The 144,179-nt window shown below is 39.4% G+C and overlaps 2 protein-coding genes and 2 long non-coding RNA genes across 14 annotated transcripts in view; all 4 read right to left on the minus strand.

Annotated features, from left to right (window-relative positions):
* Positions 1-16,230: 16,230 nt before the first annotated feature.
* LRAT (lecithin retinol acyltransferase) lies at positions 16,231-62,305 on the minus strand. Of its 9 annotated transcripts, none has more exons than XM_045465007.1 (8): positions 61,947-62,274; positions 61,719-61,829; positions 50,020-50,128; positions 32,927-33,017; positions 28,247-28,384; positions 23,862-25,252; positions 22,556-23,096; positions 16,231-18,079 (listed from the first exon to the last, which is right to left on the minus strand). In XM_045465007.1, the coding sequence occupies exons 7-8, from the start codon at positions 23,093-23,095 to the stop codon at positions 17,927-17,929; spliced, it is 693 nt and encodes a 230-aa protein (XP_045320963.1). In that variant the 5' UTR covers position 23,096; positions 23,862-25,252; positions 28,247-28,384; positions 32,927-33,017; positions 50,020-50,128; positions 61,719-61,829; positions 61,947-62,274; the 3' UTR covers positions 16,231-17,926. The 9 variants fall into 9 exon arrangements, with proteins under 9 accessions (XP_045320963.1, XP_045320977.1, XP_045320941.1 ...); XM_045465052.1 differs by lacking the exon at positions 50,020-50,128 and adding an exon at positions 18,996-19,134 and having other exon boundaries at positions 17,922-18,079; positions 61,947-62,305; XM_045465021.1 differs by lacking the exon at positions 50,020-50,128 and having other exon boundaries at positions 23,862-24,748.
* Positions 55,643-56,347, minus strand: LOC123591184 (40S ribosomal protein S8-like). Its single transcript, XM_045465060.1, has one exon. It carries the CDS (start codon positions 56,321-56,323, stop codon positions 55,697-55,699), a length of 627 nt encoding a protein of 208 aa, XP_045321016.1. The 5' UTR covers positions 56,324-56,347; the 3' UTR covers positions 55,643-55,696.
* An 8,258-nt stretch (positions 62,306-70,563) lies between the features above and the next one.
* LOC123591199 lies at positions 70,564-120,644 on the minus strand. 3 transcript variants are annotated; one of them, XR_006709164.1, is made up of 7 exons: positions 120,564-120,644; positions 112,294-112,405; positions 108,614-108,735; positions 108,199-108,305; positions 104,476-104,579; positions 72,800-72,850; positions 70,564-71,015 (listed from the first exon to the last, which is right to left on the minus strand). It is a non-coding gene; the product is annotated as an uncharacterized LOC123591199 (long non-coding RNA). The 3 variants fall into 3 exon arrangements; XR_006709163.1 differs by lacking the exon at positions 70,564-71,015 and adding an exon at positions 87,848-87,888 and having other exon boundaries at positions 72,200-72,850; XR_006709162.1 differs by lacking the exons at positions 70,564-71,015; positions 72,800-72,850 and adding an exon at positions 101,644-101,928.
* Positions 120,645-127,844: 7,200 nt separating this feature from the next.
* The window catches only part of LOC123591205, a 16,733-nt gene continuing 398 nt past the window's right edge, over positions 127,845-144,179 (minus strand). The window contains exons 2-5 of the long non-coding RNA XR_006709169.1: positions 133,589-133,701; positions 130,812-130,855; positions 129,189-129,260; positions 127,845-127,951 (exon numbers count right to left, since the gene is read on the minus strand). This is a non-coding gene — a long non-coding RNA (uncharacterized LOC123591205). The remainder of the gene's footprint in view (positions 127,952-129,188; positions 129,261-130,811; positions 130,856-133,588; positions 133,702-144,179) is intronic.

The raw sequence follows: 144,179 nt of genomic DNA on the forward strand, positions 1-144,179 counted from the left end.
AAGCTTATAAAGTTTAGTTGTTTGGGGTTTTTTTTAATTAACTTTGGTGTTGCTGATATGTATAGATAAGAATTTAGCAGCCACTTTGTCTTCAAACATTGCCCAATGATAATAATTATGGAATCTCTGGAACTAGCTCTTAGTAGCATATTCCAGTACTCACAGAGCCAAAAGAAAAGACAATAACTTGGGTAAGCTGATAGACTCAGTGTTACGGAAATATGGGTATAAAAACGGAGAGGTGGATTTTTTATACCCTTTTAGAAACATTGGATAAATGTTGTCTTGAAGCTTGAGGTGAATTTTTATCAAAATTCTTAGTAAGAATCCCATAAGTCATTAACATGCATCATCGTTGACTTCTGAGCACCACATTCTAAACAAAAGATGTAACTTTTCATTCAAATAACCAGCATTTTCACTAGGGTGATTATCACAGTTATTAATTACCATAATATCAAGGACATATAATGCTAAGAACTTGGAAGTTTACTTTATTCATAAAATGATGTGTATGTCCATATAAAGATACAGATCATTAAAGCCATATGGTAAGCACTTAACTGCTTTGTATTTAGAACTGGATTTACTGCCCCTAAGGCTAGCAAAATTGAAGGACTAAGTGGGACCAGTGACCTCATGCTATCCTCCTAGCAAACCTGGAAGGGACTCCAGAGACAGAATAGCCACCATGCTGAGAAACTTGTCCCTGCAAAGCTGCTGCTCACTGTGTTGCAGTAGAGAAGTATACTTCGGACTTGCAAAGCCCTGGAACAAGGTTTACCTTCTAAGTGTTTCTAAAGACTGTCCACAGTGAAGAAATGTTTCCTCTGGTCGCTAAAGGAAGAAAATTATTCATTCCGTAGACTTTGATGGACCATCTCCATGTTTGTTTGTCAGAGTACCAAACCCCGAACAATCGAAGCAAAGGTATAAAGGTATAACCAGTCTCTGGCTGGTCTAAGATATAATTGTAAAACTATCATGGCAGTAGTTCCCAAATTTATGCTTAAGAATTGTCTTAGGGAGTTGTTAAAAATGTGTATTTTCAAGATCCCTATCGAGATTTTTGAACCAGCAAATTTAGCAATTGCAATGAGGTCAGCTGCATAGAACAGAATATTCTAAAATAACTCCAACTTCCTGAATAAATTAACAGCTTACTTTCTCTGGAGGAACACTGTACATATCTGATATGGTGTCACCACAGGGACTCAGAGTTCTTTCTTCTTGCCTTACCACTTTACGTGCCTGGCTTCCATCCACAGAGTCACCTCATGACCCAGAAGGGCTGTTGGCACTCTAACCATTATGTTCACTTCCAGGCTGGCAGCAAGAGAAATGGGGAAAGAAAAAGGGCACTCCTTTCCTTTCAAGGTGCCTTGCTGGTATTCCTGCACGAACACATCTGTCTTCAGTAGATTGGTCAGAACATTGTCACATGGAAAAGGCAGCCAAGAAATGTAGTATTTAAATAGGTGTTTTGCTAGCCCCAACTGAGTAAGGATCATGTTACTAAAAGGGATAGAAACAATGCTGTTGTGATCACCAACTAGTAATCCCTGCTCCACTGTATGTGGAATGTTGTACAAGAATCTGCAATTTTTTTAATGTTTATTTTTGAGAGAGAGAAAGAGAGAGAGAGAAAGAGAGGGTGGGCAGAGATAGGGAGACACAGAACCCGAAGCAGGCCCTAGGCTCTGAGCTGTCAGCACACAGCCTGACGTGGGGCTCGAACTCCCGGACTGCGAGAGCATGCCCGGAGCCAAAGTCAGCTGCTTAACCAACTGAGCCACCCAGGTGTGCCCAGGAGTCTGAAATTTTAACAGGTTTCCTTAGTGATCCTGATGCAAGTGACCAGTGGAGTATGCATTAGGGAACCACACTATAGGAAATCAGAACAAAGGAAAAAATAGAAATGGATGATATTGAGGTTTAAAAAAAAAGAAGCAGTCCATCTAATGGAGGCAATCAGGTCTAATGAAATGTATACCTTAAAAAGAGAACTGACATTTATTAAGAATGCTGGAAAATGGGATGCGGCTGTTAATAAAAAAAATTTAGGTGGCTAAGTATTGTCATATTATCATACATGGATTATTACTTCCAAGTATTTAGAACAAACCCTGAACACACATACACACACCCCAGAGACTGACCATAATTGAATCTTTCTCTCAGGTGGCATCTTGAACGCTGTAAAATCCCAGAGTTATTAATCTGATTGCTAATTACAACTCGACAGTTATTTTTGCTTTCCTAGGTTCTGATTTTAGAATAAGAGGTGTTCGTTTATGATACAAGCTGTGGTTCACATTCATGGCCTCTGTGTTAAGGCTCCACTTTCATTTTCCCTCCCTCCTCCCTTCCCTGGCTGCTTCCAAACTTTTTGTATTACCCAGATTCTACATAAAAAGCTTTTCACTGGCAGTAGCCCTTTCTCTTCACGAAGTCTTTGCTCTAAAAGAGCCAGCACATCCAGTTGCTGGAAGCCAGGCCAGCCTGGCCACTGCTGGGATTTCCAAAAGGTCATTGGAACGGGCAGACCAACTAAACAACCATCTGTGGACCTTGGGGCCTGACGCTCTGCCAGCATAGGAACCTCATGCAGCACCCCAGAACCCCACTGGCTGGGCCCTGGGGAGCCAAACAGCTGTTCGGCTTCTGAGAGCCAAGTTGCTGTGCAGGAACTGAGGAAAGGGAATCCCTTCGGTAAACATTAACAGAAAGAATTGGTGTGTAGGTCCCAGAAGGAACTGTAAGCCTAGAAATACTGCTCAGCGTGTGGAAGAGGCAATACTAACTATAGCCTCTGGGTTACCATTTATGAAGCACATCTCTGTGCCAAGCCCACTGAAAGGCTCAACATCCTTTAACCTTCACAATTATCTTGAGAGGTAAGTCATTTCATCTGCCGTTTATACTTGAGAAAACTAAGAATGAGATAGTTCGCCAAAGACTCTCAGCCGTTCAGGAGCAAGACTCAAAGCCAGACCTTTCCATTTGCCACAGAGACTCCCTGATAAAGATGGAACAACCATAGGGGGAAAGTGAAATGATGGTGGGGAACCACAAATTAATGTGATACTGTTCGTGAAACAACAGAAAAATCAAAGGATGAAACAAAACCAGCATTTCCAATATAAATACATTTTGTTCCTATTAAATCTAGAAATACAATTATTTTGACAATCTCCCATAAATTAGATGGTGGACAGACAGAAAGACTTGTGAGACAAAACAGGTTGTTTCACCAATAATAAGAGTATTTATGGGAATGTGTCACGTAGCCAACCTGCAAGGCCACGCACACCAACAGGTGTGCCTGCTACAGCAGCTAGGTGGACAACAGGCCCACACTCTGGGACTACCTCAGACTGGTGCTTTGCCAAAACTTCTTTTTTTTTTAATACGTTAGTTAGCTATATGGACAACAGAAGAAATTTAGCAAGATGGAGAAAAGAAAGATCATTTCTACCTTCAACCCAGAACCAAGTCTTAAGAATGAAGATCTTAAACTAGGACATGAGAGGCGCCTGGATGGCTCGGTCAGTTAAGTGTCCAACTTCAGCTCAGGTCACGATCTCACAGTTTGTGGGTTCGAGCCCCGCGTCAGGCTCTGTGCTGACAGCTCAAAGCCTAGAGCCTGCTTCGGATTCTGTGTCTCCCTCTCTCTGCCCCTCCCGTGCTCATGTGATCTCTCTCTCTCTCTCTCTCTCTCTCTCTCAAATAAATATTAAACAAAAATTTAAACTATGACACGAGATGGTCTGTAGAGATAAGCAAAGGATTAAACAAGAAATTTACAACGCTTACTGATGAGTGCCATGTTTATGCCCATAAACCACAGCCCAAATATCACCATTAACGCTGTCAGACATGAGATTATGAGAGGCAACACAGAGCCATCCTTGGCCTTCTGGTAGTAAAGAAAGACCTGGGCCTTGTTGTCCACATCCATAGCACGTAAAAGCACCTTGCACTCAAGTACTCAATGTATGCGTGTTGAAAGGAAGAAAGTAAAAAGAAAAAGAATAAAAGAATGCTTGAATGGAAATCCGCTGAGGATCTAAAAATGAGGGAACGTTCTTGCTTTGGCTGACCATCCATAGGGGAAAAAAACACCCTGGGAGACAGTGAAATTGTACTCATTTTTTTACAATTTATTAAACACTATACCAGACACTTAGAAATACTTTAAAAGAGCATATAGTTTAATTTAAGAGCTGGATAGACCAGCTGTCAACTAGGCAAATGCACTGATTTCAAACCTGCAGCATGTGGTGTCGTGGGTGATCTCAGCCTCTTGAGCTTGGCCATAGCCCCCATTTTAGAATCACAAAGGCAGCTGCTGGGCCTGCATCCACCAGTTCAGCCCCCCTGCAGGTGTTGTTTCTCTCTTTCTTCTCTCACATTGCTGTGAACATTTGGTCTGGGACTTAACGGGTGCCCAGCGGGGCCACACGAAGCTGGGAGGCCTGTACTTATGCAAGTAGGCCAATGGTGCGGCTTTCCAACTGGTGCCATCCTGAGCCATTGCCCAACCTGTCTCCCACTTTTGCCTCCTGACACATGCCCATCTCCTAGGCTAATTTCCTCTGTAAGGCCTCACCCTTCAGACCTGTCACCCCTGTCTTGCCTTCTCAATGGTGCCATCAGCAGGGATTCTAGGCCATGGTTCATAAGAACAGAGGCTAGAGGAAAAATGTTTAAAACTGTAGGAGGATATTCAATCCTGTCCGTTCTCGGAAGACGGTCAAGACAGACTTCTGCTGAGTCAACAACATTGCATACATCACACCTGCAGCTAACGTCCTTCAGTCTGGAACCCAGGTCTGTCATTGTGATTCTACCACTCATGATAAACCTGGAAGTTTTATTTGAGAAGGACTTTCACTATTCCCGTTGATGGAAAGCCAGCATAGTTCATTTGCCATTTCTCAGCTTTTCAGGGTTCACCAGTGGAGTTCCAGGGCTATAATTTGGAATGTGAGTTGCATTACCCAAATAATACGTCCCAAATAATAAGATGTGCAGTTTAGGGAACGGTGTGTGCATCTGGGTGCTTACCAACAAATGGATGGGAGAGGGACACCCTTGTTATTATTATTACAGTCTTTTGTTTTATCTTAATGTCTGTCTTGGCATTGCTTCACAAAAGGAAGCTGCCTTATAATGTTTGTTTATTTTTGAGAGGCAGAGAGAGATCGAGTGCAAGCGAGGGAGGGACAGAGAGAGAAGGCGGCATAGAACCCCAAGCAGGCTCCAGGCTCTGAGCTGTCAGCACAGACCCTGAACCCACGAACCATGAGATCATGACCTGAGCTGAAGTCAGATGCTTATCCGACTGAGCCACCCACACGCCCCAGGGAAGCTGCCTTATAAACAGCTCACTATGGAATACAGAGTGCTCATTGTATTGTCCGCTTATAAGTTCCATGTTGTCCAAATCATAGGACAGCCAAGTATGAACAGTATCTGGTGTAATAAATCTGGTTTACATACCTTAACAGAACTAAAACCACACATCAGCTGTGTAGGCTGAACTTTGCTATTCCAGGGACAGGGACCTTACCTTTCTTGTGTTGAAGATCTTAAGAACTGGTACATCCTATTGAACTTCAAACTCTACAACCAAAAAGCACAGGTAAGGAGTAGGCATGTGAATATGTCCCCTTCTCATGACAAGACACTGGTTAGATGTAGCAGTATGATCTTGGAAAGAAATTGATCACCTCATTTACTTGGTTGTCCACAATTAGGGCAATGTGATATGATATAGAATTTAGAGTAAAAATACCAAGGCTTGAGTCCTGATACTACATTGCTGACTTCAGGATCATGAACATTGGACCTGCTTAGTGTCAATTTCCTTGACTATAAAACAAGAATAACAACTTCGTGGTTAAAAACTAAATCGTTTAATATTTATATGCCCAGTTTCTTTCTTACAAGGTAATAACTTTTTTAATATTTTAAAGTTTATTTATTTTGAGAGAGAGAAAGAGAGAGAGAGAGCATGGAAAGGGCACAGAGAGAGGGAGAGGGAGAGAATCCCAAGTAGGCTCCTCTCTATCAGTGTGGAGCCCGATGCTGGGCTTGAACCTATGAGAACCATAAGATCATGACCTGAGCCGAAGTCAGATACTTAACTGACTGAGTCTCCAGGTACCCATACAAAGTAATAATTATTAAATAAGCAAATGTGTGTGATAGCACTTTATAAAATAATAAATGAGGAAATGTTAGGTATTTTATTTTTTTCTTAATTTTTTTAACGTTTATTTGTTTTTGAGAGACAGAGACAGACAGAGCACAATTGGGGGAGGGGCAGAGGGAGAGGGAGACGCAGAATCCGAAGTCTCCAGGCTCAGAGCTGTCAGCACAGGGCCAGGTGCAGGGCTTGAACTCCCAAACCGTGAGATCACAACCTGAGCCGAAATCAGGAGCTTAACAGACTGAGTCACCCAGCTGACTGAGTCACCCAGGCGCCCTGAATGTTAGATATTTTCAAAAGCCACTTTCAACTCAGTTCTTTTTTTTTTTTAAATGTTTTTATTTATTTTTGAGACACAGAGAGACAGAGCATGAGCAGGGGAGGGGCAGAGAGAGGGGGAGACACAGAATCTGAAGCGCGCTCCAGGCTCTGAGCTGTCAGCACAGAGCCTGACGCGGGGCTCGAACTCACAGAGTGTGAGATCATGACCTGAGCTGAAGTCAGACGCTCAACCGACTGAGCCACCCAGGTGCCCCTCAACTCAGACAGTTCTAACCCTACCGTCATAGCATGCCTTCACGTTGAGAGTGAAAACTCATCTTTCACCCTGTAGCCCCTTTACCAAGTTCAGTGACTACTCTACAGTAGACAGTACAAGTGAGCGGGATGAGACTCATGCAGCAGAATCTGAATTCTCTGCCGTGGGAATGAGTTTGCTGCCTTGCCCTGCCAAAAAGGAGTTAGTATCCTAAGCCTGTAAGTACAAATGCGGAGTGGTTGGGAAGTGAGCCCCACAGATTCTGGGTACCTAAGAGAGACCTCCCTGACCCCACCACGTCTCCCTCATACCAGGACAAATTTGTACCTAGGAGCACATCCTAACATACTGACTTAGGAGCACATGTTGTGAATGACGTTCACTATTAGTCACTGTAACCACAAGTCAACTGCCACTTGGAGGCAGTTGACTATAAATCAGCTTGGCACAGAAGTGGTTAACGTTCCACAGTTTCAGCATACTACTTAAATAAATCTTAAAACTTTCATGCTCTCCTAAGCCAGGTTCTCAGTCGCTTAACCCCTTGTTGGGACTTCCAGCCTTGGGTTTTCTGAGAGCAAAAGGAAAGCAGTGAAAATTGATTAAAAAGAAAAAAAAAAAGCTGTGACAGAACCAACATTCTCAGTGACATGGGCAACCATGAGAGGCAGTGCAGTGGCATTAGCTGTTTGAGAGAGGGACTATTTCTGCCTGCCTGGCTTGTTGGACAAGAATGGTAAGCCAGGTCCTCCCCAGCCTCAAGGTGGCTAAAAATATAATTTCCTATGTATGCCTTGATGTGAAAAGTATTCTAATCTGTTCTCACTTGAGGTAGTTCGATGGTACTTTCTAGAAGCAAACGAAGTTTGAGCTGTGTTTATATAGCTGTTCTACTCAGTGTGACATATTTTGAAATATCAGGGCTGTCTGCTTCCTGCACATTATGAAATCAGCACTAAATAAACAACACAGGAGTTAAAAAAAAAAAAAACCCACAACTTTCATGTTCTGGTCTCTTGGTGAGTGTCCATTCTGCATGTTGCATCAGTTCACCTTGAGCTGAAAAAGTACCGACGAACAGGCAAAGTTGCTGACAGCCGTATGTAGCACCTGAGTCTGGACATGGTGGAAAGATGAACACCTAGCTGCCTTTTTCACAGGGAAAAATAGAGATGAAGTTCCAAGAATGAAAATGGGCTCATCTTTGCCTAAGTAAAATAAAATAAAATAAAATAAAATAATAAAAGACAAAAGATAAAAAGGAAATATAAAGATGATAGATAAAAGATTAAAAGGAAACCAGCAAATTTACAAATTGTATTCAATTATACTTTTTTTTGTTTTGAGAGAGAGAGAGCACTCAAGTAAGGGAGAGGCAATGATAGAAGGAGACAGATAATCCCAAGCAGGCTCCTCACTGTCAGTGCAGAGCCTGGCATGGGGCTTCATCTCAGGAACCATGAGATGACCTGAGCCGAAATCAAGAGTTGGATGCTTAACCGGCTGAGCCATCAAGCGCCCTTATTTAATTAGACTTAATTGTACTGCAAGGGGGTAAACTTCCAAGTGCTCATGTGAAGTCCTGATTACAGCTTTTTCAGGTCATGCCCACTCAAGCCATGTAGCCCTCTCACACAGTGACTTAAATTTTTATTTCTGTCTCCTTAAAAGAAGACGAAGACTAAAGTTCATCCATCCCACCCATTCCCACTTTCTAGTACAAACCAAAGGACGGACCTACTTTGGGGAGATCAGTCTGAGGCCTGGCAGGAAAATCAAGTAAAGGACCATATTCAGAGAATCACTGCTTTAAAAGAAAGTCTTCCTGGGGAGCCTGGGTGGCTCAGTTGGGTAAATGTCCGACTTCTGCTCAGGTCGTGATCTCACAGTTCGTGGGTTCGAGCCCCACGTCAGGCTCTGTGCTGACAGCTCAGAGCCTGGAACCTGCTTTGGTTTCTGTGTCCCCTCTCTCTCTGCTCCTCCCCCATTCATGCTCTCTCTGTCTCTCAAAAATAAATAAACATTAAAAAAAGAAGAAGAAGAAGAAGAAGAAGAAGAAGAAGAAGAAGAAGAAAGAAAAAAGAAAGTCTTCTTGTTGGTTTTTCCACCTATTGCTGAGGTGTGCAGAGAATAAACGCCAAGAGCATATTTTCTCAAAAGCTCTTTTGAGAAAAGATATCCGTAGCACTTGTTTTCAGAGTGGTCAGGAGAATGAGCACCAAAAGCAGAGAAATCTGAGCTACAGAAGGAGGGGTACCAGTCCTCAGAGCAGGCACAGAAAGAAGCACGGAAGGAGTGGGCTACTCACCCCCCTGAGGAGCTAGTCCCTCAGACTGTTGTGGCACTCTAAATTCATTTCCTTCATTCTCTTTATGTTTAGATTTTCCCTCTGTCTTGTCTTCTGCCTTAAATCCCTTCGTAGCATTCAAGAGCATTGTCACAAATGTTATGGTCACTTGAAGTCCTTCCTTATCCAGGAAAATGAAAAGAATTGGCCATGGTTAAAGTCCCCAGGGGTTATTTGTCTGTGACTTGCCAGAAGTGAAGTGGAGAGACATGTGGGTGCAGTGGTGGAGTGGGGACCTGGCTTAGGGGAGTCCTGAAGAGGAAGTAAATTTTGATGTTGCTCAAGCATGTAGCAATTGCTACCTTTTCTGTTTCCACCCAGCAGTGAGGCACCCGGTCAGGTCAGATGTCTGGACCAACACGGAGCTTAAGTCCTGGTTCTTCTGGTTGAGCAGATCCTTAGGAGATGGCTGTAGGCTGAGCCAGGGCTAGCAGACAAGAGCCGTTTATCTGATAAATTTTGGAGTTTCGGCTCATTGTTTGACTCAGTATAAACAAGAAGGCTTACTTAGGAATACTAGCACATTCTTCTTCAAAGAATAGGTGATTCAGCCAAGTAGCAGATGAAATGATCTCAAAATTCTACAAGTACTGAGGTCAGCACAGAACTAACAGATAAGAAGCCATTATTTTGCATGACATCCGTTGAACATGTTAGCCACTTGGCTTTGTTTAACCTTCCATTGTAATTTTTTATGACTGTTTTAATTGCAGAGAATCTGAAGTACTTATGAGGCTGTGATGGCCCCCAAAATTCCAATAGCATTTGAATCTGAGTCTTGCACTGTGTGTTGATGTCTCCATCATTCTGTGAAAGGGAAGAAGTGGTGATGGACTCCCCTCAACAGATTGAATGAGAGCCCAAGGCTCTAGAGTCCCATGCAGTGTGGTTTTTGTTTCTACGCCTTCCCCCTTCTCCTGACCCTATCAGAATTTCCATCTGAATATGGGTTATTTTCAAAGAAGACAATAGAAATGGGAGTGTTCACTGATTTGACTTAACCCTCTGATGATAATCACTGCTCTGAAAGAAAAGCACTGTTCTGATATTATCACAAAAACAGCGCTTGTCCCTTAGGAAACAATTATGAAAACTTAACTTATGCTTTTTAAACGAGGCATAAAGCCTTTCAGAGTGTATTCACAGTATGTTCCCTTCCAAAGAATACTCAAGGGAAAGCAGAGATGTCATATATTATACTGCTTTCTGAGTCTTCGGGCTTTATTGGTTTCCTTCCTTTTCCCACCAAACCACTACAAAAGTAAGCCCGCACTCATTTTCCACTTACATTTCAACCCACAATCTGCCTTTTCCCCTAACCTCCTAACAACCCCCGTACCTGGCATTAGTGGGATGCTTATTCATCAAGGCCACTCAGTCTCCTTTTTTGTCAAATCTGCTGGGAACAGCATTGAGGCCCGTGCTCTCTTCTATATCTCGATGCTACTCAGACTCTTAGCTTCTACAATTCACTCCTTCCTGGCCTCTTCACCCAGTGTCTCTTTGGTTTGCTCCAACCTGTGCGCCTTATTCCTCGGTCCTTTTCAGGAGCTCTTCCTGATCTTTCTTCTTCCCTCCATTTTTTTTTTTTTTTTTTTTTTTTTTTTTGTGTGTGTGTGTGAGCTGAGTCTTACAATCCTTCCACTTTTTTTTTAATTTTATTTTTTATTTTTTAAAATTTACATCCAAATTAGTTAGCATATAGTGCAACAATGATTTCAGGGATCGATTCCTTAGTGCCTCTTATCTATTTAGCCCATCCCCCCTCCCACAACCCCTCCAGTAACCCTCAGTTTGTTCTCCATATTTATGAGTCCCTTATGTTTTGTCCCCCTCCCTGTTTTTATATTATTTTTGTTTCCCTTCCCTTCTGTTCATCTGTTTTGTCTCTTAAAGTCCTCATATGAATGAAGTCATATGATTTTTGTCTTTCTCTGACTGACTAATTTCACTTAGCAAAATACCCTCCAATTCCATCCATGTAGTTGCAAATGGCAAGAGTTCATTCTTTTTGATTGCCGAGTAATACTCCATTGTATATATATACCACATCTTCTTTATCCATTCATCCATCGATGGACATTTGGGCTCTTTCCATACTTTGGCTATTGTTGATAGTGCTGCTATAAACATGGAGGTGCATGTGTCCCTTCGAAACAGCACACCTGTATCTCGTGGATAAATGCCTACTAGTGCAATTGCTGGGTTGTAGGGTAGTTCTATTTTTAGTTTTTTGAGGAACCTCCCTCCATACTATTTTCCAGAGTGGCTGCACCAGCTTGCATTCCCAAAAATCCTTCCACTTTTTAAAATTCTTTATAGACTCCCTCAGGATGGTCTAATTCATATCCTTGGCTTCAACCACCACTGTCACGACTCCTAAATATATCCCCATCCCTGAGCTCTGTCTAGAGCATGAGACTCCAATTTCCAATTGTCTGTATTGCCACCTATGAGACCCAAGGCTACTCAAACTTATATATTCCAAATCAAGCTTGTCTTGCTTTTCCCAAGACCAATTCCTCCAAATTAGCCAGTATGTCACATACAATCAGTTACACTTATCCCCGTGCCCAGTTTTAGCCTGTTATGCTTCAGATGCATTTCTTGCCTTTCCTGGCAGGCTCTTCTGCCAGTTGGTTTCTGGCTTAGTTGGCCAATGTGAGATGCTCATGGGAGATTGGAGGGAGAGAGGAAAAGGAGAAACCAGGGCATTACACACATACACATACACATACACATCCTGCCAGACAATACTCAGAATGGTTTCTGTTTTCTACGTTGGACCTATATGAAACCCCCTCCTTCTCACCCCTCAAATCAATCCATTCTCTCTTGTCCATCCTCATTGCCATTGAATTAGTGCTAGCCTTCATCATTTTTCTCCTACATTTCGGTGATAGAATTTATGTCCTTTAAGTTACATCTCCTCACCTAATCCATTCTCTACATTGTTGCAGAATGAGCTGAGATGATAATGAGATGTTTCCCTCTCCTTTAAAATAAAACAGATAGCTATCTTCAAAGGAAAATCAGTTACAAGTAGCTCCTTTAGAATAGATCACCATACCTTGGGCCACGTTGTTGTACAACTTGGCAACAAATGATTGGCCCAAGGATGTCACCTGATCTGAAAGTACCAGACCTACAGGATATGAGGACCAATGGCCATGAGGTCTTCTTGCTAGAGAACTTCGTTCATGACCACCAATACTGCTTCATGACTGGTCAGTTTAATTTGATACTTTGGAAATTTTATTTTTTTTAATGTTTACTTTTGAGAGAGAGTGCCTGAGGGGAAAGGTACAGAGCGAGAGAAAGACAGAGGATCTGAAGCAGGCTCATGCTGATAGCAGCAGGCCTGATGCAGGGCTCAAACTCATGAACTGTGAGATCATGATCTGAGCCAAAGTCAGACGTTCAACCAACTGAGCCACCCAGGTGCTCCAGATCCTTTGGAAATTGTAAATGAGAGACAGCGTCCCAGCAGAGTGGAGAAGAAGTAGAAGAAACACAAAATAAAGGTGTAAGGAAAACCAGGAGGCAGCAGAGGCAATGATACACTGAAGGTTAGGAACAGTAGCCAGGTAGCAACATGGGTAACAGTTTTAAGCTCAGGAGAATGAAATGTCCAGGGCAGGATCTAGACTCGAGAGGAGGATGGCGCTAGGGTTGTTGTTGGGACATGGGAGAAGTTGGGAGCTGTATGGGGAGATGCGATTCGTGTAGTTCCCACTTCTCCATGTGCCCTTCAATAAACCTCCACCCATAAAACTCATGTTTCTTTTCCAAACGAGCTAATGCCACCCCTATTCGTCACGTTTCACAAAATGGCATGCTCACAAGTCTCACCTGAGGTCCTTGGAAAGTTTAGGAAACACTTCCTTTCCACTTCAGACTTTTATAAAGTCCTCCATGATCTTGCCTCTTGTCTCTAACATCACCTGGGTCAAGAGCTGTCTTCCTCAAAGAAATGGTGGAGTAGTATGGCGCCTTTCTCTTAAAGCAACAACATAAACACAAGTCATTGTTCTTAGTGACTGGCAGTAATCCCAACTGTGATGTGGGTTCTCACGACCCTGTTGCCTGTGTATTTACTGCTCCTGGCGCCTGTAATGGCATGGAAAAGGGAAGTCTCTTCCGCTTCAAATGTTTGTACACTTTACAACTCAGTTAAGGTATTACTGAAAACTTCTTTCCCATCTCTCTTCTTTACTGGCCCCCAGCAGGCAGCTACGGGTTTTGTCTCTGCCCTTCTGACACTTTTACAAGCTTATCATTGTTTTGAAATCTATTTACTTGCCATTCTTTCTCATGAGACTGAGCGACTGCAGGACTAAAATTCTAACTAGTTCATTCTTTTGTGGCCCTGCTTGGAATACACAAAAGGTCTGCAAGAAATTAATACACTCATTGGTGGAAAGATTGTCCGATTTATGGGAGACCTTAGGAAGCCAACGTCATATGGAAGAAAGAGAGCCGGAGTCAAATTGTAGATCTGTCTCTGATTATTTGTGTAATCGCAAAGTATCTGAACCTCTGTGCCTGATTTTCCATGTCTGAAATGTGCTGGGTTGTTTAAGGCTTTGGCCCAGTAACCTCTGTGGTTCTTTGCAAAGCTGTGAATACATCTCAGGATTGGCCCTGGGATTCGCTCCTACTCACACTTCATCCGCATTCAACCCATAGCCAGAGTAAAATGGCAGGCCACCTTGGTAGTATTAAACATCGGCTGACTGAGTTCATGCTTATAGCTCTGTTTTGTTGCTTCTTGGTTTTGTGGAATGGAGAATTGTTATTTAATATGATGCAGAACCTTTTCTACATAATCAAGGTAGGCTTCAAGATGCAGATAACATAGATCATATCAGTCTGAAGGCAGATTCACACAGTTTTAATTTCAAATATGTAAAGCTCGCTTTGCTCAGTAAAGGAAGCTTTGAGAGACAAAATTTATCAGGCTACCAAGCTTAGAAAAATATTTATGGATATCAAATTCAAAGACAAGAGAGGACAGGATGTATGTCAAATTGATTTTATTTAATACACATATGTACCAAATATAAAACTAATTGAACTAATAGATCTAGGTTAGATAAAATTCTCTAAACAGAACATACAAAACACAATATTAGCAATCATCATTTCTTATATGCTTCTCAGCTATAAAAAGATTTTGTCATTGACACACCTGTGACATTACCAGAAGACATTTTTTTTAATGATTCTTTATTAATTTTGAGAGAGAGAAAGAGAGGCAGAGAGAGCAGGAGAGAGAGAACCCCAAGCAGTCTCCATGCTTAGCATGGAGCCCAACTTAGGGCTTGACCCCACAACTCTGGGATCATGACCTGAGCCGAAACCAAGAGTTGGACGCTTAACCAACTGAGCCACCCAGGTGCCCCTTGAAAAAACTTTTTTTTTTTTTGACAGTAATAGTATGAAATAGAAAATGGAAAAATAAATATATCTCTATTCTGAAAAAAAAATTAAACTACAAATCTGTACTTATTTGCTTGTCCTTGCCAAGAAATAGAACTAGCAGACCAAAGATCTGGAATATCCAATATACATACAGTCACCACATTGTTATATTTCAGGAACCGATTTTCTGGCAGGAAAGGATTTATGACTCCTCCCTGACACTGTACCCATAGTTACTCATGAGTCGAATATAAGAATTTGGCTAGTCTGTTGACACTTCCTTAACATGTTTGTTCTCCACCCTCACAATTACAGTTTGAGAGATTAAGGACCATAACTAGTCTCCTAATAGAGCCCCTTGTCCTGTCTTGCCCCATGCCCCATCCTTGCTTGATACTTTTTGGAGTTACCTCTCTGAACGCAAACCTCCATTGCCTGTTCATAAAGTCCAACCTTCTTGGTCTACACAGGACTTGAACCACCTGATCATTGCTCTCGTTTTCCAATACCTCCCCTCAGCACCGTTGCTCCACTCTAGCCTCTGAACCACTTGCGTCTGCCTGAATGCCCCATACAGTTTCATGCTTCAGTCAACCAACAGTCATGTACCTCACACTTATGTGCTAGGCGTGTTGTGAACAGTGTTACTGCATTTGCCCATACTGTTCAGAATGTGTACAATATCCTGCCCAGATCTGTCCCCCTGGAACACATCCCATTTTTCCAAGTCTCAGGACACAGTCCCTATAGTTTCGGCTTCATCAGGTAAAACCATGTCTTTTTCTGTGCCTTAAATCAGCTCTAGCATAGTCTTAATGCTTCTATGTCAAGGAGGCAATAAACTTTGAGGTCCACATCTCATTCTTCTCTTCATCCCTAATACCTGCATAGTACTCGACACTTGCATTATTTCATCTTAGCCCAAGCTAGTTCTTTGGCCTTCATCTACATATGGCAACCATATGGTGACAATATGGTGACAATATGGCGACAAAAGAAGCAACAAAAAGCTGTATCAGACACTATGTATCATTCCACAAGTTAGAAGCGAAATTTATAAGTGCAAGGACTTGCAGAATCGTAAGCGTGAGTCTTAACTAATGAAGCCCAGAGACATTCAGCAGAGACACAGGAAGGGCTCAGTTTGTTCCACAGCCAGAATCAAGGATATTATGTTTCTTTTGCCTCCAGACGCAGCTCATCAAACGGAGCACAACAAAACGAAATTTCCCTTTGTCCTAAACTCAACAAATTCTAGTGTTGTGGAATATTAGATAAATAAAACCTCCTTCCAGTACGCTCTTCCAGTAAGTAGTAAAATACATCAGTGTGATAAAATCACCTCTTGCTGTTTCTCAGCCTAATGTTAGCTTTGCCTACTTCAGATTTCTCTGACCTTCAGGAAGACTTTGTTTTTCCTTCTTCTGTATTACCGTAGCACTGTATACACTCTAATATAGGTAGCTTAAAAATAATATTAATTCTAGACCATGAAATTATAACAGGTCAGTGCCTGGCATGTAATGAACACTCAAATGAATGAGGAATTGGATCTCACTTTAAGGATATGAAGTAAGACTAATTATGTTAATTCCAACCTTAAGTACTTCCCTTAGCATTTAATAAGGGATCATTATCTTTGAACACAGATTTAACATCAGACAGTGGTTTTCACTACCCAAAATACTGAAATCCACAAAAAAAAAAAAAAAGGCATTTATTTAGAAGGACATCGTGTTTTTAAAAGATCAATTTATTTAAACACTTGCTCCGAGGGTAATAACAGGAAGTGAAAAACCACTAATACAATAGAGTTCTCACAGTGTATACATACTTAAAATAATTTTAAGTGGTTGGAATATGCCCAGAGAAACTTTATTCTGTAGTGTTACCATTTCATGTTTTAACTATTTAAAACATTTAAATTAAACTATAATTATTATTGAACTCCAACTGAATGTTAAATTCCAACAGAATGTAAAATCTGCTATTAAATTTGTTCTGATTGGATCACTGAGTGACTGACCCCACTCTCCCCCTAACGCTCACCATGTGACTCATTATTTTGTGATTCTTGATAGTTTATCAAGAAATTTTAATATTTGAAATGCAAGTCTAGCTTGTGGCTTAGTTTTTACAATTTGGTAATTCTGCAAAACTACTTGAACGCTTGCTTTAACAGGACTACATCTCAACTCTGATATTAAAACAGCCTCAGTGTAACCAATTTTACATGCCTGGCGTTACTAAGACACTCAAAAACCACTTCTAATAGTTATTTCTTTGTGGTATCCTTCTTTTAAGGATATAAACTGTACTTTGCAATGAAATGAAGAAACCTGTTAGCAGACAAATCTGACGGCTTTTAAAAATTATACAGTACATTAGTAAGTGCTTAAAAAGGTAAACCGTCCAATGACATATATGCAAATCATACCACAGACATGAGAAAACAGACTAAAGTTACTTTTACACTCACTTCTGCAGATGCTCTATGGTAACCACACTGGTGGATAATAAAGCAATCAAGAACAAAATTGGTCTCTCATCCATCTATGTGTATGTGGACATCTGCATGTTTGATTGACACATACACACTCCAAATACCCAAATTATTTCAATCCTATATCCATTTACTTCTCAGAGTGGTTTAAAGTAACCCCAGTGACACATAAAAGGAAAAGAAAAAATTGAATGCCAGGCTTCCTAGTGAGTAAAGTCAAATCGAATTGTTCAACTGATGCTATAGGAGCGTTTTCTGCAGGAAAACACAAATTTCTACAGTTCCAGTCGTTACTTTATCATTAAACTCTAACTTTGCCAACATGGTTTCAAGTAATGAAAATATTCTTGACTTATTGGGAATTGCATATAATACATTAAAAAAAAGACTATGATTTTTTTTTTTTGCCAATCATCAAACATGTTTTCAACTGAATGAGGGAAATTCTTTTAGTTTAATATAAGTTTTTCAATGAAAAAGAATACATTTATAATAAAGTTAGTGATTTCAATCAAGGAGTCTTATAGTCTTCAAATTCAGGTCTAACAAGAGAAGAGCAAGGATTACAAGAGGAAAAAAACAAACAACAAACACGCAAATAATCTCCTGTGGCCATCACCTTACGGGCTGGTTCTCTTGTAATGTTGAACTCTATTACAAGTTGCCATGTTTCCAAGATTTGCACAGTGCTTTGAAATGCAACTGCCTGAGAAGATTGAGAAAGCCTTTGTTCTTGGGCTTACACAGTAAGCACTCTGCGTGATTCTTAATCACATTTTTATCCAGAACACAGTGTTACCGGTCACATTTTTCTTGAAGATGCTTATACTGATTTGTGCTCTATAAATATAAACATATTTACACACAGAATACACACACTGACACGGGGATGTGAAGTCAGCCAGCCATCCATAAGAAGAACGGAATAAAAATTGCAGGAAGGGTAGTATATGATGCCAAGCCCAGACAGACTATAGACGCCAATCCCAAGATTGCTGAAGCAAGAACACTTCTCTGATCACGAATAATTATCTTCACATTCTCACAGAACTGAAAAATAAAATTGAACAATATTAGAAAAGGCAGTTAAATCTAAGAAGAAGCGCAGTAAAGCAACATTTTCTCAAATATTTTCTGTCCCACAAAAGAACTAGAATTTCTATTATGACTTCAGAAAGAATTTAAGATGTAAATAGTTCAGTTTCTTTTTTTTTTTTAAATTTTTTTTTTCAACGTTTATTTATTTTTGGGACAGAGAGAGACAGAGCATGAACGGGGGAGGGGCAGAGAGAGAGGGAGACACAGAATCGGAAACAGGCTCCAGGCTCTGAGCCTCTGAGCCATCAGCCCAGAGCCTGACGCGGGGCTCGAACTCACGGACCGCGAGATCGTGACCTGGCTGAAGTCGGACGCTTAACCGACTGTGCCACCCAGGCGCCCCAATAGTTCAGTTTCTTGATTTCACATCCCATAGTAGCTGAAATGATGCTTCAGGCAACTGAGCTCATAATGGCACTTGCCTTTGTAAATACAGCATTTTTATAGAAAACTACAGAGAGTGTAACCACATAAAAGTTATTCGGGATTAAAGGTGAAAACTTCATACTGCTTGTCAATAACAATAACATATTCTAAAATTATATAGGCAAAAGAATCTCTAACCTTGAATAACAGAATTTAGCCTATTATTGGTGAATTCAGTTCCTACAACTCATTTGAAAATTTGATGATACCAATGATAACTTTCTTTATATGTCTCAGAATCTAAAGATATAGAAAGTCTAATTTTTTTGTCATGTCCCATTACCTGAATAAATTAAATCCAGTCAATTATGGGACATAAAATTGGCTGCTGGAGATAAAGATAAATATGATCCATAGCCCTGAGGAAGGCATTCTTCTCATATATAAATACAAAAACTAATTTTATTCAGAAGTGATGGCTTATGCTTCAGTCCTGGCTCACCTCTTATTAGCTCGAGTAAATCCCATGTCAATCATTGAACTTGTCCAGACTACCCTCTTCTCCTCCATGGGAATACTGAGGTTGTTGTGAGGCTCAGATGAGGTCTTTCATGCAAAAGTACTCTGTATTCTTCTACATGCTGCATAAATGTAAGGCCTTACAACAGTAATAATTATTACTGCTACATGTGTTGACAATTCTCTCTACCTCATCCCTGTCAGGGCAAAATTTAGCAATGAATTGTTCAACTTTTACACATGACTTTTGCTACTCATACTAATCTTAAGCTCCTTTTCTAGGCATGACATTGTATATGCTTTGAGGGTCTCCTACTATACAGTCCTGGATAGATTTAGCAATTCTAAATTCTTTTTTTTTTTTTTTTTGTAAGAGAGAGAGAGAAGGGGGTGGGAGGCAGAGAGAGAGAGCTAATCTTAAGCAGAGTCTATGAGCACCGCGCAGCCAAACCTGGGACCTGGTCCCGCGACCCTGTGATCATGACCTGAACCGAAATCAAGAGTCAGAGGCTCAACATGCTCAACCAACTGAGCCACCCAGGCACCCCAATGTCTTTTCATTTTAAAGCTAGGTTTCTAAATTCTCTTTTTATTTTTATTTTTTAATGTTTCTTTATTTTTGAAGGAGAGAGAGACAGAGCATGAGTGGGAGAGGGGCAAACAGAGAGGGAGACACAGAATCTGAAGCAGGCTCCGGGCTCTGAGCTGTCAGCACAGAGCCCGAGGCGGGGCTCGAACCCATGAACCGTGATATCATGACCTGAGCTGAAGTTGGACGTGTAACCCACTGAGCCACCCAGGCACCCCCTAGGTTTCTAAATTCTTAGTGGACAGAGTATACAAACCCAACATATTTTAACATGCTATCTTGACCATAAGGTTGTCTCTATCCATACTTTTATACAATTGCTAGACAAATACAAAACTTCCTGTCAGTTATCCCGATGTTGTTTTCCTTACGTGTCAAACGGATGATTTGTCTCCTTTTACGGAACAAAACATCGAGTCCCAAATACACAATCATAAAGTGAGGATCAAACTAAATGAAGTTTTCGGGACAATGAGAAAAAGGGCTTGACAGATAATGGGAGAATATGCATTTGGGTAAAAGAGTAAGCTGTCTTCATACAGTTAAGCTTCTTTTTATCTTTTCCCTAATAATTTTTAATTACGAAAAACAGAGAATCATTGTGACTCCTTCCCGCAAAAGCAGATTTTCTCAAGGAGCATCATATTTCTAATGTCCTGGTCTTGTTCACTTGGCCATGAGCCTAGGAGGCATCTCTGGTGGTGCTCAACAGGAGGGAATGTCCTGCATTCCTAGAAGGTGTTAAGAAACTTGTAGGGGCACTTTTTGAGCACTGAGTCCCCAGAAATTAAAAGGAGTATTTGCATTCATTTTTTGGCAATGAAAAGCAGTACCAGCAACATAAAAAAAAAGAGTTGAAAAAGCGTAAGGCATAGTAATAGTAATTAAAGGGCTTTATAGTTTACAAAACACTGAAATTGTTAACAGTAATATAAAACTCTCTTTAGTTTTAGATTTCTAAACTTGTTAAAAAGAACTTCACTACAAAAAAGTAAATTATTTTCTTCCAATTTATTTTCAAATTAGTTTCAGGGCTTTTCATGAGGGAAAGTGCTATTCAGAGTGTTTATAAACTCAAAGTTAAGAGACAACTTGTAACTGTCAGTGTTAGGCTTATACTAGTGTATGTAATTAAAGAACTCAACAAGCAGACCCCAGACCAAGTAATTCCTTACATTCTGAAAAGTAGAAATTAGTCCTCCTTCAGTATGAATGATCTTCTTCTCTCAAGCAAGACATGTCCAAAAACCGGTTCTTAGAATTGGAAAATTTGGGATGGGAATTTTATTTCCCGGGAAATCTACTCTGGCCAAATTGTTTGTTACACCATTCAAAGTGAAGACAAAAACTCAGTTTCACAAGAGGTGCTATGCGGCAACGGCAATTAAAACACTTCTCCACTTCTGTAAAACCTTACAAAGTTTCCAAAGATGAAAAACTACTCCAACTAGTTATTTATGCAGATTAAATATTTTGCTACCTTAAAAAAAACACTTGTACTGGTTTTTTTTTGTAGAAGTGTGCAATACAGTGCCCTATGTGTTCCATGAAAGGGTAACTCCTAATTACTGGATAGAAATACTGTTTTCCTTTAGAGAAATAACTTGCTTGGTTCCTAAGTAAATCTGACGCGTTTCCTTTTGTACACTTTTGGAGCCAGTGTTTGTAAATGTCGTGGAGTTCATTTCCAACCAGGCCTGGACTGGAGTTGTGTTTCTTAAATCATTGCACAGTGCTCTAACTACATTTTTATTTAACTTAGAAAACAATTCTTAGATTGAGTCTTTTGCGGTTCAATAAATAATCTACTAGGGTTTCATATTCCGGTGTATAAAAAGCATGATGCTCTGCCACAGAGGAGAGAAAGGTTTTTCCCATATAGGTCAAAAAATTAATCAAGATGTGGAGCAGAACAAAAGTGGTTGCATGGACTCATTCTCTTGGTCTGAAAAATATCTAGACATGAAGACTAAAATATGAAGCTCATTACATGATAGCCCAGGTTTCCATTAAGAGCGAACATTAACTATAGCCTCTTTAACAACTACAGTGAAGGCTGAGAAAGCTTCTAATTGCGAATGAAGTTGCAAGTTTAAAATGTTAACTACCTTTAAGTTAAGGTTTCCAAACGAAAGAAAAAAATCCATTTTCCCTCCTTTGGCTCTGTGACGGATTCAATCATCTTGAATGCTAATACTGTTTTTTTAAAAGCACCCATAAAAATTACAACGTTTAATGAATCTTCTAGAAAACCAATTGTTTTGCTCTCTGGGGAACCCATAAACAATCTAACCCACCTTCGGAACTAATCCTTAAAGGATGCTTAACAATGAGGAAGTCCACAAGGGGATTAAAGCCTTCAAGGAAAGAATTCAGAATACCAAGGAAATGACTTCTGTGAAGCCAGACGCAGGAGTAAGGGATCTACCACGGACGTCTTCTTACTGGGAATTTTGATAGTTTATATTAAGCAAAGCGAATTCACTCTCTGCATTTTACAGACGGAAAAACCTGCATAGCTTGCTTAATTTTAAAGGCACAACAATTTGCACACAGGGTTACAGCTTAATTACAAACTCTGAACGCCTTTTTTCCTATTGCAATTCTTGGGGAAATCTGTAAGCACACGGCGACAGATTTTCTGTTGACCCCCACCCCCACCTGTTCTTCTATCATTTCGACTAGCTGGGTGGACACCCTGGCGACCTCTGCAGCAGTAACTGGGTAGATCTCTTGGAATCGCTGGCAGCGGTACCGCATTGCCACACTTTTTAACCGCGCGTTTCGAGGTTATCTTGCAAGCGACAGCTCTATTTATTTACTTGGTCTCCCGTAGGGACACCGAAGAAGTCGTTACTCATTCTAGAACTCAATCCCTGATCCCAGGGTATGGAAAAAAGTCAGGGATAGGAAAGGGCGTCCCCACTGAGCCCACAGGCAAGTCACACGTGTACCTTGTCAGCCTGGGGGCTGATCGGGGTGCCGAATCTGCAGTAGGTCACGAAGTGCTCACAGTTGTTCCACAGGAGGCTGTAGGAAGTCAAGCCCAGCAGCTTCTCCGCTCTCTGCGCCACCTCTTCGTTGAGCAGCGCCTTCCTCCTGAGGGACTTGTCCAGGTGATTGACCAGGATGTCGGCTCCGTAGGCGAAGTCCTCCACTGTGTCCACGCGGACGCTGGCCACCCTGCCGATGACGCCCAGGATGAGACGCTTGTTGGAGACCACCTTCTGGGTGAGCCGCTTGTCGTCGGTCAGGGCCAAGAGGATGTCGGGCATCATGTGGGCGACACGGTTGTCGCCCAGGTAGATGCCGTAGTGGGTCAGGTGGGTCCGCGGCACCTCCAGCACGTCGCCGCGCAGGAAACGGCTGATCTCATAAAAACTGTTCCTCGCCTTGTTTTCGCTCTGGGCGCCGGAACTGAAGAGCTTGAAGTTGGAGATGAGGAGCAGCTTCTCCAGCAATAGGGACAGTGCCTCCAGCATTGGGTTCTTCATCCTGCCGGGAAAAGGGAGTGCTGGGGGTGGGGTGGGCCGAGGCAGGGGCGACCGCCGCCGCTCCGGCACCGGCAGGGCTAGGCGAGCTCGCCGGACAGGGGCGCTGCTGCTCACCTGCAGGCCAGCGGCCCAGTGCCGCGGGGGACTGCAGCTGCCGTGGAGGAAGGGGGAGCAAAAAGGAAAGGGGAGAAAGCCTGGAAATTGGCTCGGCCGCCTCGCACTGGGGACTGAGGAGAATGAGGACCCAACGGCGGCTGACCGCGGGGTCAGTGGGACGGGCGCTGTGAGCAACAAGCTACCAAACGCACCTGGGGGCCGCACCGGGGCACAGGGCAGATCGCGGAGCTCTAGCCTGGAGCCTTCTCCGAGGCCTTTTATTCCAGGCAGGGGGGCGGGGATGAACGCCGTCACAGACCCGGCAAGAGCGCTGATTGGGCACCGGCTACAAGCGCCGCTCGCGGCGAGGGGCGCGCGGGACTGCGGGGTGTTTGGAACGCGTCTGGGGCCCCCCAGGTCCGGGGTTCTTTCTCGAGAGCCCCTTCCAGACGCAGGTTCCCTCTGGCGCTCGCGACCTAAGCACTTCCGTCCGCTCGGCAGCCGTTTGAAGTAGTGAACGAGGCGTGGCCACACAAAAAGTTCCTGCACCTGTCTGAACTGGGGTGCATTCTGGGCGTTTCGGGAACGTTTTCGGTGCAAAAGCCCCGTCCCTCGAGATTTCTGATCCGAACCACCTCCCTCTAAAGGATTGGATACCCAGAGACCTTACCTTACTAAAATGTTTGCATTTACTCTGCGAAGAGTGCGTGCCTCCAAAGCTTGCGGATTCCTTCCTAAATTCCCTAGAGCCGTAGTCCCACGCGCCGCGGATCGTTCTCCCCTTTAAATGCTTTTTGCTCGAATCCTTTTTGCTCTCAGCTGGCGCGCGGGTCGGCGTCCAGGTCCCGCAAACTGGCGAATAGAACCCAAGAAGCCTCTGCATTCGGAGGCACCAGTGACCGTTGAGCGCACGGCTCCGAACGGTAAGCTGAAAAACGGCGAAGCCCCCAACGACCGCCTGGAGAACCGGATTAAAGTCAAGTTTATTTCTCTGGCTTCAGGCTCAGATGGACCCAGCTCGGGTTCACCCACCAGAACGTTGCCGATTTCTTTCAAAGCGCAGCCGCCCGGAGGTGGGCAAGGAAGGATGTGGTACGGCGTTCCTTGCCAGAGCGCCTACAGCGTGACCCAGGCGCAACGGCGAGGGTGGTCCCCGGGAGCAGCCGGGTGAGGGAGCTGCTAACTCGCGGTCCGCGCCGGGTTTGGCACGCGGTGTTCCGACCCTGCGCGGAGTTCCGTGCTAATGCGTCATGTAAATGCTTAAATTCCTCAGACAAAGGCCACAATAGAGAGCCTCGGTTGGCTCCACAAAGCTGCCCAATTCGGGGCTAATAGGTTTCTTAGGGTAGCAGATTCTCTGCTTGCCTGGGGGAGGAGGCTGGGCTGTGGATGATGGATGAAGGGCCATTCATCTTACCTGGAAGATGAAGGGGGGCCACGGAGACCAGGCGGGGAGGAGGCTGGCTTCTAATTATCCTCGGAGGCCCAGCCTTTGCTCTCACCTCCGGCCTGCCGTCAGCGTTCTGCCCCAGTGGTCCCGTTTGCCGGTGGTGACTTCTGTTCATTTCACAAATGATCCCGAATCACATTACAGTCCCAGTATAGAGGAGAAAACTCCATTTCCCACAAACGAGTTGAAAGCAGAAGATGGAGAAGGGGAGAAAGGCAGTGAATTGGAAATTTTAAATAATTTATTTCCCCACCCTACCCCCAAAATTTAAAGCGCAGAGGTACTGAGTTACTGAAATTAATCAGACACTTGGGCGTTTGTTAGCTTCCAGCCGCACACCAGCTCTGTGGCTGGTTTTAAAATCTGGGCAGTCTGGAAATTTTTAAAAATCTGATCCAGACCTCGGCGCATAAGTTAAACTGCAGGCCCGAGGTCGGACTCTAAAGTCGCTAGTCGCATCCAGTTCTAAGAAAGCATAGATGCCTGAACCTCCAGTGTCGGGAACCAAACGGCTGGGGGAGATCAAAGGGGACTTCGTAATTAGCGATTTCCGTCTCTGGTGGTCACTAATATGGCTTATTAAGGCCTACGACCGTCTCCACCTGGGGAATCTGCAGAGACAGAAGTATGGAAAACTGTTTGACGGCTCCACAGAATATTCTTTAAGAGCAAAAATGTATTAAGGAGAAATCACCCCTAGACCTTCAATGGCTTCATACCCTCTGGAGGTTTTGTGAGAGAGAGTGCCACGCTGATTTGCGTTTCCCCTGCCCCGCCTGCAGGAATTCGGCCTTGGGTAACCCCGAGGAGACTGTAGAACATTTTCCTTTGTCTTACTTCTGAAGTCTTCTCAGACCTCTTAAACTGGGAATGGTTAGGGAAGATTAGGCTGCTTCTCAACCGAAAAAACACAGCGTCCTAAAATGAGCTCTTGTTGGCCCAATGGATGTGACCTCCCTATGGTGACCTCACCTTACAAAAGGCAACCCTCACCCTTCTCTGAGTTGTATATATTTTTGTGGCTGAGTAGTCAGTTTTTGATTGCTTCCTAGAGGCACATAACCAATAAATATATGGTTGTATGCTGATAGGTACACTCCCACTAATACTCTTATGCCTGCATCAATTTTAGCTGAACTATGGGGGGAAAACTGCTGTTAGAAGGAAAGGCCCGAGAGAAATCTAACATTAGAAAGTTCTCCTTCCTAAACCAGAAGCTGTTCATTTAGAACGAGGAACATCCCCATGGGTTGCTGGAAAGACCTCTTGTTTTCCAGATTTTATGAAAGTCAGCTACATTCAACAAGTCTCCATGAGATATCTTAAATGCACGCAAATGTGTTGCTAGGTCTGGCCTAGGAATTCTGAAAGAGCTGAGGCTTTCCTGGTCAACACATAGACTTCACTGGAAGGTCAACTGAGCCTCACCTCAGACACTGCTTCCCCATCCTCCTGCAGAAAGGACATTGACAGCAGCCCCACCCACAGTGTTCAGGCCTGGGTCCATTTCTCCCAGCTGCACAGACCAAGACTCTGCTGGTTTTCTGTGCAAAGGAGGCTGAAATTGGGGCTCACAGAGCCCACTTAACTTCTGGGCCTCATCTTAGAGTCCTTGATCTCATCGTGGGTCCCAGGAGAAAGAGGTCCCACTCTCAGAGACAAGGTACAGAGTCCAGCAGAAGCCTGGAAGGCTAACAGATTTCCGACCTGCACATTTCTTGCCCCTGGAGCCTTTTTGTTCCTCAGAGAAGTCCTTAGAGGATCTGATCACAAAATTGTGTGCTTCCTACGTACTAGGACCTGAACTAAGCATTTTCTCACTTAATCCTCATTACCTTGTGAAGTGCCATCTCGGTTTTATTTTACACAGGAAGAAATTAAGGCCTATACTTTTGCCTCCTTCACTGTGTTGATGTGGATCAGGACTCGACTACAGGTTTCTCTGTCCCCAGGTCCATCACCGCGAGGGAAGGACTGACCTTCCATCCGTCCATCCACCTGTCATCCATTCACTTATTAAATGCCTGCTATATGTCAGGTTCTGTGCTCAGCTCAATGAAATACCTAACCCTAAACTTAGATCTCACACCTTTTCTTTTGAATTTGAATTCATTTCCCTGCTTCTCTAGTGCCATGGGGTCTAATTTTTAGCATCAGCTATTTTACTGCAATAGTGAGAAAGATCTGATTAAGGTTCTGGTTACTAGTCTTCCCTCACGAGGAAGGCCCCAGCACCTGAGTGGCCATGAAGGCCCATACCCCTCCTTAGACATGGGTGTTTGATGTCTTGCCTAAGGGCACAGAGTCAGAAGCAAAACCGAGGTCATCCCAGACTTCCTACTTCTTACACCTTCTTTCCCCTGGCCCCTTAGCCTGATAAATTTGGTTTTCTAAACTTCGTGTTTTATTTTTTTAAGATTTATTTTACTTTTTATTTTATTTGTTAATGTTTATTTTTGAGAGAGAGACAGACAGACAGACAGAGCATGAGCAGGGGAGGGGCAGAGAGAGAGGGAGTCACAGAATCCAAAGCAGGCTCCAGGCTCTGAGCTGTCAGCACAGAGCCCGACAAGGGGCTGGAACTCAGGGACCACAAGGTCATGACCCGAGCCAAAGTTGGAGGCTTGACTGACTAAGCCACCCAGGTGTCCCTAAACTTCATGTTTTAAAATTATTGTCCTCCTTTGGAATTAGTTTGTTGTTGTTCTTACATTTTTAAGGTTATTACATTTGGGGGCACATAGATAATAACATGTTTTTCTCTGCCTTCAGTTCATTTACATATGCTCAGGTCTGGCCCAGTGGACACAGAGGCCCTCACTGGCTAACTCTAAGGGACTGGGGAGAATAAAGGCTCTGTGCACATCCCCCTGGAAGCAGAAGAAAACAGCAGACACCTTTTCATGGAGCCTTCAAACTCAGTGCTACCTAGGGTGTTAGGAATCAATTACCTCCTGGGAGGAAGACTTCCCCAGCTTCCTTCCTGGCTGGCTAGCACTTTATTATGAGGGCCTCAATCCTGCCTATTGTCTTTACAAAGATGAAAGGTTGCAGTTCCAGCCAGACAGGATTTAGGGGTTTTGTTTGTTTGTTTGTTTGTTGTGCTAACCATAAAATAACATTGAGCAAAACCAAAGAATGTGCATTTAATATTATGAAGAATCACGACCAAAGTAAATCCAGGCTTCACATAAATTAACAACAGGTTGAGGCAGCTGGGACATAGAGGAAGGAGGCAAAAATCCCGAGTTTAAGGTCGTGTGGTGTCATTCACAGCTAAATGAACTCAGACAAGTCACTTGCCACCTCTGAGCCTCGATTTCATCTTTCTGAAACGGGAATATTTCAAAGGAATGTTTAGAGGATTAAACACAATCAAATGTACTGAACGTACTGTATCACTGCATGGAGATTCATAACACAATGCATCATCGGTAATATCATATGTGTTATTCTTCAGAGAAACAAGGACAGAGGTGCTTTTCCCTTCTGCTTTGATACCACAGTCACCCAAAAATGCGGTATCGACAAAGGACATGCTTTTACTCGTAGACCCCTGCTAAGGACTCGGCCCAGAGCCACAGTGGGGAGCAGAAAGCAGGCACGTTTCGAGCTGGGGCGTTGAGTGCGCCCACAGAGGCACAGTCAGTAGGCAGCGGGCAGAGAGGGAACGAATCACACTTGGGAGATTTGGAAGCTTCGGCAGAGCTCTGCTCCTGCAGCTGCTCACCACCAGTGAAGTCCTTTATAATCCGTAAAAACAAAGGTAAAGACCAGTCTTTTGTTTTAAGATGCCTCTCAAAACATACAAACCCCCCAAACGTCCATGTTTGAAATGATAAAATGACATACTGAGGAATGACTAAGAATTTCGAGATGCCCCACGACATGTAAAGCATATTGCGTTTTAAAATACAAATAATAAATGGCAAGTCACGTTATTTCTTAATAAATTCATCTTATTTCCTTTTTATTCTAACTTATCATTGTAAGGCAATAGTAAATATGCGTATTTGGTAACCCAGGTTTGTTAAGAAAAGCACATATAACGATAGCCTTGCGCTACATATTTGAAAGGCCACATATTTGAAATGCCACCACTGTAATCATACCCATGATAGAGGAAGAAATGAGGTATTGCTGTTCCCCAAGCAGGACAGCATTGGCAATTATAACAATAATAATAATTGATTGGGGATCAATGCCATCCTATTCACTATATTTCAAAAATCCTTTGTAAATGCATAGACATTCTAAGGATATAATGACAGGTAATTGAATGCAGAACTTTCTTAGTATCAGGCTAGCTTCAGATACTCCTCTCTGATGGTGTGTGAGATCTCGGAGACTCCTGGGGCCTAGAAGGCCTCATCTGTGAAGTGTCGTGAGCTGGATTAGAATGACATGTTCTCTAAACCCTCCAAGTGTGAATGGTCCTGGGGCCTATGAAAATCAAATTACTCAGGCCCTTCAGAGAGTCTTAACTGTGGTTCTTGGTGAATTTTCACAGTGAGCAATTACCGGAAACAGAAGATGAATTATTGTCTGGTACTTAGAAAATCTTAATAGGATTCACTATTTAACTGTTTAAACAATGCAGTGCCTCATTGAATTAAAAAAAAAGAGAGAGAAAGAAATCACTCATACTCTAGTGAAGCAGTAATTACACAAGAAGAACAGGAAAAATGGGGCAAAAGTTTAGAAGCAGTTGGTCCTGGCAATCAGTGGTTCCTTTGATTACACATGTTCAATGGTACAGAAACTTTACATGATATAAACACACTGTTTCATCAATATTTTGTAGCAATATATATTATTGCTATGTTTTTGAAAAGAATAACATCTCTTTCATTTCTAAACTTAATTTGAAGGGAGGTAAGTGTACCATTCTGGTATATTTGTAATTACACATACTCTTAACCCACTCCACACTAAAACAAAATTCAGTGTGATTCAGCTAAAGCTGATTCATAACTAAATACTTTAAGCAACACTAAAAAAAAAAAGGGAACTTTGATTTTACATTGTCTCAAATTTCTTAACTGGAAGAAGTCCAAGCGGACAGCTCTCTCTTTAAGCACCAGGCCGCCAGTGTTCTCTGTAGGTACAGACCTTTATGTTTGAATTAAGTTCACTGATTTTTTATCCTGATTGCCCTCTGCTAGGACATCCCATTAGGTCGGATTACTTGCATTTTATTCACACCCATTCTTTTTTTCTTTTTTTTTAACGTTTATTTATTTTTGGGACAGAGAGAGACAGAGCATGAACGGGGGAGGGGCAGAGAGAGAGGGAGACACAGAATCAGAAGCAGGCTCCAGGCTCTGAGCCATCAGCTCAGAGCCTGACTCGGGGCTCGAATTCACAGACCGTGAGATCGTGACCTGAGCCGAAGTCGGATGCTCAACCGACTGAGCCACCCAGGCGCCCCAGTTCACACCCATTCTTTACATGGACAGCACATGAGTGGGGGGGTGTGCCTGGCTGGCTCAGTCAGAGTATGCGACTCTTGATCTTGGGGTCGTGCGTTCAAGCCCCACACTGGGTGTAGAGATTACTTAGGAAAAAAAAAAAGCATGTGAGTGGAACTGAATTTGAATCACACAGAATTAATTAAAAAAGTAAAATAAATTCAATAACTTTTTTTTAAAGCTTATTTATTTATTTTGAGAGACAGAGAGAGAGCAGGGGAGGGTCAGAGAGAGAGGGAGAGAGATTGCCAAGTAGGTTCTATGCAGAGCTTGAACCTACTGAACTGCAAGATCATGACCTGAGATGAAATCAAGCATTGGACGCTCGAACCTATAGTAAATTGGTTCAACTCTTCATGTCCTGTCCGTTCATCTACAGAAGGGGTGACAGTATCCATTACCTTCCCTGCTGGTGACCCTCATTGTCTTTTCACCTCCTGAACTTTCTGGAATTCAATTGAGCAATAACTAGAGGTAATCATCCTGTACACCTCACTGCCAAGTCAAATATGACAGTCTAAACTCTTTTTTGTTTCCTTAAATTATGGATCTCCCAGCCTTTGTCTTTACTTTTGATGAAAGGGACCAGAGTTTTTTTTTTTTTTTTATCCCGTACCCACCCCCTTATCCGAGCTTTGCTTCATTTGGTTTCAGTTGTTCATAGTCAACCACAGTCTGGAAGCAGATGATCCTCCTTCTGACATGTCCTCAGATGGTTAATAGTAGCCTAACACTACGTCACAATGTCTGTATCTTCCAACTCACTGCATCTCATCATGGAGGCATGCAGGCATTTTATCATCTCACATCATCACAAGAAGAAGGGTGAGGGCAGTACAATAAGGTATTTTGAGAGGGAAAGATCACATTCACATAAGTTTTATTATAGTACATTGTTATTGTTCTATCATTAGTTATTATTGTTAATCTCTTACTGTGCCTAATTTATAAATGAAACATTATCATAGGTATACATGTATGGGAAAAAAACATAGTATATATAGGGTTTGGTAGTGTCTGTGTTTTCACAGAACTATCTGCAAACTTGGGGACTTAGAACTATCCCCTGAAGATGAGGGGGAGCTACTGAATGTCCTTTATGGCTGTACCATTTGGTTTTCAAATAACAATTTCTGCCTTTCGTCTTTTTTTAAAAAGTGAGTATAATTTAACCAAGTATTTTGCTGTATAGATTAAATGGAAGAAATCTTGAAGATTTTTCTCTACATATTTAAACCTTCAATGTAGAATATCTATCAGTTGTTCTTTTTTCAGAATGCCAAATTCAGGAAGAATAAATAAATAATTATTGATATTGTAAAAAAAGTTTATTGCCAAGATTACTGACCACAAATGTGACTTAAAAAACTCATTTTGGCAACATTATCTAGAAATCCATCATCCTTGATTAAAACTTAAGTATTCATAAATGTTCTGAGTTCACAGTGGGCATTCAATAAAACTCCCACTTAAATTTTATCTAATAATTATATTTACCATTTCATTTATGAAGTTGTACTTATTAATTAATTAAGAACCTTAAATCCATTGGTTAATATTTCAAAATTAGTTCTGTGTTTAAGACTGTATTACCTTAGGCAAAGAGTCATCTTTCTGAATGAACTTCAAAGTCCCTATTTATAGCTTCAGAGCCTCCCATCAAGAGCCTCCAAATGAATAGGTTTGAGGTGGAGGCAGGAATCTTCATTCTAACAAGCACCGCAGGTGATTTTCAGGCAAGTGGCCTTCACATCTTGAGAACCACCTTTACCGAAGCTGATCTCTCCCTCTCAAAACAAAAACAAAAACCAAAAAACAAAAAAAATTGAAAAGAAAGAGGTGCCTGGGTGGCTCAGTCAGATGCATGATTTTGGCTTAGGTCATGTTCCCAGGGTTGTGGGATCAAGCCCCGAGTTGGGCTCTGCACTGTGCATGGAGCCTGCTTGAGATTCTCTCTCTCTCTCTCTCTCTCTCTCTCAATCCCTCTGCCACTCTCCCCCTACTCCTGCGCTCTAATTAAAAATCAATCAATAAACAGTTGTGCCAAATCTCAGGTTATTGACAAAAGTAATGATGCTGAGTTAGGTTGATACAGTGGAGTCCTCAGTAAGGCAACTCATACATATATATATATTATATATATATTACATATATATATATAATATATATATACACATTACATATATATATATATATTATATATATATATATATATATACACACATGTGAGAACCTATGAGAAACTCCCACTAAATGAGATATTGTAACAACGCTTTTACTCAAAATTACAGAGACACCACTAGTTGTCAATTATTAAGAAGATCTAAACATAGCAACATTACAAAGTAATAGGAAAATTTTAAGGCTAAGTGATACATTGGACTGAGCTTAAGTTAACTGACTTTAGCTCCTTCTTAGGATGACCCAGGCATATTTCAACACAGTTCCATGGTATGTGGGTGGCTGCAGCTTGTTCTCGACAATGATAATAAAATAATACTTTTCTTTACCTCAAATAATGGCTCTCCTTAATCTATGGAAGACCAAATACTCTTTAGCTTCAAGATTAAGTCTAAATGAACTCTTTTCTTAAATCTCGAGATAGTTTTCTAAGCAACACTCATAATGAAGATAACTTTTTCACTAAGTTATCCAAAAAGACTTCACTCCTATTTTCTTCCTCATTCTGAACTGAAAGCCCTGTAGTATTAGTGTATATGCTATGTTTTATAGAATGTTGTTGATACAGGCTAATGTCAACAGCACATGGAAGAAAGACACAAAAGAGAAAACATGCAATGTTTAGATGCTTACCCGTGGATCACTTCTCAATGAGGTGCTACTTCCACCGCCAAGAGAATTTTTCAAAATAAAGTTGAATGCATATGTTCCTAGCAATTCATATCTGTGGAATTAAGAAAAGATGAATTATAATACATTTTACCAAATATAAGGACTGCTAAAGGAATTAGCTACCCCCCAATGAAACCCCTGTCAGTCTTATAATAGCCATAAAAAATTAAGAAAGGAGATTTAGATGTAAATATGCATATAATAGATATTTCACTCAAGAATGCGGTGACCAAAACACCAAGGCTGAATCCCCCATCAACCAAGATAACGTTTACTCAAAAAAGAAAAGCACTTGGTAAATGGGCAGGGGAAGGCATTTTTTCTTTAACTTCTGATATAATTACAAATAGTTGCAAAAGTTATATAAAGAATTCCCATGTATTCTTCTCCCAGATTTTCCAAATTTTACTTTATCCTTTCTCTCTCTCTGCACACACACACACACACACACACACACACACACACACACATATACACACACACATTTTTTTCTGAACTATTTGAGAATAATTTGTAGGTATGATGCCCCTTTACCCCTAAATTCTTCAATGTGCTTCCTAAAAGAGTCCTAAATATCACAGTATCATTATCAAAATCAGAAAATTAATGCTGCTACAATCATCTAAACTCCAGATTTATTTAGGATTTGCCAATTATCCCAGTAATGTCTGCTATAGCAAAAGAAAATTCCAATTCATAGATTGCAGTCTGGTATGTTTGGCTCATCTCTAATCTAGAGCGATTTCTCAATCTCTTTCATGATATTGACATTTTTGGGGAATGCAGGCCTGCTCTTTTGTAGCCTATCAGTTTGTGTTTGATATTCCCTTTGATTAGGTTCAGGTATGTATTTTTGGCAGGAATGCCCCAAGAGTGATGTTGTTTTCCTTTTCATATCAGTAGGCACGTGATGTTGATTTGGTTGGTTCTGGTTAATGGGTTACTAGTGAGAAAAAGAAAAGCAGTCCCTGACTTCCGCTGTCTGAGAATGCCACCATCTAGGCCTTGGTGTTGCTAGGAGATGCACTGGCACTCAGAGCTGGGCCTCGGTGCTCTTGTGTTGAACAGAAACTGTTTCCCAGAATATCAATATTAGTCAAGGCCACTCTGGGACCTTGTGACAAGACCCCTCCATTATCATGTCTGAACACAGACAAAACAATGAACACTGTCATCATTGCACTAATGGCCAAACCTCCCTCTATCTTGGGTAGTATGTATGCCTGTGGCTGCTTTGCCAATTATGGCTCTAGCTTCAGTCTAGTCTTCCTTCCTTCTGTACATGATTTCCTGAGATACCCAATGATAGAATTACCCATACTTCCTGACAGCTTCCAATTCAGAACCATTTTCTTTACCGCTCTCCAGAGTTACCTAACCACCCCCAAATCCTGTAAGTCCTTTCTAACTTCCTTTCACTGAACCATCCCATGGTTTCTCATGGTGTGCGTTGTTCCTTACTGCAACAATTAATAATCCCAGCTTGCTCGACTACAGGTGCGTTCCTGGTGGTCTTAGCCTGATGCTTAGATGCTTAGAACTGATGCTAGTGATAACATTGCTCAGTTGAGACTACTTACATATCCTGGTAATATCTACCTTTCTACCAGTTTTAGCATCCACGGATGATTCTTGCCTGAATCAGTTATTACTAAGATGGTTGTGATTTCTAATAAGAAATACATGTGGTCTTCCTCCCATTTCTGACACAAAACTCCTAAAACCTTGCGAATTTCTTAAGCCAGGAGGGCAATACAGGTATCTTGTGTTATTTTAATGAGGTGACTTTTGCAGTGCTCCTAGACCACCTAAGGACAGGGGGTGTCACCAGAGAAACAAACCATGTAATTAGAGGGTTGGAATTATCAGTCCTACCCCCCCTGACCTCCGCTGAGGAGGGAGGGGCTGGAGATTAAATCAGTCACCCAAAGCCAGTGATTTAATCAACCATGCTTATGCCGCGAAGCCCCCGTAAGGATAAGTTTCGTAGAGCTTCTAAGTTAGTGAACACATAGAGATGTAGGGAGACTGCCATGTAGGGAGATGTAGCAGAGAAGCTCCGTGCCCCTTCCCACATACCTTGTCCCATGCCTCTCTTCTACTTGGCTGTTCTTGAGTTGTATCTTTTTATAACAGATAGACAATCTGGTGAATAAATGGGGTTTCCTGAGTTCTGTGAGCCGCTCTAGCAAATTCATCAAACCCAAGGAGGGAATAATGGGAACCTCTGATTTATAACCAGGCAGCCAGAAGTACAGGTAACAACAACCTGTGCTTTAGACTGGCATCTGAAGTGGGGGTAGAGAAGAAAAGTCCTGTAGAACTGAGCCCATGACCAGCAAGCTGTTGCTATCTCGAGGTAGATGGTGTCAGAATAGGTTGAACTGTAGGACATCCATTTGGAGTTGGTGTCCAGAGAACTGTTGGTGTTAAGGGAAAACTGCATCCCTATCCTGCCCCATTGAAATGGGGTCCAGGAATCCAAAATCCTGCCAAATGGTAATTTTTTTCAATTTGCATCATTTTTTCTACAGTAAGAAGTTAGATTTCTATTATAAGGAAAAGCTTTCCATTCTCCCCTATTTACTGACATTATTTTGGACTTCACTGTATTCTTATTTTATTCCATCGATCATAATCCGTTAATATGTTATTTATTTTGACAGTCATATTATTTCAAGTTTGTCTTGTGGAAGCTCCTTCAAACTGGCCCGTGTATTCTGTGGATTTGTCTCTATCATTCTTTGACAGATGAAAGGTAAAAAGCATGTCCTCAATAATAGCGGCTTTAACTGAAGAGCATTTTACAGGATAGGTACAGTACGGTCCTTATGGACAAGCATGCCCAGCGCTGTATAGGAGCAATCCCTCTTCCTAACACTCTGATTAAAGTCTAGCCATAGTTTCATCCAGCCGCCATCCTTACAGTTAATGGTCTGTCCTCCCAAGTGTCAGCAATGACAATGATACCCTTCGTATCAGCAATGGGCTTCCACCAATCCTCAGCTGGTTTTCCCCACTGTTCCATTGACAGTTAGTTTGAAGATGCTTATGCCACGGTGAAACCTGTGTTTTAAAGTACAGAAACACCTTTCCAGTTTCTCTGCTACAGCACTGGCACTGGCATACTGCTATCAGCCTTAAAATTCAAAACTGTTTGCCAGGAGGCAAAATCGGTGGTAGAAAGCAGGAAGTCTACCCACAGCATATATTGTGTTAGTCATGAGGATGCCAACAAGACATATTTTCCCCCTAAAATTTTTTGCCTTCAAGCAATATTAGCCTTTGAGCACGGACCAGGCCATATACCACAAAGTATACGCTGAAGTCAGAATATCTCAACAGATAGTTCATGAGTGTTTCCAGGGAAGATTTACTAATGACAAGACAGATATAAGAATTATATCTTCTGTCCAGTGCTCACTGGGCTTAGAGCATGGGAAAAATAGAGATATGTATACAAACAACACATATATTAATAGTATGTTCTAATGGATTCTTATATACATATATATAGGAAAAATATAGATATGTATACAAACAAACATGTATATTAATAGTAACATGTATCTACTACTAGTACATATCTCTATTTTTCCCATGCTCTAAGCCTAATGAGCACTGGACAGAAGATATATATATATATATTATATATATATATATATATATATATATATATATAATATTTATGTATACATGCATGGAAGTAATTCAGAGAAATTCAACACTGTAACACTGTCCAGGACAGTGTGAAACAGAGTATTGTGACCAAAGTGTGTATCTGTGAAAGGAGAAGCAGAAATGGGGAAATTAAATGAAGAGGGAAAGGGAGCTGAATTGCTTGGATATAGTATAGATACTGTCATCTAGTAACAAAATATTTTCCTGATATTTTAAGCATTGTTTTTGTTAATTTCTTGAATAATAACATGGAAAAATGAACGTAATTGTAATTATGCAAGGATGGATAAGAAATAAAATTATTATGGAAGTAGAATATCCTGATTGCCTAGGCACTGATACGAGAATTTACACATTCAATATGTGCTATAGCAATAAGACAGACAGAAGATAGATTCACCATCAATGATTTAAAACAATTTTGCATTTTCTTCATATATTGTTCATTTTGTAGCATATATTATGTTAATCAGAAGACTGGTATCAGGGAGAATTTTCATTTCCTCTTAAACTTTACCTTGAGGAATTGAAACAACTAGCCTTTGATTTGTTTTTTCACTGTGCAATTTCAGCTACCAATTCTACATAGTATTAAGTATATTCATTATTACTCAAAAGCCATTTTTAAGAGAAATTTCTAGATGTGTAATTTCAAGCAAAGATTAATTTCAAATAAGGGAACATGCCCTAGGTTACTATTTCCCTTGTAAGTCAATGACTGTTAATATAAATTTGACCCATTTTTCCTTGTACACATAACCAGGTGGAATGTGGGCTTAATGAAAAAATGGAAAATTATGTAAGAACGGTTATTAACCATACTTTTATAATTACTGTGATTACATTCAAGAAGAAAAGTCTGCTCATGAATTTCAGGAGGATCTGGAATTCTCCCCAGACTTCTTTTATATATTTCCTGAACAAACATTTCTGCCCTGCAGGATGTATACCAGTCTTCCATAATAATCCTGGTCTGACAAGAGAATAATATGAAGTCCTTTAGGAGCTCAAAGAAGGATGAAATGTTGGCCAAGATTGACTCCTATTTTTAAAAGTTGAATCACTTTAAGTGTATTGGCTAGCGCTAGATCAAAGTGAAACCTCAAACCCACACGTACCACACATCCCATTATACCTTGGAAGCAACAATGTCCAACTCTGAGAAAAGAAATAATGCAAGGGAGAGTGTCACCTTGTTGCAGAGATGAAGACTGTGATGGGCATGCTTTGAGAGGTAAGATAATACAGTGTAGTCATCAAAAGCACAGACTTGGGAGACTCCCTGGTTGAATCTTGGCTCACTACTGTGACCTTAGGTAAATTATTTTTTAATTGTGTGCTGTACCTCCTGCCCAGTATCATTAGGTTGTCAGGAAGAAAAAGTAAATTAACAAGTGCTAAAAGACCCTGAGTAGGTCAGTTAGACTTTGAATAAATAATGAATACCCATTGAATGAGCTGATGTAGTGAGGTCCTTCTACATGCAAGACATTGTGCTTGGGCTTAGATGGTGCCTCCTAGAAGGATCTTTAATATGGCTGATGTGAAATTACCTAGTAAGCTTTACAAAACTGATTCAATGACCACTCTATTTGCCAACCAGCTTATGTCCTGTGTCCACTTGCCCTTATTTAATCAACAGTAAGTTGGAAACGCATACTTATGCTATATTAAGTGTTGGTAATATGAAAATGCATGACACATCGTCTCGGTCTGGGAGGGCCATCAATGGTAGTTGAAGACAGGACATACACAACCAATGATGACAAAAGGTGGCATGTATCAAGTGATGGCCTAGACAGAAAATATATTTGTATGGGTACTGATATTCAAAGGAACAATCATTATCAGGGTCACCCTTTTTTCAGTTAAGTATGACTGACTCAACCATTTTCCCTTGAATTACTGTTTCAATTTTGTTTTGCTACTTAAGGCTTGATGTTTATTTGGTCCACTCCAGTTCTAAAAGTTCTATTTCACTGGGATTTTGTTTGTTTTGTTGTCATATTGTTGTTTTGTTTTATATCCCTAAAGAGTTGCAAAGCAACTTGACTGCTAGATGCATGGGTTAAATTTTTTGTATCCTAGTTCACTTTGCACGGTACGTGTTGGTGCCATCTATTCACAGGTGCCAAATACACACCTATATACATGTGTATTAATAAATAAATAAAATACATGGAAACCAGAAGTTAATCCACATACCAAAGTCTAAATTAGACAAGTCTCTTTTCAAGTGAAACACCGTATAGATTATTAAGTTTGTTTTGCCTATCTGCAACCGGAGGCTGGCACAGACAACCGGTAGGAGAAATGGAAGAGGGTAACTAACAGTGATAACAGATTTACAGCATACATTTTGTAAAAAGCTGAAGAGATTTGCGTTCCTTAGCCGTAAGAATGTAACGTCATGACCGAAAGTCACTCCCCGGGGATTGTCTGAAAATCATTTCCAAAGGAAGAAGAATACAGGTAATTGGCCTTGAAGTGAGCCAGAATCATTTAAGTTCGTGATCAGAAAATTGAAAAGAACTGAGCAGTAGTGCTACTCCACCAGTGACCTGCAGACAGGCAGTGTCGGCATGGTCAGCCAGAACGGCCGATGTCCAATTTCCACTGCAGAAAGGGGTGCGTTTAGCAATCTGGTTTTTTTTTTAATCTTTTTTTTAAACGTTTATTTACTTTTGAGACAGAGAGAGACAGAGCATGAACGGGGGAGGGTCAGTTCGAGAGAGGGAGACACAGAATCTGAAACAGGCTCCAGGCGCTGAGCTGTCAGCACAGAGCCCGACGCGGGGCTCGAACTCACGGACCGCGAGATCATGACCTGAGCCGAAGTCGGACAACTTCGCCTGAGCCACCCAGGCGCCCCAGCAATCTGTTTTAACAAGCCTTCCAGGTGACTGATGCGAGCTCACATTTCTTAAACACTGCTCTAAAAGATCTTTACTGGGAAGAATGTATGTGAAACACTCATCAGAGAGGGCGGGCTTTTATTTCTCACAAGACTGCTGATCTGAATGGCAATGTAACTGACTGTGATTATCTCCAGACCAAACTGGCACTGCGCACTGATGATTGCAATTGCTGCCTGCGAGCCCATTAGACTTCTGCCCCCAACAGGGATGGGAACAAGTGGGTGGTGCAGGCTTGGGAGTTCTAGGCACTCCCTCTGCTTACCTTGAGAGCTCGGGACCCAGCAAAGACTGCCAGCTAAGGATTTTTAGGATAGGTGAAAGTGCTAGAAAAAGGTGATAGGAGGAAAAGGGGGAAAAAATGGCAGGAGATAATGCAGTGACACAAATAGGGGACAAGGGTAGAAAAAGAAAAAGAGTGCGAAGGAAGTACGAACACGAGAATATGAGAAGAAAGAGAGGAGAGTCTATCTAAAGTCAGAGTTGAGTTCAGTAAGAAGCAAGAGAACAAAAGAAAAAGTCTGGCGGTCGCTAGCCAAGGGAGCCGCTAGAAGGGTTAGAGGCACCAGTGTGAAAAGTGCAGCAGTGCTTGGCAAACCATGAGCACCATGAAAAGGCGGGTTAGGACTAGGACTGCGATGTAAAAACACAAAGTGTAAGAGCAAGAGATAAGAAAGCACATTAGCTGGAGCGCCTGCGTGGCTCTGTCGGTTAAGGGTCCAACTTCGGCTCAGGTCATGATATCGCGGTTCTGAGTTCAAGCCCCACCTTGGGCTCTGTGCTGACATCTCAGGGTCTACAGCCTGCTTTGGATTCTGTGTTTCCCTGTCTGCCCCTCCCCCGCTCATGCTCTGTCTCTCTCAAAAATAAATAAACCTAAAAAAAAAACCTTAAAAAAACAATAAAAGCACATTAACCAACCATGTTCCAGGGGTAATACAGGATCAGCCCTTTCTGAAGTAAGGTGATGAATCGGATGACCTCTATAGTCCTTCACAATTAATGGTTAGTACGTGGCTGCTATGTTATACGGAATGTGTGCACACAATTAACTAGAAAATACTTGTGGTATTTTTTTTTTTTTGGCAACTTGAATAGGTACTTTTATTGGCACATCTAGGCCATTTGTTTCAAAAAGTCATCTTTACATTACATGAAGAATAATTTTAAAAAATATTTACAGAGTAGTAAGGCTACTGAGAAATTCTTTTAAATTTTTGTTTTAAAATGTAACATACTTTAAATTTGACAAAAGCTCATAAAAATAGAAAAATCCTGTTTTGGCTGACCCAGCATATCTAAACACAATGGGGTGCCTTCTTAATTACTTCCTTTAATATGCTGAGCTTAGTTTCAGAATTCATTAGGGATCAGACTTCCAGGAGAATTTCCTGTTTGTTTTGGCTAAATTATTATTGGTGAATTATAGAGAAAAATAGAACATATCAATTGATTACAGATCGTCTTTGGAAAGTATGAAATGAAAATACAAGAAAGAAAATATATCTGCCCAGAATCTAGCTATAGAAACTACAGGATGATCAGAGTATATCTCAGAATACACTAGTGAAATTCAACTCTCTCATTGGCCAGTTTTAGTAACGACTGGCAGCATATGGGTTTGTTCAAAGCAACTAGAAACATGTTTACTTTTTCCTTTTTAGTGAGGTTACCAGATGGCCCCAAGAAAAGGATATGATTTTGCTCCAATTACATATCCAGAAAATAAAATCTTAAATTTAATGTATTATAGCTTTCATGATTTCCTTGTGATTGTACACACTGAGGAAATGATGTTATACCAAGAAAACCCCAACCCTTTAGGAACCAATCTAAGCATGAAGGCATTCAAAGATATTCAAAGACATGCTTTGTGTGGCGTTCCCTGGTACCGATAGGAAACATGAGTTTATTAGGCAGAATGACGAAACATGCTCTTTGTTCTCAGAAAAGTTGCAACACCCTGTGTGTGTGTGCATGTGTGTGTGTGTGTGTGTGTGTGTGTGTGTGTGTGTGTGTGTGGCTGGCTGTATTACTGACCAGAAGGTAAGCCATGTGGTAGCCATATGCTTCTCTGGTTAACAGAATCAGAAATTGCTTTCCTAGGTCTACACATTTCCTAGGATTTGATTCTTCAAGTATAGATTCCATTATCCAAATATTGATAATGCCATATTATTTTAAAATATCGTATTCTGGAGTAATGTTTAGTATATGTGCTGCCGAAGCAGGCACAACTGAAGTAATGTTTAAATTCAATGACCCATGCTATTGGTGCTAGTTAGTCCAGTTGATTAGGGAAGATTTTTAATGAGTACTAAATTGGAATTACACAAGGTAATTAGTATTTTAGTCCCTAGTGCAAATAGCTCTAATCTCAGGACATCCTACAAATAACAAAGGGGATAGGGTGACAGGGTAAGGATAATTTCTATCAGCATCTTTAGAGATCAATGAATATATCACATCTGCTTAAATACTTAAAGTGTGGGTGGATTTAGGTGGTCCAAAATAACCATGTCCTGGGGAAAGCCATATGTGGGCATAAATCTATAACTGTGCCTGACACACAAGAATAAACTTGACTTGGGGCGCCTGGGTGGCTCAGTCGGTTGAACGTCTGACTTCAGCTCAGGTCATGATCTCACAGTTTGTGGGTTCGAGGCCCGCATCAGGCTCTGTGCTGACAGCTCAGACCCTGGAGCCTGCTTCAGATTCTGTGTCTCCCTCTCTCTCTGCCCCTCCCCCGCTCACGCTTTGTCTCACTCTGTTTCTCAAAAATAAATAAATGTAAAAAAAAAAATAAAAAAATAAAAAAAGACAGAAAGACAGAAAGAAAGAATAAACTTAATGCTGAATATTTAAGGAACTATTATACTCTTAAGAAATGTACTTTATTGCTTTATTCAAATACTGAATATTCACTGAAATAAACTGAAAAGCAATAGAATATATAAAGTTTGCTTTTTCTGACTAAATACCTCTGTTATGATGCAAATTAATTTCTTTGGGGCAAAAGTTTTGTTTTTTTAAAACAAAACAAAAAAAATTCAGAAACCTGAAAAGTGTAACTAGTCCTGAAATACTTTTATTTAATTACATAACTATTCATAAGTGACATTTACAATGTATGTGAAAAAACAGCTGACTGAATCTTTCCACCTACATAAAACTAACTTAAAAAGTAAACCTTTAGGTGTGCCTGGGTGGCTCAGTTGGTTAAGCATCTGACTCTTGATTTCAGCTCAGGTCATGATCTCTCACAGTTTGTGTGCTGAAAGCAGACAGCCTACGTGGGATTCTCTCCCTCTCTCTGCCCTTCTCCTGCTTGCCCTCTCTCACTCTCTCCCTTTCAAAATAAATAAACATTTAAACATAAAAAAGTAAACCTTTAGAAACTAATACATCTTAATATAATCCTTAAAATTCTCATAAATTAAATTAGAAATTTCTCTTACTTTTCCTCCTGTAGCTTTTACTTTCTATTCTCAAAAATTCATTCTAATACCAATTATAAAATGGACCCCAAATGATATAACTTAATAACTGAAAGTATTTTAAATGTACCCCCCCCCAAAAAAAAACTCTCAAAAAAGAAGTCGTTTTAATGATCACTTTCACTAAAGATATTTTCTTATTGAAAGGATATTCTGGAAAGAAAAAAAAAGATTTTGTTTACCATGAAATACTAGCTTACAGATTGATACTAAAACTCTTTTAAAGAGTGATCCAAGGCTCACAAATATTTAGTGAGCATTTACTGTGTGCGTGGTGCCCAGCACAGAGGGAGAACAAAACATACTCCCTATACTTCAAGGAACTGATGGTGCCAGAAAATGGATACAACAACATTAATACAAGATTGAGAGACACCCAGGCCAAAGGAAAGCAGAAGGGGTTGAAAAAACAAAGGAGATTCTTTCTGCCTGGAAGAATTAAGGACAGTTCATAGGGGAAGAATTATTTGAGCTAGGATTTATAAGGGTAGATATGAGTATTTTGGTGATGAAAGATGGATGGGAAGAAGAGCGGGATGATAGAAAGAAATCATGCGATCCAAAACATGGAGTTGGGACAGGACAGCCTACACTCTGGGGATGGTAAAGTCCAAGCTTTACCACTTGGTCCTCGGACTCGTCGATTCCTATTTCCTACTTGCAAATTCTCTCTCTCTGTTCCCTGAACTTGGAATGCCCTTCCTCTCATTCTCTCTACTATACTGTAGTCTATTAAGTGTGCAATAGCATTATGTCTAAAAAAACCAATGTACATACTTTAATTTAAAAATACTTCATTGCTAAAAAAATGCTAACCATCATCTGAGCTTTCAATGAGTCATAATCTTTTTGCTGGTGGTCTTGCCTTGATGTTGATGGCCGCTGACTGATGAAGGTGGTGGCTGTTGAAGGTCAGGGTGGCTGCAGCCCTTTCTTAAATTAAGACAACAATGAAGTTTGCATTGACTCTTCCTTTCACAAACAATTTCTCTGTAGCTTAGGCTGATGTTTGATAGCATTTTACCCACAGTAGAGTTTTCAAAATTGGAGTCAGTCCTCTCAAATCATGCTGCTGCTTTATTAACTAAGTTTATATAATAGTCTAAATCCTTTGCTGTCATTTCAACAGTCTTCACAGCATCTTCACCAGGAGTAGATTCCATGTCAAAAAAACCCCATTTTATTTGTTCATCTATAAGAAGGAACTCATCTGTGAAAGTTTCACTATGAGATCACAGCAATTCAGTCACATCTTCAGGTTGCGCTTCTAATTGCAATTCTCTCTCTGTCCCCACCACATCTGCAGTTACTTCCTCCACTGCAGTCTTGAACTCTTTAAAGTCATATCCATGAGAACTGGAATCAACTTCTTCCAAACTCCTGTTAATATTGGTATTTTGACTTCTTCCCATGAATCACAAATGTGCTTAATGGCATCTAGAATGGTGACTCTTTTCCAGAAGGTTTTAGTTTATTTTGCTTAGGTCCATCAGAGGAATCACTACCTATGACAGTTACAGCCTTATGAAGTGTATTTCTTAAATAATAAGACTTGAAAGTCTAATGCTCCTTGATCCATGGGCTGCAGAGTGGATGTTGTGTTAGCAGGCATGGGAACAACATTAATCGCATTGTACATCTTCATCAGAGCTCTTAGGTGATCAGGTGCATTGTCAATGAGCAGTCACATCTTGAAAGGATTTTTTTTCCGACTGGTAGGTCTCAACAGTGGTCTTAAAATATTCAGTAAGCCACCTTTTAAACAGCTGTGCTGTCATCCAGGCTTTCTTGTTCCATTATAGAGCAGATTTAGTGTAATTGTTAGGGGACCTAGGATTTCAGAATGGTAAGTGAGCACTGGCTTCAACTTAAACTCACCAGCTGCATTAGCCCCTAACAAGAGAGTCATCCTGTCCTTTGAAGCTTTGAAGCCAGGCACCAACTTCTCCTTTCTAGCTATGGAAGTCCTAGATGACATCTTCTTCCAGTATAAGGCTATTTAGTCTACATTGAAAAATCTGTTGTTAAGTGTAGCTGCCTTCGTGAATTATCTTAGCTGGATCTCCTGGATAAGTTGCTGCAGCTTCTACATCAGCACTTGCTTCACCCTGTGCTTTGATGTTATGGAGACGGCTTCTTTCTTTAAGCCTCAGGAACCCATCTCTGCTAACTTGCAACATGTCTTCTGTAGCTTCCTCATCTCATTCAGCCTTCATAGAACTGAAGAGAGTCAGGACCTTACTCTGGATTAGGCTTTGGCTTAAGGGAAAGTTGTGGCTGCTTTGATCTCCTATCCAGACCACTCACACTCTCTCCATACCAGCATGAGGACTGTTTCACTTTCTTATCATCTGTGTGTTCACTGGAGTAGCACTTTTAATTTCCTTCAAGAACTCCTCCTCTGCATTCACAACTTGGCTAGCTGTTTGGCACAGGAGGCCTAACTTTCAGTCTGTCTTGGCTTTTGACACACCTTCCTCGCTAAGCTTAATCATATCTAGCTTTTGACTTAAAGTAAGAGAAGTGTCACTCTTCCTTTCACGTGAACACTTAGAGGCCATCGTTGGCTTATTAATTGGCCCAATTTCAACACTGTGGTGTCCCAGGGAAGAGAGAGGCCCAGGGAGAGGAAGAAAGATAGGGTAATGGCTGGTTGATGGAGCAGTCAGAATACACACAACATTTATTGATTAAGCTTGTTGTCTTATGTGGGCACGTGGTGCCCCAAAACAATTACAATAGCAACATGAAAGGTCACTGATCACAGATCTCCCTAACAAACATAATTATTGTGAAAACATTTGAAATATTGAAAGAATTACCAAAACATGACACAGAAACACAAAGTGAGCAAATACTGTTGGAAAAATGGCACCAATAGACTTGCTCCATGCAGGGTTGCCACAAACTTTCGATTTGTAAAAAAAACACAGTATCTGCAACATGCAATAAGGTGTGACACAGTAAAACAAGGTATGCCTGTAAAAGGGAGTATTTAAAATCTTTGAGGGAGCCTTACCGGACATGGTAATTCATTGGATTTAGTGACTGTGGAAGAATCAGAGAACATTGAGGTCTGCAACTTGGTTGAGTAGGAAAATGCGGATATCATTGACATTGATAGGAAAGAAAATAGAAGGTGCTGATTTTGAAGAGAAGATAGACTCACTCAAGATATTTGCTTGGTACCTACTATGTGCCAAGCACTAGGCCAGCACTGGACTACAGGTTTGAAAGACACATCTGTTTCCTAAGGAACCTCAAGTCCTCACTCACTCATCAATCTCTTTACTATCTAATAAATAGGTTTTTTGAGGGAGGGGGTGGAGAGAGGGGCAGAGGAGGAGAGAGAGAGAAAATCTGAAGCAGCCTCCAAGCTTAGCATGGAGCCCAACGCTGGGATCGAGCTCATGACCAAACATGAATCATGACCGTGAGATCAAGTCCTGAGCCGAAATCAAGAGTCAGATGTTTAACTGACTGAGCCACCCAGGTACCCCTCAATTAACATTTTTAAAGCACCAGATACTGGAGCAAAAATTAAGTAAGAAACCGTCCTTGTCTTCAAGGAGTTCCTAGGTTGGTAGTGAAGACAGTCACCTATAAAAATGACCACCAAGCTTAAAGTGCTCTCAAAGAAATATACCAGAATGTGTTAGATTTTGTTATTATTTTAAATTTAGAGAGTGTCAGGGGACCAGCCAGGTGGAATTATCTGTCAGGTAACTTTTGTCTGGCCTGAAATTGAGGAGTGGGGTTATGGCTAGGTGTGTTAGTAGATTTGCAGATTGTTCACATGGTTGAGAAGAAGGTTAAGGACAGTAAGTGGAGGGTGGCCAACACCTACATTCAGTGTATGGGAAAGCGAAGACGAAAAGGAGCCCCCCAAATGGGACAGAGTCTTGGACATATACAAATAAGGAAAATAGGAAAATACTAAAAAGGAGTACAGGAAAATGAAGAACGTCATATGGCGTGGCGGGCCCTAGTCTTCTTGGGAACAATCAAGAGGCAAACTGAAGAAAAGTGAGGAAGAATGATCTTTAATATGTGGTTTATCAAGGATCCCATCTTGCAAAGAAATCCAAGGAATCTGAAGAGCAAGTGGTCTGGCAACAGGCCACTGAGGTAACCTTCAGGAGAGCAGAACTGGGGGAGTGGAAATCATTTTATGAGGGTTTTAGGGGCCAGTAGATGGTGAAGAAATAGAACCAGTGAGTGAAAAATGGCTCATAGACCCTGGGCCCTACATGGAAGAAATGAAGTGGAATGTTAATGTGAAGGGGTAAGTACCAGGTTTAAGAGTTTTGTTTTTGCTTTTATTTGATATTTAGGATAGAAAAACTCAAGTAGTTTTCTAAGGGGAAGAAAGGACTGGCAAGGCATTAAAAATGAAAGAGACAAGAGTTGGGGATGGGGTGGGGCAGGGTGGGATGTGAAGGGACCAAAGCCTTAGGTGAAGCTGTCTTTATCCTTGGAAAGGAGACAAAAGACTCCTGTTGCTGAGAGGGCAGGAAGGAGAACAGGGTGGGCACAGAGAGAAAACAGTAAGGGGAAAACAGGGAATTTGCGTAAGTTTTTGTTGAATGAAGAGTGAGGAAACAATATGAAATGAGGGAGGTAACTGAGTGGTTTTGAGAAAAACAAATAATTTGGTACAGTTACCAGTGGCAATGCAACTAGGAATCAACTAGAGATCACAAGTATTTGTCAATCATGAGTGTGCTATGGGAATTCTGTGCAGGGTAATTTTTGGTTGTACAGGACTATCATGTATACTGTAGGAAGTTTAACATCACTGGCTCCTATCCATTCAATGTCAGAATTGCTCCCCTGTCATTGTGATAACCCAAAATAGCCTCATTTGTTTCTAAATGTCCTGGGTGGAGAATCATTTAGCTGACATCAGACAGCCTGACTCTACAGCAGAATCAAATCACACTAGTATATAGCCTTCCCCAGTAACACTCAGGAACCTGAGCACAGAGTCCAATAGTTTTAAAAGCTTTAATAGGAGACAGTAAAAGAAACATTCCTAGATTATTTTATTCCCTTGGTTGAGAATATCTATATCATCCCCAACCTAACCTCCGTAGATTTAGTTCTAGTAACAGCAACTGCTAATCACACATAGCATTTTAAAGCGGAATACAGTTGCACAGGAGACTAATTATTGTAATTCAGAGACATTTTTATAAGCAACGTTTGTCTAAATCCTGATCCTAAGCCTGGTTTTATAAGCCTGGCCCTTGGCCCAGAATGTAGGGGTGGGAGGGACGAGAATAAAAGTCCCATGAAGGCGGCTAAAAGGAAATCAGAGGACCTGGCTTCTAAGAGAGCTCCTGCCAAGGTCTCCCAGAAGAGTACTGCTATCCTACACAAACATGGCTCAGGTCTTGGGAGTTTGAAAATACAGCTGCTGATTTGCCCCAATAGTCAGAAATACTGACATAGTAGCAAAGCTTTCTATGGAAGACTTGTACCTGTCCAGACAGAGAAAAGGCAAGTTAAATACAGCTTACCAAAATAATTTACAGGAACTGATACTTAGTACTATCTCAGAGCTAGACCTCAGCTTATCTGGCTGTTCCTTAAGAAATTCTCAGTATGCCTGATCATGACCTCAGGCTTCCCTGGGGAAGGCGAAGCCAATGGGTTTCAACCTGCTAATAGCTTTGCCCTACTGTAACCCCAGTCTACTGGGTCATGGCTCTCAATTAAGCCTTGCCTGAGTGATTCTTCAGGTTGCAATCCCAGCCCATTTCAAACACTCCCACTCAAAACACTGATGGTGATCTGTCTGGTTTTGGTCCCTGCCTGTCTTCCCCAAACTCTTGCATAAACCTTCCAACTGCAATGCCTGGCCTTCTCACCTTGTTTATCAAAGTGTGGTGGCACTGATAGGCTCTAATAGCTACTGATCTGATATATCCAAACACCTAAAACAGGCTAAGACTTTTGATAAAACCCACATAGAGTGTGAAGTAATAACAAATGGCTTTACTTGGGGCTGACGGAATGCCAAAAATAATGTATAGCCTCACTGTCACTTCTAGGCATAAAACACCAATGAACCAAAATAAAGAATGCATTTAAGAAGGAACATTTTCCAAAATCAAAGACTACAGAAAAGATTATTTATACAGTAGTAGGAACATCTATTATACCTCCTTTAGCTTTAATTGTTCTTATTGTTGATTTTGGATGGTAAATAAATTAATCTATTTATTGCAATCCTCTGGTCTTAGGCTGCTAAGGTATACGAATTTCTAAAAGTTAGCTATCAGAAAATGAAAAGAAGTTAAATAATAATGAAATGGTAAACTGATTAAAATAAAAATTGTCTAGGGGTACCTGGGTGGCTCAGTTGGTTAAGCGTCTGACTTCTGCTCAGGTCACGATCTCAGGGTTTGTGAGTTCGAGCCCTGCATCAGGCTCTGTGCTAACAGCTCAGAGCCTGGAGCCTGCTTCAGATTCTGTGTCTCCCTCTCTCCCTGCCCCTCTCCTGTTCGTGCTCTGTCTCTCTCTCTTGAAGATAAATAAATAGTAAAAAAAATTTTTTTAATTGTATAGTTTTTCATTAAAAATGTTAATCATCCTTAAAGAAAACATAACAGAGTCATATCAAACAATTCATATGTAATTTAGAGCTTTAAGATGTATATGCTATTCCATATTTTGAATATATTTCTTATACTCTTATAAAACTCCTTAATTTTAAGAAAATTGGACTATTTATAGTTCATTTAGAGTGAGCAACCAAAGAGACTTGCATTTCATTAATAAACCTTCTCTGGCATATGATTCACTTAAGATTCTGACACTGAGGCAATATTTGAAAGGCCAACATACGATTTATATCAAGTTTCTCCCTAACTCATGTCACACACCTCTCTCCTATCTCCTAGATTTAGTGTTTGGACCACCCAATTTAGCCTATATCAAAGGGTCTCATACTGACCTGTAGATGCTCCAAATCCTGTCAATTCAACAAGTGTACAAGGAGTGTCAATTTAGTAAGACTGTTCATTTTGAAGGATAACAATCATGTATTCTGCCTTTCATATTTCCTATAATGTAGGCAAAAGATAAAAGTCCTAGAATTAAAATAAAAGCTATTGATCTGCTGATTCAAAATATCCTTAACTACTTATGAGCCCCAGATATAAACATGGTGATCCAATCACTTAAGTTGAACCACACCTTATTACTAAATTCCCTTCCAGCTGGTCTTGGTGCAGAATCTTTTGGAAGTAATCCATGGCTTGAATATTAGAAATATTTTTAAGTGTGGGGAGGAGAGAGGGTACCATGCTGCGATGCCTATTTGTGTACAAGACATCATATTAATAAGCACATATGCTAAAGATTGATCAAGATGACTAGTTAATTTGAAGTATCTTAATCTGATTCTATGGGAATATTGTGTAGTGCATGGGGATGGATGTGGGGGTAGAGGATGTGGGGGATACAGTGGGTAAATTGTTGCCATTGAAGTGAATCCCCTGGTGGTGAATATCATTCTCTTTGCTTTCCAAATGTCCGTTTCTCTAATTTAGGTCATACTTAGGTATGTCAAATTCAGGCCATCCCTAATATTGCATGGGACATACAATGTCTATTTATGTTTATCTGAAATTCAAGTTTAACAAGGCATTCCTTACTTTTTAATTTAATTTAATTTAATTTAATTTAATTTTATTTTATTTTATTTTATATTTGAGATACTGATGTTTATTTTATTTATTAAATATAATTTATTATCAAATTGGTTTCCATACAACACTCAGTGCTCACCCCAACAGGTGCCCTCCTCAATGCCCATCACCTACTTTGCCCTCTGCCCCACCCTCCATCAACCTTCAGTTTGTTCTCAGTATTTAAGAGTCTCTTATAGTTTGCCTCCCTCCCTCTCTGTAACTTTTTTTTTCCCCTTCCCCTCCCCCATGGTCTTCTGTTAAGTTTCTCAGGATCCACATATGAGTGAAAACATATGGTATCTGTCTTTCTCTGCCTGACTTATTTCGCTTAGCATAATACCCTCCAGTTTCATCCACATTGCTGCAAATGGCCAGATTTCATTCTTTCTCATTGCCAAGTAGTATTCCATTGTATATACAAACCACATCAAGGCATTCCTTATTTTATCTGGCAACTCTGCTCTGGCTATCTCAAGGGGCTTTATGAAATTCTAAGAAAATTTATTTCATTCCTTTAATTTTTGAAACTAGGCACGTAACTGCATAAAAAACGGCAACTTGCCAAGAGAGTACAGAAGATTGATGTAAAATCAAAGGAAGGATATTGGGATATTAAGTTTACTTAAAAGGCTACATTTCAGAGATCAAGGACCTTGGCTAATGTGCTTGCTGTTCTATTCCTGCCCACAACTGATGTTCTAGGGAATGGAAGATACTAAATATTTTTTGAGTGAAAGATGGCAGATATAAATGTCTCAATTTATTTTGAGAATGCAAACACTTCTCTTTTATCATCAGGAATAAAAAGCTGGTTAACCCATTCCTTTTAGTCACCTCAGCTCAAATAGCTCAAATACATACAACAGGTGATGGTGAAAGTGAAGTATATAAACTGGCTGTGGCCATAATCCAGATAGCTGGCAAGTATAGACAAAGCGCCAATGGAGTCATTGTTTAAAAGATTTCAGATACAGGCACCTTTAACAGGAATGTGTACCTTTGCATTAGAAACTCACTTGACAATAGAGATTTAGGTCCACTCTGATTTTTACATATATTTTTATGAAGGGACAATGATTTTATAGTCTACTTAAAAGGCATTTATTAAAACATATTCTAGTTATTCTTGGGATTTCAATAAAGAGATGAGTCAAAGGCATTCCATGAGGTTAAAAGGAAGAAGAACCAGGAAAGTCATTCTAAGGAGAAGGAAAGGATCCAGCAATTTCTAGAGAGGAAAAAAGGAGAAAGGAGTTTTAGGAGATGAAGAGATATTCTTTAAAAATACATGGGGCACCTGGGTGGCTCAGTCATTAAGTCTCCAACTCTTGATTTTGGCTCAGGTCATGATCTCACCATAGTCGGATCAAGCCCTGCATGAAGCCCCACATCGGGCTCTGTGCTGGGCATGAAATTGTCTCCTTCTGCCCCTTCCTCTGGCCCTCCCCCACCTCTCTGTGTGTCTCTCTCTCTCAAAAAAAAATAAATAAATAAATAATTAAATTAAATTAGATTAAAATAGAAATACATAAGTAAAGAAAATATATATGAATAAGGAAAAACAGAAATATGGTGATATAATGAAGTATTATACTATTTAGGTACATTAGGAAAAAGAAGATTGAAAGGCAGCTCTTGGCAAAGGCCAATTAATTCATAGAATATGTGCATCAAAATACTATAAAATAGGACTGGATTTTCTAGCCCCAAGAATGTTTAAAATATGAATACTTTTGCAAAAACTAATTATCATGTATGGAGAGCCACAGCTTATTTTAAGCACAGAATTTTCTTTGTTATGTCAAAAAGTAAAAGCTATACAGCACTGAACAACCTAATATAACTTAACCAATACAGTGAACAAAAACCTTATTTGTTCAAATCCAAATGAAAACATACTAAATGACTGAAATCAAGTTTAGAGATATAAATTTTTTTTTTTTAAGCAAAAACACCTATTTTGCAGGGTTACCTTTGTCCCACTTGTTGTAATAGGCCAGACCTTCTAAGTGATATGTCAGCGAGTCACTTGGTAGATCTACCAATGGAAGAAAATTGAAAAGATATATAAAAAAATTAAAAGATGGTCATATGGAATGTGGTTGTTCTGACATGGAAGTAACATAGAACAGCTTCATTGGTCAAAATTAGATAATCCCTTTTTGGAGGAATCTTAGCACTCTAGGTTGAATACACCTCATGTTTCTTTAGACCTCTGGGAACACTTAACATTTATGAGGCATAAATACATATATTTGCTTTAAAAAATTCCAATTTTGTGGAGTACCTGGGTAGTTCAGTTGGTTGCATGTCTGATTCTTGATCTCGGCTCAGGTCATGATCTCACGGGTTTGTAGGATCGTGCCCCACGTTGGTCTCTGCACTGACAGTGCAGAGCCTGCTTGGGATTCTCTCTCTCTCTCTCTGTCTCTGCCCCTCCCCTGCTCATGGGCTCTCTCTCTTTTCTCTCTCAAAATTAAACAATTTTTACAAGAAATTCCACTTATGTAAAACCTATAGTAAAAATGAGATTTAGTGACAATATTAGTTGAATTGTTAAAAAAAATTTCAACTGACTAAATTTGAAGATCCAGTTGGCTTTATTCAGTGATTCATAAAGTAGGCAGCCACCCATCTAGTAAGAAGAAAGGAGCTCTGTGGGGCTGTACAAAATGGAGGATTTTATAAGCAGAAAGATGGCAGGACAAGGAAGTTAAAAGAATGGATTATTTCAGGTAAGTTACCTTCCTGTAGGGGAAGGCAGGGGTCTTATCAAGATTACCTCACCAGTAATGATCAGGACCTTCCAGACAGACTGGTTTCAAATTCCACTCCTGGGAAAGATTGAAACTGCAATTAGATTAGGAATTAAGTCTTGATTGAGCTTAGCAAAAGTGACTCCATTTTGGGCCAATTGTTTCCTTCCCTTTCTTTCCCTCTCCTTCCCATCCCTCCCCTTCCCATCCTTTCCCTTTCCTTCTATCTTTCTACACCAACATTTTTACAGAAAAAGAAAGAATCTTGGCCCTGGGAAGGGAGGAATGTCTGTGAGGCTCACTCTGGGTTTCTGTACTCCTTCCACTCTCCATGCTCTGCTGGTTGACTTCTATGTGTGTCCCTACTGCTTTGGTCCCAACCCAACTGCCTTGGAATGATGTGTTTTTTCATCAGAGGACAAATTTGTGGGGACAGGTATAAAACGCACACTGACTCAAAATGAGTTTGAGTCCCTTAAGTGTTAACTTCAAGGGAGGCTTTGCATCCCCCACTCTGCCAGGGACTGACACTGGGCCTGACACCCCATAGTCTCAGTGTTTCTCTTCTCTGTGGTCATGAGTATCTGTGCTACCATGTAGGATTTGTGCTTGTGGGGTTTTGTTTTTGTTTTGTCCATTTTATTTTTTGTTTCAAAGTTTTAATTTAAATTCTACTTAAATATAGTGTAATATTGGTTACAGGACTAGAATTTGGTTCATCACTTGCATATAACACCCAGTGCTCATCGCAACAAGTGCCCTCCTTAATACCCATTGCTCATTTAGCCCATCCCCTGCCCACCTCCCCTCCAGCAACCCTAAGTTTATTCTCTATAGTTAAGAGTCTCTTATGTTTTGCCTTACCCTCTCTCTTTTTTTCCTTTTCCCCTATGTTCATGTTTTGTTTCTTAAATTCCGCACATGAGTAAAATCACATGGTATTTCTCTTTCTCTAACTGACTTATTTTGCTTAGCATAATGCACTCTAGCTCCATCTGTGTCGTTGCAAATGGCAAGATTTCATTCTTTTGATGGCTGAGTAATATTTCATTGTATATATGTATACATACAATGAAATCTTCTTTTTCCATTCATCAATTAATGGACATTTGGGCTTCTTCCATAATTTGGCTATCATTGATAATGCTGCTATAAATATTGAAGTGCATGTGCCCCTTTGAATCAGTAATTTTGTATCCTTCAGATAAATACCTAGTAATGCAATTGCTGGTGTAGGGTAGTTCTACTTTTAACTTTTTGAGAAACCTCCATCCTGTTTTCTAGAGTGGCTGCACCAGTTTGCATTCCCACCAACAGTGTAAGAGAGCTCTCCTTTCTCTGCATCCTCACCGATATCTGTTGTTTCCTGTGTTAAATGCAGCCACTTTGACAGGTGTGAGGTGGTAGGTCATCCTAGTTTTGATTTGTATTTCCATGATGGTGAGTGATGTTGAGCATCTTTTCATGCATCTGTTAGCCATTTGGATGTCTTCTTTGGAAAAGTGTCTGTTCAAGTTCTACCCATTTCATAAATGGATTATTTGTTTTTTGGGTGTTGAGTATGGTAAGTTCTTTATAGATTTTGGATATTAACCCTTTACCAGATATGTCATTTGCAAATATCTACCATTCTGTAGGCTGCTTTTTAGTTTTGTTGATTGTTTCCTTCACTGTGCAGAAACTTTTTATCTTGATTAAATCCCAATAGTTCATTTCTGCTTGTTTCCCCTGACTCCAGAGACATACGTATCTAGTAAGAAGTTGCTGTGGCCAAGGTCAAAGAGGTTGCTGTGTGGTCTTCTCTAGGATTTTGATGGTTTCCTGTCTCATAGTTAGGTCTTTCATCCATTTTGAATTTATTTTTGTGTATGGCATAAGAGAGTGGTCCACTTTCATTCTTTTGCATGTTGCTGTCCAGTTTTCCCAACACCAATTGTTGAAAAGAATGTCTTTCTTTCCATTGGATATTCTTTCCTGCTTTGTTGAAGATTACCTGACCATATAGTTGTGGGTCTATTTCTAGGTTTTCTATTCTGTTCCATTGACTTACGTGTCTGTTTTTGTACCAGTACCATACTGTCTTGATAATTACAGCTTTTTTTTTTTTTTTTTTTTTTTTTTTTTTTTACAGGGCAGAATAAACACCTTTTATTACATGACCGAAGATAGGAAGGAGGAAGATTTATTTGCCTTTCCGGGCTTTGATTTTCCTCAGATAGAACTCTAGCTCCTTGCCCTCCAGTACATAGCCATCTGCTCGGCCACACTGGCCTGGTCTTGAAGCGATGCAGGCAAGAAGTTTGCCCTGCTGGAACAGCTCCTCCAGAAGACTGCTTATTTTGGCATTCTTTTTCCTCTCATCATATTTCTTCTGAATTTTCTTTGATGCTTTTTTGTTTAAAATCTCTTCCTCCTCGGGAGTCAGCTTGGCCCCCTTCTTGCGGCCCAGGGGCAGTGCATAGTGGGACTCGTACCACTGCCGGTACGGTGTGCTGTCAATGAGCACGATACAGTTCTTCACCAAGGTTTTGGTGCGGACCAGTTCGTTGTTGCATGCATTGTAGACAACATCAATAATCCTTGTTTTCCGCGTACAACACTCAGAGCCCCAGGAGAAGTGCCCCACGTCCAGCCTCAAGGCACGGTACTTCTTATTGCCTCCCCGAACCCGGACTGTGTGTATACGGCGGGGGCCAATCTTAGTGTTGGCAGCGGGGCGTCCCAGCTCATACTTCCGCTTCTTGTGGTAGGGCTTTCTCTTGCCCCCGGTCTTGCGGCGCTTGTGCCAGTTGTCCCGAGACATGCCCATCACTCTCGGCGCTGGCTGCGAAAGGGGATAATTACAGTTTTGTAAAATAACTTAAAGTCTGGAATTGTGATGCCTCCAGCTTTGTTGTTCTTTTTCAAGATTACTTTGGTTATTCAGGGTCTTATGTGGTTCCATACAAATTTTAAGATTGTTTGTTCTAGCTCTGGTGTTATTTTTATAGGGATTGCATTAAATGTGTAGATTGCTTTGGGATGTATAGACATTTTAACAATATTTGTTCTTCCAATCCATGAGCATGGGATGTTTTCCATTTCTTTGTGTTATCTTCAGTTTCTTTTATAAGTATTCTATAGTTCGCAGAGTACAGATCTTTTTGTTCTTTGGTTAAGTTTCTTCCTTGATATCTCAGTTTTTGGTGCAATTCTAAATGGGATCAATTCCTTGATTTCTCTTTCTGTTGCTTCATTATTGGTGTATAGAAATGCAACAGATTTCTGTACATTGATTTTGTGTCCTGCAATGTTGTTGAATTTGTGTATCAGTTTTAGCAATTTTTTGGTGAAGTCTTTCAGGTTTTCTACATAGAGTTTCATGTTGTCTGCAAATAGGGAAAGTTTGACTTCTTCCTTGCTGATCTGGATGCCTTCTATTTCTTTTTGTTATCTGATTGCTGAGGCTAGGAATTCCAGTACTATGTTAAATAACAATGGTGACAATGGACATCCCTGTCTTATTCATGACTGTAGAGGAAAAGCTCTCAGTTTTTTCCCATTGAGGATGATATTAACTGTGGGTCTTTCGTATATGGCCATTATGATGTTAAGGTATGTTCCATCTATCCCTAATTTGGTGAGATTTTTAATCAAGAATGGATGCTATATTTTGTCAAATGCTTTTTTACATCTATGGACAGGATCATATGGTTCTTATTTTTTCTTTTATTAATGTGGTGTATCATGTAGATTGATTTGCAAATATTAAATCAGCCCTGCAGCCCAGGAATAAATCCCACTTGATAATGGTGAATGATTATCTCAAGGTACTGTTGAATTAGATTTGCTAGTATCTTGTTGAGAATTTTTGCATCCAAGTTCATCAGGGATATTGGCCTGTAATTGTCCTTTTTAGTAGGGTCTTTGTCTGGTTTTGGAATCAAGGTAATGCTGGCCTCATAGAATGAGTTTGGAAGTTTTCCTTCCATTTCAATTTTTGTGGAATAGTTCAAAAAAATACACATTAACTCTCTTTTTCTCTCTCTCTCTCTTCCTTCCTTCCATCCTCCCTCCCTTCCTTCCTTGTAGGCTTCATGCCCAACACAGAGCCCAGTGTGGAGCTTGAACTCATGACCCTGAGATCAAGACCTGAGCTGAGATCCCAATGGGACACTTAGCTGACTGAGCCACCCAGGTTCCCTGGTATGGGTATCAACTTTTCTTTAAATGCTTGGTAGAATTCCCCTGGGAAGCTCTCTGGCCCAGGAATTTTGTTTGTTGGGAGATTTTTGATTACTGGCTCAATTTCTTTGCTGGTTATGAGTCTGTTCATATTTTCTATTTCTTCCTGTTTCAGTTTTGGTAGTTTATATGTTTCTGGGAATGTATCTATTTCTCCCAGATTGCCCCATTTGCTGGCATATAATTTTTCATAATATTCTCTTATAATTGTTTGTATCTCTGTGGTGTTGGTTGTGATCTCTCCTCTTTCATTTGTGATTTTATTTGTGTCCTTTCTTTTTTTTTTTTTTAATTTTTTCAGTGTTTATATATTTTGGAGAGAGAAAGAGACACAGAGCACAAGTGTGGGAGGGGCAGAGAGAGGAAGACACAGAACCCAAAGCAAGCTCCAGGCTCTGAGCTGTCAGCACACAGCCTGATGCACGGCTCGAACTCACAAACTGTAAACTTATGACCTGAACCAAAGTCAGCTGCTTAACCGACTGAGCCACCCAGGCACCCCTCTTTTCTTTTTAATAAGGCTGCCTAGGGCTTTCAAGTTTATTAATTATTTCAAAGAATCAGCTCCCAGTTTCACTGATGTGTTCTACCGGGTTTTTTTGTTCTATATCATTTATTTCTGCTCTAATCTTTATTATTTCCCTTCTTCTGCTGGCCTTAGGCTTTATTTGGTATTTCTTTGCTAGTGTCTTTAGGTGTAAGGTTAGGCTGTACATTTGAGACTTTTCTTGCTTCTTGAGGTAGGTCTGTATTTCTATCTACTTCCCTCTTAAGACCTCTTTTGCTGCATCCCAAAGGTTTTGGACTGGGCCTATTGTTTCTTTTTATCAAGATATTCACACCATTCTAAGTGAATGTACCTGCATAATTTGTTAGAAAACTAAAGATCTACAGCCTCAGTTAGCAAGTGGAAAGCAGAATATTTCAGAATTTTTCTTTTTATGATGATGTTGTCAGACTCTAAATCCACATCTCATTTTCATGGGAAACCAAAATTTTGTAGATACTCACTAAGGTTGAACAGCATTTAATTTAATGCACGGAGTCATGTAATAAATACAGTTCACCAAGATGAAGGTAAAGAATAAGCAAATCCAGTAAGACCACCTTAAAATGAATTAGTAAGAAAACCATTCCCAGCAAGTGGGGGGAAAATCTTCAATTTTGAATTATCCTTAAAACAAATTTTATAAACATACAAAAATTAAAATTGGGCCAAGAAGCACATGGGTAGATATAAGGTAAACCCTTTGAATATGCAGGGAGTCCTTACTTTGCACATTTATTTTAGTTTCCTGAAACTAAATCTCTAAAAGGTGGGATGAGCTTTCCAAAACTGCCCCTCTCTTTTTAATTCAAGTGTTCCATTGGTGACGATTTTCCATGACAATGACTATCTTTTTTGTGCTCTTCCTACCTTCATTAGAGTGTTAGATCTCCTCCCCTCCCTAGGATAAGATCATTTTTTTTTAATATTTTTAATTTTTTTTTAATGTTTATTTATTTTTGAGAAAGAGACAGAGTGCAAGCAGAGGAGGAGCAGATAGAGAGGGAGACACAGAATCTGAAGCAGGTTCCAGGCTCTGAGCTGTCAGCACAGAGCCCAACGTGGGGCTCAAACTCATGAACTGCGAGATCATGACCTGAGCTGAAGTTGGACACTCAACCAACTGAGCCACCCAGGTGCCCCAAGATCATCTTTCTGAAAGGCTATTTCTCTAGCCTTCCACTTGTGCAGAGATATCCTTGATTTATGCAACAATAACATTTGCCTTTGCTTGGATCTCTCATCAAGAAAGAGAAGAGATGGCACAAAAACAGACACTCAGATCAATGGAACAGAATAGAGAACCCAGAAATTGACCCACAAATGTATGGCCAGCTAAACTTTGACAAAGCAGAAAAATATGTCCAATGGAATAAAGACAGTCTCTTCAGCAAGTGTGCTGGGAAAACTGGACAGGGACATGCAGAAGAATGAACCTGTATCACTTTCTTACACCATACACAAAAATGAACTCCAATTGGATGAAAGACCTAAATGTAAGACAGGAAGCTGTCAAAATCCTCAAGGAGAAAACAAGCAAAAACCTCTTTGATCTTGGCCGCAGCAACTTCTTATTCAACACACCTCCGGAGGCAAGGGAAACAAAAGCAAAAATGAACTACTGGGACCTCATCAAAATAAAAACCTTCTGCACAGTGAAGGAAACAATCAGCAAAATTAAAAGGCAACTGACGGAATGCGAGAAGATATTTGTAAACAACATATCAGATAAATGATTAGTATCCAAAATCTATAAAGAATTTATCAAACTCAGCACCCAAAAAACAAATAATCCAGTGAAGAAATGGTCAAAAGACATGAATAGACACTTCTCCAAAGAAGACATCCAGATGGCCAACCAACACATGAAAAAATTCTCAACATCACTCATCATCAGGGAAACACAAATCAAAACCACAATGAGATACCACCTCACACCTGTCAGAATGGCTAACATTAACAACTCAGGCAACAGCAGATGTTGGTGAGGATGTGGAGAAAGAGGATCTCTTTTGCATTGTTGGTGGGAATGCAAGCTGGTGCAGCCACTCTGGAAAACAGTATGGAGGTTCCTCAAAAAACTAAAAATAGAACTACCCTATGACCCAGCAATTGCACTAATAGACATTTATCCAAGGGATATAGGTGTGCTGTTTCAAAGGGACACATGCACCCCCATGTTTATAGCAGCACTATCAACAATAGCCCAAGTATTAAAGAGCCCAAATGTCCATCGATGGATGAATGGATAAAGAAGATGTGGTATATATATACAATGGAGTATTATTTGGCAATCAAAAAGAATGAAATCTTGCCATTTGCTACTACGTGGATGGAACTGGAGGTGTTATGCTAAGTGAAATTAGTCAGTCAGAGAAAGACAAATATCATATGACTTCACTCATATGAGGACTTTAAGACACAGAACAGATGAACATAGGGGAAGGGAAGCAAAAATAATATAAAAACAGGGAGAGGGACAAAACATAAGAGACTCTTAAATATGGAGAACAGAGGGTTGCTGGAGGGGTTGTGGGAGGGGGGATGGGCTAAATGGGTAAGAGGCATTAAGGAATCTACTCCTGAAATCATTGTTGCACTATATGCTAACTAATTTGGATGTAAATTTGAAAAATAAAATTAAAAAGAAAAAAGAAAAAAAGAAAGAGAAGAGAGACCAAGTCGAATTGTAGGCTCATCATTTTCTCCATTAATCTCAGTGTACAGAAGTTCCCCCTTTATCTCTGGTTTTGCTTTCCATGATTTCGGTTGCCTGTGGTCAACCCCAGCATCCAGCAGTAGGTGATCCTCTTTCCAACTTGTCTTCAGTAGGTCAGTAGTACCTCATGCTACTTCACAATGTCTGTATCATTCACCTCATTGTATCTCATCACATAGCTATTTTATCATCTCACATCATCACAAGAAGGGTGAGTACAGTACAGTAAGATTTTTGAGAGAGACCACATTCACCTAACTTGTATTACAATATAGTGTTACAATTGTTCTATTTTATTATTGTTGTTGTTAATCTCTTACTGTGCCTAATTTATAAGTTAAACTTTATCATAGGTATGTATATGTAGGAAAAAACATAGTACATGTAAGTGTTCAGTACTATTCGCAGTTTCAGCCATCCACAGGGGGTTTGGAACATACCCACGGATCCCCACGGATCATATCCCCACGGATAAGAGGAGGAACTATTATCGTCAGTATTTTTCATGAACTATACCCCCAGCTCTGCCCTGTATGTCATATCCAGGTATTTCCATGCACTGACCTCAAATAAACCACATTAGTATTTCCTGCCAAAATATCCTACATACCTGCCATATCATCTTTGTAGATATCAAAAAGAAAGAATAAGTAATGAAAAATAGAAAGAACAACAGCTTTGGCAGAAAATATCAGATAGAGAAAATGAACATACCTTTAGGTCATCACCTATCTTGGGTAAATTTGGTGAAGCCAATGTGTCCAGTGTAAAAATGAGATCTTCGTGAAAGGTTTCAACGTGTTCATCATTAATGTGGACAGCAACCTGAAAAAAAAACATTTTTAAACCAGGAAATGAGAAAAAAAGATTTTATGAAAAAGGAAGTTTGTGCTTATAATTTAGTTTAATTGGAATATTAACTGGTCAGTTCTTTACTCCCACCTTAGAAGCTCTGTTTCTGAAGCTTTTTTGGAACTACATGGAGCATATGGTTTGTCATCTCTTAGTTTAAAAAACAACAAGAAAAACCATAGAACTTTCTTCTAACTTCTCTTCTCCTCTGCTTCTGCACAAGCATTTCTCTCTCAGCAGTTCCTGCTTCTGCTTGCTGTTGGTGAGGAATGAGTGGCAATGAACTCCATCTGGTAGTATGGGTAGACGAAGTTGAAGAAGCATAAACAAGTATGGCCTTGTAGCTGACACTAAATCAAAGACTCTTTGTTTCTTCTGGATTGATGACTGATGGCTGCCTCATCAGTACAGTCTCCCTGGAAAAGCATTTCCAGCTTCCTCACCCTGTCTCAGAACTGAATCAGGTGTGAGGCACACCTTTTCTCAACTGCCAGCACCTTACAAAGGAGCTCTCTGTGTCAAAAGCAATGTCAGCTTCATTTTTTTTTTTTTTAAATCAGGGTGTGGTAAATCTGGCTCACACACCAATGTACAGTCAACTCATACTGTGACGGGAAATCTAGAATAGCATGTCTCAGACTGATTTATATGACTGCATTAGTTTACATGATTATATGAGGGTGGAGCCATGTCTTTTTCTTCTTTGTGTCCTAATGCATGGCACAGTCAGTGCCTGCAACATACAAGCTCTCAGTAAATGTATTAAACTTAAGAGTTTTATTATTTGTTATTTTTCAAAGCTGCCCTTGCAATTACTGTTGTTCCTGTTCATGACCAGTGTAAGTGCTGTGAGAACTGGAACCAAGTTTCACAGAGTAGGTAGGCAATACATATCAACTGGCATGGTATTCTGCATATATTCTGGGATAGGACTATTTTACCTTCAAGCTGTCCCATCTTAAAAAAAAAAAAAATCTTGACTCTCCTCCCATCCTGTCCAGCCTGCTTAAAACTGCTGATTAGTTTTTCTTGCTCAAGGTTACCAAGGCAAAAATTACTGATTACACTGTATCACTGTTATTTGAGCATACAGAGGGTTCACAGCTTGTCCATGCTTCCTGCTATTGCAAGTTCTTGGTAAAACTGAGATCTTTGGCAATAACAGGTTTCACTCACTTTACCAGGTGATCTGGCAAAAATAGATGCAGCCATACTGAATGCTATTACTAGGTACTTACCTGCAGGTTCTCATTCAGGATATGTTCTTTCCAAATGTTAATAAACCAAATCAGAGGCATTTGAATATTTATTCTGATAATCTTTCAAATATTTCCAGATGGGGACCTCCACTGGCTATGAATCAGCTTATCCATTTCTCTATTTTTTATGACTTCACAGTGGCTTATGACTAGCAGATTAGTCATCTTGTCTCTTTATTAATGAGTGAAAAGGAGGATTTTTAAAATCAAATGATAAATCTGAATTGTAAATCACTTTTAAATATTAGTTTTATACTCATGCTATACACTGGCAGTTCTAGAAACTAGTTATCAATTTGTGATGGCCAAAATTTCCAGTAACTATCTGTAGATAGCATTGACTGGTGACACTACTCACCCCTTTTCCATCACGGAACATTCTAGCATTGTCCATGACCAACAAAACTGGATCATCTCAAGTTTCAGTGATATTACAGATAATTGAGAACTTGGCCATATTGCTAAATATCAAGTTGCCCCGAGTACCACCAATGAATCCGTCAATGTAAAATATTATATTGTGTTATTGTATTTTTTAAAACTCTAAGCAATTGTCTTTTCACAACAGAGGATAATTCAGGAAGGTCATGGTCCAGGTGGATTTTATAAGGGCAAGTCCAGAAACTCCTCTACAGAATATGTTTATACTATGGCTTTTGATAAAGATGAAGTGACTCTAACAAGTGATTCTTATTTTGGGGAAGAGTAAGAGTCTCAAAGCTTCCACGTGGAGTTAAAGAAGAAAGGAAAAAGGAAAAAGAAAATTATTTAGACAGATAGTGGCTTACAAATTTCTGGAAAGAATGAAAGAACAAATTCTCTGATATAAGAAATCCAATGAATTCCACACAAAGAAGGAATGGATACATGGTGAACATAACATAACATGGTGAAATTATAGAATACCAAAGACAAAAGAAGCCAGAAAAGAGAAGACTCATTATCATTAAAGGACAGCCAAACTGACAGTTAATTTTTCAGACTTTATTTTTTAGGGCAGTTTTAGGTTCACAGTAAAATTGAGCAAAAAATATACAGAGTTTCTATATATCCTTTACCCCTACACATACGCAGCCTTCCCACTATCAATATCCTGTACGAGAGTGGTACATTTTTAAAAATCAACAAACCTACAGTGGTTCATTATCACCAAAATCAAAATTCATAGTTTACAGTAACGTTCACTCTTGGTGTGCATTTTATAGGTTTGCACAAATGTATAATAACATGTATCTACCATTATAGTATTATATAGAATACTAAAAATCTGCTGTGCTTCACCTATTCATCCCTACCCACCCCCACCACTCAGCCCTGGCAACCACTGATCTTTTTACTGTCTCCATAGTTTTGCCTTTGCCAAATGTCATATACTTGGTATCATAACAGTATGTAGCCCTTTCAGATTGGCTTCTTTCAGTTAGTAATATGCATTTAAGGTTCCTTCATGTGTTTTCATGGCTTGATAGCTCATTTCTTTTTAGCACTGAATACTATTTCACTGTCTGATGGACCATAGTGTACCTATCTATTCACCTATCGAAGGATGTCTTTGTTGCTTCCAAGTTTCGGCAACTATGAATAAAACTGCCATAAATATCTGTGTGCAGGATATTATGTGAACATAAGTTTTCAACCCATTTGGGTAAATATCAAGAAACACAATTGTTGAATCATATGGTAAGAGTATGCTTAGTTTGTAAGTAACTGCCAAACTGTCTTCCAAAGTGGCTGTACCATTTTGCATTCCCACCAACAACGACACAGTTCCTGTTGCAGACATCCGCACCAGCATTTAGTGTGGTCAGTGTTCTGGTATCTCGTTTTAATTTGCATTTCCTTAATGACATATGATATTGAGCATCTTTTCATATGCTCATTGCCATTTGTTTATCTTCTTTGGTGTGGTGTTTTTTAAGGTCTTTTGGTCATATTTTAATTGGGTTGTTTGGTTTATTATTGTTGAGTTTTAATAGTTCATTGTATATTTTGGATAACAATCTTTTATCAGACAGGTATTTTGCAAATATTTCCTCTCTTAATGAAAAAAAAAGCATCAACAGATATAAAAGTAAAATTTCTGCATAATGACAAAAGGCTAAATTCACAAGTTTGGAAATGTGCATTTAAAAACACAACTTCAAAGTATGGAGAGAAAAACTGAAATAATTATAACAAGAAATTGAAAAATCTATTATGCTATGATATTGTAATATAGCCTCTTAGCAAATAATAGCTCAAACAGCCAAAAAGGAAAACAAAACAAATCAAATCAGTTGGAACACAGATGATCTAGACAATATATCAGCAAGTTTTAACTTGTGTGTGCGTGTGTGTGTGTGTGTGTGCGTGTGTGTCTGTGTGTGTATACACATTTGCCTATTAGAGAACACACACATATATGTATCTACACTTGCCAATTAGAGAATACACATTTTTTTCAAGCATACAAGAAATATCTAGGAGACTAACCACATACTAAGCTATAAAGTAAATCTCAACAAATTTCAAAAAAAAACCCCAGTATCATTTATTATTTTTTATCATAATATAATTAGATTAGAAACCAATACCAAAATAAGTATAAACCATAAAAATTTGGAAATTTTAAAATATACAAAAAATCCAAGTAACTCATGAGTAAAAAGGGAACATAAAAGAATAAAAAAAACATAAAATTAACATGCAGAATGTTGGCATTACAGCACTAAGAGAAGTATTTATAGCCCTAATTCATTATATGAGAAAAGAAAAAAGATGGAAAATTAATGAGCTAAGCACTCAGCATAAGAAGTTAGGAAGAAATCAGCAAAACAGACACACAAAAAGTAGAAGTAATAAAGGCAAGAGCAGAAATTAATGAAATAAAAAGTAAATATACAATAAATAAATTAAAAACCCAGGTATTAGTCTTTGAATGAATAATAAAAATGAAAAACCACCACCACCACAACAACAAAACTTTAGCAAGGCTAGATCATGAGAAAAACCCAGAAAGGACAAACAAAATCACAACAAGGGGGCATTACTTTAGATGCAAAAGAGATTAAAATATAGAATGATTATGTAATTATTCACTCATGGTAGTAAATTTGAAAAAATACAACAAAAAAGTCCTAGAAATATATGGCTAGAAAAACTAATTCGAGAAAAGAATTTAGGGGGTCGCCTGAGTGGACCAGTCAGTTAAGCATCCAACTTCAACTCATGATATCATGGTTTGTGAGTTGAAGCCCCATGTCAGGCTCTATGCTGACAGCTCAGAGCCTGGAGCCTGCTTCGGATTCTGTGTCTCCCTCTCTCTGCCCTCTCCTGCTCGGGCTCTGTCCCTCTCTCAAAAATAAATACACATTAACCAAAAAAAAATTTTTTTTTTAATTTTTTTTTTCAACGTTTATTTATTTTTGGGACAGAGAGAGACAGAGCATGAACGGGGGAGGGGCAGACAGAGAGGGAGACACAGAATCGGAAACAGGCTCCAGGCTCTGAGCCATCAGCCCAGAGCCCGACGTGGGGCTCGAACTCACGGACCGCGAGATCATGACCTGGCTGAAGTCGGACGCCCAACCGACTGCGCCACCCAGGCGCCCCTAACCAAAAAAAATTTTTAAAGAAAAAAAGGAAAAGAATTTAGGGGGGTCTGGGTGTCTCTGCTGGTTGGGCATCCAAGTCTTCATTTCAGCTCAGGTCATGAGCTCACGGTTTGTGGGATGAAGCCCCACATCCAGCTCTGTGCTGATGGTGCAGAACCCGTTTGGGATTCTCTTTCTCTGTCTCTCTCTCCATCTCTCTCTATAATTACATCATAAATTTCCTTTTGTATAAATCCATATTTTCCTCATGTCTACACTTCTTAGAGCAAGAATTGTCATGAAGAGTAGCAGCTCTGTAAAACAAGGAAGCTGCTTTGTCAGTGCTTTGTAGGATTAGCACTTTATTCAAGATTCTTTGGGCCTTAATTCTAAGAAAATAAATAGAACTTCATACGAGCCAAGCAAAATAGGCTTCTCCTTTGGATTATAATGCCTTCTAACATTCTTGGGCTCTTCGGTTTTATGTTAGTGCCTGGTAGGTAACAAAAATTAAAAAAAGAAAAATGGGAGAATTTCTTCCAAAAAGTAGCATGAACCTCAAATAAACTGGTTTGCTATAAAGCTTAGTAACACCAGGGAAAAAACTGGAACCACGTATCTTTCAATATTACATGTTTTCTTGTCTTCATTGCCATTCTCAGAATGTATCTCAGTTCTCTGCAAGATGCAAAATTAATTCCTTTATGTAACTGAGCCCTTACAGTTAATATTAATGTAGCTATTTATTTTAAAAGTCTATTGCCACTTCTAAAAATGTCTGAGGGGGGGGCGCCTGGGTGGCGCAGTCGGTTAAGCGTCCGACTTCAGCCAGGTCACGATCTCGCGGTCCGTGAGTTCGAGCCCCGCGTCGGGCTCTGGGCTGATGGCTCAGAGCCTGGAGCCTGTTTCCGATTCTGTGTCTCCCTCTCTCTCTGCCCCTCCCCCGTTCATGCTCTGTCTCTCTCTGTCTCAAAAATAAATAAACGTTGAAAAAAAAATTAAAAAAAAAATGTCTGAGGGAGTTTCCTTATTAGCCCATAGTTCAAAGGCATACTATTATGTTTAAATGCAAAATAAAATAGACTCTGGAAAACATAAAGAAGTTGATGCTATCAAGGACCAGTCATGTTCTGCCTTTTTTGAATGGCTTCCTACCACAAACACTACCTCTTTCCTACACCCTTAAGTAGAGGTTGTTTGTTCCTGAACTTTCCACCTAACAATAGGGGTTGGCTGGGTTTGTTCAACAGAATCAGCAGTACAATGACATTGTTAAGAGTGTGGACTATGGAGCCAAATCACCTGGATGGAAGCATGACTATGCACCTTGAACAAGATATTAAATGTCACAGAGCCTCAGTTTCCTCACTTGTAAAATGGGGGCTAATAATAGTACTTACCTCAGAGGTGAGAATTAAATGAGCTTAGTATCTGTAAAGTACTTAGAGCAGAACCTGGCGCACAGTAGGTGCTAAATAACAATTACCACTTGCCTATTCAATATTCTGCCAATCTCCTGTCAAAATTCTTCCTCTGAAACTTGTGCCTCTCAAATTTTCTATCCTCCATCACTTGCTGTTCCTCTCATCACTCTCTGATTAGTATCAGAGATTTTGGAGCATGGCCTATGATTTTTCTCTCTACCCCAAATCTGCCATAATCCTGCTGTCTTCAGAGTTCATGCGGATGGCCCTTCCAACACCCAGTGCTTTGGCTTCTTCATCTCCAATGCCCCTCATCTCCACACAGATATCGACAACTCACCCCTTTTCCTTATTAGTACCTGCAGCTACTCCACCTGGAAGATCTTAAACCATACCACTCAACTTTCTTACCACAAACTGCCATTATCCTCATTGCTCCAATAATGCCTGCTTCTCCATCAGGATTGTGACTGAAGTCTTATCCCACTCACTCCACGTGTCACGTGCTTTTTTCTGGTTTTGCTTCCATTGCCATCTTGCTTTGGTTCAGCACTGTAACCTCTTAAATAACATCTTCAGCTTCTCACTCTTCTTGCCCTTTTTTTCCTTCTGCGATACTTAACCAAAGGTGGATCAGTTCAGCGTTCTTTGCTTCTAACACCACACTAAGTAAATCACTCAACCATATGTATAGGAACCATTAACTCATGGTCTCGCTTCTCAGCCCAGCTCGCCATTCCCCTCGCGAGCCCTGCATTTCTTTGCAAGCCTCCTGCTCCCCTGCTCTTCTCTCATATCAAGTCACCAAGTTCCACCTAAACCACTGCCTAAATATCTTTTGAATCTAAAAGCCCTGCTCGATTTCTTCTCTCATCATCTCCACCCATCTCTTTTACCATCTCCAAAATATTCTCCTCTCAGCTACCAAAGTAATCTTCCTAAAAATTCAAGTACCATCATGGTCCCTACATACTTAATTCCCTTCAGGAGCTCCCGACTGCTTCCTGATGGAGGACTGACCCCATAGCTTGACCCCAAGGCCCTCTGTGACTAGGCCGTGTTTACCTCTCTAAACTTCTTTCCCGATTCTTCCAGCCTGCACCTTACACCCTCAGTTACTTGTCCTTCCTTGAATGTGCCATATTCTCTCAGACCTCATGCATCGCATATGCTACCTCCTTTGCAAGGATTGCCCTTTTTCTTCTTTTCCTACCTGGGTAACTCCTGTTGATCTGTTACGGTTCACTTCAAGTGTTACTTCTCGTCAACTCTGGGGTAGAGACTTCCCTGACCCTTCCTCTTCCTGAGTAGGCTGCCTGGGTGTCTCTCTTTGTTCTTCTATGTGTGTTATCTCTTTTTAAGTACTTGCCATGTTCCTGGCACCAGTAAATGGTTCATGGATTAGTGAATAAGCAAAGACATCCCATTTCCATAAAATAATGGTAAAAACTACAGTAGCATTTCATTTTATACATCCATTTAGAATAGAGGTTTTTAAAACTAGTGGAGTTAGTTTTGGCAGGGTCAGTATTACAGAGTGACTGACACTCCAGGTAGCTGGCAACTCAAGCTCTCAAGTAACTGGCTCACTAAAACCGAGAATTTGATTGATTGCTACCACTTACTGGAAGCCCAACAATATATTAAACACCTAAGACTGTCTTTTAGCTCTTTTGAAGGCAAGATGGATTTAGCAGCTCTACATATCACATCCCCATATATCAATGCTTAATAGAGAAAGGTCTTTCTCTCTTGTATTTCTTTGTTAAAAAGGCAACAAAAATCCTTTTCCAGAACCTTCCCCCATCCCTACCATCACAGTACAGTTTGCAAACATAATTCATTCCAGAAACATGCTTGTAATCCAAAGCGCTTGTATATCAAAGAGAATTTCCCCAAAAGAAATAATGGAAACTCAGATGATTCATTCCACAACCCAAAATATTCATTTAAAACAATTACATGGGGTGCCTGGGTGGTTCAGTTGGTTAAGCCGCTGACTTCAGCTCAGGTCATGATCTCATGGCTCGAAGAAGTCTCATTGAGTTCAGGCCCCACTTCAGGCTCTGTGCTGACAGCTCAGAGCCTGGAGCCTGCTTCATATTCTCTGTCTCCCTCTCTCTCTGCCCCACCCCTGCTTGTGCTCTGTGTCTTTCAAAAATAAATAAACATTAAAATTTTTTTTTTAATTACAATACTGTAATATAATACAAAATAGTAAAGAAAATACAAAATATAAAAAAGTAAACAAATTAACCAGAACTTACCTTTAAAAACCTTTACAGCCAGTGTGAGGGAGACAAGAAAGAGGAAGCTTGTTGTGTAGGACGACTTTCATGATCACTAACAGAATCACTGCTATCTGTTGGCTCAGTGGAATTGTTTTCTTTTCGTGCAACTTTAACAAGGAACCTATCCAATGACACTTGCTTTTTCCTTCTTTTGAGGATTTCATGGAAACGTGACACTGCATTGTCATTAAACAGATTAATTACTCTTACTGCTACAGCCTTATTCGGGGGGTGCTGTTTTACAAAATTTTGCACTGTTCCCACATTTGACACATCTCCATAATCTCATTTGAAGTGGGGGATTCCTTCACCTTTTTCTCCTCCTCCTCTGCAGAGGAGATACAAACATAGACTTCTTATAAAATCTTGCAATTTCGGCCACTCACATACCTCATTCGTACTTCTCAATGATTTCTTTCTTAACTTCCGCCATAATCATGTCCTTCTTCTTACTGCCTTTCTTTTCAACCTTTTTCTGCATGGGGACCATTGTATATGCTCACACAGATGCTGACTACAGTACAGCATTAATAAACTCTTGTCATGTACTGTATTTAATGTAACGGGCAATAAGGCAGCAGAGGAAAGGGTCTATATCTGCAGGCAGCCTGACCTAGAATGAAGCAAAGCATTCCTGAGCTTACTCTTGTATGGAAAAGCAAAGAACTGTCCATAGGTGCTTTGAAGTGACAAAAAATACACTAGTGCCTGTTGTGAGCACCTTCCAATATTCTGAAAAATCACTCATTGCTGCCAAACACTGTAGCATGAGACAGAGCACCCAAGCATGGGAGACGATTACCCACAATCCCGCAGCGAGACAGAGAGAGAAAGAGAGAGAGAGAGAGAGAGAGAAGAACCATTGGCTCAGTTGTGATCATGTGACAGTCGGCATCACGTACTACTCGTATTGCAAGGCATTTCTCGTTTATCAAGTTAAAACATATTAGAAATGTTTGCACATCTTGCGGAACACTCACAGAACAAGTTACTCACAATCCAAGGTTTTACTATAGTTCCTTCCAATCTCACGGGCCAAAGCCAGATCAAATTCCAAACCCCTAAACTGGTCACAGACATGGGGAATGGGGGCATTATTTTGGCTTAGACCAATCCCATCAGGATATAACTGAGTCACCTGAAGGGAAAGGGCACTAAAACAAAATTAGAGTTATAATTAAGGATGAGGAGAGAAATGGCTGTTCGTGTAGGCAACTGGCAGTCTTTGCTAAAACGTGTGTCATCAGTGAACAAATGTTAGATTTAGCATTAGACACATTATAGTTTGATTCCCATCTTTGCCATTTTCTGGTCGTGTGACCTTGGGCAACCTTTCTTCCCTTTTAAGACTCAATTTCCTCATCTATATAGCATTATTGTGAAGATTAAATGAGATCACATATATAATGTTGCTAACCCACACTGAACATTCATTCATTCATTTAAAAAGATTTTTTGAACATCTACAACGTGCCAGGCATTATGTCCCAGGATATAGAAGTGAATAAGATAGACAGGATCCCTCCCTTCATATAATTTATTAGCAATAAATGTTAGTTTCAAAATTTCCTAATTTTTCTAAGAAATTCAGAAGGACTTTGATTACTTTGACAATCACTTAAAAAATTTTTTTTCATGTTTATTTATTTTTGAGAGAGAAAGAGACAGAGTACAAGTGGGGGTGGGGGGGGGGTGCGGAAACAGAGAAAGAGGGAGACACAGAATCCAAAGCAGGCTCCAGGCTCTGAGCGGTCAGCCCAGAGCCTGATGCGGGGCCCGAACCCACAAACCACGAGATCACGACCTGAGCCAAAGCCATATGCTTAACTGACTGAGCCACCCAGGTGCCCCATCTTGACAATCACTTTTTAAAGAAACTCAGTGTTTTCAGGAGTACGTATGGCTTCTGAAGTTTTATATTTGATGTGTGAAGGTTCAGAAGCATTTATTTTTTCCTTTTGGTTTATTCTGTTTAATTAAAATTATCAGAGAGATTTATATTTTTATCAGTATATTGTCACTGTGAATGCTATCCTGGTTCCTAGACTACAGATGATTGGTGAAATGCAATATTTTTAGAAGTAAATAACCGAGACAATATCCAATATGATCTTACAGCCCTGGGGAAAAAAAATTCGGATGCAAGAGCATGCAGTCTGTCTATCTGAGTAGTCAGATACTTGGTCTAGAGTTAACAGATCCAGCTCATGGGGAGGGTTAACTGCCACTCAATAGGAACAATCAGGTAATTAGGGTGACCCATTCCCCATTCACACCCATTAACAATGATAAACAGTAGAGTTGAAAAGGCTTGTAAAGACTAACCTCTCACAAAAACACTTATGTGTGAAAGTGTAATTAAGATACTGTGGTAGCAGACTAAGGAGTCTCTCTTACCTTAACCTTGTTTTGAGATACAGTAAGAAAACTGGTTGTAAAACAGGAGATCTAGAGATATGATACAAAAGAAGGGAGAATAAACATTAAGTTTACAAATCTGGGGGCCCAGAAAAGAGGGACCTCTGCTCACTTATCATGCCTGACCTACCTCTATCTAGTTTTCTTTTTTTTTTTTTTTAACGTTTATTTATTTTTGAGACAGAGAGAGACAGAGCATGAATGGGGGAGGGTCAGAGAGAGGGAGACACAGAATCTGAAACAGCTCCAGGCTCTGAGCTGTCAGCACAGAGCCTGACGCGGGGCTCGAACGCACAGACCGTAAGATCATGACCTGAGCTGAAGTCGGACGCTCAACCGACTGAGCCATCGAGGCAACCCTATCTAGTTTTCTTATTGACCATATATACTGAGCTGTTTCTTATTTGCATTTTTCTTTGATCCTACCAAGAAACTGAGATTTTTTTTTTTTTTATCAAGAAGTGTCTTTATATACACGAAAACCAAGCATTACTGAGTCATTAAAAGTTGAACTGTTTTTCTAGTACTACCTATGGATTTTCTCCAGCGCATGTCTTCATTCAGTCTCTCTTAAGACCAAACGAGTACCTAAAAGAAGTGTAGGTGGCTAGGGCACAATTACTAGACATGGACAAAGGTGAATGGGCTTTGATGTCATCTAATATTTAACTTTAATCACAAATATGAGGGTCAGAAGGAAATCTACCTATCCAATGTGGACAGACAACGTGTCCACAAAAGTTATCAAGAGGAACACAGACACAGGGAAGGCACTGAAAGTTTGTGGACAGATTAACCAAGAGTTGAAACTAGAGACAAAGTCTGTTATTAAATTTTATGGCATGTGAGATTAAGTTTATGAGACCAAATATCTTGGAATCCTGAGGCATTTCTACAGTGAAATATAATATTTATAGAAAAAAGTTCAAGAAACAGACATGTATAGCTCTGATGACTTATCAACATCCATGTAATCACCACCAATGTCAAGAAATGGATTGTTGCTTGCAAATGAGAAGACTCCTTCTCCCCCTCCCAATAATTAATGTCCCCAGCAAAGGTGATCACTATCCCCACTTTGATGAAAATAATTTGCTTACTTTTCTTTCTTTTTTTTTTTTCTTTTAGAGAGAGCACGAGTGGGAGGGAGGGGCAGAAGGAGAGAAAGACAATCTCAAGCAGGCTCCACGCTCAGCATGGAGCCTGACCGAGGGCTCAATATCACTGCCCTGGGATCGTGATCTGAGCCAAAATCAAGGGTCGGACGCTCAATCTACTGAGCCTCCAAAGTGCCATTTTCTTGCTTTTCTTTATAGTTCTTCCACCTAAGTTCGCATTCCCAAACACTAGTTTGTTTGTTTTTTGGGGTTTTTTTTTTTTTGCCTGCTTTTTGAACTTCATATATAAATGGAATTTATACATATTCTCTTGTTCTTTACTTATTTAATTCAACATTATATTTGTGAGGTTCACACATCTTGTCGAATGTTAGCTATAATGTATTCAGTTACAAAAAGTAAATACTATACAGTAAATATTAGTTACTGTATAATATTCCATTGAAATAATGTACTACAACTTATTTCCCAGTTCTCTTCTTAGATGTTTTAAAAGCCAAAGAAGGGGCGCCTGGGTGGCGCAGTTGGTTAAGCGTCCGACTTCAGCCAGGTCACGATCTCGCGGTCCGTGAGTTCGAGCCCCGCGTCAGGCTCTGGGCTGATGGCTCAGAGTCTGGAGCCTGTTTCTGATTCTGTGTCTCCCTCTCTCTCTGCCCCTCCCCCGTTCATGCTCTGTCTCCCTCTGTCCCAAAAATAAATAAACGTTGAAAAAAAAAAAAGTACCTTTAAAAAAAATAAATAAATAAATAAATAAATAAATAAAAATAAAGGCCAAAGAAGTTTTAATCTCTTTTTCTAACTACATAGATTCTCATTATAGTGAAGATATGGACTATCGCTTTCACTTATTAAATTGGCTAATTTAAGGGAGAGAAACAAAAAAGTTTCTTAAATTCAGTGTGCTTCAGAAAAGGGGTAATTGGAGAGAGTTGATTCTGATTGGGCTGGTGGAAGGTGGAAGGAGATCCAAGGAGGTTACTTTTCCCAATTTTTGCAAAGGAGAAACACTTGAGGCCATGCTCCAAACCAAATAGCTCTGTCCTCTGTCACTGAAAAAGGAGCAAGAAAAACATGGCTAATGGACAGCGAGTATGTGCTTGATATGAAAGAGAGAAAGAGCATGTACATGTACACATGCACAAAAGGACTTCAATTCTAGTTGTTATTCCATTAATTCCTGATACTGGTTTCGATATATTTGCTGTGTGGTGGTCATGAAAGCAGAACTGTTCTAGTAATCACAGACTTGTTACAAAAAAGGACTGCTATGCTCTGTCTCTCTCTGTCCCAAAAATAAATAAACGTTGAAAAAAAAAATTAAAAAAAAAAAAACAAAAACAAAAAAGGGGCGCCTGGGTGGCGCAGTCGGTTAAGCGTCCGACTTCAGCCAGGTCACGATCTCGCGGTCCGTGAGTTCGAGCCCCGCGTCAGGCTCTGGGCTGATGGCTCAGAGCCTGGAGCCTGTTTCCGATTCTGTGTCTCCCTCTCTCTCTGCCCCTCCCCCGTTCATGCTCTGTCTCTCTCTGTCCCAAAAATAAATAAACGTTGAAAAAAAAATTTTTTTAAAAACAAAAAAGGGCTGCTACCTTGCACTGGACTGGGTTATTGTTCAGCAAATACTCAGCCCTCCTCCACCTCTCTCTTATAATGAAGTATATTTTCCTATCTTTGGGCTTGGCCATATGACATGCTTTGGCCACTGGGAAATCAACAGGTGTGACAGAAATAGCAGCTCTAAATATGCTTGACTGGTGGACTCATGCTCTTGTGCTCCAGTGATCTGCCAAAAAAGCAAGCCCTGGTTGGCCTCTCCCCTGGGCCCCAGAAGGAAAAATGTGGAGCAGACCTGAACCCACACCATAGCCAACCAATTCGCAACTTGGAGCAGAGCTGCCCACCCCAGATGCATCTATGTCAGCCCAGCTGAAGGTGACCAGTGCAAGAATAAATGTTTGTTATTGTGAGCCACTGAGTGTTGACTACTTTGCTATTATAATGACAAAAACTGTTTTATAGCTATAGTCAGAGTTGTAAAGATCAGGCCATTATCACTCCTTAATAGTAATGGACTTGGCTCCATTTACCTCAATCTACATTTGCTCCATAAAACCAGAGATTCAGATTTCAAGACTTTTTTTTTTTTTAGGTTATTTATTTATTTTGAGGGTGGGGAGGAAGAGAGAGGAGAGAGAGAGAATACCAAGCAGGCTCCTCACTGTCAGCACGAAGCCCAATGAGGGGCTTGAACCCACAAACCGTGAGATCATGACCTGAGCTGAAGTCAGAAGTCAAGAATCAGATGCTTAACTGACTGAGCCACCCAGGTGCCCCATTTGTTTTTTTGTTTTTGTTTTTGTTTTTTAAGCTCAAATACTTACTTCCCAGAGACCTATGACCAGATCCTTTTGGAATTTGAAGAAGGGGCTGGTAGGAGATGGAAATAGATAGCTTGGGGTCAGTGGAAAGGATCTAGCATCAGTTAGGAACTTTTTGAGCCTTGGCTATACCCCTTGGGAAAATGGCAGAAGAGACTACAACTGCATTCACGTAGCAGGTATGCTGTTCTGGGCTTATTCAGAGAGGTGGAAGAGGTCCTTTTCTGGTGTGAGGTATACAAAGGGTTAGGGCATAGGTCAGTTATGGTTTTTAATAGCTAACTGTTGAGCTCAACAAAGCTATCCTCTAGGACAAGTATAGGTTTAGGGGTTTAATACTTCACGTACATGGAAGCATGGTAACTTTCATATCCTGCTGGTGAGACTGTAAGTTGATCTAACGCTTCAGAGAACTTGGCAGTAACTGGAGGTTACTTTGGAGAACAAGTACATATTAAATAATGTTGAAGATGCTCATATTTTAACATCCAGTAATTTGGTACTGGATGAATCTGGTAATGGATGAGACCAATGGTGCCTCACCTGAAGGGGCATTTTTGTTTATAATAGTGATGGGAGGCTTACTACCACATGTAGGGGGTGGGGATCAGGTATCCTCTATGTCCTGTAACCTGAAGGATAGTTCCATTAAAAAACAAAACAAAACAAAACAAAACAAAACAAAACAAAACAACAACGAAAACAACTGTCCTGGATCCTCCATGACTTTACAAGGCCTAGTAGAGGATTCATGTAGATGCAAAGTCTGTTTATAATTACCTAAGAGTATAACAACTTTGTTTCAGATATAAATACCAAGTATTTTTTGTTAAGATTTTAATATATATCAACTTTCCAGGGATGCAGCTACTGGAAAAGTGAAGATTGTATTTTGTCTTGTTCAGAACCCCGTTGCTCACATCACCAATGGCAACACCACTTTTGAGTTGTGAGTTTCCAATATCACAAGCTTCTATGAGTCTGCATTTGTAGGTAACTTCATTTTGTCTCCTAATATACTATAGTGTATTTGTAGCCACTGACATATGGAATACAATTATTTTATTAAAGTTTGTTTTCTTATATTTCTACTTTATTTCACTGTAAATGCATTACATTTGATTGTTTTAAATGTGTAGATGAGTTAATTATGAATTTCATTTCAAGATAGTTAAGGGTGTGATATATTGTTATATATATTTGTTAATAATAAAATATATTTATTATAAGAAGAGCATGTTGGGTCTGACAGTACTGAGAATTACTGCACTAGATAAATTCTCATATGCAACCAAAGAGATAAAAAAAAATGTAGTATTGAACTGCTCTCCAACAGAGTAGTCACTAACCACATTAATTAAAATTAAATTAAATTAAAAATTAAGTCCCTCAGTCACATTGACATTTGAAGTGTTCAGTAGCCATATGTAGCTAGTGGCTACAGTATTGTAGAGTACAGATATTTCCATCAGTACCCAAATTTCTATTGGACAGAATTGGTTTAGAATATTAGGGCAACAATGTTTATAATATCAAAAACTTGAACGCAACCTATGTTTTCATTAAAAGGGGAATGGAAAAGTAACTGGAATGCTATATATAGTGATGGAAATGAACGCTTACATGTATCAACACAGATGAATCCCTCAAATAACACTGAGAAAATCAAAAGACCTACATTTGAATGTCTTGCTTGATACATCTCTGAAGACAAGGGAAATAAAAGCAAAAAATGAACTATTGGGACCTCATCAAGATAAAAACTTCTGCACAGCAAAGGAAACAATCAACAAAACTAAAAGGCAAACAACATAATGGGAGAAGATACTTGCAAATGACATATCGGATAAAGGGTTAGTATCCAAAATCTATAAAGATTTCCAAACTCAACACCCGAAAAACAAATAATCCAGTGAAGAAATGGGCAGAAGACATGGACACACACACACACACACACACATATACATATACACATACATATATATACATATATATACATATATGTACATATATATACATATGTACATATGTACATACGTGTGTGTGTGTGTGTATATATATATATATATATATATATATATATATATAAAATGGGTATTACCAAGCAATGAAAAAGAATGAAATCTTGCCATTTGCAACAACGTGGATAGAACTGAAGGGTATTATGCTAAATGAAATAAATCAGTGAGAGAAAGACAGATATCATAAGCTTTCACTCATATGTGGAATTTGAGAAACTTAACAGAAGACCATGGGGGGAAAGGAAGGGAAAAATAGTTTCAAACAGAGAGGGAGGCAAACCATAAGAGACTCTTAAATACAAAGAACAAACTGAGGGTTGATGGGGGCAGGGAAAATGGGTGATAGGCATTGAGGAGGGCGCTTGTTGGGATGAGCACTGGGTGTTGTATATAAGAGATGAATCATGGGAATCTACTCCTGAAGCCAAAAGCCCAGTGTATACACTGTATGTTAGTAAACTTGACAACAAATTATTTGTGTGTGTGTGTGTGTGTATATATATATGTATATATATATATATATATATATAAAATTTTATATAGACATATATAACCTTTTATATATACACACACACACGTGTGTGTGTGTGTGTGTGTGTGTATATATATATATATATATATATATATATATATATATATATGACCTGCCATTGAACATAATAATACCATGTGTTATTTAGGGATCCATATGTAGCAAAAATATTTTTTAAATGCATGGGAACGATAAACACCAAATTCAGGAGAGCAGTTATCTCTGGCAGCAAGGGAAGAGATGCAGTTGGAGAGGAGTAAAATGGGGGCTTACCTGCACTTAAAACGTTTTATTTCGAGGGAGGAGGGAAGATGGCGGCGTAGGAGGACGCTCGGCTCACCGCGCGTCCTGCTGATCACTTAGATTCCACCTACACCTGCCTAAATAACCCAGAAAACCGCCAGAGGATTAGCAGAACGGAGTCGCCGGAGCCAAGCGCAGACGAGAGGCCCACGGAAGAGGGTAGGAAGGGCGGCGAGGCGGTGCGCGCTCCACGGACTGGCGGGAGGGAGCCGGGGCGGAGGGGCGGCTCGCCGGCCAAGCAGAGCCCCCGAGTCTGGCGGGCAAAAGCGGAGGGGCCTGACGGACTGTGTTCCGACAGCAAGCGCGACTTAGCGTCTGGGAGGTCATAAGTTAACAGCTCTGCTCGGAAAGCGGGAAGGCTGGAGGACAAAGGGAGGGAGAGCTGCTGAGTCCCCGGACGACAGAGCTCAGCTTGGCGGGGAACAAAGGCGCTCGCCAGCGCCATCTCCCCCGCCCATCCCCCAGCCAAAATCCCAAAGAGAACCAGTTCCTGCCAGGGAACTTGCTCGCTCCGCACAAACACCCAACTCTGTGCTTCTGCGGAGGAGCCAAACCTCCGACAGCGGATCTGACTCCTTCCCGCTGCCACAGGGCCCCTCCTGAAGTGGATCACCTAAGGAGAAGCGAGCTAAGCCTGCCCCTCCTGCCCCTGTGCACCTTGCCTACCCACCCCAGCTAATACGCCAGATCCCCAGCATCACAAGCCTGGCAGTGTGCAAGTAGCCCAGACGGGCCAGGCCACCCCACAGTGAATCCCGCCCCTAGGAGAGGGGAAGAGAAGGCACACACCAGTCTGACTGTGGCCCCAGCGGTGGGCCGGGGGCAGACATCAGGTCGGACTGTGGCCCCGCCCACCAACTCCAGTTATACACCACAGCACAGGGGAAGTGCCCTGCAGGTCCTCACCACGCCAGGCACTATCCAAAATGACCAAGCGGAAGAATTCCCCTCAGAAGAATCTCCAGGAAATAACAACAGCTAATGAACTGATCAAAAAGGATTTAAATAATATAACAGAAAGTGAATTTAGAATAATAGTCATAAAATTAATCGCCGGGCTTGAAAACAGTATAGAGGACAGCAGAGAATCTCTTGCTACAGAGATCAAGGGACTAAGGAACAGTCACGAGGAGCTGAAAAACGCTTTAAATGAAATGCAAAACAAAATGGAAACCACCACAGCTCGGATTGAAGAGGCAGAGGAGAGAATAGGTGAACTAGAAGATAAAGTTATGGAAAAAGAGGAAGCTGAGAAAAAGAGAGATAAAAAAATCCAGGAGTATGAGGGGAAAATTAGAGAACTAAGTGATACACTAAAAAGAAATAATATACGCATAATTGGTATCCCAGAGGAGGAAGAGAGAGGGAAAGGTGCTGAAGGGGTACTTGAAGAAATAATAGCTGAGAACTTCCCTGAACTGGGGAAGGAAAAAGGCATTGAAATCCAAGAGGCACAGAGAACTCCCTTCAGACGGAACTTGAATCGATCTTCTGCACGACATATCATAGTGAAACTGGCAAAATACAAGGATAAAGAGAAAATTCTGAAAGCAGCAAGGGGTAAACGTGCCCTCACATATAAAGGGAGACCTATAAGACTCGTGACTGATCTCTCTTTCGAAACTTGGCAGGCCAGAAAGAATTGGCACGAGATTTTCAGTGTGCTAGACAGAAAAAATATGCAGCCGAGAATCCTTTATCCAGCACGTCTGTCATTTAGAATAGAAGGAGAGATAAAGGTCTTCCCAAACAAACAAAAACTGAAGGAATTTGTCACCACTAAACCAGCCCTACAAGAGATCCTAAGGGGGATCCTGTGAGACAAAGTACCAGAGACATCACTACAAACATAAAACATACAGACATCACAATGACTCTAAACCCGTATCTTTCTATAATAACACTGAATGTAAATGGATTAAATGCGCCAACCAAAAGACATAGGGTATCAGAATGGATAAAAAAACAAGACCCATCTATTTGCTGTCTACAAGAGACTCATTTTAGACCTGAGGACACCTTTAGATTGAGAGTGAGGGGATGGAGAACTATTTATCATGCTACTGGAAGCCAAAAGAAAGCTGGAGTAGCCATACCTATATCAGACAAACTAGACTTTAAATTAAAGGCTGTAACAAGAGATGAAGAAGGACATTATATAATAGTTACAGGGTCTATTCATCAGGAAGAGCTAACAATTATAAATGTCTATGCGCCGAATACCGGAGCCCCCAAATATATAAAACAACTACTCATAAACATAAGCAACCTTGTTGATAAGAATGTGGTAATTGCAGGGGACTTTAACACCCCACTTACAGAAATGGATAGATCATCTAGACACACGGTCAGTAAAGAAACAAGGGCCCTGAATGAGACATTGGATCAGATGGACTTGACAGATATATTTAGAACTCTGCATCCCAAAGCAACAGAATATACGTTCTTCTCGAGTGCACATGGAACATTCTCCAAGATAGATCATATACTGGGTCACAAAACAGCCCTTCATAAGTTTACCAGAATTGAAATTATACCATGCATACTTTCAGACCACAATGCTATGAAGCTTGAAGTCAACCACAGAAAAAAGTCTGGAAAACCTCCAAAAGCATGGAGGTTAAAGAACACCCTACTAACGAATGAGTGGGTCAACCAGGCAATTAGAGAAGAAATTAAAAAATATATGGAAACAAACGAAAATGAAAATACAACAATCCAAACGCTTTGGGACGCAGCGAAGGCAGTCCTGAGAGGAAAATACATTGCAATCCAGGCCTATCTCAAGAAACAAGAAAAATCCCAAATACAAAATCTAACAGCACACCTAAAGGAACTAGAAGCAGAACAGCAAAGACACCCCAAACCCAGCAGAAGAAGAGAAATAATAAAGATCAGAGCAGAAATAAACAATATAGAGTCTAAAAAAACTGTAGAGCAGATCAACGAAACCACGAGTTGGTTTTTTGAAAAAATAAACAAAATCGACAAACCTCTAGCCAGGCTTCTCAAAAAGAAAAGGGAGATGACCCAAATAGATAAAATCATGAATGAAAATGGAATTATTACAACCAATCCCTCAGAGATACAAACAATTATCAGGGAATACTATGAAAAATTATATGCCAACAAATTGGACAACCTGGAAGAAATGGACAAATTCCTGAACACCCACACTCTTCCAAAACTCAATCAGGAGGAAATAGAAAGCTTGAACAGACCCATAACCAGCGAAGAAATTGAATCGGTTATCAAAAATCTCCCAACAAATAAGAGTCCAGGACCAGATGGCTTCCCAGGGGAGTTCTACCAGACGTTTAAAGCAGAGATAATACCTATCCTTCTCAAGCTATTCCAAGAAATAGAAAGGGAAGGAAAACTTCCAGACTCATTCTATGAAGCCAGTATTACTTTGATTCCTAAACCAGACAGAGACCCAGTAAAAAAAGAGAACTACAGGCCAATATCCCTGATGAATATGGATGCAAAAATTCTCAATAAGATACTAGCAAATCGAATTCAACGGCATATAAAAAGAATTATTCACCATGATCAAGTGGGATTCATTCCTGGGATGCAGGGCTGGTTCAACATTCGCAAATCAATCAACGTGATACATCACATTAACAAAAAAAAGAGAAGAACCATATGATCCTGTCAATCGATGCAGAAAAGGCCTTTGACAAAATCCAGCACCCTTTCTTAATAAAAACCCTTGAGAAAGTCGGGATAGAAGGAACATACTTAAAGATCATAAAAGCCATTTATGAAAAGCCCACAGCTAACATCATCCTCAACGAGGAAAAACTGAGAGCTTTTTCCCTGAGATCAGGAACACGACAGGGATGCCCACTCTCACCGCTGTTGTTTAACATAGTGCTGGAAGTTCTAGCATCAGCAATCAGACAACAAAAGGAAATCAAAGGCATCAAAATTGGCAAAGATGAAATCAAGCTTTCGCTTTTTGCAGATGACATGATATCATACATGGAAAATCCGATAGACTCCACCAAAAGTCTGCTAGAACTGATACATGAATTCAGCAAAGTCGCAGGATACAAAATCAACGTACAGAAATCAGTTGCATTCTTATACACTAACAATGAAGCAACAGAAAGACAAATAAAGAAACTGATCCCATTCACAATTGCACCAAGAAGCATAAAATACCTAGGAATAAATCTAACCAAAGATGTAAAGGATCTGTATGCTGAAAACTATAGAAAGCTTATGAAGGTAATTGAAGTAGATTTAAAGAAATGGAAAGACATTCCCTGCTCATGGATTGGAAAAATAAATATTGTCAAAATGTCAATACTACCCAAAGCTATCTACACATTCAATGCAATCCCAATCAAAATTGCACCAGCATTCTTCTCGAAACTAGAACAAGCAATCCTAAAATTCATATGGAACCACAAAAGGCCCCGAATAGCCAAAGGAATTTTGAAGAAGAAGACCAAAGCAGGAGGCATCACAATCCCAGACTTTAGCCTCTACTACAAAGCTGTCATCATCAAGACAGCATGGTATTGGCACAAAAACAGACACATAGACCAATGGAATAGAATAGAAACCCCAGAACTAGACCCACACACGTATGGCCAACTCATCTTTGACAAAGCAGGAAAGAACATCCAATGGAAAAAAGACAGCCTCTTTAACAAATGGTGCTGGGAGAACTGGACCGCAACGTGCAGACGGTTGAAACTAGACCACTTTCTCACACCATTCACAAAAATAAACTCAAAATGGATAAAGGACCTGAATGTGAGACAGGAAACCATCAAAACCTTAGAGGAGAAAGCAGGAAAAGACCTCTCTGACCTCAGCCGTAGCAATCTCTTACTCGACACATCCCCAAAGGCAAGGGAATTAAAAGCAAACGTGAATTACTGGGACCTTATGAAGATAAAAAGCTTCTGCACAGCAAAGGAAACAACCAACAAAACTAAAAGGCAACCAACGGAATGGGAAAAGATATTTGCAAATGACATATCGGACAAAGGGCTAGTATCCAAAATCTATAAAGAGCTCACCAAACTCCACACCCGAAAAACAAATAACCCAGTGAAGAAATGGGCAGAAAACATGAATAGACACTTCTCTAAAGAAGACATCCGGATGGCCAACAGGCACATGAAAAGATGTTCAGCGTCGCTCCTTATCAGGGAAATACAAATCAAAACCACACTCAGGTATCACCTCACGCCAGTCAGAGTGGCCAAAATGAACAAATCAGGAGACTATAGATGCTGGAGAGGATGTGGAGAAACGGGAACCCTCTTGCACTGTTGGTGGGAATGCAAATTGGTGCAGCCGCTCTGGAAAGCAGTGTGGAGGTTCCTCAGAAAATTAAAAATAGACCTACCCTATGACCCAGCAATAGCACTGCTAGGAATTTATCCAAGGGATACAGGAGTACTGATGCATAGGGGCACTTGTACCCCAATGTTCATAGCAGCACTCTCAACAATAGCCAAATTATGGAAAGAGCCTAAATGTCCATCAATTGATGAATGGATAAAGAAATTGTGGTTTATATACACAATGGAATACTACGTGGCAACGAGAAAAAATGAAATATGGCCTTTTGTAGCAACGTGGATGGAACTGGAGAGTGTGATGCTAAGTGAAATAAGCCGTACAGAGAAAGACAGATACCATATGGTTTCACTCTTATGTGGATCCTGAGAAACTTAACAGGAACCCATGGGGGAGGGGGAGGAAAAAAGAAAAAAAAAAAAAAAGAGGTTAGAGTGGGAGAGAGCCAAAGCATAAGAGACTGTTAAAAACTGAGAACAAACTGAGGGTTGATGGGGGGTGGGAGGGAGGAAAGGGTGGGTGATGGGTATTGAGGAGGGCACCTTTTGGGATGAGCACTGGGTGTTGTATGGAAACCAATTTGACAATAAATTTCATATAATAAAAAAAAATTAAAAAAAAAACGTTTTATTTCTTCAGATACAAGGTGGACATACAAAGATTCATTATTATTTATATATTTTAATACAAAGAATATACATTATTTTGTGTCATTTTTGTAGATATTAAATATTGCAAAATAAAATTTAAAATGTTTTTCACATTTATTTATTTTTGAGAGACAGAGCACGAGTCAGGGAGGGGCAGGGAGAGAGGGGAACACAGAATCTGAAGCAGGTTCCAGGCTCTGAGTTGTTGGCACAGAGCCCAATGCAGGGCTCGAACTCATGGACTATAAGATCATGACCTGAGCTGAAGTCGGACACTCAATCGACCGAACCACCCAGGTGCCCAATAAATATTGCAAAATAAAAATTTAAATGGAAGGTGTTTCATGAGCTTCTAACATCAAGGGGTAATGTTTTGCTTACCTCTCTAAGGTTAGTGTCAAAGTGCCTGGCACAGAGAAGATTCTCAATTAATGTTGGTTGAATAGTCAACCAAACATACCAAAATTCATATGATAGTACAATTTTAACTCTTAGACATAAACAGAATGCTTCAATACCACTAGTTCAGCGTATCCAGTAACACAAACCTTTTTTTAATCATGCACTCATTTTACAAATATCTGTTAGGGGCCTACTATATGTCAGGCACTCCTCCAGTGTTAAGGGTACAACAGTGAACATGTAAAACAAAATTTCGTTCCCTCAAAGGACTTACATATGAGTATGTGTTTGGGGGAGGGTGGCAGGGGAGAACCCGGAGGAGTATTACTAATAAAGAAAATAAATAGTAAAATAGAAAGTAAGTCAGATAGGATAAAGCCCTCAAGAAAAATGAAGCTGGGAGCAGAAGTGTTAAATGATTTGGGGCAATATTAAACAGGGTAGTTAGTTTCTCTTTGAATGAGTGACCTTTGAGCTAAGATTTGAAGCGAGGGAGACAGAGAGCCATGAGCAGTTGAGTCAGAGGGAGGAGAGAGCACAAGGACCTTGAGGCAGCCTGGAAAGGAGGCCAGGATAGCTGGTGGGGGGGGGGGGGGGATGAGTGCCTGGGAGGGGGTGGGAGAAGAGGGAGATCAGAGACTGGGCAGAGCCTGTGACTTTGGCTTTACCTTAGGTGAGTTTAAGGACTTGGAACAAAGGACAGAAATCAGCTGGCTTACATATTTAAAGGATCACTCTATTTGGGGAATAGGTAATAGTGGCAAGCAGAAACAGGGAGACCAGTTAAGACATTATTGCATTAATTGAGGCCAGAGGTGATGGTGGCTGGAATCAGGGTGGCAACAGTGGTGATGATAGTGGTCAAACTTTTGACAAATTTTGAAGACACAGGCACGGAGCTATTGCTGATGGACTGTATATGAGACGTGGACTGTATATGGACTGTATATGAGAAAAGGACCAGTCAAGGATGACACAAAGGTTTTTTAGCTTGAAGTTGCCACTGACTCAGTTCCCTGAGAAGACAGGGAACTGGCTGGCTGGGGGCAGGAAGGGGTTCAGCATGGGACATGTCAAGCTGGCGATGTTTACTAGGCATCCAGATGGAGTTGTTAAGTAAACAGTTGGTATAGGAGCTTGAGGGTCAAGAGAGACAAGGAAGCTGGAGAAATAAACTTGAGAGCCATTAGCATATAGGTGGTATTGAAAGGTTAAAGACAGGATGAGATCATCAGGAAAGTAAGAGAAGCTAGAAGGGGCGCCTGGGTGGCTCAGTTGGTTAAGTGTCCGACTCTTGATTTTGGCTCAGGTCAGGATTTCACGGTTTGTGATAAGGTAATGCAGTGTTTAGAAGTCAGGAAGGAAGAGGGAGATCTAGCCAAGGGAGCTCTCAGCCAACAAGGTAGGAGACATCCATGGAAAAGCTAATGCCTTGGAAGCTAGGTTAAGGAAGTATTTAAAAGAGGAAAAGCATGACTAACCAGCATTAAATTATGCTTGGGGCCCACATAAGATGATGACAATAACAGAGCTTTGTATGAAACAAAGTAAGGGTTGTGGGAGACCTTGGCAAGGCCAGTTGTGGAGGATTGGTGGGGGCTGAAACCCTTCTTGCAGAGGGCTCAGGAGAGTGGAGAGAAATGAATAAACAGGAAAGCCAACTCTTTCAAGGCTCTTTTTCTGCTTTATCTGACTTTTAAACAAAAAGAGAAGCCGTGCATTCCTAATTAAACTGACACAAATGCATACTGGAATCCAGTAATCTAAACATATATCTTATCTTGAAAGAATAGAGCACAAAGCTGCTAGAAAATTCCACTCATGTATGAGAATTTGCTTCATTTTCTACAAACAGAAAGAACTACCAGGAGAAACTGAACTAGGGATTCTGGTAAGGGAGGGACTATCCTAAATGAAGTGGTCACCTTCCTCTAATTTTGTTATGTGAAGCCAAATTAGTCCCCCTTAATTATCAATAAGTCAAATTTCCCCCAATGTATATTAGTGGTTGGCAACTATTAGTTCAACTTTAAAAGCCTTTTATCTCATGAGAACTTTAACCTCAAAGACCAATTCACCTGTCTGATTCACCCAGGATCAGCTCAGGGGATTCTCAGATAAGGCCAGCCTACTGTTCAAGAATCACGGAGGCACCTCATAGATTTTGTTAATGAACAAGATGTGTCAGGACGATAGGCCTGTGATCCCTAGACCTGCTCTGCTCTCATCTCTACCCAGAAAACTATGCCGAAGGGAACAATACATAAAAGACTGGCTTTAGCATATCATTAGTAAACTTACACTTTTAGATGACCTTCAATCCACTGCCATCAGATCAGGTGCTAAAGAGAAAAGAAATAATTAAGACAATTTCCTTCTTAAAATATAAGGGTTTGATAAATTATAATATAACCCCAGTGTGGTCCATTATAACAAAGGTATAGGGTGCTATTTATTAGCTTTTCAGAAAATCCAGGTGAAAACAATATCCAGAATTCATAAGTAGTAATCAGTAAATGGAGGAATAATTTGACAATCAAAAATTTCTATGGAATAGAGTGAAGTTATTATTACAACTGAGAAAGCTGAAAGAGATAAGAAGGCAAATAATTTTAATCACATGTATTGAATCAAATATTATTTATTTAGCATATTCTTCTAATTTATATATCCAGTTTTTAGAATTAACAATAATAATAGCTAATAGAAACCTTAAAATTGCAGAAAATCAATTTTTGGTTGTGTTTTTTTTGTTGGGGACATCTTTCCCTTGCTCCTCAAACCGAAATGTAATCAGAAATTTTTTTCCTTTCTTTTTTTTTAAATACATATTTTTTAAAGTTTATTTTTGACAGAGAGAGAGAGACAGAGCATGAGTCGGGGAGGGGCAGAGAGAGGGAGACACAGAATCTGAAGCAGGGTTCAGGCTCTGAGCTGTCAGCACGGAGCCTGATGCAGGGCTCGAACTCACAGACCACGAGATCATGACCTGAGTCGAAGTCAGACGCTCAACCAAATGAGCCACCCAGGCACCCCTTTTTTTTCCTTTCTTAAAACAGAATTGTTGGGGCGCCTGGGTGGTGCAGTCGGTTAAGCGTCCGACTTCAGCCAGGTCACGATCTCGCGGTCCGTGAGTTCGAGCCCCGCGTCAGGCTCTGGGCTGATGGCTCAGAGCCTGGAGCCTGTTTCCAATTCTGTGTCTCCCTCTGTCTCTGCCCCTCCCCCGTTCATGCTCTGTCTCTCTCTGTCCCAAAAATAAATAAACGTTGGAAAAAAAAAAATTAAAAAAAAAAAAAACAGAACTGTTGAACTTGAGCTATAAAGTAGAAAAAGGAACTAACTTTTCTTCCTCTCTATTCATAAATCCATCTAGTGGATTTATTATTTAAACAAAAATAGGAATGAGAAAAGAGTTATATGATCTAATAAATTATAGACACTGCATAAAAATAATGCCATATAAAAACATGGCAAGGAGAGTATTATAAGAAGACAATTAGGGTTTGGCATATAAGCATATCCTATCTGTACATTAAGTACATTTTTGAGTGTTATCTGGATCTCTAGCTTTTGACACAATTGTAAAAGTTAAAGAAGGAATCAAGAAACAATGCTGTGGGAAATAATCAAAAAGTTAAATTACTCTGAAGAAAACAGTTAACTAAACTTTCATTTTTAACATAAAGTTCTTTTATCCAAGTATGCATTATTTAGATGTATTTCACATTATATAAAGAGTGCACCAGCATTCAATGTTTATGTGCATTTCACTTTATACAATATACTCATAGCATCCTAATAAATAGTAGGGCCCTAGAAATCAACTAGTCTAGTGTTCTGACTTTACAGATGAGAGGATTCAAGCCCAGAGAAGTTAAGTGATTTGCTGAACGCCACAGTTATAGAGTGGTAAGATCAAAACTCAGATCTCTTGAATCTCAACAAAATGTTTTCTTTGATTGACCCCCATCTGATAAAATTAAAAAGTGGTACACAGAGCAGACACTAACTGAAATCCACACAGATAAGTATGTGATTTCATCCTTCTATGAGAGAGACTAGTAAAGGAACCTAATATAGATTGGAGCATTTTTCTCTGTGGGTCACTGACGAAAAAAGGGAAATGGGCATTTCAGGCAGCAGTGAGATATAAACAAAGGTGCATATGCTGTCTTATTCCTGAGTTAAAAAAGGACATGACATGACATGCTAGAGCAACTGAAAGCAAGGCTGGAGTGTGGGGAGCAAGGAAAGAAGTCCCCAGAGGCTCTCTGGGGAGACAGACAGGAGCTGGCCCCCACAGAGACATATGATCCTGGACTGGGTTTTATCCTAAATGGAAAGGAATTCGCAGCAAGACGCTAAGCAGGGGGGCCATATGCCCATATTTTGACTCATTAAAGATAACTGTGTAAAAGAAATGTTTTTCCCTCTTGAATGTGTAAACTATATATATTATCAAGTTCAGTAAAAGGGTAAGCAATTGAAAATCATCTCTTTCTCACTCCTGTCCTACAACCACCTAGTTCTCAGTTTGGTCCCAGTTCCCAGTTTGTCTGAGACCAAACACAATTACCTATTGTCCCCCCTCACCCCCCAAATTATTTTTTTAACAAAAATAGTTATATACACATTCTTCTGCATTTTGCTTTATTTCCTTAACCACCTTGGAGCACTTATCACATCATCTCATTTAGAGCTAACCAAAAGCTATGTATGTGTATCCTATTGTATGGACCTACAATTCCTTATTTTATATCAGCTCTCCATTGATGGACATTTAGGCTACACACACACATACACACACACATATATGTACGTCACAATGAATATGCACAGGCATATATCATTTTGCCCTTCTGTAAGACACCTGAAGGATAAATTCCCAGAAGTAAACAGGCAGGTCATAAAGGTTCTATAAGATACTAATTTTGATAGGTATTGCCAAATTGCGGCCCGAAGTGAGTGAATTAATTTATACTCAGACTTTTAACCAACTGAGCCACCCAGGTGCCCCAATAGTTTTTGAAATCACTGGTTGAAGCTGAGGGAAAATATCTGCTCAACAATAGCTTGTTTTTCCTTAAAAGAATAGCAGGTCTTACACAGGTCATCAGTATATTTGCTCTTTAATCACTTTCACTGAGTACTTACTCCAACCTTGAACTTCGCATTTTGTGAAGAAGAGTAACACTAATGTACCAAAAAGCATTTGCTATTCGCCTCAAATCAGTTTATGGGCAATGAAGCCCTATTAATCTAAGTTAACTTTTACTCTCTTATCAGTACCACCTCGTCGTAATTTCTCTCTGTCCCAGAATAAATCAGCCTGTCCTCAATATCTCAATCTAATTAGGACAACTTTATTTCCTGATTTTTCCAGCCCCATTCTAATATCTTTCAGTGGAAATATAGAAAAGAGATGACTTCATATGTATGAGGCAGTGACTGAAGCACTGTTTGTGGGACCAAAGGACTGGAAACAGACGTCCATCATAGGAGACTGTCACATCCATAGGACAGAATATAATGTGGCTGTTAAAAGGAACTGAGGAAATTAGGAGGAATTAGGTTAAAAAAGCAAGGTTTAGAATAATTTGACTTGTGTGGAAAATGGAGGTGCTGTAAGTAATACTATTGTTGGCATTTTTTAAAAAAGGAATTATATATATATATATATATATATATATATATATATATATATATATATATATATAAATGCTTGTCTGTGCATAGAGCATGGAAGAATTTACAAGAAAGTGTTGACCTTCTGGCGGGGACCTGGGGTTTGGGAATTGAGGTAGGAAGCTGACTTCATTCTCAATCAATTCTCTGTTGCATTGTTTGAATTCTGTACCATGTGCATGTACTATCTTTTTAAAGTTTATGTATTTTTGAGAAAGAGAGAGAGAGAGAGAGAGAGCACGGGTGGGGCAGAGAGAGAGGGAGGCACAGAATCCCAAGCAGGCTCCAGGCTCTAAGCGGTCAGCACAGAGCCTGACACAGGGCTTGAACCAACGAAACCTGAGATCATGACCTGAGCTGAAGTCAGCCGCTTAACTAAGCCACCCAGACGCCCCTTAAAAATTAAAAAGTAAACACGGAAATGAAATTATTCACCTCAACCTATGGCAACCATGCCTTCTGCCTCTTCTTTCCCTCACCCACCTGCTGGAGATCTGCATAGACACTTCTCTGTGCTTCGAACTTGCACCCCCACCCTGATTCCATGGCTCTGGTCAGCCTCCACTGTCCTGAATTAATTTTTCACTAATTGATGCTAATGCCTTTCAGAAATGTTACAAACCTCATGGGAAAGCTTCTGCTTGAACTCTGCACTACTGATAATCTTAATCTATTCTGTCCACTAACAAACTATATCATTCTGACTTTTGTTTATCACTCTTGCTTCCTATTCTTTCCCGTCATCCCAAATGTTTCTTGCCCACGGAAAACTGCACAGAATCCAAGTCGCTATAAGGTTTAGAATAAACAGTAGCTTGCTCAAGATTTTTAAAAATAAAGTTGAGACAATTTTAAGCAGTTGCCAGTAGATGTGCCTTTTGGAATGCCGTGAGACCTGTGAGCAGGAATGGTCTGTCCATGACATCTTTTCATCCCTGCGAGTTCTCCTTGTCCTAACATGTTCTATCGTAGAAGAGGAAGTGACAGAAATAAATCTTAGTGATGAATTTTCCACATATTACTGCTGTCGGCATCTCATCACAGAAAGTTAATCTGGAGGAGTATCTGTCCTATTACCAAACTACAGGAATATGAATCCTAGGTTTGTGTACAAACTAGTAACTTACATTCAAAGTATTAATCTCCAGCCTTGGTTCTGTTGAGTTCAACTACGCGTTTTTAATTATTCTATTTCTTTAAATCTAGAAGTTCATAAAACTTTCTTTGGTGGGTTGTGTGTGTGTGATATTTCCCTCTGACCAACGGAGGAGACTGTAGCAAACTGTTAAGCCAAGGACCTTTCTTAAAGTGTTTTCCAACACACTTATGAGATCAGTCATAATATTTATATATACTCAAGCACTTTGAAATCTCAAGCTGTTTTAACCAGCTGTCATTTTGGTGTCAAACTCCGGTCATTTTAATGTGAAACAAAGGTCAACAGAGGGTTTGTCTTATTCTTTTCCTATTAGTGAAATACTTTATTGTTATCAAACTCTGCTAAAGCCCCCAACAGCAAGTCCTTATTGCATATTCCCGTTATCTGAGTCACATGGGATTTTATGATTGTTCACAAAATATATAGAAATGAAGAAATGTGAAAGTGTCACATTGATATTTAAAGTAGTATCAACAACCAAAAATATAGGCAATCAGTATGGGCTATACAAGTTTGGCATTATTAAGAAACACTTATCTCTAAGACTGATATCTAGTACGTACATAATACAAATTCAATTCTTGCACCTAAAATAAGATGGCAAAGTTTGATTCTTTCATTGCTCATTCCAGAAACTAGACTGTAAAGTTCATTCCAAATTTTGCTAAATTGTTGGCCTTTAAAAAATAGATCATTTATTTCTAAAGCTTATTCTCTCAGTTTATTGTTTAACCCAAAAATTATATATATATATATATATATGTGTGTGTGTGTGTGTGTGTGTGTGTGTATACACACACATATATATGTGTATGTATATATATGTGTATGTGTATATATATACACATACACATATATATACACATATGTATACATATATGTGTATATATATGTGTATGTGTGTGTATATATATATATATATATATATATACACACACACACACACATACACATATATATATGTATATATATTTGGCCATTATCTATTTTCGGGCTTTTTCCAGACTTTTTACTCTCACCTTATAAAATGTTTGCTAATGTGCATCAGGATAATGAATTGTATGGAACTATTTTATTACAAGAGTTAACCGACATATTGAAGAATAAGTGCTTAGAATTATACATTCAACTCATGACAAATGAGGAAAAGGATTTGAAGATATCCACTGGGTTCCCTGTAAGTGAAGTTTAGCCCTTTGGAGTGATACAGTCTTGTAATTTTTGTTTTTGCTGTCATTTTCACCTAATTCATTCATCCATGTATTGCACTTAAAGATACTGTGCCAGTTACATGAGCTAGGCTACGATTAGTGCCGGCAAGTTGGTCTGAATGGTAACAATAACCTGACCTCAGAGCTTAATTTTACAAGAGAGAGTCAGTACAGGCATGATAAATAAATAGTATAATTGCAGGTAGTGATAAGTTTGTTTGTTTTTTATTTTTTTTAATGTTTATTTATTTTTGAGAGACAGAGACAGAGCATGAGCAGGAGAGGGCAGAAAGAGAGGGAGACACAGAATCTGTAACAGGTTCCAGGCTCTGAGCTGTCAGAGAACCGTGAGATCATGACCTCAGCTGAAGTCAAACGCTTAACCAACTGACCCACCCAGGCACCCCACAGTGGTAAGTTTTAATGATACAAAGAAGTAGAGTAACAGACTGGAGAACAACTAGGGCAGGTGCTATTTCATTTGTGGTGATAAAGACAGGCCTCTCTGGGAAGGTCCCATCTGAGCTGATACCTAACTTATCAGAAGATGTCAGGATAGAGCTTTCCAGGAAAGACGTCAAGATAGAGCAGCATAAACGAGAGGTCTGGGCGTGTCAAGCTCAAGGAGCCAAAAAAAAAAGCCGTGAATGAGGGCTGAGAGGTAGAAGGTGAGGTCAGTGGGATGGACGGGTGCCACAGGTGAGGTTCTGTGGCCATGGAAGGAGCTTCTATTCTGGTCTAACGGCAGTGGGAAACCGCCATGGGAAGATCACACTGGTTGCTACGTGGAGACAAGATGCAGAGCATTGCAAAGAACTGGTGACTCTGGGAAGTTAGAAGGCTTTTGCAATGATGTAAGGCAGAGAGGACAGTGATTTAGGTTGGAGTTTAGCACCGGACATGGTAAACTATGGTCAGACCTGGAAGTAGCACTGATAGGGCTCTTTCGGAGGCTTAAAGAGGATGAATACTTCCTACATGCACTTTCATTAAGAAGGAAACTAGTAGTAGCAAACAAAAAGCACCACTTACTTTCTCCTAAATGTGAATAATCTGATTTCTCTAAAAGCACTTTACTCATTGGCACGATTTAATCGCAGAATATTAGAATTGTTAAAGATCACAGAGTAACATAATCTAATTATCTCTTTTTTGCTCTGGCTTGAATAGGCTACAATCGGGGAAAGCACAGAATGTTGGGAATATCAACAGTGGCCATTAATGCTTCCTGCTGTATTTTCAATCAAAATACTAATATACCAAAATGACAAATCATTTTTTAGGTTCACACACAAAAAAAATTCATAATGGACAGGATTCCATTATAAAACATCGTCAGCGATGCCTTTCCTTCAATTTTGAATTGAATGTGGAGTCCGTGAAATTGTCTCTAGATCAGATGTGGCTTATGAGAGAGAGGAGTCAGGGCTGACTCTAAGGGTTTTGGCCTTAGCAACTAGAAAAACAGATTTGCCCAACTGAGGGGAGGAGACTATTAGGAGGCACAGGTTTGGGGAGTGTGTGAGATTCAGGAACCTGGTTTTTAACAAGGCAGGTCTAAGGTACTAATGGGGCATCCAAGAGGAAATGTTGAGTAGGCAGGTGAACACAGGAATTTACTAGCTGAAAAAGGAGTTGTGGCTGGAAATATAAATATAACTTTCAATAGTACTTAAAACTGAGATTAAAGATCATTTTGAGTATGGGCTCCTTAATGTTTTTGTGCCCTAAGTCCCCTAAGTTGGCCTCTTTCAGATGGCAACAAAATTTCAACATTAAGCCTACTGCTAAAGGGCACTTCAAAATCTATTAAATTAATTAAAAATATATATATAGTTTTCAGGCTGGGTTGTAAGGCATTTTGGGGGACGAGTGGGAAATAAAAACATACTGAAGACTAGTTGATGATATTAACAATTCTCCAAGAGGCAAAAAATTATGCTGTTGTGGTTACGTAGGAGAATGTCCCAATTACCAGGAGATACATGCTGAAGTATTTAGAGCTGAAGTGTCTTATTGTCTACAACTCAAAGTTTCAAAGGGGCTCAGGGAAAAAAAGTGTGTGTGTTTGTGTAGAGAGAGAGAAAGAGACAAAGAGAAACAGAAAAAAAGAAAAAGACTGAAAACATGGGAAAATGTTAATTAGTGAGTGTCCGTGAATGGCATAAGGGTGTTCATTTTACAACTCTTTCAATTTTTCTATAGATTCAAAAATTTTCAAAATGAAAAGCTGTGGAAAAATATTCCACAGAAATATATGAGACATACCTAAAACATGTTAAGTGATGGCTTTTACAGAATGAATAAAGAATTTTCAAAAAGAAAACTACACGAATTTCATATAAACAACTCAGAGCACCTGGGTGTCTCAGTCGGTTAAGCGTCCGGCTTTAGCTCAGGTCACGATCTCATGGTTCATGAGTTCGAGCCCCACATCGGGCTCTGTGGTGACAGGGCAGAGCCTTCTTGGATTCTCTATCTCCCTCTCTCTTTGTCCCTCCCCACCGTCTCAAAAATAAACATTTGAAAAGCCCCTCAAAGTAAAAATGATTAAGCGGTACAATCATTTTATATGCATCAAAAGTGTACTAAACAGTGACACATAACATTTCCATTGTCCCATGGTCACACACTGAATAGTCCTTGAGCAACCACACCTTCCTCTAGTCTTGTGTCCCATGAATCCATGGTCTCTAATCTGAACCGAATCTCAGCGTTGCTCTGAAATCAATCACTGACTTTCATCAGTCCCCAGTTCCTCCACTTGTCCAAAGGGGCATTTCCGATTTTCACCACCTTCACCTGTTCTAGTACTCTCCTAGCAGATGGATTTATTTCCAACTTCAAAGAAAACAGAAATTCAGATAGGAAGCCCTTCACCTGCATGCTACCCAACAACAAAATCTGCACTTGCTCTGTGGTAGACACTGCCACTTGGCTGGTCCAACTGCCACTCCCAAGTCCTGCGTCCCTTGACTTCTCCAACCAGGAGGATAAGAAAATTTTCTCAGCCTCCCCCACAGTGCTGGCCAATCAGACATAAGCAGAAGTCTCCCAGAAACTTCTGGCAACACTTCCTGACTAAAGGACCAGGTGCAGCCAACATCGCCTCTGCCCACTCTTGTCTGGCCTTGATCACAGCCCTAGAGGAAAAGGCCAAGATGACTAGGGTGATGTCAAGCCCTTAGTGCTGACACCGTTGACACAGAAGCCATGCCCGTGTTGTGCACCTCAAACCGATTCTCACGTGACAAAACATAAACCTCTGCTGGAGTGAGGCACTATTAGCAGCTGAGGTTCTGTTGCCTGCATGGAAAGCATTCCTGACAATGAGCCCACCTCTTTTTTTTTTTTTTTTTTTTAAATTTTTTTTTCAACATTTATTTATTTTTGGGACAGAGAGAGACAGAGCATGAACAGGGGAGGGGCAGAGAGAGAGGGAGACACAGAATCGGAAACAGGCTCCAGGCTCTGAGTCATCAGCCCAGAGCCCGACGCGGGGCTCGAACTCACGGATCGCGAGATCGTGACCTGGCTGAAGTCGGACGCTCAACCGACTGCGCCACCCAGGCGCCCCAGCCCACCTCTTTTAAAAAGAGACCCCTTATCCAGTACTGTGCATCCCACCTTCTTCTTCCACCTTCCCAGAGACCTCTCTCTATTGATTGCACCCCCCCTTCAGTACCTTCAACGTTTCTCTCTCCACTAATTGTTCTACATCGTCAGTGTCTAACATGCTCAAGTCTCTCCATATTAAATGAAAAATTGAAGTGTCCCCCAGCCTCCCATCTTCCTCTAGTGACTGCCTTATCTTTACCCTCCCTTTCACTAACATTCTTCTTAAAAGAGCTGTCTACACTCACTATCTCCCATTTCCTTCTTTCCTATTCATTCCTCAACTTGGGGCATCTGGCTTCGTCCCTGGCTTGACTGTGTTTGTGCCAAGGTCACCAACAGCACCCTCATTGCAAAATCCAATGGGAATTTTTTAGTTTTTATCTTACTTGACCTCCGTATAGCATTTGACACCATGACCATTCAATCCTTTTGGAAATACTTTCTTTCCCTGAATTTTTCAAAGCATTCTGTCCTAGTTTTTATTGCCTCTTCTGGGAGATCTCTGTAAGCTTATCTTAAAGGATAGTCATTTGCAAATCCCCTGCACATTGATATGAAATACACACACACACACACACACACACACACACACACTGATGCCTCCTTGGTATCTCCTTGGCAGTCTAGATGTCTTGAAAAGTCCCACAGACTCCCCCAAACCTGCTTCTTGCCCCAGGGTCCTCCTCTGTGAGTGGCACCACCATTCACCCGGGGTCCAACCCAGAATGATCTTTCACATCCTTCTCTCCCTTGTTTCTCAAATCAGGTTAAACAGTAAGTCCTGGGAATTCAGCCTCACAGAGGTCTGTGATCCGCCCATTCTGCTTAGTCTTGCTAATCTTATCCCACATTAGGCCTCTCCTGGCATCGGTTTCCTAACCCCTCTTCCCCGAGCTGACCTCATGTCTGTGCTGCAGCTGAAGAGAACTTTAGTTTTTCCAGAACCGCCAACCCCTCTTTCACCTCTGGACTTTCACGTGTGCTGTTTCCTCTGACTAGAATTTTTTTCACAAGGCTAAGTATCACTCCTAGGAATCTTTTGATTCTCAGTTTAAGTTGCCACTGCTCTCATATGCTTAGACTGGGTTGGGTGCTCCTGCCGTATTTTTCCACAACATCCTATACCCCTCACTATCATTGTTTTTGTTCTTTCTTAAGCTTATTTATTTATTTTGAGAAAGAGAGCTCGAGAGAGCTCGAGAGAGAGAGCTCACATGAGCAGGGGAGGGGCAAAGAGGGAGGGAGGGAGAGAATCCCAAGCAGACTCTACTGTCAGCATGGAGTCCAATTCAGGGCTCGAACTCATGAACCCTGAGATCATGACCTGAGCTGAAGCCAAGAGTGAGATGCTTGACTGAATGAGCCACCCAGGCGCCCCAACTCCTCACTGCCATTGTTTTTGTTTTCTTTTGCTCCATGAGGGCACATTTGATCTCTAATAACCTGTCTCTCCAGATTTCTCAATTAGATTGTAATGCCAGGATTCTGATTTTTATTTACACCAAGACAGCAATTCTTTTTAGAGCACTGGTGTTCATCAAAAATTGTGGGTTAAATCCCTGGAATGTTAAAGACTCCCATTTAGTTTTAAGGACCATTTACCCTACAATGAAAAAGGGACATAAATGCTGGAGTAAACAGTCATTAAAATGATTTTGGTAATCGCTAAAAATATTATTGGGATGGATATATCCACTCTAAAAGCAAGGAGGGATCCTCGGTCATCACTAAAGTATACAAATTAGTTATTGCCTATTACAATACAAATTCCAAGAAAGAAATAAACAGAGTATATATAAACCACTACCTAAATCTATATAGATTGCCCATAGTGAAAAGGGTGCAAAATGCATTCAAAAAAGTTTGACATGCATCGAAGTATACAATCTAATTAAATGAAATCTAATCAATGCAATTAATGATTGGAGAAGCAGGGGCCAACCAAACTAAAAATGTAAAAGTAAGACCCTTATGCAACAGTGTTACAAGTAAACTCAGAATTAACAATGTGACATTATTGAAACATCCGGATTATTGCCAGGATTTACTGCAATTAATTTTATCTACTTAATATGCATGTGCTTCAGATTATAAAACCAAGAAGTTCATTTGTATGATGAACCAAAACACAGACTGACTGCAACTTTTCACACTTTTCCAACAATCTAATTGTCAACATAATACAATTTAATATGCACAATTCAGTCCAGATAAATTTTAGAGAGAGCTACCTATTCCTTGAGTCTAGGGACAAAATAGGTGCTTTTTTTTTTTTTTCTTTTATACAAGCTATGTTCAGAAAACACAAGACCAAAGAACCATACTATCACATTTATTGCTAAAGGCAAAATATATTTCGGTACAATTCTGTGACTTTCCAAAAGAAAAGAAAAGGCTGTCTATATACCAACATAGACAACATCCAAGAAAAAAAGATAAAGGCCAAATGTTCAAGAAAAAAATATACATTTCTTTTTCACCTATGAAGTTTTGATCATAAGATCGGTTGATCTTCAAATACAAATACCAATTGTATTTGGCTTGGGAATATGATTTGGGTCAAAATGGCTGGCAAAACTATTGTCCATATGACCTTCAAGTTCCATATTCATCTGCTTTAGGATTCAGATCTTTCCCTAAAGCCATTATATTGTTTGTTTACCGTCAGGACTTCATGTGCCTCTATTTGTTTTGATCTCTACCATTAAATTTTAAGTTCCCTGAATGCAGATTCTGAATCATATGTGGTGTTCATATCTCTTATCAAGCCCCACACAACATGGAGATTCACAAAAATAATTGAATTTTATTTCATTTGGAGTATCTGAAATGAAAACAAACGAATAAATCCCACATCACATATTGTGGCACACTAGCTCTTAGACTCTGCCCTGGTCACACTGGGTGCCTGACTGCCTCAGAACAAATTATCTGATGGCCATACCTGTGTGAGGTGTCTTCTCTGGTTAAAGACTCCACTCCTCTGGCCACAGGAGTCGGCATACAAACCAAGCGTGGCTAATTAAAAAGGCCTTCGGAACTTTAGAAACTGATTCTGGGATTGAATTCTTTTCCTTTATGATTTCAGGATAGTTTGGATACAAGCCTTGGCTGCTTCTCCAGCTTCCCAAAGAAACTGGTCTTCATAGAATAACATACAGACACAGAAAGGGGAGCAAGTGAGAGGCCAGACGAGCTGGACACTCCTAAAGCTAACTGCACCCTTACTCTTCCCACATCTAGGTTATAAGAGTCAACAAATATCATGCACCGACCTTCACTAGTTCATGTAAGGTTCTATCACCAGAAGCCAGAGTTCTAACTAGTTCAGGGACAGATTTGTATTACTGTAAGGATTCTTGGAATTCATGGCGTCCAAAATCCTCACGTTAAGTATTAGGAAGATGGATTAGTAGAGAGGTTAAATACCTTGCCTGAATTCTCACAATGAATTTGTAAGGACGCAGGAAACTGTGGCAGATTCTGCAGGTTGGCTCGTTCTCTCTCATTTTGACACCAGCATTCCCCAGTCTTCTTGCAGTTGGGTGCAGGCAGGTGGCCTGAGTTCCTGGCAGGCAGAGGCATCTAGCCAGGACTTGGATGAGAAATGAGCAACGAGAGGTGGCCGCTGCATGCCAGGAGCTTGTCTCTTCTGGAGAGCACAGTGGTGTGGCCAAGCGGTTCCTCTGAGACAATGAAGTAGGCTCGCTGCCACTTAGTGTCCTACCTGCCTGGTGCCCTACAGGCTCCCTACAACCACTGTTTTTCCTTTTTCTTTTTAGTTGAAGTGTAGCTGACATATCGTATTAAATTAGTTTCAAGGGTACAGCAGTTATTCAACAATCAGATACATTATGAAATGCTCACCATAAGTGTATTACAACCTTCCCTATGCTGTACTTTTCATTCCTGTAACTTATTTCATAACTATATTTGTAACTCTTCATTGCCCTCGCCCGTTATCATCCCCCACCCCTTCCCCTTTGCCAACAACCACCAGTTTGTTCTCTGTATTTGTAAGTCTGTTTTTCTCTTTTGTTGTTGTTTGTTTCTTCATTTGTTTGGTTTTTAGATCCCACATATAAGTGAAATCCTATGGTATTTGTCTTTGTCTGGCTTATTTCACTTAGCATAATACCCTCACGGCCCACCCATGTTGTCATGTATGGCAAGATTTCATTCTTTTTTATGGCTATTATTCCATTATATATATATATATATATATATATATATATATATATACACACACATATATACATATATGTATAATTAATAATATATTAATTAATATAATATAATGTATTAATATATTAATTAATATAATGTATTGTATATTAATACATAATATATAAATAAATTAATATAATATATTAATATATAATAATATAGAACATATTAATAATAATATATATATCACATCTTTTTTGTCTATTCATGCATCGTTTGAAACCACTGTTTTTTGCCTGATTGTTTTGTTTTATTTGTTTTTGACTGAGTGAGACCCAAAACTGGGTTCTATGGCTCTCACAAGATTCTGGGAGCCACTAATATCCTTCAATAAGTCTCTTTCCACTTAAACTAGCTAGAATTCTGTTTGAGACTAAGAAGCTTCACCTAAATAGAATTTGGTACCTTGAAATGGCGTGCTGCAATCTCAGATGTGGAACTCGGTTGCTGAAGGTGGGCTTTGAGCAGTGAAGGCACAGATACTGAGAGCGGAAAGCTGGAAACTCTTAATAGGCATGACATAAAATTTTGTCGACCTGTCCCCATGTTGTGCCTCAGAAAAATAGACTATCGTGTGCCCTACTTTCCACTAGAAGAGAAAAAAAAAAAAAAAGGATGTAGAATGAGGACATTTAAGAGCAATCCCCAGAATTCCTAAACTCCTTCCCAAAGTTCATGCCACTTCGAAATGGTTTTTGGTTGCCTCCATTTCCATAACTTGTTTCTTGTTTTAATTTTTTCCAGCTTTATTGAAATGGAACTGACATACAACATTGTATAAATGTAAGGTGGATAATATGATGATTTATGTCTATATTGTGAAGCGTTTACCACAATAAGGTTAGTTAGTACATCTTTCATTTCACATAATTACCATTTTGTTGTTGTTACGGTGGCGAGAATTTTTTTTTTTAATTTTTTTTTAACGTTTATTTATTTTTGAGACAGAGAGAGACAGAGCATGAACGGGGAAGGGGCAGAGAGAGAGGGAGACACAGAATCGGAAGCAGGCTCCAGGCTCTGAGCCATCAGCCCAGAGCCCGACGCAGGACTCAAACTCACGGACTGCGAGATAGTGACCTGAGCTGAAGTCGGACGCTTAACCGACTGAGCCACCCAGGCGCCCCAACGGTGGCGAGAATATTAAGGTTCTACCCTCATAGCCATTTTGGAGTATACAATACAGTATTGTTAACTATAGTCACCATGTTGTATGTTAGATCCCTGGAAACTACTCGTACCATAACTGAAAGTTTGTGCCCTTTGGCCAACATCTCCCCATTTCCCTCACACCTCAGCCCCTGACAGTCTTCATTTTAGTCTCTGTTTCTAGAAGTTCAGTGTTTTTAGATTTCACATATAAATGAAACCATTTAGTATTTGTCTGTCTCAATCTGAATTATTTCACTAATAATGCCCTCAAGGTCCATTCACGATGTTGCAAATGACAGGATTTCCTTCTTTTTTATGGCCGAATGATACTCCATTCTGTATATATACCAACCACATTTTCTTTATCTATTCATCTGTTGATGGACACTTAGATGGTTTCCATGCCATGGCTATTGTAAATAATGCTGCAATGAGCATGGGAGGGTGCATATATCTCTTTGAGATAGGGATTTCATTTTGGAATATATAGCTAGAAGTGGCATTGCTGGATCATATGGTAGTTCTGGTTTTAATTTGTTGAAGAACCTCCGTACTGTTTTCTAGAGTGGCTGCAACAATATACATTCCCACCAACAGTGCACAAGGATTCCCTTTTTTTCTGTATCATTTGTTATCTCCTGTCTTTTTGATAGTACATTCTAACAGGTGTGGGATAATACCTCATTGTGGTTTTGATTTGTATTTCTCTCATGTTAGTGATATTGAGCCCCTTTTCATGTATTTATTGGCCATTTATATGTCATCTTTGGAAAATGTCTATTCAAGTCCTCTGCCCATTTTTTAATTGCACCGTTTTTTTTTATTGAGTTGTACAAGTTCCTTATATATTTTGAATATTACCCCCTTATCAGAAATATGACTGGCAAATAACTTCCCCCATTCCATAGATTGCCTTCTCATTTTGTTGATCATTTCCTTTCCTGTGCAGAAGCTTTTTAGCTTAATGTAGTCCCACTTACTGATTTTTGCTTTGTTTTAATTTTAAAATGTAAGTCTTGCCTAGTCAAAATTCATTTCCCCCTCCATTTTTAAACATTGGTAGAGAATGAGGAAAGAAGTGGAAATAGAACAGAACTTTTCCCCATGACACTAACATTTCTAGAAAATTTTACTTCTCTTCTTGGAAGCCAAAGGAAGGTTCTTAATTTCTCTCATTTTACCCACTTCACCTCTCTGCACCTCAATTTCGCCATATGCAAAATGTAGGAATTCAAAGCCTTTCAAATGTAATGTGCCAATGAATGCATGAGCTCATTGCATTAGCAAAACTGAAGCCTTGAGGAGCCTGGTCCTGTGGTCACAGCAGGTCTATTTCACTTGTGAGAGGAGAGCAAGAGCAAGGGAGGAAAGAAATCCTGTATGCTTGGAGGTAGCATGGCACAGGTCGCCCTGAGACCTGTTCAGAGGGTACTAAGAAAGAAGAGATCGTTTTCTGGGGAAATGGGATCCTGATGTGGGGGAAATGGGACACAGGATGGGTGTGCTGCTTCGGCAGAGCAAACCCAAAATAAACTTTACCGGGTTGCTTTGTTTGGGACTATAACCTAAATCCATCATTTGGCACACACGTAATGGGCAAATATATATGCCCATACTTAACGTCAAGATGTTTTAAAATTTTTGATAAACTTTAAGTAAGTATTATGAGAAAGGGCATATATGCAACAAATGTTTAAAGGTATTCAAAGGCAAAAGGGCTATGAATATGGCTTGGCCATTGGCATACACTGCCAAGTTCAGAAGGGTCTAATAATGAATATTATAATTGATGTCAGTGATAAGAAAGTAAGAGGTTCTTACAGCTATACCTGTAAAATATATGTACATATTTTAACTGTAAAAATATGCATATTTACCCATTCCAGGCAGGCCCTGCTTGTGCAATTTCTCTTGAAAAAATTTCTAATGCCTTCTTCTGTTTATGATGTCCTGAAAGTCAAAGGACTACTTCTCCAGGACCCTATTAACAAAGAGTAGAAATTAACAGATGTCTACTGCAAAATATGAAAAAAGCCTATATTTGCATACCATGAAAGAAGATATATTTCTGGACCATATAATTATCTCTGATTTGCATGATCACTATAAAGAGTTTATTATTATAGGTTTTCCCAATTATGCCATGCTTGTCCACAAAAATAAACACCTAATTAAACGATAACACTCTTGGTCCTCCATAAATTATTAATAATAAATTTTATCTTAGGAATATAACTTGACACATGGGAATGATAGCTTGAAAAAATCGCTAAAATTCTATTTGAAAAACCCCTTTACTTTTTTCCACTTTCTATCTCTTTTATTTAATTGAGTCCTATTACTTTCTTCATATGACAGATGATTTTAAATGATATGTGTATCATTGCTATAGTTCAATTCCTCTTAAAGGACATCTACATCATACATGATCTATAGCCATTGGACAGTTTATTATAGAATGAGTCAGTTATCCTAGTTTGAAACAGAGTTATAATACATAAATATATAAATAAACAATGTCTCACTTGAGACTTTTTAAGGATTTAGTAATGATCTTCTCTGAAACGTGTGGTCATCTGAAAGGTCACTAGAAAGGAGTGGAAGTCTAAGGTCTAGTTCTGCCTGTTATTCTAAAGACCTGCTTGTCCTTCATTAAGTCAGTTCATTTCCCCACAACTTAATTTGCCTTTTTAGTCAAATGAAGATCATATCAGCTTCCTAACTACTTCACAGAGCTACTATGATGAAACAATATGGCATCAGATGTGAAACATTTCTTCAAGGACAAATACGAGACATAATTATTTTAATGACCAATAATTAAAGTAAACTTCTACTTTTCCCATTATGTTTACTATCAATTTCTCAGTCTAAAACCAACTTAATGAATCTGTTTGACAATTTAATTATGTGACTAAATTGAGCTTTATGGATACATCATGAAAAATAGACACATGTACTGTTTGCAAGCAGCCTTTAATACAAAGCACCTTCCAAACAACAGATTAAAAGTTGGCTTTCAGATAGCAGCTACGCTGTGGTAAGCATAGCATCATGTATAGAGAAGGTGAATCACCATTTGCACACCTGAAACTAACATAACATTGTGTGTGGCCCATGCTCAAAAAAAATTAATAAAAATGAATCAATTAATTAAAAGTTTTAAAGTTGGCTTTCACAATAACCTTTCATTTTAAGTTCTACATTCACTAATTCTAATTCAGTGAATTATATATGTCAGTTAAACCACCTAGCCACTCATAGAGCACATATTCCTAGGTAGAGGGAAATAGCTACACTCTGACACCTGCTTCCTGCTTCTGGGTTTTATCAGGCACCTAAAATTTCCCATATAATTCTCAATAGTCCCTAAGTTTAAATCCCGACCTTACCACATGCTAGTCTACAAAATAAAACACAGGAGTTCCTGGCATTTGGGGAGTGGAGTGGGGCTTCATAAAATGAAATGAATAACAGACTGCAAAAATTATGCAAATAAGAATTCTCTAAAAATTTTGTCAAAATAAAATACTTGGCCAACATCTTGTTGAGCTTTCTACTTTGTACAAAAGAGAAAATTCCTAAATAGAGAAGAGTGTCAATAAAGATTGTAACACAGACAACTGAACCATACTATTTTAACATATCTGGGATTATAAGGAACGATATTATTTTCCTTTTTTAAAATTTAACAAGTTATCTTTTTATGGCATTCAAGCCTTAATAATTCAGTTACAGAAGCTTTAGATCTTTTCCATTGATTCTACACTAAAATGAAACTCTTGCTCCTAGAGGTTAAAAGTGCAGAAGCTAGAACTGGACTGCAGGGAGTTCAAAATCTGGCCCTGCCCCTCATTAGCCGTTTGACCTGAGACAAATTATTCAACCTCTCTGCGTCTGTTTCCTCATTTATAAAATAGAAATACTAACAGATCTACCTAGAAGTGTTGTTGTGAGGGCTAAATGAAAATACAAGTAGGGGCGCCTGGGTGGCTCGACGGGTTAAGCATCGTACTCTTGATTTCGGGTCGGGTCCTGATTTCACGGTCATTAGATCGAGTTCCATGCTCCGTGTGGAGCCTGCTTGGGATTCTCTTTCCCTCTCTCTCTGCTGCTCCTTCACTCGTGCTTGCTCTCTCCCTCTCAGAATAAATAGATAAACTTTAAAAAAAGAAAAAATACAGGGAGAGCACTTGGAACAGTGCCTGCCACGCACTACCCTCTCAATTAGTGTTACTGTGACTCTGTAATTGATGTTTCCCATATACTTTCCCATCTTTGATTAATACTTCTTAAGTGACAGAAGTCACTACACACCAAGATATGTACAAATAATCCAGAATAATAATATGGTCAAACCTTTGTGAATAAGACTGTTAGAGTTAAAAAGTCCTAAAAAAATTATTCAAAAGGCTTAAACTTGTAATTAGAAAGTTTATATAAGACACACCTATAATAATGTTGCTTGGAATAAATATATGGAGAGGGAAAGAAAGTTCCTAGGCAAGGTCAAGTTAATTATCCATAATTTAATGAGACATTGACCATACTTCATTTTGTTTAATTTGGTCATTTACATTTTATTTTTTATTTTTTTTTTAAATTTTTTTTTCAACGTTTATTCATTTTTGGGACAGAGAGAGACAGAGCATGAACGGGGGAGGGGCAGAGAGAGAGGGAGACACAGAATCAGAAACAGGCTCCAGGCTCTGAGCCATCAGCCCAGAGCCTGACGCGGGGCTCGAACTCACGGACCGCGAGATCGTGACCTGGCTGAAGTCGGACGCTTAACCGACTGCGCCACCCAGGCGCCCCTGTCATTTACATTTTAAAAACTAATCTTGGATGGCTCAGTCAGTTAAGCCTCTGACTTTGGCTCAGGTCATGATCTCATAGTTCGTGGGTTCAAGTCCCGCATCTGGTGAGCTTGAGCCCTGCCTCTCTCTGTCTGTCTCTCTCTCTGTCTCTCTCTTTCTCCCTTCCTCTCTTTTCCTGCCACTCCTTCACAACCTCTCTCTCTCAAAAAAAAAATCTCAAAATGCCTTGTATTAGATTAATGCAATTGATTTTTAATGGGTGCTCACAATAGATTTTGACATACTTTATGTGTTGAATGCTTTCAGTGTAAGCAAAAAACAATTCTGAATCTCTGATTCCTTTTCCAGGGAATAGCTAGAAATTTTCCAGCAAGAATGGAAGGAACATTATTTGTTTTTACTGCTAAGGAACAACATGTACTAACTAGCTAGAAGTTAAAAATTTAAATATTCATAGCTTTCTAAAAACTTTTGAAGAAAACCATATATGTGGCACCCAGAGAGCCTAACCATAACAGCTACACCATTAACGGTATAATGAGAAAGGAAATGAATAAAGTTTTGCCATAGGCATACAGAAATTTCAAATTGAATTAACGAGCTTGTTATAGAACAATCGATTAAAAACAATACACACTATAAAACAGAAGTAACCCAAAATTCATAGCCCATTAAAACTTAGCTAGGTTGGTCTTTATAATAAATGCTTTCATACATAAGTGATTAAGAATATGCAAAACCAATTCTTTTACACTGGAATAAGAAATCTTGTATTTTACTTACTCCATTTAAATTTGTTTCAGTTTATGTTCCATATGTTTCTTCATATCCTAAAATTTGAAGACGAACCTCACTCTAATTTTCCACACCAGCGTCTTCAAACATGAGTTCTGCAGCAAAGGATATGATAAAAATAAGCACGCGAGATTAAGAGGTGCAAAGGTCCAGGTATAAACTAAATAAGTCATGGAGATGAAAAGTACAGCATGGGGAACAGAGGCAAAAATACCGTAATAATGCTGGACCATGACTACACTGAGGGTGGCGAACACTGCATAACGTGCAGAATTGTTGCATCACTACGATGCACACCTGCAACTAATGTAACATTGTCAACTATACTTCAGTAATTATAAATAAATAAATAAATAAATAAATAAATAAATAAATAAATAAATAAAGTGAAAACAAGCATTACCAGATTCCAGCCAAATACTGTTTCTGGTGGAACCGTCTGAGCCTGCCGATAGCGAGCTGGCTCCACGATAAAAAAGGGAGGTTGGCACGTGCTCAAGGACCAAATGAGATTTTTTTTTTTCTCTTAAAATCAGAATCATTAAAAGAGAAGGAAAAGAAAAACGTATTCATGAATTTACAGTGGATCCATTCCAACATTCCCTTAGTTTTCGTTTGTGATCAAGGTCACCCATTTTTGGATGTCAACAACAATTACAGCGAAAGCCCTAGGGCAATCTGGGGCCTTTAAGTCTATCAAGTCACTCTTGAATATAGTGTTAGCTTCAAACCACAACATTTGATATGTTAATAGCCTCAATGTCTTTTATTTTCTAAACAGTCTAATGTCGAAGATTTTCTCCTTGATACAATAATTACATGTGCAAATACTTTTTTTTTTTTTTTTTAAGTTTATGCATTTATTTTGAGAGACAGGGAGAGCACACGTGTGAGCACAAACGGGAGGGACAGAGAAGGACAGACAGAATCCCAAGCGCAGAGCCTGATGCCGGGCTCAAACTCACGAACCCGTGAGATCATGACCTGAGCCAAGATACTTAACCAGACTGCACCACTCTGGCACCACAGGGTACAAATACTTTTGACATTTCTTAGAGACTAGAGTTTTGGGGTTTGGTTGTTTTTGAAAGTTTTGTTATTAATTTGGTGTATTGAACATATGATTAAAGAATGTGGTCTATAAAATTGCTACTTTCTGAAACAGATTAAGGTAGCTTTGAGGATGCTTAAAAACAAGGTACATACTTGTCTTGTGTGGGGGAGAATGTTCTATCTGTAGCTTTTAATTCAACTTTTGTATTATCCCAATATTCTGTTTTCTTTTTAATCATTTATTTAATAATAAATAATAAATAAAAATAAATAATCATTATTATTTAACTCAATAAACATGAAGATCTGTTAAAATCTTCCACAGCAATTGTATTTCTCTTTCTATTTACGTATCTAAAGAGACGTAAATGTCTTAATGCTTTGTTATTTAGCACATGAAAGGGCATGACCACATTATCTTCACTGTGAATGATACATTTTATGCCATTTGAATCCTACCTTACTGTCAATATCATTTCCCTCTTATTTTTTCCCTTCTCATTCTCCCCTACCTTCTCCTTGTCCTTCTTTTTCTTATTCCTTGCTTACTGATTCTTCCAACTTTCTTGCATTGTTTGGTTTCACTGTGCATCATAACACTTAGTTGAACTTTGATTTTAATCTATTCTAAGAGACTTTATCTTTTAATTGAGCAGTCTACAGCATTTACATTTATTTGCACAACTGTGATTTTGACTTAACTTTTAAAATACTGTTTTACACTTCCCGTTTTAACGTTTGCTTTATTTTCTGATTTTTGGAATAGTCATTCATTCATTCAACAATATTTACTGAATAATATGTACTAGATATTGTGACATATAACTGTGTTTTCATGCCTTTTATCTTATGCAGGTGCCTAAGAAGGCACCCATCATTCAGGTTGCCTTGTTCAAACATCACTTAATAAAACCTTCCTTGGGGCACCTGAGTGGCTCAGTCGGTGAAGCATTCAGGTCTTGGCTCTTCACTTCAGCTCAGGTCATAACCTCACAGGTCGTGAGTTCAAGCCCTGCGTTGTGCTCTGCGCTTGCAGTGAGGAGCCTGCTTGGGATTCTCTCTCTCTGCCCTTCCCCGACTGGTGTGCTCTGTCTCTCTCTCTCTCAAAATAAATAAATAAACTTTAGGGGCACCTGGGTGGCTCAGTCGGTTAAGCGTCCGACTTCGGCTCAGGTCATGATATCGTGGTCCGTGAGTTCAAGCCCCGTGTCAGGCTCTGTGCTGACCGCTCAGAGCCTGGAGCCTGTTTCAGATTCTGTGTCTCCCTCTCTCTCTGACCCTCCCCCCGTTCATGCTCTGTCTCTCTCTGTCTCAAAAATAAACGTTAAAAAAAATTTAAATAAATAAATAAATAAATAAACTTAAAAAAAATAAAAAAATAAAATAAAACCTTCCTTAACTGCTAAATTGAAATTATGCTTCTTTGTTATTCTTTTTCATAATACCCTTTAATATTTCTTCAAAGTACTTTTCAATTCTTTATTTGTGGGTTATTAGTTTAATGTCTATCCATATTACTAAACACCATGAGGATAGCTACCTTGTCTGTCCTGCTCACAGCTATATACCCAGGGCCCAGAAGTCACTGCTATGGAGTAAGGGACTCAAATGTTGAAAGAGAGAACTAGTTAATTAATTAATTATATAGATAGCCTTAGAAATGCAGATTGTAATTATCTTAAATTTTAATTAAAAAACACTTTAATTCGAGAGAGAGTGTGAGTGGGGGAGAGGGGCAGGAGAAGAGAGAGAGAGAGAGAGAGAGAGAGAGAATCTCAAGCAGGCTCCATGCTCAGCACTGAGGCCAACATGGGGCTCAATCCCATGACCCTGGGATCAGGACCTGAGCTAAAATCAAGAGTCAGATGCTTAGCTGACTAAGCCACCCATGCACCCCAAATCTTTAATTTAAAAACACTCTAGGGGTGCCTGGGTGGCACAGTCAGTTAAGCATCCGACTTCAGCCAGGTCACGATCTCGCGGTCCATGAGTTCGAGCCCCGCGTCAGGCTCTGGGATGATGGCTCAGAGCCTGGAGCCTGTTTCCGATTCTGTGTCTCCCTCTCTCTCTGCCCCTCCCCCGTTCATGCTCTGTCTCTCTCTGTCCCAAAAATAAATAAACGTTGAAAAAAAAATTAAAAAAAAATAAAATAAAATAAAAATAAAAACACTCTAACTCTCTGCTAAGGGATCACAGGTTATTTTCACTCAGTTTCCTGTTGATGTTGTTTTTTACTTTTAAATGTTTTTGATCACCACTATTGACAAAAATGAAATAATGTGGGGGTACTTACATGGTAGGAAGCATCACTAGTGTAAATAATATGTAAATGATTTGGTTCTAGCATCAAAAATTTTATAAAAATTGTTAAATAATTAAGTTTGGCTACAAAATTATAATATTTCTTTATTTGGATATGTTTAAAGAGAAATTTCTAGGACGAATGAAGTTTCCTCCAGAGACAAAAACAGGCGGATGTACCATTTGACCTGTCAAAGGGTCTATTGCTTTGATTCTATCACCTGTTATCTTTCTAAACATCATCTCTAGGTTAAGAGAAAGAAGCTAATATCCATAAAACTTTACTAAAACTTGTTTATCTGAGCATACTAAACTACAAAACTGTTGGGGCAGGTCACTCTCCACTTAATACATAACGTGATGAGTGAATATGTAAGATACATTAGGGGAAAACGTTAAGTCATTATAATAACGATCCTTGTGAAATAATCTGATCGCTAATGTGCTTTAAAATAGACTGGAGGGGCGCCTGGGTGGCGCAGTCGGTTAAGCGTCCGACTTCAGCCAGGTCACGATCTCGCGGTCCGTGAGTTCGAGCCCCGCGTCAGGCTCTGGGCTGATGGCTCAGAGCCTGGAGCCTGTTTCCGATTCTGTGTCTCCCACTCTCTCTCTGTCCCTCCCCCGTTCATGCTCTGTCTCTCTCTGTCCCAAAAATAAATAAACGTTAAAAAAAAAAATTAAAAAAAAAAAATAGACTGGAAAACCCATCATTTTGTTTCATGTGCAAACCTTTTCAAAAAACTTTCAGCTGTTCTCCTTCCCTTTTTAGTTGCTTTTTGGACCCTCCACTGTGCAGACAGCAGTTGCTCTGAAATCATCACGGTAACAAGCACTTGCTTACCTGCTAAGACAAGGTTATAAATATAAACAATGATATTAATCTATGCCAACAATAATATGCCCTAGAATGGATCACATAACTATTATCGGAAACAAATGTATCTATTCTGAGTGCATACATAAATAAGGTTATCTTTTCTAATATGAAATAATGACCTTCATAGAAGTCAAGTGAAAGCTTTAATAAATTAGGGGGGGTATAAGATTACATTTCTGAATTTAGAGAAATATTTTGGGGGCTTTAAAGTTTATTTCTGTTAAGCTTCCAATCAAGCTTTTTCTTCTACATGGACAGAGACTTTGGAAATACTCTACTGGAAACAATCTAAATGTCAAACAAGAAAGGAATATTTAAATACACTACAATAGGGATGCCTGGGTGGCTCAGTCGGTTAAGCATCTGACTTCGGCCCAGGTCATGATCTCACAGCTCATGGGTTTGAGTCCTGTATTGGGCTCTCGGCCGACAGCCTGGAGCCTGGAGCCTGCTTTGGATTCTGTGTCTCCCTCTCTCTCTGCCCCTCCCTCCTCTCACTCTGTCTCTCAAAAATAAATAATAAATGTTAAAAAAAAGTAAAAATAAATATACAATATGATACACACAGATAATGGAATGCTATAGAGCACTTTTGAAATAATGTAAGAAAGTAAATTAAAAAAACGGTAAAAAGTAAAATTAATTATGATGAAATGCTCCTAATGTTATATTTAAAAAAGAGGCAAAAACAGTATACAATATAATCTGTGTTCAAGTTTGCATGTGACTGCCACTCCTTTTTACGTCAGTTTGAATTACATTTCTGTCACTTGCAATAAAAGAATCCTAAATAGTACACATGTAGATTATTAATTAAAAAATTAATGTAAAAACTATATTAAACAGTTTGTTTTTTTAAGCTGACACTTTGTATTTTTCTTTTTTTCTTTTTTTTTTAAGTAGGCCCAGCATGGAACCCAACGCGGGGCTTGAACTCACTACCCTGAGATCAAGACCTGAGCTGAGATCATGAGTCAGACACTTAACTGACTGGGCTATCCGGGTGCCCCCAAATTTGACACTTTTATTTTTAGAGGTTGCATCACTTTGTAGCTTTCAGGGTTTATTTTAAAGCAAGAAGATAAAAAAGCATGTATGCCTAAATTTTATGTTTTCTGTCATGGACATATCACAGTTTTGGACATACCCATATCAAAAAATGAAACACTATTTTTTTTTTTTTTTTTTTTAAATTTTTTTTTTTTCAACGTTTATTTATTTTTGGGACAGAGAGAGACAGAGCATGAATGGGGGAGGTGCAGAGAGAGAGGGAGACACAGAATCGGAAACAGGCTCCAGGCTCCGAGCCATCAGCCCAGAGCCCGACGCGGGGCTCGAACTCACGGACCGAGAGATCGTGACCTGGCTGAAGTCGGACGCTTAACCGACTGCGCCACCCAGGCGCCCCTGAAACACTATTTTTAATATACAGATATATATTCTCTATATTAATACTTCAATACCTACTCCACAGTCCTTCTCTATGATGTTTTATAATTGTGGTGCCACCATACACAACTAGCTTTGTACAGATAATGATTACCCTAAATCTAAGGAATTGCGATATTATAAATGTAAGTTTTAGAGTTTACATATACCAATTAGTCTTAACTAATATCAAGAAATCAAAGATAGTCGTGGGCTTATCTCTCTACGATGTTTTCTGCCTACTTTCTACAGGAAATCATAACTTTATCCCTAACTAAATCACCCTATCATACAGAGGGAAATTTATGTGCTTTCCACCTGACCTCTAAACAAATAACAAAATAACACAAGAGAAAAGAACTTATATAGTTGACCCTTGAACAACACAGGGGTTAGGAGCACTGATTCCCTACGCAATCAAAAATCCATGTATAATTTTTGACTCCCCCCAAAATAAACTATTAATAGCCTACTGAAGCCTTACTAACAAAATAATCAATTACCACATATTTTGTACGTTATATGTGTTATATACTGTATTCTTACAATAAAGAAAGCTAAAGAAAATATCATTAAGAATATTATAAGCAATAGAAAATATACAGTACTGTACTTTATTCATGGGAAAAAATCCATGCGTAAGTGGACCCGTGCAGTTCAAACCCATGTTGTTGAAGGATCAGCTGTAAAAGGAAGAAGGAAGAGACCTTTTGCTCCTTGAACCTACACTGTTCCACCTTCAATACCTAAACAGTATTGAAACAGAGAAAAACAGGATCACTTATTTTAATATGAAAACTGTTCATTACTTTTCATTAAAAGCTGTTTTTAATAAATGAGCTAAAAAGTTAAAGAAAGGAATGTATTACAAATTCCCTTAAAATGAGTAACAACTCACTTTAACTTGCTATCCATGTAAAAAAAATGGTTTTTAATGTTTATTTATTTTTGAGAGAGAGAGAGAGAGAGAGAGAGAGAGAGAGAGAGAGACAGAATGTGAGTGGGGTGAGGGGCAGAGACAGAGGGAGACACAGAATCCAAAGCAGGGTCCAGGCTATGAGCTGTCAGCCCAGATCTCGATGAGGGGCTCGAAATCACAAGCTGTGAGATCATAACCTGGGCTGAAGTCAGATGTTTAACAAACTGAGCCACCCAGGTGCCCCTAACTTGCTATCCATTTAAACTATGTCACTGACAAGATCACAACAGGTCCTTCAAGCTTCTGAGTACATCCTTGTGAAATGGAAAGATCTTTATTTTCCTCACCAATGATATTGTTGTTGCTAAGTGAAGTGTCAGGAAAGAGGGACTAATTACAGCTTAATACAGTTCACATTCTGATCTTATAAATGCAATTGTGTGCTACTTTATACATATCTATGTCCATTAAGTATAATCTCTCTCTGAACTAAACTACATCTAAAACATTATTCAGGATGAATAAATTATGGTCTGAGAATAAAGTGGGCGTTAATAAGAATTGATTCTAAGCAAGGAGATGCATATCAGTGGATAAATAATATAAATGCCTGCATTATTTGGTAAATGTAATAGATGTATAGTTTTTTTTGCAAACAATAGGAAATTTTCAAGAGAAGCAACAGTCTCAGTTACTATCTTTATATCACTGAGAGCAGTCTGAAAGTTTTATACCTAACTTATTTAGCAATATTATGCAACAAATACAAAGAAATAAACTCTTTAAATTCTCAAAACAAAGATTATGGAAGTATTAGAGCATAATCACACTTTTATCTTTAGCATTCATTTGACCAAACAAAATATTTTGTTCTTGGGAGCACAAACTTGTTGCAAGAGAAAGGACTTGAAAGTCTTGGAGACCCGGATTTAATTCCCCAGTTTAGCTGTGTCTTCTCAGGCAAGTTACGCAACCTCTCTGTCTCCCTTTCCTGTTGTGCAAAATGAATAAGATAACTACTTAGGGAAGAGAGTTGCTAAGATTAAATACCTCCAAGGAGCCTATCTCATACCACAGCAGTTATCAACAATAGCCAGTGCTCCCTTAATTTTCCTCTTCCTTTCCCAAATAACCGTTCAAAAACTATGTGTATTTTGAACTGAATTTCCAGCTACAAACCATTCAAAGTGAAAGACATTATAGCTGATTCATATTCTAAAATCTGAAATAGATCCTTGAAAGTCCCTCATATCTAAATGATTTGAAACAGTATTATTTCAATAAGTTTGATAAAGTTCTCTCACAATTTGTTATATTTCATGACCCTCTTAGCCTCATCTTTAAACACATATACAAGTGCTGGTTTAAAATCAAGATCCTAGTCAGGGCACCTGGATGGCTCAGTCAGTTAAGCCTCCGACTTCAGCTCAGGTCATGATCTCACAGTTCGTGGATTTGAGCCCCACGTTGGGCTCTGTACTGACAGCTCAGAGCCTGGAGTCTGCTTCCAATTCTGTGTCTCCCTCTCTGTCCCTTCCCCACTCGTGCTCTGTCTCTGTCTCTCAAAAATAAATAAACGTTAAAAAAAAATTTTTTTAAATCAAGATGCTGGTCAAACAGAACTATAACTGAACCTCTTAATTCATGCATATAATGTAAGTAAACAGCATGCAGTACAATAAAGTCAGCAAAGTAAACACTGGAAAGAGATAGTCGGCCTTGTTGTCTCTGTTAAACATGTCCAAGCACTGCATCTAAAAATATTTGAAAAATCTGCCTATTTTCCATCTGTTATATTTCTCAGAGGATAACTGAAAGTTCATGTGAAAGTTCACTGCAAGTTCAAATATGTCATATCAGGTCATTTGCAGGGTAAAGGTTCACTGGGAGTTTATTATTATTACTTTAAAGATTGAAGTGGAAAAAGAATATGTATACTAATTGAAGCTATTTTATATTGCATTATGACCACTGCATGTTTAAGTATCATAAATAAAAAGTATAAATTTTAAAAGGCCATGTGCAATGCTTAATGGCAACAGCAACCATTATAAGGAAGGTGTCTAAGATAGTATCCTTGGAACTATTCTTAGAGAAGAAGCTATAGATCAGTTTTGGTTGTTCTAGGTATAATAGTTGCTATATTTATATTGTATTGAATACTTTGTTTAAACAATATATTTAAAAACAGTATATAGAGACAAAAAAGAGAAATATCAAAATAATAAATAAATATAATCTTACTATTTACCTGAACAGGGATGATTTTTAATTTGTAATTGCTTTTCAGGCTGTTTACAGCAAAAGCAGGAAGCCAAGAGAAATATGTTTCATTTGGAACAAAGCGACTAAAGCATTGACAACATCGAAATCAGATAGACATTAATCAATATTATCTGAATTGCTGAAGCAAAAATTGCTTTTTGATAAAACCTTCATATTTAAAAAAATACTTAGAAAATAATTTTCAGAGAAAGTCACAATGAACATATATATGTGTTCAAATATATACATATATATATATATATATATATATATATATATATATATATAATAATTTAGGACATAACTTTTGGGTTCACCAATTAAAAAATGTTTCTTTCTCTAAAGCACTGGTACATGTTAGAGTTCAGCAAGGATTCCAAATATATTGAGTAAAGGCACATTCCATGCTTTCTCAATTTCTCCTGTCAAATATATGTCCTCAGCTTCACAATATAACTTTCAGGCCATAATTTGCTTCTTAAAATGAAAAGCATATTTGTTTCTCTCCAGCATGTCCATATTTTCTTCATGACGTATTGCCAATTGGTTTTAATGGACCATAGCATTCAGCCATAGCATTAAAATATAGTGTTTTTAATTTCATTAACGTACGTATATATTTATTTATTTTTTTAGCTATTAAAGGGAAGATAATTCTGAGTAAGATGGAAAGATGAGGAAATGGTTGAGAAATGACTGTAATAGAGGCCGAGGCAGGTCACTGTCTTCCTTGACTACTTTCTCTTACTGTCTGGCACTCTCTACTCACAGCTTCCCACCTTACAAGTTGTTTTCTTCCTCCCACACTCTCTGGATTTGATGGGTAAGAATTTGAACTATACTCTCTCCACGATCCTCAACTTTCCCCTTGTCCTTGCATTCCCTAGATGCCCTGATTGTCCCAGTACTGTTCTCTTCACACTCAAAGGCACCTCATCCATTCCCATGACTTCAACCATCACCTCTCTTGGACTGTCAAGAAAATCTTCGCCTTTTCCTCACAACCCCCAAGCTACTTCCAATTGCTGATATGTTCCATACACACCAAAAACTAAGTAAAATCCTGCTTCTTCCTGTTACTACCATTATTGCTATTATTACTGCCACGCCATCACTGCTACTGCTGCCTCACTACTATTAATACTACCATTATCACTCTTTCTCCTGGGTACCATTTACTTACACATTTACCATGTGTCAGACACTGGATTCAGCCCTGACCAAGAGCAACCTATTTATAGTAATCTCTACAACAATCCTATGGGTAGGTGTTATTACCCTTATTTTATACTCATGGAAGTCAACAAGACTCAGGACTACACCACCTTAAGTGAGAGGTGCAACACAGGTTCAGATAAAATAGGTTCAGATAGGTGCTTCTATTCTTGTGTTAACTCAACTTATCTTTTATTAGTCTCCAAATATTTGGTGAACATCGAAGTGTAAGACAATAAGATAATGAACATTTTATTGAAAAGTTACTATTCATTTTTGGTACTGTTTTAAGTGCTTTATTCACTCATCTTCCATAATAATCCATTCAGAGTAGATATTACCATTTTCCTTACTCTGCAGATGAGTGACATTGAGGAACATAAAGGTTGAGTAACTTGTCCCATCTCACAGAGCTAATAAGTGGTAGAACCAGGATTCTAGGCAATATCTCTAAAGTTCATGTTTTCTCATTGTTATTCTGGGCTGAATGGTGCATCTGATAAATCTGTAGGAATGCAAAGATCCACGCCCTCAGAGAGTTTATAATTTGGTTGAAAAGATAAAACCAAGATGATACAATCTAAGAAGTCAGATTTCTTGTACTTCAACTATTTGTTTTACAGTTGCAAAGCTGTTACATTGGAAACAAGAGGCATGGAGACCAGCTAATGGTCTTGAGAATCTACATAGCCTTCAGAATCCACATAAGATTCTACAATAGCCTTTAGAAGCTAGATAAGAAAACTGGAAAATTTGGATGAATATAAAAGGAAGAAAATGAAGGATATCATGGAGTAAAAATTGACCTTACTGATGACTGATGAGATAAGGGAGAGCATGGAAGAGACCTGAGTCTAGGTCAGTAAGAGACTGACCACATCACCATCAGAAATGTATAAGTCTCTAATAGAAGCTAATGAATTTGAGGTAAAAATAAAATTATAAACAAACAAAAACTATCAGATAAGTCATCTGTTACCAAGTAGGGGAAAACACTGCAAAAGCAAATGATCATTCTCAGAGATAAAATACAGACAATATGAGTAAAGGGCTAAGGACACATTTCCCATTGTTGCTTGTAACCCTCATGTATTTATTGCTTCCTACTAGTCTGGTACCATATGACAGCCAAAGAGGAGGAGAAGAGCGATAGCACCTGCTTGGCTCTGGACAAGGATCAGGGAAAGAATGGGAGACAAGACTGGAAAGACCACTGTCTAGACTGGGGTCTGGAATGTCATGTATAGATCCCTAATTGTTACTAGAGGCAAAGGCCTATGTATTGTAAGTTTCACATTGGTAAGCTGGCTCTTGTTGCAGGAGCTTCTTAGAGTTGGGACCAAGAACCTTCTCACAGCAGAGCCCTGGATGGAATAGGGTCCTGGTATTTCAAGGTTCCAGTGTATATTTAGATATATATTTATACAAGGTTCCAGTAATACATATTTAGTATATTTTGTCCTTAAACAGAGAGACTCTATTTTAGGCACTATATTATTTTCCTAGGGGTATTGTAAGTAACAAAGTACCAAACTCCGGGTGTCTTAAAGCAACAGAAATGTACTCAGTTCTGGAGGCTATTAGTTTGAAATCGAGGTGTAGACGAGCAGGGCCATGTTCTCTTTGACAGCTCTAGGGAAAAATCCTTCCTCTCCTTTCTAAGCTTCTGGTGGTTTGTCAACAATCTTTGGTGTTACTTGGTTTATAGATGCATCACTCCAGTCCTGTCTTTACATGTTGTTCTCTTTGTGTGTCTTCACATTGTCTTCCCTCTGTATGTGTCTTTTTCTTTGTCCAAATTTCTTTTTTTTTTTTTTTTTTTATCAGAACACCAATCCTATTGGATTGAGGCCTATTGTAATTATCTCATTTTGACTTGACTATCTCTGTAAAGACCCTCTCTCCAAATAAGGTAACATTCTAAGGTCCTGGGAGTTAGAATTTGAACATATCTTTGGGGGACACAATTCAACTCATTAACAGGTACAAAGGTCAGCTTAATAATAAACCAGAGACCATAATAATAGTAATATAAAATATTGTATATTATCTCAGGGAAATATGATTTTTAAGGTGCCAAAAAGAATTCTCTTGAAACTTAGCTCTGGATCCTAATAAGATAATGATGGCTAGGATATATAGTTTGTGTATCACAATATGAAAACAATATATAATGCAAATAAACAATATAAATTAAGAAAATAATGAAATACAATTTAATAAATACATAATAAAATTTCTAAAATGTAAATGCTATATAAACTTTATATATATATATATGTGTTGATAACCTACCAGTCTGGCATCCAATCCCAACTTATGAATTTTCCACCAATACTCTGAGCATCACATTCAGTGAGGTGTCCTGGAAGGTTGCAAAACAAAAGAAAATGACACTAACATGGTAAGCAAAATTTTCAATACCTTCCCAAATATAAAAATCAAACCTTATTTTTCGGAAGTATTGTCATAAAATTGGGAAAAAACTCGGTTACTTTACATGGGTGCCACTTTGGTTTTGTCTGTTTTAATAAAATAATCTAATGATGCAGAAAGGCTAGCTTGGGATAATAGAAAAAATACTGGTCTAAGAATCACAGGAACCTAAGCCAAGAGATAGACTTTGAACAAAATGGGGCTAATGCATTAACCAGTGTGGTTATGATAATTAATTGAGATAAAAATATGTGAAAGCCACGAAAATTGCAAAGTGCTTCAAAATTTAAGTTATTATCAGACTTGAAATGTGACATGAAGTTGTCATTATGTTATTTATAGGATAGGAGGCAAAATTTATAAGATATTACTATTTGACATGTTAATGGACTAAAACTTATCAATAAATCTATTATTAAAACTCATTCTCCTAAAGTTTGGAAGATCTTAAGCTCTTTACAAAGTGAAGAGCTTTAATCAGCATGGGATAATAAAAATACTTTTGAGTTTTAGTTGTTTGTCTTGTGTGAATCCAGCTTGTGTGAATACTTACTCTGTAACTTTGGGCAAGTTATATAATCCTATTGTATGTAAATTTCTTCATCTTTCAAATGGGGATAACAATGTCTGTCTAATAAATTAATTGTGAGTATAAAAAATAATTTTGTGAAGTGCCTCTCACATAGTAGGCACTCAAGAAATGATTGTAACTTTGTTTCATAAAATTTCTTGAATCTTTGTATGAGACATATTTCTTTAGCTTTTTAACTCCACAGTATTAAAGAAATGCAATTATGTTCAGTTTAAAATGTGTTGAAGATGACCTACCAGATATATTTTAATTTATAAAAAGCTTAAGTTTAGTAAATTTTACTATAATGTAATTAAAGGAGTAAAATTACAACTAGCATTATTAGACTTACTTTCCAGGTGTTAACAAGTCAAAGCCATTGCTTTTCTAACCAAACTATGAGGGAAAAAACCCTACAAAAATTAATTATTTAATGTATAATGTATCCATTTACAGGTAGAATCTTTAAATAGTATGTGTTCGAGATAAAGTAATTAATTCCCTACTTAATCTAAAGTACAATTCAAGATTATTGCATAGATTCAAATAAAAAATTATACAAAGAAACTAACAAAAACCTCTCGTAAAAACTTGAAGTAGATATTTTGCTCTGGACAAGATGGAATGACCTGGGCCAAATTTATACTACTGCCTGAAACAACCAAAAAACCAGAAAAAAAAAAATGAAATAATAGTGTTCAAGACAGTGGACATCAGGCAACAAAGAACAGTGATTCCCTAAGATATATAAAACAAATGAGATGAGTCTATGACTGAGTTTCCAGGCTACACACTGGGATGGGAAAGCCAAGGGGAGCCCAGCAGGTACCCCGAGTTGAGAAGCTGAGTCTAGGGAGACAAAGGTGACTAGAGATCACAGGGCAGGTGCCCTCTTTCTTGTGTTCTCTCTCTATCTCTCAAAAATAAATAAACATTTAAAAAAAGAAAAAGAAAAACTTTAATATCACACAAGGCAGAAAAGAGAAAAGGGGGAACCAAGAGTTAGATGAGACAAATAGGTAACAAATAACAAGATGGTGAATTCGGATTATATAAAAAAGCAAGACTCAAAAGAAAAGGTACCAATGGCTTCCTTAGCATCAGACAGGGTAAAATTCACAGCAAAAAACATCACCAGGAATAAAAAGGTCATTTCATAATGATACAGAAGTCACTTTACCAGAAAGACACAATAATTAATTATGTAAATGCAATTCTCATTAACAGAAGCTCACTAGAGAACTAATTAAGAAGGAAGGGAAGTAACGCCCCCCAGGTGCATTCAGAATGGTTGAGAGAAGAAAGAGGGGTAAATGGTAGAGTATACTTTATAAAAATTCTCTGCCCCTAAAATTTTTCTGGTGTAGGCGAGCAAAGAAACGGACTATTGAGGATCCCTCATATAAAATATAAAAGCTAAAATTTCAGTTAGACACAAGATCAGAAAATAAACCCAATTCTGTAAATTGTATTTCACTCTCTTATTTCACATATAATAAGACACAAACATATACACGCATTTAGAAAATTAGTTTACATTAAAAAATGCAAAACAGGATTTAAAAAAAATTTTTTTTAACATTTATTTATTATTGAGAGACAGAGAGAGACAGACCGTGAGCAGGTGAGGGGCAGAGAGAGAGGAAGACAAATAGAATCCGAAGCAGGCTCCAGGATCTGATTGTCAGCACAGAGCCTGATCCGGGGCTTGAACTCACAAACCAAGACATCATGACCTGAGCCCCAGTCGGACGCTTAACCAACTGAGCTACCCAGGCGTCCCCAAAAAAATGTAAAACAGGATTTTTAAGAACCTAAATATTATGTGTTTTTAATATTCATAAACATTTATATATGTGTGTGTGTGTATGTGTATATACACTATGTTCAATAATTTGATTTTTGGTTTTTTAAAAAGGAAATCACCTGGGGGCTTCCTGGGTGGCTCAGTTGGTTAAGCATCTGACTTCAGCTCAGGTCATGATCTCGCGGTTTGTGGGTTCAAGCCCCGCATAGGGCTCTGTGCTGACAGCTCAGAACCAGGAGCTTGCTTTGGATTCTGTGTCTCCCTCTCTGCCCCTCCCCTGCTCATGCTGTCTCTCTCTCAAAAATAAATCAACATTAAAAAAACAAAAACAAAAACAACGGAAATCACCTGTCAGGCTCTGTGGTTATGAAGGTATGTATAATATTTAGGTTCTTAAATAAAAATCCTGTCGTGTGTGTGTGTGTGTGTGTGTGTGCTTTCAAGGTTATTTATTTTAGAGAGACAGAGCAGGAGCGGGGCAGGGTCAGAGAGAGAAGGAGACACAGAATCTGAAGCAGGCTCCAGGCTCTGAGCTGTCAGTACAGAGCCTGACACAGGGCTCGAACTCACAAACTGCGAGATCATGACCCGAGCCAAAGTCGGACTCTTAACAGACTGAGCCACCCCAGCGCCCCTGTCTTGTGTTTTTTAATGTAAACTAATTTTTAAAATATCAAATTAAACCTAATTATAATTCACTAAAAAAACAGATCAACAGAGAAAAAACTTCTAACATATCATAATTTAATAGAAATGTATTAGTGCCACCCTGTGGCAAACTTCACACCTTGTAAAATTTTATACAGGCTACATTTCTTGGCTTTAGCTGTCTTCATTTTAAAAAAAAAATCAGTTTTTAACCTGCAAATATTCCTCTGAATCCCTTATTGTAAGAGTACTTCTCTGAAAACAATTTTGATGTCTTTTGTATTTAGGATCCCAATAACTGCTCGTGGCAGGTGCTCCATAAATGTTTACTCTAATGAGATGAACGTGCTTATGATTCATTAATACTTAAAACTAGAATTTATCTTAGTTACCAAGAAAATGAACAAATGTTTAGCTATAAGGATATCTGCTACAGCAGTAGTAAAAATATTATAACCAACACATATGTCTAATTGTAAGTTGGTTAGATCATTTGCACTATACATATACTAGTATAATATACTGTGGTTAAAATGATATTGTGAAAAACATTTAATAACATCCTTTTTTAAAGTACATTATTTTAAAGATCAGATGTTCATAGTATAATCTCATTCTTTTTTTGAGATAGATATGTTAAAGTTTTTATATTTATAATCCATATTGTGTGGTTACCACAGGAGGCACAACGGATACCCCAACCCCACCATCTGAATTTGGTTCAGATGTAGAGATTGATTTTGAGGCCACACACATACCAAGAGCATATGAAAAGGTTTATTACTCACATAATGAGGCCTTCTGGAAGTGCACAGAAGGTTCTCAAGCAGGTCCAAAAATGGCTTGAGAGTCAGGAAAGGAGACTTGGATTTTATGGCAATTTAAGGCACAGGGCTGGGGTGAGGGTTTCCACAGGTGGACTGGACGTTGTGTGTTTTGAACTTCCTCCTGGAGCCAAAGAAGGAAGCAACAGGTGTTTCTTACCAGCCTGCCCAAATGCAGGGGAGAATGGTCTCTTCAGAATTTATACTGATCATGTCATTTCCTTTCTCTAACCTTTCTTTAGTGTTTTTTAATTTGTGGCCAAGGTAAAGTATAAAATCCTAACCATGACCTTCAGAGTCCTCTGCCCTCTGGCACCTGCTTACTTCTCCAAGGCTCACCTTTTGCCATCTTCCCAGCTCATTCCGTCCCACCATTTGGGACTTCTCAGCTCCTGCATTCCCCCAGCATATGCCTTCAGGCTCTGGAATGTGCCGGGTGGTTTCTTCTACTTGGAACCTTTGTTTTTTTCCAGATCACAAATTATATTCAGCCTGAAGGTCTCAGCTTAAAGGTCACTTCCTCTGGAGGACATTCGTTGTTCCCTTCAGTACAAGTGAAGGCCCCCAGCTGTAAATCTCCTATGCTCCCTGAACATCCCCTTTCATAAAATTCAGCATATCTCAAGTAACAATTAATATGTTTGTTGAGGTCTTTCAGGCACTGAGCCAAGTGTTTCCCCTATATTCTCTTATTTAATCCTCATAATAACCCATGTGAATACAAAGATGAAAAAGCAGACGCTGAGAGATCATGTAACTTCCCAAAGTCATACAATTAGTAAGAGATAATGATAAATACTGGCAGCCTCTTGAGTACCCATAGGATACACTTTGCTCAAAATACTTGCAAAACCAAGATTACAAAGGACACTACTTTATGAGTGGGAGGAAGGAAAGAGGAAAATATAGGTCAATTTCAGTAAGAGCTACGCTGCAAGAGAGAAACAGATTTGAAAAGGAAGAGAAGGTGGAGTCTGCTGAGGGAAGAACCAAGCACCAAAGGGGACGCGGATTTGAGGATCAATGTGAGAGGATCTGGCTTTGGTAGCTGCCTCTCATGGCAGAGTGAAGCCTTGAAACTACAGAACACAACTCATTAGGGCAAAGTTGTGCACTGGGTTTGGTCTGAATGGGTGAACAGGAGAGAGATCCAAGAAGCCTTCAATATGGACCTTCCTTTTTGTCTTTATCACACAATTATCATCATTCTCTCTCCATGTGCAGGGAAAGAGGCTCCACTACCCTTGAGAAGCCTGATTTGACTTGAGAACATATTACGACAGAGAACCTCAAGGTCCTAAGATATTAGAGTTACATGAAAAGTTGGGAATTTGACCAGGAAAAGTTTAATCCACCCAATTTTAGAAAAAAATGACTATCTAGAAAAATTAATAGGGCCAAACTGGTCCCCAGACATACAGAAGGGTCCTCAAACTGCAAAGACTTTTCTAATCATCTTATAATTCTAAAGGATTCCCAAGTTTTGAATATAAACCCCAGAAGTTCCAATATAAAGGTACAGAAGTTATTACACCAACAATAATCGGTTTATAAATCAGTTTCATATTGCCATTTCTGAATAATTTAGATAACGAGAACAAAATATTCCACGCTTTTTTAATGGAACATCACAGTTCTATGGAATGGGATTTAAAATTCATTGTGGAGCGTACCTGGATGGTTCAGTTGCTTACGGACGACCCTTGATTTTGTTTCAGGTCATGATCTCATGGTTCGTGAGGTCGAGCCCCAAGTTGGGCTCTGCACTGACAGTGTGGAGCCTGCTTGGGATTCTCTCTCTCCCCCCCCCCCCCCCCCCCCCCCGCCCTTTCCTCCCTCTCTCGCTCTGAAAATAAATAAATAAACATTAAAGAAAATCATTGTGTGCCTTTTGACACGCTAGACCTTATTAAACCTCAAATAGATAAGCAACTTATTTATTTCAACTTGCTTTTAATATTTTAAAGTCAACAAACTAGCATCTGAAAACACATTCTGTAATGGCCAAAGAAAATTAACTGTGTGTTAGTAAGTAAAACAAAGGTGATAAACGCAACACTCCATCAGAATATCAGCACCAAGGTCCAGGGCCCTGCTTATTAGTCTGCTTTTAGGGAAACAGGACATGGGTATTTTAATCCAGGTCAGATTAAAGCTTGTGATGAAAACAAACAAACAAACAAACAAAAAACTGCCAACGTATCATTTTGTTCAATGACTCAATTATGTCTCAAGTAATTCCAGGCATAAAGTAATGTGGGTAAAAACACTCTCCTACACATGTCCCTTACTTTTTTTTAATCATCTTTTCCTATAGGTCTTTTCACCCAGTATTGTATCAGCATTACTTTTATTCTATAATGCTAGTTTATCTGGCCACAAATTTCTAGAATGACATTCATTTATAAACCTCATGGATACTATCTCAAATCTCTGGCCTCCAACTTTATTACTGAGAGGTTTGCTATCAGTTTATAATTGCTGACCTTTGTGTGCTGTCCTTTCCCCTATGGGCTCCTATGATCTTAGTTTTGGGTTTTTGGACAGTTGCACTGCGATATATATGGTACGGATTTCTTTTTGTTTAATCTGTTTGGGAGTGATTCTCCTGGATTCTGCAGATATATATGTTTCATCAACCCTGAAAAATGCTCTTTGGACATTACTTCTCCCCATTCTTCACATGCCCTTCTTCTAGAGCTTTTAAATGGAGAATGTAAAACCTTGTCATTCTTTTCACATATCTCTAACTTCTCTCCCATTTTCCATCTCTTTTCCCTGGGCTGCATTCTGGATAATTTTCCCAGATCCATTTTCTAGTTCTTTAGTCTTCCATTAATTGTATCTAGTCCGCTGTTTAATTGATCCACTGAGTTTTTATTTCAGTGATTATACATTTAATTAATAGAAGTTCATTTGGTTTTTATTCAAATCCATCTAGACCTTCTCTGAATCTTCCTTATTCCTTGCTCAGGTATTTATACTATCTTTACCTCTTGAAGCATTTTTAACATGCATATTCCACTCTGCATCGAATCATTCCAATTTATGACTTCTGTAGACATTATTACATATGTTTTAAAAGTTTGGACTCCTTTTGGGTTTGATGAGGCTTTATTTGTGGAGCAGCCTCTTTTAAGGAGACATCCTGGATTTGGATTTTTTTTCTGCCAGATGCCTTGGTGATACTAGCAACCATAAACTCCTCTAAGTAAATTACCAAATAAATTACTTGGACCACAATTTTCCCCACCTATGAAAGCAGTATACATTTGAACACCAACCTGTGTGAAGGCAGGTCTATAATCACAGATTCTCAGGGGAGATGCTGTTCCCCCACAATGAACCCTAGGCTCAGACACAAAGGTTTCCTTGTGATGTCTTCCTTCCTCCCTTCCTTAAAAAAAAAAATAATAAACTGTTTTTGAGAACTAACGTGTCCACTTATTTCAGGTCCCATTTTATTTATCAGCTCATCACTATTGTTTTGAAGGAGCTCCTCTATGTAAAATGAAGTTAACTGTTAATTCTCAAAACACCTGCTAGTCTGCTCTTGGCTCGATCTTATTCCTGCCTTACTGCATTTTTACAGCCTCTCTTGATATCATATCTCCGTGATCCACCCACCATCTTTCATTAGGCTCAACATGTACTGCACGGCAATGAGGTACAGTGATGCTGTGACCAGAAGCCAGGGACACAGGTGGAGGGAATGTGTTTGGTTATGTCATCTAGCTGGGAACCAAGTGCCCCAGGAATGAAGTAAGTGCTGCATGAATGCTGCAGAGGTGGTGCAAGAGGAAGAATTTCCACCAGACCTCGTAACATCTGTGGTTAAACAGAGGCAGAAATAGGTAGGGCATATGTGTTATGTTAAGTTGAATGGCATTGAAAAATGACCGGAGGCTTTCTACAAGCCAAGTGTTGGCCACTCCGAAATCTACTTTCAGTTTCTCGGCCTAAATCACTAGTTAGTTATTTTGATCAGGATCTGTTTATTGCGAGCTTTCTGTGGATAGGCCCTGTGACAGACAGGCACGAGGCATTCGGAAGCAAGAAGAAGGACCCCCACCTCACAAGCAGCTCATGGTGCAGGGAGACGCAGACGGAAGATCACAGTACATCTCCCTTCTAGCTACATGATCCGTTCCTCAAGGGCTGGAGCAGATGTTTACTCACCTGTGTGTCCCCAGACTATGGCACACACCTGTACCTTCCCGGTTGTGCTCAATAAAGCAACCAAAGTATGAAGTACGTGGAGACCCCATCCTTCGAACCTCTCACAACCAACAATCTTTAACCACCAAGGGTTAAAGCTGAATTCCTTTTTCTGTCTTGCTATTGGTTTAGATATACCAGAGGGACACCTCTGTAATAGCTATGGTTCTCAGAGAATTTCTGCTTCCTTTACTCTAGACCCAGGAGGTTAAAACTATGGTGGTTCTTGAGAAAGTCCTTTTGACACTCCTGAGTTTCTGCTATTACTGGGCAACTTGGGAGAAAGGCTTTATCGACGCTTTGAAGCCACATGTGTCCAACTACATGCCAAAGGAAGGTAGGATGGAAGGGAGAGGGGGAGGGAGGGACAAATAAAGAACATAAAAGAAGAGACCTTACCAAAAGTACACACTCACCCTGTTAATGGTGTCTGGCAATTTCTTCCCACTCTCCACATCTGTGATAACCGATCTTTACAGAGTTTCCTTCTATAAATATTTTGCAAAAAACTATGTTAAACTTTTATTCATGGAGAGCTTACTCTTTATTATATGTGCTAAAACACAAAAACATGTAATATATAAGGAGAATCCTATACATTTCATTATTGGAATAAAGAAATTAATAACATGCATTGAAAAAGGTGTTCTGTTTCAGGCACTTTTCATACAATGTTTCATTTGGTTTTCCAAATAACCCTGTAAAGCAGGTATTATAACCCCTATTTTATAGGCAAGGAACCTGAACCAATGAAAGGCTGAGTGAGGCCGAGTGGTGAAACACGTGGGCTTTGGACCCTGGCAATTTACGTCCAGTAAAGAGTCACGCTTCCCATTAAGTCAAAGTTAAGAATAAAAGTTGCCAATACATTTTCCTGAAATACATGAGTTTTGTTTTGTTTTTCTCCCCCCAGAAATTATGTGCTCAGGGACTCCTGACGTGGGCATGTTTCCTCAGGCTAAGCACCAAAACACTGGAGAGAACATGGTTACAGGGTGATCTCTATGGCCTGCCAAAAAAGGAGGGCAGGCTAGAGTTGAAGAATATAAACAAAGCACCTGAAATTGTGTCAGCTACCATAGCCCCAGCTGAAGTGACATAGATATGGTTACTCATGAAAAGAGCACGTAATCACCTTGCAGAGCTTCTAAAGTATAGAGGACACTTTCTATCACTCTGAGGTCTGCCCACAGCACACGTGGTGCCAAAGCCAAAAAACAACTTCACCACCAAAGGTTAAAGCTGGGAATGCTCCATTCTTAAGTCACCAATGGGAAATCTGATGTTACATTATGGAATACGGAATATAAAACATATATGCAACACACATGACAAGTAAATTTTATATTGTGTTCAGTTACTATTACAACAGGGAACAGCCAGGGTTTAGGCAACAAAGGTCAAACTGATATTACCAGGCGGGGATCTGCTTCTCAAGGTATTACTGTTTTGATATTTGTTTTCTATAAACCAATTAAACAGATTAAAATCTCCTTAGGGATATTTTCCTTTCCATAAGAGAAAAACAGGTCTACAGTGGAATTCTCCTTGATAAGAGTTAACATGTTTGTCACCACCCTGGGATCACGTATGCTGAAGACTGTCACATGCTAATGTTACATCATACTTAAAATATATCAACGAATTTGGGGTGACTGGGTTCGTGAGTTCGAGCCCCGCATCGAGCTCCATGCCGAAAATATGGAGCCTGCTTGGGATTCTCTCTCTCTCCCTCTCTCTCTCTCTCTCTCTCTGCCCCACCCCTGCTCACACACATTCTCTTTCTCTCAAAATAAATAAATAAAGTTCAAAAAATATTTTAAAAATATATATCCATGAATAGTGCTGGCAGCAAATTCATTCATGGCAGTTACTTTTTTAGTAGTATGTTTATAAACTACTGAAGTGGTATTGAAGATCTATTGATTCACTGAAGGCAGCATTTAAAATGACTCTGGACCCTTCTTTGGACACAGAAGTTTACACTGAAATTGTGCTGCTCACAAACATGAGGTTATTTAGTATAAGTCAGTACCTACCTTTCTACTCTTACCAACATTTTGGTTCCAGCTGACGGATTTTGCTGCAGGTGATACATTCTGTACCATAACAGGAAGAGATATGAAATAAAGAAATCCTTTTAGGGGCGCCTGGGTGGCGCAGTCGGTTAAGCGTCCGGCTTCAGCCAGGTCACGATCTCGCGGTCCGTAAGTTCGAGCCCCGCGTCAGGCTCTGGGCTGATGGCTCAGAGCCTGGAGCCTGTTTCCAATTCTGTGTCTCCCTCTCTCTCTGCCCCTCCCCCGTTCATGCTCTGTCTCTCTCTGTCCCAAAAATAAATAAACGTTGAAAAAAAAATTAAAAAAAAAAAAAAAAGAAAGAAATCCTTTTATTAACCCTTCAATCTGAAAAGCCACACGTTTCAGGCGAACATCATGCTTTTTACCGGTGCCATTTCCTTAGTACTATCTGAGTTTGGCTCCCTATGGAATGTGAAAGATGCAAATCCCACTTGTGAAATACAAACATGTTTGCAGGTCCCTGGATACTTGTAATAACAGCACTAGCTGTCAGGAACACACACACAAAATCAGTTGACTATTTGAGCATGGACAGAACAGATCTGCTAATTATAATTAGATTTATCTTCCTAGAGCCATTGGCATCTCTCACAGTGGGCCTGTTAAAGGTACTGTCTCTCACAGTGGGCCTGTTAAAGGTACTGTCTGTACACGTTCAGAGTTATGAGCTGTGACCACTACTGTGGACAAAGCTTTGAGGGCTGTCTTATTTCTATGAAGAAGGTGTATTTTTTATTTTTTTTTTTAATTTTTATTATTTTGTGGGGGCAGTGGGAGAGGGCGAGAGAGAATCTTAAGCAGGTTCCATGCTCAGCGTGTAACCTCACGTGGGACTCAATCTGTCAACCAGGAGATCATGACCTGAGCAGAAATCAAGAGTCAGTCACTTAACTGACTGAGCCACCCAGGCACCCCTAGATTGTATATTTTTATTCGTCTGTATCCTTCTTAAAGAAGGGGTTCTTATTTTTATACTACTACACAAGGGTCAAGTGACTTGTGTGGGGTCATTAAGCTTGTTAGCGACACAGGCAGAATGAAGACCCTGTCTTCCCACTCCTTGTCTGTTGTCATCTGTGGTGTCACACTCTGTATGGATTTATATGTGTGGTTAATGACAAGGGTCATCAGACAGTATCTGGAGAGCTTTGAATGATCTGCTAAACCACTCCTATTAACCGTCCAAAGAATGATTATTAGGTGTACGTAATTTGAACTCATACCCACTAGTCCTCTTTCTAACTAAGCACAGCACTTTTTTTGTGTTTTCACTCTCCTGTACCTACTCAGGTACATCGGAACTCACCCCCGCTCTCCTCCCCCAACTCCAGTAGCATGTTCTTAAAAGTACCCCCTCTGTGGGTTCTGGTGACATGGCACCATCCAGGTTCTTCCCCAGTCTCTGCAACAGCTCACCCTTTCCCCTGCCCTCACCCCTCATCTGTTGGTTCCAGCACCCCTCCTCTTTCCTCTTTCCTAACTTACCCTGCTTCTCCTTCATACTCATTCGCATCCTTCTTAACAGAAATCCTTCCCAATCCTAGCTTCAACTGTTACTTCTGCTGAAGGAAACTCCTTCCCCTAAACCTTTGTATTTCTACCCTCTCATCTAAGAAGCACTAATGTCTTGGCTCTTGATGTTTTAGAGCTCTTGGGCTCTTGGCCCTATGATGTTTTAGCTCCATGTCTGCAAGAGCAGTATAAACTTTTGTGGATCAGTTGACATTTCATGATTCCAAAGTGAAAGATAATATACAAGTAACATCTTTATCACCAATACTTGAGGTTCATATAAGCTCGGGTAAGTCTTGCTTGACACCTTGCTTTCTTTTTGCTTTACTCTTTCTCTGGGTAACTAACTTTTTAAAAGAGGATATAGCTCCTCCTAGTGGATAACGATCATATTTTAAAATACAGACACTCCCAACTCTTCAAGTATTGTGAAATGCATCAACAATACAACTAAAGTGTACGTAGTAACTACATACAGACTATTAATTATTCAAAGCTCTTCAGCTTAAATATTTTGAACAATAACAAATTCTAAGGGATTTATCCTTTTTAATTGGAGACACATTTTTAGTACTTAAAGAAGAGGTATTCAGTAATGTCACTTCAAGTTACCTAGTATCCAACTGCAAAAGGCTTTCTTGGTTAGCACAATAAACCACAGCACTATGAAAATGAGGCCAGAGTCTTGGATTTGGTTCAAGTATGGTCAGCAGATTTTATGGTTCCACAGCTACAAATTCTATCCTGACTCAAGGAAGATGTCCTAATAAGATCTGCCCTGTGCCACAGAAGACTCAGGGGGAGGAGAGCAAACAGCCAGTACAATTTTAACTCTCTGACTGGAAATCAACCCAAATATGCTGGCGGGTTAACAGGGGCTATGTTTTAAAATATTCTTTCATCTACTGACAACTGCCTTCTTTCTTGAGAACCATATCCAGATGGCTCATAAGGCTCTATCAAATGTTGAGTTATGTAATTGTTTACTTTCTAGTGACTACATCAGTCAAGTAGTTATATATAGTTATAGCTGTAAATAAGGATATATAGATATAGGAATATATAGACAGATCTATATATCTTCTCATTCTTAATATTTGATATGCTGCTGAATACAGGAAATTAAGATTATTTAATATTTAAAATATTTACTATAAAAATATATATAAACACCATTGGCTATTTAAATATTTTAAATTAAAATAATATAATATTTTTCAAATTACCATTTTAGCGAATGTCCTTTATATACGGAGCCATGGTATCTGCAGTCAAATGCTCTACCCCTGAGCTATACCCCCAATGGTATCTGTATAAAATCAGGAACACGGCTCAAGTCCTAAAATATAAAAACAAATGTGTTATCCACTATAAAATGCATCTAATTAACTCAAAGATAACAGTTCAGACTAATCAATCTTTTAAATACTTACAAGGTTATCTTAAATATTAATAGCAATATTTACGTTATTTGAAAAGAACTAATTCCAGGTGAAGATGAAAATGTAATCAATCAGTGGAAAGATCTAACATAGTGTTCCAAAGAAACTGAACTTTCATTATCCCCAAAGTGATAAAGATCAAACAGACTGATCACTTCTCTTTGTGATCTCTTAGTTTTAGGTTCAAAATTGTAATAAAACCTCTGATTCCCAACACTATCCATGCCCTGAGCATTCATCACCGAATTCCTACACTAATTCTCAGGAAAAGCCAATGGTGTTTCCTAAATTGAGAGATTATGGAAACAGATGCAGGAAACCAAAAGGGCAGATTAAGAGTTATCATAGGTGATGAAGTCATTCCAGAGTACCTCATTTGCAGTCAAACTATAGTTTAAAGCACAAATTAGATAATTAGTTATGTTCCTATGACTTTATTTTAGTTAATTCTACCAAATAAAAGCAGCTATTTACATAAACTATCAGAAAGTTGTTGACATAGCTATAGTAAGACCTTTGTTATTCTCCAACAAGCTGAATAATTTAAATGGATTTCTCATCTAAATGGAATTTCTGCTGGGATATTCCCTGCTTTAGGCCAATTTCTAGGCCTTAAATATTAAAATAAGAAAATCAAGGGGCGCCTGGATGGTTCAGTCGGTTAAACAACCAACTTCGGCTCAGGTCATGATCTCACAATTTGTGAGTTCAAGCCCCGCATCAGACTCTCTGTTGTCAGCACAAAGTCCACTTCGGATCCTCTGTCCCCCCTCTGCCCCTTCCCCACTGGCTCCCTCTCTCTCTCTCCCTCTCTCTCTCTCCCTCAAAATAAATATATAAACTTTTAAAAAAGGGGGAGGGTTATTTCATAAATAAATAAATAAAATAAGGAAATCAAATCCACTGGTCCTAATCAATATTTCACAGTTAGGATTAAGATATTTATCATGTACTATATATGATAGCATAATGTTAACAAAGCTTTCCTTAAGTATAATTTGCTTGCGTGTGTATATGTATATATATATGTATATATATATGTATATATATACATGTATATATATGTATACATATGTATATATATATACATATATATACATATGTATACATATACACACACACATATATATGTGTATATATATACACACACACATGCAAGCAATGTGTGTATACATATGTATACATATGTATATGTGTGTATATATTTATACATATGTATATACACATACATACATATACATACATATACATACATATGTATACACACATATATACATATATACATATATATACATATATACATGTATATACATGTATACATACATACGTATATATACATATATATACATATATATGTATATATACGTATGTATAATATATACGTATATATATGTATATATACGTATGTATAATATACATACGTATATATATGTATATATACATAATTTTCATAAATATAACTTGCTACATAAGATTTTGTTGCTTGGATCTCTCATCATTTATTTAACCATTTCATTATTGTTGGGCATTTAGGCCTTTGGCTTTTTGTGTATGTAGTAAATGAGGCTATGTCATCTATCTTTGTGAACAAAGCTCTTCCACAGTTAGCTGTATTTCCTTAAGATATTTCTGACTTAAGTGACAGTAAATAAGAAAATGACTTACATTTTTTTTAAATGAGAAGACCTAACACTGTGAAGTCTTAAAATAAGTCACTTATAGAAACATTGTCTTGTGTAATTATCCCACAAAGTATGGTTACATGCTTATTAAACTGATTACAGACAATTTTACTTTTTCAGCAGTTAGCAGGTACATAGTTATTTCTGAAAGAAAATAGAAAAGCAAATAATCCAGCTTGTCTCCCTATAGCAGCTGAAAAACTAAAAGTAAAGCACAAAGTGTAATTTACTTTTTAAAATTTAACAATAATGTAAACAAAATTGAAAAGTATATGAGTAAAATCTTATTTCTTTTACATTAACCAAATACAGAACCTGGGGAAACCCTAGGGAATCCTTTATATCTTAATGAGCTTTTTTTTTTTTTTTCCAGTTTATTTACTTATTTTGAGAGAGACAGAGAGAGTGCAAGTGGGGGCAGGGACAGAGAGAGAGGGAGAATCCCAAGCAGGCTCTGTGCTGTCAGCGCAGAGCCCAATGCGGGGGTCAAACTTACAAAACTGTGAGATCTTGACCTGAGCTGAAATCAAGAGTCAGCCAGCTCCCTTAATGAATTTGTTTGTTTGTTTGTTTTTCTTTTGTTTTTTGTCTTGTACTTTACATTCAAGCCCTGCCATATTGGGATGATAATCCACATACTTAACCATGCTAACTGAAGGAAAAGTAAATTATTATAGGGTAACAGAAAAGACAAGAAAACAGAAAAGTATCTATAGCAATGGCAGAAGATTTTCCCATTTCCCAGTACTCTCCAGAAATTATTTCCTTCGAATGGAAAGGATTTTTTTGTAAAAGAAATTATCTATTGCCAATTCATCAGGCGTAAAATCCTCTTTGCTATTCTAAGCTCATGATCAATTCAGGTGAAAATCAACGCTGCCCCTCACAGCTTTCAGTGTGATGTAAATATGAGATGTCAAAGAGAAAGTTGCTCTTACCAAGCCTCTAGTTTTCCTCCTTCCTTCATTCGAAAATAATTTGTCTTCAAAATACTTCCTTGTTAAAAAACCTCATTCAAAGGCAATTCCCAAAGTACAAAACAAGCAACAAATCTACAGAAAAATGCAACCATAAAATATTTTGTCCTCCTAACCAGTGGTATGTTTTTTTAAATTTTTTTTTTAACATTTATTTATTTTTGGGGCGCCTGGGTGGCGCAGTCGGTTAGGCGTCCGACTTCAGCCAGGTCACGATCTCGCGGTCCGTGAGTTCGAGCCCCGCGTCGGGCTCTGGGCTGATGGCTCAGAGCCTGGAGCCTGTTTCCAATTCTGTGTCTCCCTCTCTCTCTGCCCCTCCCCTGGTCATGCTCTGTCTCTCTCTGTCCCAAAAATAAATAAACGTTGAAAAAAAAAATTAAAAAAAAAACAAAAAAAACAAAAAAAACATTTATTTATTTTTGAGACAGAGAGAGACAGAGCATGAACGGGGGAGGGGCAGAGAGAGAGGGAGACACAGAATCAGAAGCAGGCTCCAGGCTCTGAGCTGTCAGCCCAGAGCCCGACGCGGGGCTCGAACTCACGGACCGTGAGATCGTGACCTGAGCTGAAATCGGACGCTCAACTGACTGAGCCACCCAGGCGCCCCACCAGTGGTATGTTTAAAGGTAGGGGCTTTGTGTTAGTGTGGTGTCCCTAGTATCCAGCACTGTACTTAACGGGCACTTAACAAAAGCTGGTTGAATTAATGTTTGAACGAGTAAGAAAGTACATTTCAAAACAGCTCTTCTTCTAAAGGTTTCTTCACATCACATCTCTCATTTTTCATACCCAAGGATTACGTAAGCCTCTAATTTCTTACTGCCATAGAATCCTTTATTCTGTCATGTTGAAAGTCCTAAAATTGTAGGAAATTTATAAAAGCTTACAAGGTTTTCACAGATGGAAACCGTTTCACTAGATCAGAGACCTTGGCACAGCAAAGCCTTATGTAAATACATAAAATATGTAATTAAGAATTAATTCTTAATTAAGAATAAGAAATAAGAAGAATAAGAATTAAATAATTACTGAGATAGTCATTTATACTTTTCCCCCATATAATGCAAGAGAGAGGGATGGTTTTTACAACTATGAAAGAGTAAACAGACATGAGGTGATGTATATATAGAAAACCCATTAAAATAAAAGGAGAAATTGATGAAAGACAAAGATGAAAGATAAATGGTCTTATAATTAATTTTATGTGATTTCTCCAGGACACTTGAGCTCAGAAAAGTCACCAGCAACTGCTTTGAGATGAAGAGCTGTACCATCCATTGAAACATTGTGCACCCCGTCTCCAACTGAGCCATTCTATAGACCACACACAGAACAGAATCTTTTCATCAGTGATTTCGGGGAAGGAAGAAAAATCTCACTCTGTGATTTCATGTCAAGATGTTCAGTAAAAGTGTGAAATTCAAACAGGGCCCAAGTGGATGTATTTGTGATCGTGGGAATATTGTGGTAAGAGAGACAAGGAAGACAAGAACAAATGGATACGACAAAAATCAGACAAAGCCCGCTTTGTGGCTGATGGATAACTCAAATGACCACCGTAGGCTTCAGAGACGATGTAAAATCCAAGACGGAGACGTACGCTGCATTGCAAATTAGTGTCATGTACTTTTAAATGTTTCTTTGTTCAGATTCTTAAATCATATCTGCCAGGGTTTCAACAGTCCAGGAGCAAAGAGAGTGGCTCATGAAATCTGTTTTCTTGAGAAAAGTCATCTGACAAGTATAAAACACAGTGGAAATTTTCCAGAAGGAGCAGAACTGGCTGTCAGTCTGTCTGCCCTGCAGTGATGGGAACCTGCAAGCAGCCCAAAGCCCAAAGAGAAGGTAAAAGGAAGCCAAAGCAGCAGGGGACCTCGCTGGAGGACCCTCCCCCAAGGGCTGCAAGATGTCCTCACTAAAGTCAACCTCTGTGACTCTGTGGGGTCAGAGTTTGCTTCAACTTTGCCCCCTCAAACTGTGAGCCCGAGGTCTACTGAACAACTAAACGAATGAACTTAATCGTACACTGTTAATCAGAACTTTAAAAAAAAAAGTAGAGTTGAGAAGATAGAAATAATCATCTTAAATTGTTTCTCTATGGCTTATATTTACAAAAAAAAAAAAAAAAAAAAAAAGGAAAAGAAAAGAAAAGTTCTCGTTTCTTGTTGAGAGCCCTGGGTTTTTTTTAACTAAGGTAAGCAACATGTTGGACTTGGTGTAAGTCTGGAAATAAATAAAGACTAATAGAAATTATTTTGGGTTCAGGAAATAGGTAGTATTCTGTTTTATATTCCCAAGGGCCAGCACACTGCTCAAGAAATATTTATTGATGAGTCAATGTCAAACTAAAATAGCTCAAACAATGGTGATATTCCAGAATTCCTGATGAATAAATATGAGACTAATAGATATTCCTGAGGAATAAACCTATGTACAATTGATAAATAACTGATATATTGTGCCAGGCAAATATGAAAAAAACCTGGTCCAGTCCTGTGAGTGCTTACAAGGCCTTTATACTTCATTGAAAAGTAAACACATTTCCAGGCCACGGCCAACTTCAGTGAAGAAATCCCTTCTTCAAATGTAATGTCAAGCACACTGCAGGTCTAGGACAACTCTACTTTGTTGAGACCTCAAACGTTGGGATCATGTCCTCATGACCACATGGTCCACCCTGCTCACCCACTCAAGAACCCAGCCTTGTTGGAGCTGGGCTTCTGGGGAGGCGGGGCTTCCGGGGAGGCGGGGCTTCCGGGGAGGCGGGGCTTCCGGGGAGGCGGGGCTGTGAGATTGGTGGGGGTGTGGACCTAGGAAAAGTTTAACAGATTACCTGGATTCTTAAAGTCATTCTGAGCCTGTAAGATTACTGAGAAGGGGGTTGCACACCAGGGAAAGGGTACATCACAACCAAAGCAGGACTGCTTAGGAACTTCCAGGGAAGCTCTGAAGTTGCCTTCATTTATCTAGCAGTCCTGTTATCTATAATTCTTAAATCTCAACGACAAGAATTCAGAACCGGGCCTGGGTCTCAGGGTCTCCCCACCTCACAACCTTCTGTGCCCTAGAGGCCTCAGAGCTAACCCAGTCTCAATAATATGGCCTACACCTTTGGATTTTCAAGGAAAAAATAACTCAAGATGAAAAAAATAATCAGTATGCGATCTGACTTCCTGCTGTCTTCTATTTGTGGTAGGAACTCACTTACTTCTTGTCCTCAAATAGTTTGTATTCTATACACCTTGTAAAACTGGCCTACACTATACCACAAGAGACTGAGTTATATTACACTATAACACAAGGACATGTCATATTCCCCTTTAAATCTCTATGTTCTATTATTGTGTGCTGAACTAAAGTAAACAGTACCAGAGGCACCTGGGTGGCTCAGGTCATGATCTCACAGTTCATGAATTGGAGCCCTGCATTGGGCTCTGTACCAACAGCTCAGAGTCTAGAGCCTGCCTTGGATTCTGTGTCTCCCTCTCTCTCTGACCCTCCCCTACTTGCGCTCTGTCTCTCTCTCTCTCTCTCAAAAATAAATAAACATTAAAAAAAATTTTTTTAATAAAATAAATAGTACTCATAGGGCAGGACCATGCTGAAGAAATGGCAATCTTACAGCTTCTTACCAGATCATTACTTGGATTACTTGTGAGTTAAGCGGCTGAATTTGCGTGGTTTTGTGAGACTGAGATGATAAGAATATATATTGCTTTCTTAGGCATAGCAGGGCCAAAGGATATGGGAAAATTACGCAGGAACAATAGGATGTCAGATAATCATTTCCATTAGAACCTACAGGTATGAGGTATAGATGCTACTAATTTTTCGTTTTCTAATTTGCATTATGCTATGAACACTGAAATCATTCACTTTGAAAAGTTTATTACAGTAAACTTTTTACATTGCATACAATGTCCTCAGTAATATTAATGCTATATGTATATGTGTGACTTTATAGCTTACAAAACACATTCACACATAAGTTATCAAAACTGCTTGTTTTTTAGCTTCCTCACAGCCAAATGTTTCACGTACACTTATGTTTTGCCTGATACTCACAATAAACTTTCGAGGTATTATACTCTGTCCATTCCACAAATGGACCTTCTGAGAAGTTCACACTATTTGTGCGTATGTAACCTGGGTCTGAAGCAAAGTTTCTCTAACTACTAAGCCAAAGGTCTTTGTATGCTACTAAGCATACAAAATGGCTTCACAATATGATCTTCAGTTTAGCCCTGTTATCTAAATATTATAAGCATCACCTTTTAGACTCATTCATTCAATAAAGATGTGTTGATAACCTTTCATGCTGATGTTTGTGTCTCCAACAAAATTCATACATTGAGTCCTAATGCCCAAGGTGATGGTGTTAGGTAGGGCCTCTGGGAAGTGCTCAGGTTATGAATGGGATTAGTGCCCTTATATAACAGGCCTCCCAGAGCTCCAAAAGTGAAAACATAGCAGAAGTCTGTGACCTGAAAGATGGCCTTCACTCACCTATAATGGCACCCTGGTCTCAGACTTCCAGCCTCCAGAACCGTAAGAAATAAATGTCTGATGTTTATAAGGCACCCAGTCTGTGGTATTTTATTATAGCAGCCCAAAGGGACTAAGACATATGCCAAACTCTGTTCTAGCCACTAGAGACACAGCAGCAATAAAAACTGTCCAAATCTCTTCCCTCTTTGGAGTTTACATTCTGCGGAGGGGACAAGGAGAGAGAGAGAGAGAGAGAGAGAGAGAGAGAGAGAGAGAGAGAGAGAGAAAAGCCCGACAAATATTTGCCAGCTGGCCAGTGTTGTGGAGAAAGATAATGTAAGGTGAGGGGTCAGGAGGTACCAAGAAGGATAGGGTTGAATGTGGCTATTGAATATCAAGTAATCAAGGGTAAGTGTCTTTGATAAGATGATATTTGAGTGAGCAGAGACCTGAAGGAAGTGAAGGAGCCAACCATGGGTTGTTGGGAGAAGGGATGTTTCAGATGGAAAGACTAGTAAGTGTCTACACTAATAAGTGTCCCCAAGACAGAGATGTGCTTGGCATATTGGAGGTCAGTGTGCCAGCAATGCTAGTGAGCAAGCAGTGAGGGGCAAGAAAGAGATGAAGCCAGAAACAAATCTGAAAATATATCACACTTTTAGGTCGCCGTAAGGACTTTGGATTCTACTCTGAATGAGACAAGCCATTGGACAGTCTTCATCCAACACAGGACATGACTGACTGGCAGGATTACTCTTGCAAAACAAAACAGACGAACATAGGGGAAGTGGGGAACATAGGAAAAAGAGAGAAGGGGGCAAACCATAAAAGACTCTTAATGATAGGGAACAAACTGAGTTTGCTGGAGGGAGGTGGGTGGGTGATGGGCTAGATGGGTGATGGGTACTAAGGAGGGCACTTGTTGTGATGAGCACTGGGTGTTCTATGTAAGTGATGAATTATGAAATTCTACTCCTGAAACCAATATTACACTACAGGTTAACTAACTAGAATATAAATAAAAACATGAAACAAAACAAAACAGAATTATGGTTGCAGCTATGAGGAGAATACACCGCAGAAGGGCAAGAGAAAAACCAGGAGACTAGGTAGGAGGCTATTGCTATAGTCCAACTAGAGGGACAGTGGTATAGACTGGAGTGAAGGTGGAAGGCAAGTTTGACTGCAAGGGTTTTGGCCTGAGCAGAGAAAGACAGGGTTGTCATTGAGACGGACAAGATGGGGGGGGGGGGTGGGAGTGGGGGGAAGGGTAGGGTGGCAAGCAGCAGATTTGGGGGTGAAGATCAAAAGTTCAGCTTTAAACATGATGTTTCTGAGATGGCTTTTACAGAAGATGCCAAGAAGGCAGCCAGGTTTCTTAATATGGATTTCAGAGGAGGACAAGTCCATGTTGGAGGCATAAATGTGGAGTCCATCAATGATGTTAAATATCACGGAAGAGAGTGCCTTTTATTTTATTTTATTTATTTTTTTAAACGTTTATTTATTTTTGAGACAGAGAGAGACAGAGCATGAATGGGGGAGGGTCAGAGAGAGGGAGACACAGAATCTGAAACAGGCTCCAGGCTCTGAGCTGTCAGCACAGAGCCCGACGCGGGGCTCGAACTCACGGACCGCAAAATCGTGACCTGAGCCGAAGTCGGCCGCCCAACCGACTGAGCCACCCAGGCGCCCCAAGAGAGTGCCTTTTAAAAGGTAAGCAAGTCCAGGGGCACCTGGGTGGCTTAGTCAGCTGAGCGTCTGACTTCAGTTCAGGTCACAATCTCATGGTTTGTGGGTTCAAGCCCCAAGTCGGGCTCTGTGCTGACAGCTCAGAGCCTGAAGCCTGCTTCAGATTCTGTGTCTCCTTCTCTCTCTGCCCCTCTCCCACTTGTGCTCTGTCTCTCTCTGTCTCTCGAAGAAATAAATAAGTGTAAAAAAAAAAAAAATTTTTTTTTAAAGGTAAGCAAGTCCAACAAGAGGCCTGGAACACTGCAAACCCTAGCTTTTAGAGATAAAGAGGACCAGTCAAGGAGACTGAGAAGATGTAGGCAGGGAGGAAGGAGGGAAACTTCAAGAGACTTCAAGAAGAAAGCATTTTAAGGAGGGAATGATCAGTTTGGTCCAATACTGCTAGTAGGTCAAGGAAGATGGGGACGAAGATTGATCGCCATATTTAGCACTCATTGGCCAACAGATGAAGGTTATTAGTTCCAGCCTCCCTGAAGTGAGGTAAACAAGATTCCAAGAGATTAAATAAATTGAACAATCAAGGGCACATAGCCAATTAGCAGCAGAACTGGGCCCAGAGCCAAATACTGCACGTAGGCCTTCAGCAGTGAGCCCTGTTTCTTGAATCCCAGAGCAGGCTCTTCCTCAATAACGTATTATGATGTCATCATTCCCTTGGTAACTGATTCCTGAGGGGGAACTCTTAAAGACTTTTAAGACCGTAAACAAAAAGAAATAAACATCGGTAGTAGAATTTGGGGGCACAATGACAGACAAGGGTTTGGTATTTCAGGGCAGGGACAAGGGCCCTCAAATCAAATGATATACACACTGCAACCAGGGCAGACCCCAGTGTCAAAACACATTTCGATTCAAAAAAATGTTTACATCTCCTCAAAATGAATCTCCCCAGAATGTTCACTGTATGTCACCAGATGATTTATATGTAAATAAACAGATACATAAAACCCCCAGGCCCAATGATCATATGTTAGTGTATATCTATAGTCAGGACTTTAGTAAGGGGAACTGATTCCCCACCCTCTTCTCATCCCTTGATTTCCTCCTTATAAAAGGATTCAAAAAGGGTTAGAGGAAGAACATATTTTTACTTCAGATGTTAATAAATCAGGCAAATCTTAGAGGGGGCCAAAGGCACAAGAAAGGTACAAAAATCACAGTTTTAACTGTCCCCACTCCGAACCTCAAATTCACAGCTGCCAACGTCTTCTGAACCATTTTGTAGATTTTCAAAGGGAGGAAGAGCTGGGGATGCAACTAGCGGACATCCAAGCTCCTAATGGAGAAGCTATTAGGCACTAGGATCAGGTCAGGAGGGAGGGACTGAGTAGCACAGGGCAAGGGAAAGGGAGGCAGGCGGGCACTTTCCATGGGAGGGGTTGAGCAAAGGCTGGTGCCAGGCCCACTCTTTCTCCGGGGAGGGGGAAAGGTCAGTGCAAAGCTAGGACACTTGGCGGAGTAAAAGCACAGTTGGGC

This window comes from Leopardus geoffroyi, chromosome B1 (genome assembly GCF_018350155.1).
Source record: "Leopardus geoffroyi isolate Oge1 chromosome B1, O.geoffroyi_Oge1_pat1.0, whole genome shotgun sequence".
Lineage (NCBI taxonomy): Eukaryota > Metazoa > Chordata > Mammalia > Carnivora > Felidae > Leopardus > Leopardus geoffroyi.

Bases quoted from the DNA above. Each gene is read 5' to 3' on its own strand.
- LRAT (XM_045465002.1), bottom strand. From the start codon at position 23,095: ATGAAGAACCCAATGCTGGAGGCACTGTCCCTATTGCTGGAGAAGCTG. The intron at 18,080-22,555 runs GTACACGTGTGA...TTTATTTTTCAG, and splicing joins TCAGCCCCCAGGCTGACAAG to TTCTGTGAGAATGTGAAGAT.
- LOC123591184 (XM_045465060.1), bottom strand. From the start codon at position 56,323: ATGGGCATGTCTCGGGACAACTGGCACAAGCGCCGCAAGACCGGGGGC.